At 44.5% G+C, this 113,078-nt stretch overlaps 1 protein-coding gene across 3 annotated transcripts; it reads left to right on the top strand.

The window, feature by feature from the left end:
• Positions 1-1,992: 1,992 nt before the first annotated feature.
• C5H4orf19 (chromosome 5 C4orf19 homolog) lies at positions 1,993-101,001 on the top strand. 3 transcript variants are annotated; one of them, XM_066280242.1, is made up of 4 exons: positions 2,061-2,148; positions 82,024-82,073; positions 98,277-98,330; positions 99,359-101,001. In XM_066280242.1, exons 3-4 carry the CDS (start codon positions 98,299-98,301, stop codon positions 100,281-100,283), a joined length of 957 nt encoding a protein of 318 aa, XP_066136339.1. In that variant the 5' UTR covers positions 2,061-2,148; positions 82,024-82,073; positions 98,277-98,298; the 3' UTR covers positions 100,284-101,001. The 3 variants fall into 3 exon arrangements, with proteins under 3 accessions (XP_066136338.1, XP_066136339.1, XP_066136340.1); XM_066280243.1 differs by lacking the exon at positions 2,061-2,148 and adding an exon at positions 66,075-66,093; XM_066280241.1 differs by lacking the exon at positions 98,277-98,330 and having other exon boundaries at positions 1,993-2,148.
• The last annotated feature ends 12,077 nt before the right edge of the window (positions 101,002-113,078 follow it).

Raw genomic sequence — 113,078 nt, 5'->3', positions numbered from 1 at the left:
CCCCAGGCGCTAGAGTGGCTCTGGTCGCGGCAGAGCGACGCCCCGGAGGGGCAGAGCATCGCACCCTGGTGGGCAGAGCGTGGCCCCTGGTGGGCGTGCCGGGTGGATCCCGGTCGGGTGCATGCGGGAGTCTGTCTGACTGTCTCTCCCCGTTTCCAGCTTCAGAAAAAAAAAAAAAAAAAACAACCTATATTGACAAATTTAGAATTATATTGACAAAGCTACTCAGATTAACTTTCTATTTTCCATAATTCAACAGTTGGAAACATTGTATATCCCCATGAAAACACCATATACACCTTAAAAACTAAGTGAATTACAGTGTTTCATTTCCACATGCATCAAGACACCATAGGTTCTTCCATATTTTGCACAAGGACCCCTCAGATCTCCAATTGGCACTCCATGTGATCTTCAGGAGATATAGATCACACTTTTGAAAAAATTTTTATTTATAGATTTTAGTGAGAGAGGAGACAGAGAAACGTCAATCTGTTCCTGTATGTACTCTGACCAGGAATTGAACCCACAACCTTCGTGTTTCAGGAGGATGCTCTAACCCAACTATCCAGAGAGTTTGGTTTCAGTGTATCAACATGACAAATTATATAACACTGGTAATTTGAGATTACCGAAACACCGTGCCCTCTGCCAATAAAGAATCCCAGCCTTCACTAGATGAACATAATTTAACCAGCTGCTTGAGCAAACTAAGAGCAGTGATTCGGAAACTGAAGTGTGCACCCACCCCCCACCCCCCACTATTTATGAATCAATGTGTCCGGGCTAGGGCCCAACAATTTACATTTTTACTAAACTGCCCCCAGATGGTGCTCATTCTGCTAGTCTGGGAACTATACTTTAAAACCTAAATACTAAAATCTTTATGGTCAGAATAACTTCACTGATACATGTATCAATATACTGTAGGCATTACTAAAACATCAGTTAGAAGTTGAACATGAAGTTCCTTTATTGAGACAAAGGGTTTTATCGGATAATTATGTAAAATAGTATAACTTCCCTCATACATAAATCTATTACTTAAAAGCATGCAACTATATAGTACACGGCTGGGAAGATTGAGAAAATTAGTTTTATTCCATAAAGGCAAATGTCGCATAACGGGCGCTGGAGTCACTTCAGGGGACACAAAACCAAGGGCAATGTGTCCATCTTTAAATACATAGTATCCTGTGCAGTTGCTTCTCAGGCATCTTGCTACGTCCTTGCAGGAGTTGGAGGGCAGAGAGCAGAGGGTAAGCTAGGTGGCGCAGTTGCTTAATACATTTCCTGTCAAGTCCAAATTGCACTTCGGAGCGCAGGTGAAAAGCAATCCGTTCTCCACCCACTTTAGGTCATACATAGATTACAACAAATACAGGCGTGGAGCTCAGCAGGTTGAACGAAGTGTTGCAGCCGAGGTTCCCACCCCAGGACAAGAGGAGGAAGGTGGGGAGCGGGGGAGCGTGATTTCATTGAACTTTCGTTCTAGAGGGTGCGGGCGAGCGCGAGCAGCTTTCCCGGGAATTATCGTGGTAGTGTCTGCGCTGTCGCTCAGAGCATCTGTGTCTCAAGAACAGGCGACAGAGCAAATACCTGGTCTAAGCGGCTGTCAGAACTACGGAAGAACCAGGAAAACACGGGGGTGAGCGGCACAGATCCACTTGCCAGAGTTATATTTGTTTACCTCACACTTACGTCCACACTCAAGGGACGCTCCCCTCTCCCGACAGCCCGACAGAAAGTTTCCCAGCACGGGCAGGAGGCTGGCGCGCAGCCTGGGCGTGGGTGCTCCGGCCCCGAGCTCGGGGGGTTTGCTTCAGTGAGTCGGAGAAGCCAGCCCCAGCCGCGGGGGGGTCTGCAGCCGGGTTCCGTGCGCTCCAGCGCGCGCCCGGGGTGCAGCTGGAACACGTCCCGGGAAGCGCGCGGCGCGACGCGCGCAGGTAAAGGGTTACACGTGCTGGGGAGGCCCGCCGCGGGCCGGCCACGTGACGCGCCGGCCCAATGACAGCACCCGGGCGGCCGCCGCGAGCGCCGCGGGCTGCGGGCGGTGCTGAGCCGCTGGAGTTGCCCCGCGCGGCCGCGCGAGGCCGGCGAAGCCATGGGCGCCGCGACCGCAGCACCGCCGCCGCCGCCCGGCCGCAGGTAGGACGGTCCCCCGCCCGCGCGGCGGGCCCCGCGGCGGGGAGGGCAGGGGCTCGACCGCCGCGTCACTCGGCTGGGTGACTTTTCCCCGACCTCTCACGCGGGTTTTATTTCTTTATTTCCTTTTGCCCTGGGGTGAGCCGGTTCTCAGGTTGATTACTTCGGACAAGTCACGTAATGCCACCAAGGCACCGAAAGAGAGGCTACATCCAGGATAGGGGGACGGAAGGGGGACTTTGACAAATTCCCCCAACAGTTTGTAAAGCTTGGCATCTAATTAGTATGTAACACTTTTGTCTTTTAAATCCCTAATTAATGAACTTTCAGCAGCACCTGAGAACTTAAATTGGAAAAACTGCAAAAGATTTTCCCTTATTTCTAAGCCCCCTCCCCCATTTTAAAGCATCTGAGTTTTATTTATTTATTTATTTATTTATTTATTTTAATGAAACGGAAATGGAACGTGACCTCCGCTGTTCCTTTGAAATGTCCTTGGGTCCCAGGATTTGCCCCCCGGGGTGCTGGCGCCCTGGGTGGTGGGGAGGGGAGAGGGGAAACGGTGCAGTGCTAGGTAGGGGCACCTGTTGACCGAGGGTGCCAGGTGCAAAGGGTTAAATGGTCACAAACTGTTTGCTGAATATTTAATAATTAGACAAGGTCCTCTTGGGCGCTGCTTACTTGGGTCTGGTTGACCTTGGCAGCTCTGATGAGGTGAGATTTTCACAAACCACCACTAAAGAATTTTTCCAGTGATGTAAGACACTAATCAATGTTTTGGGTTTCTTCTCCAGCGCTGTAATTAAATTTAAAAACAAAACAAAAACTCCCTTTAGTAACTTAGTACATTTATTTTGCATTGCGGTATAAATGTTTGCCTAATAGATTCAGAGGAAGCCAGTGTTCCATGAGGTGGTTCAGAATCATTAAAGATAGGCATTTCCTTCTTGTCACTGTGAGAGGGAATTTCTGACCATGCTTCTCACCGTGACATATAGATGTCCTGGGTGGTTGTAGCCAAGCTGTTGCAGGAGTAACCGCTGGAGAAAAGATAAGAAATATTTGAGAGTTGAATGAGAAAGCAGTGTGAATTGGTTGCTGCTTTTGAAGACAACAGAGTGTGTATTTGCCACTTATACCCACATTTAATCCTCCAGCTAATACTCTCTTAAGGAGCAGTAGAAAGATGTTACATTAGCCTTTTAAGGCCAAACACCGTGCCTATGAAACACCTTAGCAGTCATGAGCCAGGTCATTGAAACAATCCCTTGAAGTGCCAAAGGCAGCCTGGGGTGATGTGCATTTATCTCAAGTGTGAAGAGTCAGTAATAGGAAACTGCCTTGATCACAGAGGAGAAACCGAACAGACACTGATTAAGGAAGGCAGGCTCACCTTATATCCTTGCCTCCTCTAAATTCATCCTGATCCTGCTCTTTCCTTCAGCAACTATCTGATAAGTGCCTATCTCATGGTACCTGGCCCCAGGGCCTGCTCCTCAATGGCTCTAGAGATTTAGATAGGTAATGATGTGAAAAGATAAATGTGGGCAAGTTTAGCTCTGTACGAAAACGTTTGCATATCTGGAATTTAAAACAAAAACTTGTATATCAATTAAATATATTAATTAACCTAAAAAAAATGGAAGGATTCCCCTGACTTGTCACCTAGTGCCTCTGGGAGCCTGGAAACACTACCTGGCTGGGTTCTGGCCAGAACCCAGTTCCAGCCCACGGGCAGAGCAGGTACTGTCCTCCTGGCTCTCGGAACTACTCTGCAGTAGGTGCCGAGAGCCCATTGACTGTGCTTCTTGGAATGGACTCTAGTTTGTGAATAATTGAATACCAGCTTCCCAGTTGCTGGGTTTCCTCCACTGGAATGTTTCAAACTCCTCTAGTTCCACAGTTTTTCTAATTTGAGTCTTAGGCGCTTTGGGGGAGTCTTGGTTAAATAGTACCTTGGTCCTGCCTTTTTTTCTTCTTCTTTTTTTTGATCTTTCGAAAAGAGGATCCGATAGGGAGGACAGACATGAACCTTCACCCATCTGCGGGTCAGATGGATCTCCAGGTTGTAGCCTTTTTTTTAGTCTGGTTACCACGTGAATGCTATTTAAGAAAATAAAATGAAATCTTTTATCTATCTGCAACCTGGAATGTCATAGTCCTATGGAGACTGGGAATCTTCAGAAGGACTTAATGTCATCAAAACGATCCTCTCCTAAAACATATTCATAACACAACCATCAGATGAACATGTGTCCTGAAGCAGATACTTAAAAGAACCTGAAATACTGACTCAGTCATCAAGCATCTTAGACAAGAAACTCCTGAGTTGTATAAGACAAAAAGAATATTATGTCTCAAATTTTATCTCTAGTGGTGAATGTTGTTCTGTTCCCAGTACAAGTGTCCCTCTAAAATTCAATGAAAGCATGATCCGGCCTTGGGACAGCGCGTGTAAACCAGAGACACCAGACGCTTGGTGAGGTGCTGAGGACACAGCCCTTTCCTTCAGGCATCTTACAGTCTCCAGAGAAGCCATGGAGGACTTTAAGCAGAGCAGTCTGTATTTTAGAAAGTCTCTGGCTGCAATGAGAAGCATGAAACAGGAAGGATACAAACAAAGTAGCTTCTGTAAAAACCTACATAAAAGGAGAGAGAAAAGTGAATTGATTCAAAAGATAATTAGAGGGGCAAAGGTATTTAGGATATTAACTCAGAGAAAATGTTAGGTGGCTCAAGTCTCTGAGGTTAATTTACATATCATTTCAAAATACTCTTGTTCCCAGTAGATAAACATAAGCCTAACCATAAGCCATTTTCTTCGTACTTACTAAAGTTACGTAGGGCCCCACATACTTTGTTTGCATCACAGGAAGAGTTTTTGATAAAGAATGAGCCAGTTCTGACCAAATAGCTTAGTTAGTTAGAGTACTGTCCTGATACACCAGGGTCATGGATACCTCCCCAGTCAGGGCAAGGCTCATAAATCAAACAAGGAATGCGTAAATAAGTAGAACAACAAATCAATGTTTCTCTTTCCCTCTCTCTCTCCATCCCTCCTCCTCCCTTCCCTCCCCCTCCTCCATCCCCTTTCCCCCTCCCTCCCCCTCCCTCATCTTCCTTTCTCCCCCTCTTCCCCCTTCTCCCTCCCTCATCCTCCTCCCTCCCCCATCCTCCTCCCTCCCCTCCTCCCCCTTCTTCCTCCCTCATCCTCCTCCCTCCCTTTCTCCCCCTTCTCCCTCCCTTATCCTCCTTCCCTTCCCCATCCCTCCCCCTCCTCCCCCTCCTCCCCCTTCCCCCTCCCTCATCCTCCCGCTCCCTCTCCCTCCCTCTCTCCCCTCTCTCCCCCTCTCTCCCCCTCTCCCTCCCCTCTCTCTCTCACCTTCTCCCTCTCCCTCTCCCTCTCCCTCTCCCTCTCCCTCTCCCTCTCCCTCTCCCTCTCTCTCTCCCTCTCCTTCTGCCTCTCCCTCTCCCTCTCCCTCTCCCTCTCCCTCTTGCTTGCTCTAAAATCAATACATGAATAAATAAATAAAAATTTTTTAAAGAATAAGCCAAATGTATCATCTGTAACTGTAAACAAGGAAATAAGTACTGCATTTTGGAAAAATGCGCCTTTAATCATATTTAGAACTAGGACAAAAAGTAAATGAGGCTCAGAAAGCTTCAATGATATGTCCAAGATCATAAGGCTATCCATGAAAAAGCTACTGGGACCAAACTCTAAGAATCCCAATCTCAGTTCAGTAGTATTTCTACTACTGACCAAAAAAGTACAAATTTTAGTGGTATAGAAAGTTGATTTTCTGTTAAGTACCTTAATTCTTAAAGTATTATAGTGACTGCTTATGGAGAAATTACTATATATACAGTATCATTTATCTATTGCTGTACAACAAACCATTCTACACCATAACAGCTCAACACAGCCACCCTTCATTTAATTTGTAACTTTGGCTCAGCATTTTGGGCCTGGAGAATCCGCTGGTCTTTTTAGGCTCCCTCTGCATCTGGGGTCACCCGAGTGGCCCCACCTCTCAGTCACGGCTGACCACCAGCTGAGTCAGCCAGGGAACAGCTGGGTCCTCGTGCTCCTGTCCCGCCATTGGGCAGGCCCAGTATAGCAGTGAGAGGGACCGTGCAGGCAGGGAGCATTGGGGCCTCTCCTGCAATGGACACAAGTTGCTTCTCTTCTAATCTATTTTACAAGCAAGTCAACAGAATTGTGTGAATTCAGGAAGGCTGAAAAATTGTGGCTATTTTTGCAATCTCCCATGTTGGCAGAGCGCTTGATATAACTTGCCTAACTGAAGCCTCACATCAACGCTAGCAGTTAAGGCAGGATTCCTATGTTACAGGTGAAGAGACTGAAACCCAGACATGTTAGTCTGAGTGAGAGGATATATATAGCTGGTGAGTGATGGAACCTATGTGATGGCGGTCACCTGGGGACTGCAGTCTTGGCCCTGGCCAGTTGGCTCAGTGGTAAAGCATCAGACTGGTGTGTCTATGTCCCAGGTCTAGTTACTGGTCAGGGCACACAGGAGAGGCGACCATCTGCTTCTCCACTCCCCTGCCCCCCCGTTTTCTCCTTTCCTCCTTCAGCCATGACTCGATTGGTTCAAGTGCATCAGTCCTGGGAGCTGAGGAAGGGCCTCAAGGTGCTCAGGATAACTTTGTGGAACCTTACCTCAGGCACTAAAAATAGCTCAATTGTGAGCATGGCCCCAGATGGGCAGAGCATCAGCCCCAAACAGGGGTTGCCAGATGGATCCCAGTTGGGGCACATGCGGAAGTCTCTCTATCTGCCCTCCTCTCACGTGGGAAGAAATGCAGAGTTTTGACTCTACCTCAGATTGGTTGAATCAGAAACTACATTTGAACAAGAGCTGGTGACTCATGAGCACAGTGAAGTCGGAGGAACACCACACTGAAGGGGACGTGGGGCACCGAAGGGGTCATAGAGAAAGTGATAAGAGGGGCTGGTGGAAAAACATTCCAGGCGGGGCAGTCGGCAGGCCCGGGAAGGAACTCTTGGACTAGAGCAGTGGTGAGCGAATTCATTAGCCAGCAGAGCCAAATATCAACAGTACAACGATTGAGATTTTTTTTTGAGAGCCAAATTTTTTAAATTTAAACTGTATAGGTAGGTACATTCCTTATCGAGGTAGCGCCCGCACGTGGTATTTTGTGGAAGAGCCACACTCAAGGGGCCAAAGAGCCGCATGTGGCTCATGAGCCGCAGTTTGCCAACCAGAGGACTAGAGGGATGCAGGGTGAGGCCGACAGCATCTCTGGGTCCTGCGGACCCTGCTTTTGGGGAAGGCTAATCAGGCAGCCCTCAGGAGGCTCGGGGCGGAGCGGAAGGGTTGTGAGGTTTTGCTGTCATCTATGCGTGCTGTGAGGACAGCTCAGACTAGGGTAGGGGTGGTGAAGAATCAGAGACCCCAGGTCCAGTCTGGGAGGCATCCCCAAGCACTTCCACAGGACTTGAGGCCAGATTAGATTCTAAGGAAAGTAAGAGTGGAAGTGTAGATGGGTCTGGACTGCCGAGTTCTGATTTGTCTCCCAGCCTTTAGGTTGGGGTATCCTCTTTGTGCATGTTTCTTTACTGCCGAAGAGAACGTGCTTGGTGGGTGATAGTGGTGGTTTTGCCAAGAGGCACTTCATACATTAGAGTTCCAAATCTTTAGGTGCAGATAAATTTCCCATGTAAAAGTGAGAGAAAAATTTGGGGCAGGCAATTAGTGATAATGAAACAGTTCTTTATATAGATTTTCTGTTCGTTAGACCTTCCCAACTGCCCTGTGGACGTCTGTATAGGTAGGGTCATCGTGCCCCTTCCACAGTGAAGGACACTGACATTGAGCGATGTTGCTCAGCAAAGATTTGAACCCAGGTCTGTGGAGGCCACGCCCAGGCTTCTGTCTGCGCCTGGAACATCCTTCAGCATTTATATTTGGTCTTTGGAGGAAATTTTCAAGCTGATCAGTTTTTAGTATTGTTTGGCTTTCTGTATACACAGTGCCAAACTTAGAAAGAGGCTTGAAAGTTTATGTTGATTCTGAAGCGACTTTTCACAAAAATTTAAAAATGCCTCATAAAAACTGATTTATCTCCTTACCTGGTTTTCTTTTTTTTTTAATTTCTGTATCTTGATCCCAATGACAACAAATCTTACTTTATCTTTCAAATGACATGAGCTGTTTTGCAACCTTTTCCTTTGATTCTTTGAGTGATAAAAATATTTTGGTGTTTTTTTTTAAATTCATTTTTAAGCCTGTTCTTAACCAACTAGGCTGAGGCTTAAAAGAAATGTCCATAGATTACAGAATCATGACCCCAAAGGGGCCAAAACACCTGGTTTTATGGATAAGAAGACCGAGGCCTGGAGAAAAGAAGGGGTTCAAGGGTACCCCACAAGTTGGAAAGAAAACTAGAGCTGGACCCCTTGTTCCTAACCTGTTTCCCAGCCTCGGGTCGCCGTGTGCGGAAGTGGAGAGTAAAAGTCAAGATGCCCCGGGATTGAATCCTGGTTTGCTAGCTACCTAGTGTGTAACAAAACGTATTTACTGCTGCAGCCATTGCTGAAGGGAACCATAAAGCAGAATTAATTGGCGACTCCGTGAAGATTTGGTTTACAAAGTACAACTTACTTGCGTTCTCCTTTAAACTTGACGTGGCAGGTTTTATGATTCTCACTGGGATTTGGTTTTGGTGAAGGAAGCCAACTGTTCTAGGAGGGGCCCTAATAAAAGCTTCAGAAACACATTGCAACCAGACATAGGCCCAGCCTCAGCGGCCCTCTGCTGGAGGCCTGACCCCGCCCCCAGCGCCCACCGCGCAGTGAGCTCCATCTGTGTGATTGTGCGCCCGCTGTCTGGTGCTGAAGCACGGGGGCCAAGGTGTGGCTCTGGGAGGTGAGCCGAAGCCCAAGGAAGGAGAGAGTCCACAGCCCGGTGGTATGGAGAGAGCTAGAGGCTTGTGTTTTTCATATTCTGTCTAAATTCAAAGATTTAATGGGGCGAAGGAGTGGGGCTTTTATATAACAACAATAATAAAGCTAAAAGAGCTTTAGAGAAAGTAAAATGACTGCAGTTGCAACCCTAGAGAGACAGCTGTCCTGTAAGAATTAATCAGACAAACAAAAAGCAAAAAACAAGCAAACAAAAACTCAAGAATGTGCTACCCTAGCACTTTGCACATAGCACACCTAATGGCAGGTGTGACTGGGCGAGGCACCACACATCCACGCACGCCCGTAAGTCACAAATCATCAGAATCACCCTCTCAAACAGGATGACAGCATCATATGCATGTTTGGCCCCATCAAGTCTCTACTCACACCCGGGCCAGTTAGCGCAGTCGGATAGAGCGTCATCTCGAAACACCCAGGTCATGGGTTTGAACTCCAGCCTGGTCAGGGCACCTGCAGGAAGCGACCAGTGAATGCACAGCTAAGTGGAACAACAAATGAATACTTCTCTCTTCTTCTCCTCGCTATCTCTCTAAAATCAATCAATAAAAAATTAAATTAAAAGATCTCTTACTCGTGTCTGCAGGAGCTCACCATCTGTGTGGTTCCACTGAGCCCAGGGAGAAGGAACCCAGGTGGGGCCTGTGTCTTCCTTCCTTGCTCAGCCAGCTGGGCCACCCCACTTCTAGAGCGAGTCTCCAGGCGGGCCACCCCACTTCTAGAGCGAGTCTCCAGCTGGGCCACCCCACTTCTAGAGCGAGTCTCCAGCTGGGCCACCCCACTTCTAGAGCGAGTCTCCAGGTGAGCCATCCCACTTCTAGAGCGAGTCTCCAGGCGGGCCACCCCACTTCTAGAGCGAGTCTCCAGGCGGGCCACCCCACTTCTAGAGCGAGTCTCCAGGTGAGCCACCCCACTTCTAGAGCGAGTCTCCAGGCGGGCCACCCCACTTCTAGAGCGAGTCTCCAGCTGGGCCACCCCACTTCTAGAGCAAGTCTCCAGGCGGGCCACCCCACTTCTAGAGCGAGTCTCCAGCTGGGCCACCCCACTCCTAGAGCGAGTCTCCAGGCGGGCCACCCCACTTCTAGAGCGAGTCTCCAGGTGAGCCACCCCACTTCTAGAGCGAGTCTCCAGCTGGGCCACCCCACTCCTAGAGCGAGTCTCCAGGCGGGCCACCCCACTTCTAGAGCGAGTCTCCAGGTGAGCCACCCCACTCCTAGAGCGAGTCTCCAGGCGGGCCACCCCACTTCTAGAGCGAGTCTCCAGGCGGGCCACCCCACTTCTAGAGCGAGTCTCCAGCTGGGCCACCCCACTTCTAGAGCGAGTCTCCAGGCGGGCCACCCCACTTCTAGAGCGAGTCTCCAGCTGGGCCACCCCACTCCTAGAGCGAGTCTCCAGGCGGGCCACCCCACTTCTAGAGCGAGTCTCCAGGCGGGCCACCCCACTCCTAAGCGAGTCTCCAGGTGGGCCACCCCACTCCTAGAGCGAGTCTCCAGGTGGGACACCCCACTCCTAGAGCGAGTCTCCAGGCGGGCCCCCCATCTTCTAGAGTGAGTCTCGGAAAAATGGCATGTGAGCCGCTCTTCCGGAAGAAACTGGAACGAGGGCTGGACTCCCGTCGGGCGTGAATCCTGGCTCTGCCAGTTGTTGTGGGACCTGGGGAGGAACTTCACGTAACGCCCTGGGTCTCCGTGTCCTCTCTACACCTGGGAAGCTGGCCTGCTGCTGCCCCTGACGTGCGTCTGCACTCAGTGAATGTTTAATAAATCGGATCCTCAGCGTCTGTGGCCTTCAGTTTTCTCACATGTAAAACGGCAAATTTGGCCCAAGGGTAGTTGTAAATGCTGCCGGTACCTCTAGCATGTGAAGGATTTGGAGGTGAAATACAGTAACAATTCCATGTTTGCATCAGTGGCAAGTAGGGAGGGTGCCAATGACTTTGTTTTGAGGAAACAAAAATGGAGTTGTCTGAGAAAGCAGAACTTACATGCTGAAGTAATCGTTCTGTAAGGGTCCAGGTCATTCTGTAAGGGTCCAGGTGCTTCTGTAAGGGTCCAGGCCATTCTGTAAGGGTCTAGGTGCTTCTGTAAGGGTCCAGGCCGTTCTGTAAGGGTCCAGGCCATTCTGTAAGGGTCCAGGTCATTCTGTGAGGGTCCAGGTCATTCTGTGAGGGTCCAGGCCGTTCTCTAAGGGTCCAAGTCATTCTGTAAGGGTCTATGTGCTTCTGTAAGGGTCCAGGCAGTTCTGTAAGGGTCCAGGTCATTCTGTAAGGGTCCAGGTCATTCTGTAAGGGTCCAAGCCATTCTGTAAGGGTCTAGGTGCTTCTGTAAGGGTCCAGGCCGTTCTGTAAGGGTCCAGGTCATTCTGTAAGGGTCCAGGCCATTCTGTAAGGGTCCAGGTCATTCTGTAAGAGTCCAGGCCATTCTGTAAGGGTCCAGGCCACTCTGTAAGGGTCCAGGCCACTCTGTAAGGGTCCAGGCCGTTCTGTAAGGGTCCAGGTCATTCTGTAAGGGTCCAGGCCATTCTGTAAGGGTCCAGGTCATTCTGTAAGGGTCCAGGTCATTCTGTAAAGGTCCAGGTCATTCTATAAGGGTCCAGACAGTTCTGTAAGGGTCCAGGCCATTAGGTAAGGGTCTAGGTGCTTCTGTAAGGGTCCAGGCCATTCTGTAAGGGTCCAGGTCATTCTGTAAAGGTCCAGGCCATTCGGTAAGGGTCCAGGCCATTCTGTAAGGGTCCAGGTCATTCTGTAAAGGTCCAGGCCATTCTGTAAGGGTCCAGGCCATTCTGTAAAGGTCCAGGCCATTCTGTAAGGGTCCAGGCCATTCTGTAAGGGTCCAGGTCATTCTGTAAGGGTCCAGGCCATTCTGTAAGGGTCCAGGCCACTCTGTAAGGGTCCAGGCCACTCTGTAAGGGTCCAGGCCGTTCTGTAAGGGTCCAGGTCATTCTGTAAGGGTCCAGGCCATTCTGTAAGGGTCCAGGTCATTCTGTAAGGGTCCAGGTCATTCTGTAAAGGTCCAGGTCATTCTATAAGGGTCCAGACAGTTCTGTAAGGGTCCAGGCCATTAGATAAGGGTCTAGGTGCTTCTGTAAGGGTCCAGGCCGTTCTGTAAGGGTCCAGGTCATTCTGTAAAGGTCCAGGCCATTCGGTAAGGATCCAGGCCATTCTGTAAGGGTCCAGGTCATTCTGTAAAGGTCCAGGCCATTCTGTAAGGGTCCAGGCCATTCTGTAAAGGTCCAGGCCATTCTGTAAGGGTCCAGGCCATTCTGTAAGGGTCCAGGCCATTCTGTAAAGGTCCAGGCCATTCTGTAAGGGTCCAGGCCATTCTGTAAGGGTCTAGGTGCTTCTGTAAGGGTCCAGGCCATTCTGTAAAGGTCCAGGTGCTTCTGTAAGGGTCCAGGCATTTCTGTAAGGGTCCAGGTCATTCTGTAAGGGTCCAGGTCATTCTGTAAAGGTCCAGGCCATTCTGTAAGGGTCTAGGTGCTTCTGTAAGGGTCCAGGCCGTTCTGTAAGGGTCCAGGCCGTTCTGTAAGGGTCCAGGCCATTCTGTGAGGGTCCAGGTCATTCTGTGAGGGTCCAGGCCGTTCTCTAAGGGTCCAGGTCATTCTGTGAGGGTCCAAGTCATTCTGTGAGGGTCCAGGCCATTCTATAAGGGTCCAGGTGCTTCTGTAAGGGTCCAGGCCATTCTGTAAAGGTCCAGGTGCTTCTGTAAGGGTCCAGGCCGTTCTGTAAGGGTCCAGGCCATTCTGTAAGGGTCCAGGTCATTCTGTAAGGGTCCAGGCCATTCTGTAAGGGTCCAGGTCATTCTGTAAGGGTCCAGGCCATTCTGTAAGGGTCTAGGTGCTTCTGTAAGGGTCTAGGTGCTTCTGTAAGGGTCCAGACCGTTCTGTAAGGGTTCAGGCCGTTCTGTAAGGGTCCAGGCCATTCTGTAAGGGTCCAGTCCATTCTGTAAGGGTCCAGGTCATTCTGTAAGGGTCTAGGTGCTTCTGGAAGGGTCCAGGCCGTTCTGTAAGGGTCCAGGTCATTCTGTAAGGGTCCAGGCCATTCTGTAAGGGTCCAGGTCATTCTGTAAGGGTCCAGGCCATTCTATAAGGCTCCAGGTGCTTCTGTAAGGGTCCAGGTCATTCTGTGAGGGTCCAGGCCATTCTGTAAGGTCCAGGTCATTCTGTAAGGGTCCAGGCAGTTCTGTAAGGGTTCAGGTCATTCTGTAAGGGTCCAGGCAGTTCTGTAAGGGTCCAGGTCATTCTGTGAGGGTCCAGGTCATTCTGTGAGGGTCCAAGTCATTCTGTAAGGGTCTAGGTGCTTCTGTAAGGGTCCAGGTCATTCTGTGAGGGTCCAGGTCATTCTGTAAGGGTCCAGGTCATTCTGTAAGGGTCCAGGCCATTCTATAAGGGTCCAGGTGCTTCTGTAAGGGTCCAGGTCATTCTGTGAGGGTCCAGGTCATTCTGTAAGGGTCCAGGTGCTTCTGTAAGGGTCCAGGCCATTGTGTAAGGGTCCAGGACATTCTGTAAGGGTCCATGTGCTTCTGTAAGGGTCCAGGTCCTTCTGTAAGGGTGCAGGTTCTTCTGTAAGGGTCCAGATCATTCTGTAAGGGTCCGGGCCATTCTGTAAGGATCCATTTCCTTCAGTAAGGATCCAGGTCCTTCTGTAAAGGTCCAGGTCCTTCTGTAAGTGTCCAGGCTGTTCTGTAAGGGACCAGGTGCTTCTGTAAGGGTCCAGGCAGTTCTGTAAGGGTCCAGGCAGTTCTGTAAGGGTCCAGGTCATTCTGTGAGGGTCCAGTTCATTCTGTGAGGGTCCAGGCCATTCTGTAAGGGTCTAGGTGCTTCTGTAAGGGTCTAGGTGCTTCTGTAAGGGTCCAGACCGTTCTGTAAGGGTTCAGGCCGTTCTGTAAGGGTCCAGGCCATTCTGTAAGGGTCCAGTCCATTCTGTAAGGGTCCAGGTCATTCTGTAAGGGTCTAGGTGCTTCTGGAAGGGTCCAGGCCGTTCTGTAAGGGTCCAGGTCATTCTGTAAGGGTCCAGGCCATTCTGTAAGGGTCCAGGTCATTCTGTAAGGGTCCAGGCCATTCTATAAGGCTCCAGGTGCTTCTGTAAGGGTCCAGGTCATTCTGTGAGGGTCCAGGCCATTCTGTAAGGTCCAGGTCATTCTGTAAGGGTCCAGGCAGTTCTGTAAGGGTTCAGGTCATTCTGTAAGGGTCCAGGCAGTTCTGTAAGGGTCCAGGTCATTCTGTGAGGGTCCAGGTCATTCTGTGAGGGTCCAAGTCATTCTGTAAGGGTCTAGGTGCTTCTGTAAGGGTCCAGGTCATTCTGTGAGGGTCCAGGTCATTCTGTAAGGGTCCAGGTCATTCTGTAAGGGTCCAGGTCATTCTGTAAGGGTCCAGGCCATTCTATAAGGGTCCAGGTGCTTCTGTAAGGGTCCAGGTCATTCTGCGAGGGTCCAGGTCATTCTGTCAGGGTCCAGGTGCTTCTGTAAGGGTCCAGGCCATTGTGTAAGGGTCCAAGTCATTCTGTAAGGGTCCATGTGCTTCTGTAAGGGTCCAGGTCCTTCTGTAAGGGTGCAGGTTCTTCTGTAAGGGTCCAGATCATTCTGTAAGGGTCCGGGCCATTCTGTAAGGGTCCATTTCCTTCAGTAAGGATCCAGGTCCTTCTGTAAAGGTCCAGGTCCTTCTGTAAGTGTCCAGGCTGTTCTGTAAGGGACCAGGTGCTTCTGTAAGGGTCCAGGCAGTTCTGTAAGGGTCCAGGCAGTTCTGTAAGGGTCCAGGTCATTCTGTGAGGGTCCAGTTCATTCTGTGAGGGTCCAGGTCATTCTGTAAGGGTCCAGGCCATTCTATAAGGGTCCAGGTGCTTCTGTAAGGTTCCAGGTCATTCTGTGAGGGTCTAAGTGCTTCTTAAGGGTCCAGGCCATTCTGTAGGGTCCAGGCCATTCTTTAAGGGTCTAGGTGCTTCTGTAAGGGTCCAGGCCGTTCTGTAAGGGTCCAGGACATTCTTTAAGGGTCTAGGTGCTTCTGTAAGGGTCCAGGCCGTTCTGTAAGGGTCCAGGCCATTCTGTAAGGGTCCAGGTCATTCTGTGAGGGTCCAGGTCATTCTGTGAGGGTCCAGGCCGTTCTCTAAGGGTCCAAGTCATTCTGTAAGGGTCTAGGTGCTTCTGTAAGGGTCCAGGCAGTTTTGTAAGGGTCCAGGTCATTCTGTAAAGGTCCAGGCCATTCTGTAAGGGTCCAGGTCATTCTGTAAGGTTCTAGGTGCTTCTGTAAGGGTCCACGCCATTCTGTAAGGGTCCAGGTCATTATGTAAGGGTCCAGGCCATTCTGTAAGGGTCCAGGTCATTCTGTAAGGGTCCAGGCAGTTCTGTAAGGGTCCAGGCAGTTCTGTAAGGGTCCAGGTCATTCTGTGAGAGTCCAGGTCATTCTGTGAGGGTCCAGGTCATTCTGTAAGGGTCCAGGCCATTCTATAAGGGTCCAGGTGCTTCTGTAAGGTTCCAGGTCATTCTGTGAGGGTCCAGGTCATTCTGTAAGGGTCCAGGCCATTCTATAAGGGTCCAGGCCATTCTGTAAGGGTCCAGGCCATTCTGTAAGGGTCTAGGTGCTTCTTAAGGGTCCAGGCCGTTCTGTAAGCGTCCAGGTCATTCTGTAAGGGTCCAGGCCATTCTGTAAGGGTCCAGGTCATTCTGTAAGGGTCCAGGCAGTTCTGTAAGGGTCCAGGTCATTCTGTAAGGGTCCAGGCCATTCTGTAAGGGTCCAGGTCATTCTGTTAGGGTACAGGTCATTCTGTGAGGGTCCAGGTCATTCTGTGAGGGTCCAAGTCATTCTGTAAGGGTCTAGGTCGTTCTGTAAGGGTCCAGGCCATTCTCTAAGGGTCCAGGTGCTTCTGTAAGCGTCCAGGTCATTCTGTGAGGGTCCAGGCCATTCTATAAGGGTCCAGGTGCTTCTGTAAGGGTCCAGGCCATTCTGTAAGAGTCCAGGTGCTTCTGTAAGGGTCCAGGCCGTTCTCTAAGGGTCCAAGTAATTCTGTAAGGGTCCATGTGCTTCTGTAAGGGTCCCGGTCCTTCTGTAAGGGTCCAGGTTCTTCTGTAAGGGTCCAGATCATTCTGTAAGGGTCCAGGCCATTCTGTAAGGGTCCATGTCCTTCAGTAAGGATCCAGGTCCTTCTGTAAAGGTCCAGGTCCTTCTGTAAGTGTCCAGGCTGTTCTGTAATGGACCAGGTGTTTCTGTAAGGGTCCAGGCCGTTCTGTAAGTGTCCAGGTCATTCTGTAACGGTCCAGGCCGTTCTGTATGGGACCAGGCCGTTTTGTAAGGGACCAGGCTGTTCTGTAAGGTTCAAAGCAGTTCTGTAAGGGTCCAGGTCATTCTGTAAGGGACCAGGCCATTCTGTAAGGGTCCAGACAAAAGCAAACTATTAAATATGGAGAAATGAGAGGAGAGGAAGGTGGCTTTTTCCTGGTCCTCATTTCCATGAAGGATTTTTAAAATAAGTAAGTTGGTGTTTATCATATTTTAAAGAGAGGGCTGTTGCCTAGCCTATGGTCTATTATATATTCCTTATCTTTCACTTTGTACGTTTAGTTGGATTTTAAAATATATGTATTAGAAAGTGTATTCACTTTGGAGGGCCCATACCACTTAGTGAAGTTGGTGGTATAAAAAGCTTCTTTTTTTTTTCCTTGTTATTGCTTGTGGGCTAAACTCTAAAGGATCTAATAGTGAATAATGGAGGTTGTGCCAGGTGATGGGGATACAAAGATGGAGAGAGTGGCCCTGGACACAGTCTCCTAGGTGTCATACTTTACAGACATCCCTCTGCTTTCCTGGACGGGCTGTAGGAGGAGTCCTGGGCACTGTGACAGGGATAGGGGGCGGTGGAGGGACTAGGAGCTGTGACCTGGTCTGATAGGCAGGGGGGATTGATCCCTGAGGAGCGGTGGGAGGGCTGTAACCAGGAGAAGGAGCCACAGGGGCAGGAATGAGGGTGGCAGTGTTCCTGGAACCCTCTTGAGAGGGAAATGGTAGGCAGGAGCAGGATCATGTTGGCCACCTGCTATTATCTGACCTCAAGCAGGTGGCTCTTCTTATTTATTTAGGGTGTTTATTTTGGGGGAGGTGGATATTGAAACCTCAGATATGTAGATGCGGGTGAGGGTAAAGGTCTCCTTCCTCAGGGCCTCAGTACTGGGTTCACAAGCAAATCTCCTGCTCAATTCAGCCCCACATTCCTGCATTGATTAACAAGCAGGAGTCAAAACAAACACATACCCTGTTTGGGGAGCTTGCTGTCCCTCTTCCTGATTTTTAGTTTTCCCAACTAAATATTTCATGGATTCATCAGAGGCAGTGTGACACTTCAGATGCAAGGTTGAGCTAACCTGAGAGTTTAAGCAGCAAGAAGTCTTTGAGCTAGCCACTGGACAAGGCAATTTTTAGCAACAAGCTTTGGAAACTGAAGTAGCCTCAGGTGACTGTATCGCTACCATCTATGCTATGAGAGTGGGTAGTCTACACCATTTCTAGCCAATACACACATCTTATTACAAAAGTGACTTCACCAAGGAACATAGCTTCTAACATCCATTTGCTAATTAATAAAATCCTTTGTACTGATTAGAGGCAAAGAAGCTAAGAGAACTGTGGAAACTACCTCTGACCTGTAGCCTTCTGATAATACTCTTACTAATCATCCTGGAGGTGTAAATTCCTGATCAGGGCAGCTTACTTAATCTACATCCTAGGCTATAGATGAAAATCACACCCACAAATCTCAGACTGTCTCTGCTCATATATCTCAAAGTGAATTACAGATAATACAACCATTATAAGGTGTAAGGCCGGCTGTCGCATCTACAGCCATTGTGGCCCTTCACGTGCAGGTTCTCATTGAATTTGGATGGATGGTAGAGAAACAGCGGAGCTGAAAACTGGTGGGCCATTCCTTTTATTCTAGCCTTGCACCTGGCCGGCGAGTCAACACAGACAGGGCTCTAAAACCCACTCGTTCAGTACTCACAAAGCTACTGACACATCCAGGTTTTCCTAGAATCAAAGGCCCCCACTAGCTCAGTCACCTCTGTTCCCCATCTCTTTCTCTCTGCACAAGCTCTGCACAAACTGGCTTCTCCTTCAGCACCCTGCCATCTTGGCTGCTTTTCTGCAAAAATGTGGCCTCCTTCATCTCCTTTCTTAAAACTTTTTAGTGCAAAACCCCTTCTCCAGCACACATTAGCATAACAAAGCCCCTTCCCAAGCAGGAAGGTAATTAGTTGGTTCACCTGGGCAGTGGTCATTTTTAACAATAAAAGTGAGCAAAATCGAATAACACAAATTTTACAAATTTATTTGCCCCTCGTAAGGCAATGGTCATTATCTAAAGAACAATGAGAAGCTATAGAACAGGGGTCGGGAACCTATGGCTCACGAGCCAGATGTGACTCTTGATGGCTGCATCTGGCTCGCAAACAAATCTTTAATAAAAAATAATAACGTTAAAAATATAAAACATTCTCCTGTATTACAATCCATTTCCTACCGCTCATGTTCATGGTTACAGGTGGCTGGAGCCAATCACAGCTATTCTCCAGACAACACCAAATTTTTATTGGATTATGCATAACGTACACGGGTCGTTGTATGGCTCTCATGGAATTACATTTTAAAATATGTGGCATTCATGGCTATCTCCGCCAAAAAGGTTCTCAACCCCTGCTATAGAAGGTTGTAAACTGTAAAGTACTATGATTTGCATCTTTGGCTGCAGTTTGAGAAACGAACAGGCCAGGTTTTGGGGGGGGGCAGGAAAGGAAACTGTTGGTCAAATAAGTTTGTGATATATAGGTTTGCTCGCTTTTATTTGCACTGGGTGTGGGGGACAGGTTGTAAGCAGGCAGGGTCGTTATACCATAAAGCTTAGTTTTAAGACTAAGCCTTTCCCACCCTAAGTGACTTTGTATCAGAGACTTCCTTGTTTGTATATTGGATTAAAGGTTTTGATTTCTACACTATAAAATGGGGCAGACCGGGAGCTTACTCTCTCTCGGTTCCTGAGATTAGCATTTAAGGAGAGCAGAGAAAGCCCACATGGAGGAGAGGAGAAGCAGCCAAGATGGCAGAGTGCTGAAGAAGAAGCCAGTTTGTGCAGAGTTTGTGCAGAGAGAAGGAGATGGGGAACAGAGGGGAATAAGGCTGGTGAGGTAGAAAACTTTGATCCTAGGAAAATTCAGATGAGTCAGTGACTTTGGGAGCCCTGAATGGAAAGGGGAGTGTTTTCCCACTGTGTGTATTTCTTGCCCACTGGGTACAAGCTAGGATTAAAGCTAATGGCCCACCAGTTCTTGGCTCCGTTATTTCATTACCATCTGTCCGAATCAAATAGAGCCTACATGGGCCAGGCTGCTGTGATGGTGGCTATGGCTGCTGGCTTTACAGAAACGAACCGAGGATCTGTTGCCTGGATGGTGCTGACCCTCCACTTGAACAGTGGAGGAAAGTAGGTGGAAGGAAGCAGGTGGGTTCCTGAGATGTTGGGTGAAAAGGCTGGAACCTGGTGATGGACTGGAAATGGGAGGAAGGAGGTATTCAAAATGAATTTTATGGCAAGGGATACAAGTCATCTTATTGCAGTGTTATGATCAAAAAGAAGAAACAATTCCTGTGTTGCCCATAGACAATTGTTAAATGAAGTACAATTTATAGATACAAGACAATAATCTGCCCTAATGGGGAAAATGAGCTGTGTATGTGCTGACATGGTGGAACGATGTCCAGGATAAAAACTTAAATTTTTAAAAATTTGTTATCAAAGCATGCACTTACTGTTCCATTTTCATGCAAATAGTAACGACTTTATTTAGCACTTAGCAATAATCATGACAATTAGTACTTACAAGTAGAATATCAAGAAGAAAACATTCCTTTCAGCTTATCTGTAAGGCAGAGGTTGCTGGGGACATTTCATTGTACATATGACATTTTTGTACTCGATTTATTTTACAACTGAGAAATCCGGCTTTGCAGAAAATGAGCAAACTACCCCACTTCTGTCATGGAAACCCTTGATCATACTATCCCACCATGCTTTCTCCCTCTTCTGAACACACTACCCACATTCATTCCAGAGTGTTAGAGCCAAAAAGGAGTCAGTCCACAGCTCCATTTTACAGTTGAGGAAACTGAGGCCCAGAGCGGTTAATGGCCTGGCCAAAGTCACATGATGCTAAATTAATAGCAGGGCCAAGATGAGAATCCAGGGACATGCCAACTCTTAATCTAGAATCCTTTCTACCACAACAACCTAAGTAATCTCCAGCACTCACTGTACCTATCAATGAATAACCTCGCTTTTATTGGACTGTAAAGTGAATAAATCTCTTCTTCAATAAATTATGTGCTCTGACTGGGACAGGTAGTGTCCAGTATCATGTTCAACATACTATAAAACACTCGTTAAATCAGTCAACAGACTTAACTTAGACCTCAGGTCCAAGAGGCAGAACTGACATTCAGGAAGGAGAAGGAGTCCTACACTTGGATGGCACTCCTATGGCTTCCTCCCCACCACCCTCACACAGAAACACACTAAGAGTGAGTGAAGGGTGCCCTGGCCCATGGTGCAGTAAATAAAGCATTATCCTGGAGTACCGAGGTCACCAGTTTGACCCCAGGGTCACCAGCTCAATCTGGAGGGCTCTGGCTGGACCCTGAGATCACTGTTCCAGTCCAGTTAGGGCACATATGGGAACAGGTTGATGCTTCTCTCTCTCTCTCACCTCCCTCTCTCCCCCTCCTTTCCTATCTCTCCCTCTCTCTCCCCCTCCCCTTCCCTCTGTCTGCCTCTCCCCCTTCTCTCTCTCTCCCCCTTCCTTCCCTGCTACCTTCCCCTCCCTCCCTTCCTCTCTCTCTTTCTCTCTCCTCCCTCTCTCCCCCCTTTCCTATCTCTCCCTCTCTCTCTCCCTCTCTCTCCCCCTCCCCTTCCCTCTGTCTGCCTCTCCCCCTTCCCTCTCTCTCCCCCTTCCTTCTCTCTCTCTTCCCCTCCCTCCTTTCCTCTTTCTCTTTCTCTCTCTCTCTCCCCTCTCTCTCTCCCCCCTCCTTCCCTATCTCTCCCTCTCTCTCTCCCTCTTTCTCCCTCCCCTTCCCTCTGTCTGCCTCTCCCCCTTCCCTCTCTCTCCCCCTTCCTTCTCTCTCTCTTCCCCTCCCTCCCTTCCTCTTTCTCTCTCTCTCTCTCTCTCTCTCTCTCTCTCAAAAAAAAAAAATGACACTCTGCTGTATTATTGCCTAATTGGTTGTGTTGGAGAAATGAATTTTCAATTTAGGGAGGGTCAGTGAATACCCTTGTCACTGCAGCAATATGCCAATACCCTAAACTTTCTAAAGGGAATATCTCAACTCAAGGATTCTTTTAATTAGCTGATCATTGCAGTGACTTCCCCCAGCTGTCTTCAGAACTCTCGCTTCCTAGGAACTCAAAGGCCCTTTTCACAGAGTGTGTTTCAGGGACTGTTTCTTATCTTACAGAATCACAGCCATGCCTGGCTCACTGTGAGCCCAGAGCAGTGTTTAGGATCGTCTACTCTCACACGGTGGTGGCCCGCTGAACTGGATGCACCTGATCAGGATTCACTGACAGAAACGAGGGTAGAGACTGCCCCTTGTCCTTAGACCAGGAGTTACCTGGGAGTTCCATTCCCCAGTCTGTTATGGGCTGTGTTTGGTTTTCTGGCCTTGGGTGCCTGATTCTTTCCTCCCTCTCCCCTGAAGCTAATCAGAGTACTGTTGTCTGCACTGAGCTGCTTTGACATCTGGTGTCCATCACCTAAATGAGCCTCTGTCTTTCAGAAACTGTTCTCCCATTTTGCAAATTTGGTAAGCTTGTTTCTAGTGTTTTATTAATTTATTTCAACTCAGCATTTTTCATATCTCAAACATTTCCACTTTTTAAATTACCATCGGTATTATCTTTTTAGACTCTACACGCAGGTGCATGTGTTTATGTGAAGCTTAGTTTTAAACTTTCAAACCATTTTCTCTTTTTCTGATTGCTAATCGTGTGTGGGTGTACAATGCTTTAAGTACTATTTATGTAATCCATATAATACATTTATATATTTCATCTAAAATTTGGGAAAAACAAAAGTAAAGTATCACAACTGTGTTATGCCTTTAAATTATGTTAAGAAAACCATTAGTCAGATATAACGAAAAAAGGCATATATTTAAAGTACTAATAGTTATTTTCCTCTCCATCAGCAATATGTCTGCCTTTTAGGAAGCTCACATCATGCTTTTCATAAATGCAGAAGTGGAGCTTCTTGAATACTAGCCTCACGTAGAGGCTGGGAGGGTGAGAAGGGAGAATGCGTGCCCTTCCGTGGGGGACTCACTGGCGGACCCCCGTTACACCTGGAACAGGAAGGAATGTGAGCGAACCGCAGCTCGACAGATCTTAGAGTCAGGAAATTCCCAGACAGACGACATGATTGTTGAGCCCTGGAGGAGTTACGAGGTAGTTGGTATGGCATCCCTCTTAACCGGTCCTGGACCGTGTGTGTGCCTCCCGAGATACTTGGAAAAGGTAATGTTTTCTCATTGTGCTTCTCAGCTGCGGCCAGGCTGAGCAATAATCTGCCACGGCCGACAGTAATCGTGGTATGAAGTCTAGTTACTAAATTTTCTCTTAAAATGCAAAACATGTTAGTTGAATAACAGGATAGATTGCAGTTAGTCTGCACTGAAAACTCAAGGATTGGTATTTCCAGAAACTTGCCCGAATGAATATTAACAAAGCATTTTTACGCTGACACGGTGACACTCTGGGAGGTACAGTTTGTACGCCTAAACAGTGGGACGTTTTGATTGTTAACGGAGATTATGACAGCCTCTACTGGAAATTAAAAATTCCGTAAAAGAATTAGAAGGTAGGAGTCTTCAGGTATAATTAAGAGATAGACAAGGTAGAATCAGTTATGTCTCTTAATATCCATAATTAACAAATATTTGAGTACCTTGTATCCAGCTTTTTTGCTTCAGAAAGTAAATAAATGTAAGAAAAATAATTACCTCACAATCAAAAAAGCAGAAATGTTTTCCTGCTAGAACGTCTCAGTTGGTACTGATTGAGGAATATTTAGTTCTGATGAAAGTATAGAGAGAAACGAAAGCAGAAAAACATGCTGTATCTTTAAATTTGGAGATGTATTATAATTGTCCTTGAAGTTTCCATTTTCATTTGTTTGCTTTGGGTGGGACATGGAAAAATATTTGCCTATGCTATGGTACTAACGTTCATGCATGTGTTCATGCATTTCCTTCCCTGAGAAAGGTGGTAGGCAATTCGTTGATGATGTCTTTTTTCCCCCCTAAATGTTAGTTTAGCACCTGCGTGAATTTCTATACTAAGAATTGGTGATTTCATTTCCTATCTGAGAGTCAGATCTAAGAGATATTCAAAAGTGTGAAACTTTAGGAATTAAATATTGGGTTTTCTAGTTATATATGATCCTCAAAGCTACCCTAATTATATGATCAATTTTTTTCACTATAAACCAGTTTTTCACAAAGCACTGATGAAGTTTCATATTCTAAATAACATTATTTGGAAAAACCTTAATTTGCTTGTTTAAATAGATTTTTTTTTAAAATCTTTCTGTGGCCCTGGCTGGTTGGCTCAACTGTAGAGCCTTGGCCTGGTATGTGGAAGTCCCGGGTTCGATTCCCAGTCAGGGCACACAGGAGAAGCGGCCATCTGCTTCTCTACGGCTCCCTCTCCCCCTTCTCTCTCTCTCTTTTTCTTTCTTGCAGCCATAACTTGATTGGTTTGAGTGCATCAGCCCCAGGCACTGAGGATGGCTCAGTGAAGGTTCTGCCTCAGGCACTAAAATTACCTTGGCTACAATCATGGCCTCAGATGGGCAGAGCATTGGCCCCAGATAGGGGTTGCCAGGTGGATCCTGGCTAAAGGTCATGCAGGAGTCTGTCTCTCTATCTCCCCTCTTCTCACTTGGAAAAGAATAATAATAATAAAATAAAAAATCTTTCTGTAATATCTTTAAATTATATTGAGTGGCTTGAAGGCAAGGTTTTGTTTTTTTTCTTAAGAAAAGTAAAATTCCAATAGTGCAGATATTTTTATTCACTCAAGAAATATATGTTGAGTATTTCCCCTGTGCTTGTCCTATAGAGGGTAAGTCACCTTCCTGGAACCCCAGAGCGGGCATTTTTCACAAATGCAAAACTTTAATTTGCAGGTAAGATTCTTGAAGACAGTCCTCTCACGCCCTACAGTTGAAATATCATGTTTATTGAGATAGACAGGCAAGGAGCTGTGTGCTGACCAGGATCCAGAAGTACACAAAAAAGTCGCTGTCCTCATGTGGATCATAACGCCTGCTGGGAAAAGGAACATTTAATAAGCACATAAAGAAAAATTGAGTTTGACGTTGTGGGGCCACCCAGCAAGGGTAAAGGGTGTGTAAAGGCCTTTCTGGGCTCTGATTCAGAAGGGCGGGGGGGAGAGGTCTGGGAAGACTTCTCAGAGAAAGTGACTGTGCTCTCAGCCAAAGAACGCTGGAAAATTAGATGGGAGAGAGGTGGAGGAGAGAGAGAGAGGGGAGAGAGAGAGTGTGTGTGTGTGTGAAAGGGGGTGGGGAGCATGGTCCTGGGACCAGGAGACCCGGTTGCTAGTTTGAGATGTTAGTGACTGCTCTTGGGCGTGTCTTCACCCCTGTCCATTTTCTTTAACTGAGTCCAGTAGAAACCTCTAGGATGTTGTCTCTGATCTGTGATTTCTATGAACTCTTACCTGGCTGGGGAGCTGTGGTGGCCACTTCTGAAGCTGCCGCTGCCCCAGCCCAGATGCCCCATCTCCCCGGAGACTGCGCGGAATCCCTGCCCGACCGACCCGGCCGGGCAGATTCAGGCGGTTCCTTCAGCTGGGTTCCCTCCACTTCCTGCTCTGCCCACACCACACACTTATCTGCCTGCCTATCAGCCCTTTCCTCATTCTCCCCATTCTCTGAGGATAAGATGTTCCTTTTCCTCCTCAAGGTCAGCCGTTTCACAAGGACTCCTTTTCTTGTAGCCCCTCTGGCACATTGCTTCAGCAACTAACCCAGCTACTCCTGCCTCTGTCCTGACCATTCCAACTCTTAGCACACCCCACACCCCCACGGAGGAGTCAACTCTGCTCAGTAAACACACTCCGATTTTATTTAAATAAAATAACAGAACAAGTATCTCATTTCTTGTGCCTCCTTCCTCTACTTTTTGGCTCTCTCTCTCTTTCTCTTTCTCTCCCCTTCACTGTTTCCCTTATTAAAATATTAAGCTAAAGCCTTGAATTCTTGAGTTGTTGTTGCCTGTTGAATGCGACTGCCAGCTTCTCACTTCCCGTTCACTCCTAACACGTAGCTGTTAGTGCTCTGCTCACATAGCGACATAAAAATTTCACAGCGGAAATTTGAATCTTCAATTTATGACCATGTTATCTAATAACCAGAGTTCATCCTTTTACCTTATAAACCCCTTGCTCTATTTCAAATTATTGTTAACATGGCTGAAGCCTTCCTTTGGGACATCCTCTTTGACTCCTGTTATACTCTCACACTTCTCGCCCCAGTTCCTATCCGTCTGCCGCCTGTTAGCAGGGCTGCCGCAGTGGGGGTTGGTGGAGCGGAATCCAGTCACAGGTCCTATGAGTTATGACTGTGTCATCAAGGAAGAATGATCAGAAGGTTCAGAGCTGGGTCGGCAGGTGGCTGGCTTCATGGAGTCGGGTCTGTTGGCAAGGCCTCCTGGGTGGGAGGCGAGGAACCGAGAGGGACCTGAGAATTGGGGAACTAGTCGTGGGAGTCTTGGAGCTAAGGGGAGAAGACCGCCACCCTTTGTCAGGTTGGGATTCCACGTTCAAGCAAATTCCTTACAAGGTAGTGTTTTCATCCTGGAAGGTTTAAAATTAAGTATAAACCTGAGGCACTAAGTAAAATCCGAAGTATTCATGTTCTGAAGTAACTCTGTGGAAATGTCTGTATCTGATATTTTTAATGTGAACAATATTAACAGTTTTTAAGAAAGTTTGTTAACGTGATTTAGCCTCGTGATTCTATTTCTTTAAAATGTCATTAGGTGATTAATTTTAGACTTTGGATCTTTAAGTTGAAGTTTTTGAGATATTTGCTCTGTTTGTTTTGTTTTGTTAAATTTTTCTGCCGATTTGTTAGAGGGAAAGGGAGGGAGGAAGAGAGAGAGAGAGAGAGAGAGAGAGAGAAGCATCAACTTGTTCCACTGTGTTGTTCCGTTTTTTAGTTGTGCACTTATTGGTTGCTTCTCATATGTGCTCTGACCAGGGATCGAGCCCCTGTCCACTGAACCACCTGGTCAGGGCCAATTTTGCTCTTTTACACAGGAGTAATATGTTTAAGAGAATTGAAGATGAACCTTATTTATGAGTTTAATTTATTAGTTTTATAAAATGACTTAGGTACCGAGGAAGGATTTATTAGTAAGAAAACTGAAATACTTAAAAAGAAACTCAAATAGCTTGACCAGGTGGTGGCACAGTGAATAGAGCACTGGCCTGGGGTGCTGAGGACCCAGGTTTGAAACCCCGAGGTTGCTGGCTTGAGCGTGGGCTCACCAGCTTGGGCATGGGCTCACCAGATTGAGCACAGGGTTGCTGGCTTGAGTGTGGGATCACAGACATCACACTGTGGTTGCTGGCTTGAGCCTAAAGGTCGCCGACTTGAAGCCCAAGGTTGCTGGCTTGAGCCCAAGGTCACTGGCTTAAGCAAGGGGTCTCTAGCTCAACTGGAGCTCTCCCCCCCCCCAACCTCAGTCAAGGCACATATGATAAAGCAATCAGTGAACAGCTACCACAACCACAAGTTGATGCTTCTCATCTCTCGCCCTTCCTGTCTGTCCCTGTCTGCCTGTCTCTCTCTCTCTCTCACTCTCTAACTAAAAAAAATAATTAAAAAAAATCAAATATATTACATGTGTAAGTATTTAAAATGTCTTTAACTTTAATTAATCAAGTTGAGGAAAACACTCTTAAAAGGATTAATGAAGTTTAGAGAATTTTAAATAGAATATAGGATTTATAGATCCCAACTCAAGCAAAAGCTATATTTTTGGATTGTAGTTTAATTTATTTAGACCCTGGCCTGGTAGCTCAGTTGGTTAGAGCATCATCTTAATACACCAAGGTTGTGGGTTCGATCTCCGGTCAGGGCACATGCAAGAATCAGCCAATGACTGCATAAATAAGTAGAACAACAAATCAATGTTTCTCTCTCTCTCTCTCTCTGAAATCCATAAATGAAAAAAGAAATTATTTAGTAAATTAACTATTAATCAAAAACCTAAATAGTCACACAATATCTTTTGGGGCCCTGAGGGGTAACTAAAAACCCCAGTCACCATCTCTTACTCCTAAGCACTGGTGCCTCTCTCCCCTTCTTCACCTCTTGGTTCTTCCCGTCTCCCAGCTCCCTGACCAGCCTCAGGCAGCATTCCAGTGTGTGCACGCTCATCGCTCATGTGCGCAGGACACAAAAGCACACTCCAGCCCTGCTCTCCTGACACAGCAAGGGACCCATCGAAAACAGCTACCTGCAGGGCAGGTCCCCTTGGATCTCCCCTGACCCCTCTGAACTGAACACATCTGCAGCTGAAGTCATCACTGCCCCACCCCTACCCTGAGAGGTTTCCTCCCCCTCCTGTGACTGTCTCAGCTGATGGCATCATCTAGGTACCCTGGTCCTCAAGGGCCAGCACTGGCTTGGGGATTTTTGACCCCTCAGTGCCCACTCCCTGACAACGGTAGGCACTGAAAAACTCAATAAGATACAGGAGGACACAAATACATGTTTTGGCATGAGGAGAGGGGCAAGGCCCGGTATCATGTTGGTGGTTTTTTTTTTTTTCTTTCTTTTTTTTTTCTTTTTTTTTTTTGAGAGACAGAGAGAGAGTCAGAAAGAGGGACAGATAGGGACAGACAGACAGGAAGGGAGAGAGATGAGAAGCATCACTTCTTTATTGTGGCACCTTAGTTATTCATTGATTGCTTTCTCATATGTGCCTTGATAGAGGAGGGGCTCCAGCAGAGCGAGTGATGCCTTGTTTAAGCCAGTGACCTTGGGCTCAAGCCAGCGACCTTGGGCTCAAGCCAGCGACCTATGGGCTCAAACTAGTGACCATGGGGTCATGTCGATGATCTCATGCTCAAGCCAGCGACCCCACGCTCAAGCTAGTGAGCCCGCGCTCAAGCCGGCAACCTTGGGGTTTCGAACCTGGGTTTTCTGTGTCCCAGTCTGATGCTCTATTCACTGTGCCACTGCTTGATCAGGCTCATGTTGGTATTTGTAAAAATCTCTTTGTTAGGAGAGCAGGAATAACTGACATTTATTGAGCCTCTACTATGTGCTTGGCATTCAAAGTAGTCTATATACACTATTTAGCTTAAAGGAGTGGGATCGGAGAGGTTAAGCCAGCTGTCCAAGGTGACCGAGCTCGTAAGGGACAAAGCTGGGACTCACAGTTGTGTGACCCCAGAGCCTGCTCTTAGCGAGCAGATTGCCTCTTCAGTGTCAGCCACCTCAGCTCAGGCAGCTGCTGCCACAAAGCTGGGACTCAAAGTTGCGTGACCCCAGAGACCGCTCTTAGCCAGCAGACTGCCTCTTCCGTGTCAGCCACCTCAGCTCAGGCAGCTGCTGCCACAAAGCTGGGACTCAAAGTTGCGTGACCCCAGAGACCGCCCTTTGCCAGCAGACTGCCTCTTCCGTGTAGCCACCTCAGCTCAGGCAGCTGCTGCCACAAAGCTGGGACTCAAAGTTGTGTGACCCCAGAGCCTGCTCTTAGCCAGCAGACTGCCTCTTCCGTGTTGGCCACCTCAGCTCGGGCAGCTGCTGCCACAAAGCTGGGACTCAAAGTTGTGTGACCCCAGAGCCCGCCCTTAGCCAGCAGACTGCCTCTTCCGTGTTAGCCACCTCAGCTCAGGCAGCTGCTGCCACAAAGCTGGGACTCAAAGTTGTGTGACCCCAGAGCCCTCTCTTAGCCAGCAGACTGCCTCTTCAGTGTAGCCACCTCAGCTCAGGCAGCTGCTGCCACACTAGGCGACTTCCTCTGTCGGATTGTTATGTACTGGCATTACTGATGGGACCCTGAAAATCAGGTAATACCTAGAAACTCAGAAATTACTTTATAAATATTTAGTACCTTTTTTAACTTTCCTTCTAAAAGAACTCACTTCACCTTTTAGACAGACAGTATCAAGGCTTAATGATTTCAGAGGTCAGCACTGTCACTCATTGACGATGCGTCAGCAGTCCGTACCCCCCCACACACACCTCCCGCTGACCTGCTGCTGGCCAGCCTCCCCTGTCTGAGCATGCTGCCACCAGGCCAGGAAGGTGCGTCTCTGTCACCCTGGGCACAGAGCGTGGGCTTAGAGGAAATGCAGTCACAAGAGCACCTTTTATGAAATAAAGTTGAGAAATCCTCCTCCTCTCATTTCCTCCTTCCCGCTCCTTTGTACAGTTCATAGAAACAATGCCCCCTTTTTCTGCTGAGTGTTTCAGCCCTAGCACAGAACGGGCAAGAGCGGGAACACTGGAACTGCTATCTTATCCACGTCCACCACACCCACAGCCCCACCCCTACACACACACACACACACACACACACACACACTAACCCCACCCCACCCCCCTTGCGGGATAAACCCTTTAAGCAGGGCTGCCAAGTACAAGCTAAAGATTGAGATACTAGTATTTTCTCAAAATTAACATTTTAAACATAATGAGTATTCGAGTCTATATCTCTCATTTCCAAATTAACTCTGTCCCTCCCCCAAATAGAATGCTGTGGTTTTTTTTTTTTTATTAAGATTCTTGAAGTTAGAGAAACTTTTGTCTAGTTTCTCTTCAGGAGATTATATATAAAAATGTAACAAATAATAAACACCTTTGGGTGGTGAGCACACAATGCAATATATAGATGGTGTATTACAGAACTGTACACACTGTATGTGTCGTTAGCCAATGGTGTGCCAATACATTTAATTTTTTAAAAAATCAATATATTCTAATAATGGAGAGAACCTAAAAATATCTTTACACTACCTTTAGCAATTTCGAAGATCATTTCCTTGAGTTCTTCTATTTAATGGAGTCACATATACATGTTTGAAAATTAGGAAGAGCCTAGATAAAGATATCATAATTATATATACAGTGCCACTGAATAGATTTCTGTGGAAGTGAATGGGACCTTTTTACTCACAGTATTTAATTTCCAGGATTGCTTGTGGTTGTGGCCAAAATTCAAAACAATTTTTATTGCAAAATAGTGTTTCCTCAACCACAAGGAGTAAAAGGAAGGCGCCACCTTATATAGAGTAGGAAATAATCACAAACCTGAAATGACCTATCTGGCTGCCGTCAGAGAATGTAGTAATTCTGGAGAAACTGGCCTTGTTCTCTCAAGGGCACAGACCAGAAGGTAAAGGTAAACTCGTAAATTTCAATGCTACTATCACTGGATTCCCAGGACAATCACTGTTCTCATTTTCCAGGCAGGGTGGTAGAGACAGTCCTCTACCCTCATCTACCCAGAGGGACGTGGGACTGCTTCATCTCAGGTGTTCTTTTAAATTGCTCTTTTAAATTGTTCTTTTAAATTGGCCACAGAAATCACTTCTCTGCTCCTGAATCTCTGAGCAGGTGTCCGGTGGCCTGCTGCTGTAATCTGAAAGTTGTGTCCCTTCGGCATCTTACTCATTACTAAGTGCTTTAATTGCATAAAGTTCAGTTGCTTCATACCCAGATTGTTCCTGGTGAGTTTATCTTTGCACATAGCAGCTGCTGAAGCAGGACAAGGAGGTGCCTTCACATCCCAGCCCTAGGGGCTCTCAACCTCTGGGAGCCTCCACCGCTCTGTAAAATTGAGATAATAATCGTGCTGACCCATCTATGGGATTGCTGCTGGCCTACAAGCTAGACAGCCACTCAGTGCATGCATATGAAGAAATTTTGTGCGTTAACCTGTAGGACTTCTCAAGCAGGAAATTCTTACCACCTCATGACAGCCACCCATGAGAATGGCTATAATTAAAAAGAAGGACAATGACAAGTGGTGGCAAGGACGTAGACAAGTTGAAAACCCTTGTGCACTGCTGGTCGGAATGCAAAATGTGGTACATCCACTTTGGAAAATAGTCTGGAAATTCCTTAAATGGTTAAACATCGAATCACTGTATTACTCAAAAGTTTCACTCCTAGAAAAGTCCTACTCCAGGAAAAAAATGAAAAAAGTTGCACACAAACTTGCACACACATGTTCATGGCAGAATTATTCATAGTACCCAAAAAATGAAGACAAACTGATACGTCCATTGACTGGTGAATGGACAAATAAAATGTGATGCTTCCATTCAGTAGACTGTGATTGGCCTAAAAAGGAACGATGCATGCCACAGCAAGGGTGACCCTGAAATAGCATGCTAAGTGAAGGAGCCAGGTAGAAAAGGCCACATATCATATCAAAGTCCAAAACAGACGGACGGGGAGAAGGGAAGTAGGTTGGAGGTTGCTTAGGGGTGAAGACAATGGGGGATTGGGAATTTGCGGCTGAAGCGTATTTGCTTTCTTGTGGGGGTGATGAAAATGTCCTGAAATTGACTAAGGCGATAATAGCACAACTCTGGGAATAAATTAAACACCACTGACTTGTACACTTTGGGTGGTTGAATGGTAAGGTACGTGAATTGTATCTCAGTAGAACTGTTAAGAACTAATAAAGTAACAGACTTCTAAGAAATTTTGGTAACCTTTCAAGCTTAAGAGTTTTTAGCAAAGAGGTCAGTAGACAGTAGACATCTGTCAGTTACCCATCACGCATGTGCCCCCAGGTCCCTGGACTCTGACTTGTCAGAAGCTTCGGAGTGTCTCCCTGCTGACAGCCGCAGTTTCCTGCTGTATCAAAACAAGAAGCTTCAACTCCAGTCTTCGTGTAATAGTATCATTGATTTTTCCTGATTGTAAAATTAACATATACACATTGAGGAAAAACTCAGAGAAGTATGAGTTCAAAGCATAAGTTAAAAAAAAACACAAGTAAGCCTGTGCCTCTGCGAGCATTGTCCCTTCCCGACTCCTTTCCAGGTGGGAAAATCTGATCTGGAGCTTAGGTTTTAGGGAACCAAGTTCTCACGACAAGTACACATGTGAATTGCATTTTAACAGAACGGCCTCTACCGTGAGCACCTGGACCTGGAGAGCTCACCTTTGTGAGGGCAGATTTCCAGTCCGGTGCAGGTTAGACAGCGCCCAAAGGCAGTCACAGCTTGTGTTAACTTCAGAGCGCACCCCCTCCTAACTCCACGCTGCCATTAGTCATCCCCCCCATCCCACCAGTTACAGGATAGTTTTCTTCCTGTAAGCCTAACATTTGTATCAGGTGGTGATCTGATTCGTGGTTTACCTGGTTCCCACTTCTCTAAGCCTGGACGTGGAGCCCTGGAAATAATGGGCTGTGAAGGAAATGCCAACCGGATGTACAGGCCTGGGAGCTGGTTCACTGGGAGTCGCATTCTCCCCGGGGCAGGTCTTAGTGTGGGGCTGGCTTGGGACGTCAGTAGAATAGAGTAGCCTATTCTTTGTTAGGGGGAAAAATGGATTAATTATTTGGCTTAAGTGCACCAAGCTAAGGCTGGCCCTTAAAGGAACAAACACAGCCGCTGGCTTTGGCATGCCCTTCCAGTCGAGAACTAATGTGATTATGAACACAGCTTCGATAAGGAATCAGACCTCTTACACTTTTGTTTGTTCACAATAGAAAGGCTTATTTGTGATATTCACCTTATGAAATTATTTTCCCAAATTGGTCTCTTAGTACAAGGAAACGAGTTGGTCACAAGCTGTGCTACTTTCTACAGGGAATCCGTTTCTATGAAGAAACATAACTAGAATCAATCTCATCCTCTGAACTCTCTCTACTTCTGCCCTCCCACCCCCACCCCAGGCAGCCTTTATCTGTTATTTTTTTATTGCTGGTTATTCTTTCATATGAAAGTCTTCTTTTCCCAAATGGTTATAATTTTTAAAGTATGTCCCATAAACATCTTTTTATCTCCCATAATGCCATATTTAAGATCGAGCCCTCAATAGCCTGAATTAATTATTTGCCAGGATGCATGGTTAGCCTTCCTGAAGTATGGGCATTTATGATCTAATTACATAGCCTTGTATCTTTCTGAAGGCACAATCAGAATTACTGTCCTCAGAAAGATAGAAAATAACAGCTTTAAGGGATAAAGTCAAAACATTTAAAAATGCATCTGTTCATTATACTAGTCTTACAAGTTATTGAATGGCTTGAAATTTTTCAAAATCAAAAGTTAAAAGAGGCCCTGGCCAGTTGACTCAGTGATAGAGCATCGGCCAGGCATGTGTATGTCCTGGGTTTAAGTCCTGGTCAGGGCACACAGGAGAAGCAGCCATCTGCTTTTTCACCCCTCCCCTTTCCCCTTCTCTCTCTCTCTCTCTCTCTCTCTCTCTCTCTCTCTCTCTCTTTTTCCTTCCTATACCCATTGCTCAATTTGTTCAAGTGCATCAGCCCAGTCACTGAGAATGGCTCTGTGGAGCCTCCACCTCAGGCACTAAAAATAGCTCAGTTGTGAGCATGGCCCAAGGTGGGCAGAGCATCGGCCCCAGACAGGGTTTGCCAGGTAGATACCGGTTGGGGCGCATGTGGGAATCCTCTGTCTATCTACCCTCCTCTCACTTGGAAAAGGAAAAAAAGGTTAAAAGAAAAAGGTTAAACATTCATATAAATCTGCAGAACTGAGACCTAATATCATCTTTTCCTTGCTCAGTTTCTCACAGGGGATACTTATTTCAAAGGGTGATAATTTATAGCAAAAAGCTGCAAAACTGTTTTCCTTTAACCCTGCTCATTTTCTTTCTTCATGAAAATTCTTCACATTGTGTTTCAGACATGTCCTCCCCAAACCTCAATCAATAAATTAACTGGGGCTGGACCCCAATGGTGCCGGTTCAAGCCCCTGCCAGGGCATGTATGAGAAGCAATCAATGGGTGCACAGCTAAGTGGGAACAATGAGTTGATGCCTCTCTCTCTCTCTCTCTCTCTCTCTGTCTCTCTCTCCCCTCTCTCCCCCCTCTCCCCTTCCACTATCTCAGAATAATTAAAAAAATTTATTAACTGGGTATTTCTATAAACTCAGAGTTTTCAGTGTAGATGAAGGAGATTCAGGTATTAACCTAAAAATCGGGGCACGGGCATTCACCCAGCCTGTGCTGGAGAAGATGAGCCAGCTGAGTGTGGGAAACGGACCAAAGAGCGTGGTGTGGGCAGAGCTGTCAGGAAGGTTCTGCAGTTCATTGGGTCGAGGTTTCGATGGCAGCTCAGAGGGAAGTGAACTAATTCAGGAAATATTTAGAAAATAAAATTGTCAGGCAGTGTTGGAAGAGTCCAGGTTTCAGGGAGGGTTCAAATAGAAGGAAACCAATAGCTTTAAAAAATACACATTGAAGAGAGAAATTCATCAGGCAATGGATTAGAAATGCAAAGTGAAGGGAGGGAAGGTGTTATGGGTGACATCAGATCCTGACTCATGCTGATAATATGGACAGCAGTGCATCCAAGTCTCTGAGAAGTTCTACAGCAAAGAAAACTGTCTAATCCCTCATTTCCCCAAATCACCTGAGCCCAGAATTCCCCTTTGCTTTTTCTGGTAACTAACTTCCTGATCACTAACTCTTTCTGGTAACTAACTCATTTTCTGGTTACTAACTTCCTGGGAACATACTTCAGGCAAATCTGCGTTACTCTAAGTGAGCTTTTACAGGCATTCCCCAGGTTCCGAACGAGATAGGTTCTGCAGGTTTGTTCTTAAGTTGAATGTGTAAGTAAGTTGGAACAGGTGCATTTACCTGGTAAATGTAACTTAGACAGATGTTTGTCTTAACATCATATTTATTTTTACCTTTCTGTGCATGTAAATACTTAAACGTTTTTTAATATAACCTTAAACAATTTTGGATGATGCAGAAGATGATGAACTTGCTCGAGAGGGTAGGGCTGGTGTTAGAGAGTCAGGGTTTGATTCCGCTGCTGGGGTCAGTTGCTCAAAGTTGACATCAAAGAAAGTTTATACAGAGCCTTTCTTTTTCTCATTATCAATGGCTCTGTGGCATCTCAGTCCTTTGGTAACTGTAGGGTAAACTTTGGTGAACCTCTCTGTATCAAGATCTTGCTCCTTTAACTGCCATTCCTGCCTAAATGAGATGAAAAGCATCAGTAACTTTTTTGTAGAAAAATTGTTTCCAGTTCTGGAGTTTCTAGGTTTCTGTTTCTTCCCTAAATGCTATCACCTGCTGCTCTAGTACCATAAGGTCTTCAATGGTGTGTTCTTTGCCGGGAGGGGGGGGGGAGGGGTCAAGTAACTCTGTGGTATCGTTTTCACTGATGTCCTATGGCTCTCCGTTCCTAAGTATGAGTTGTACATAAGTCAGAAATTTGTAACTCAGGGACTTACTGTACTTTAAACAATTTCAGATATTGTTCACCTTTTTAAACTCCTGTGTTAGACTGCTAGGGCTGCCAGAACAAAATGCCACACCAGACAGTTTAAGCATGAGAAATGTGTTTTCTCACAGTTCCAGAGGCTAGAAGTCTGAGGGCAAGGTGTCAGCAGGACTGGTGTCCCAGGGCCGCCCCTGAGCACCCTCGCCCTACTCCGCATCCGAGGTCTGGCGTCCTTGGACGTGGAGAGCCATCCAAGGTCTGGCGGTCCTTGGACGTGGAGAGCCATCCGAGGTCTGGTGGTACTTGGACGTGGAGAGCCATCCGAGGTCTGGCGTTCTTTGGACGTGGAGAGCCGTCCGAGGTCTGGTGTCCTTGGACGTGGAGAGCCGTCCGAGGTCTGGTGTCCTTGGACGTGGAGAGCCATCCGAGGTCTGGTGTTCCTTGGACGTGGAGAGCCATCCTCAAAAGTCTGCCCCCTCAGCACTGTCTGTGGCACAGTTCCAGTACACACTGTGGAGAGATTTGTCCTGGGATTTTTACTAGTAACCTCGTAAAATACCAATAAAGGGTAAGAAAAATACAGCCAACAGCATTCCCCTAATCAGCCCCACACCCGGATATCAAAGATGGAGATATTAGTGGAGGAAAGAGCGTGTGTCTGGGTTTTTCTTCTCACCAGGTGAGAACAGCATTTCACCTTGAAGCAGCAGAGCGCCTAAGCCCAGGTGGACACCGGACTGCTCCACGTTGCCGGGCGAGCGGCCCTGGTCCAGCATCCGTGTAGCCAGGTCTCTTCCGTGTGTGTGTGTGTGTGTGTGTCGGGGGAGGGGGGCAAGCACTTTGTGACATATATGGGAACTAAAGTTTAAGTCCTACCTTTACTGTCTGCTCAGAAAGCAATTCATTCCACGTTTCTGTTTCTTATCCCGGGAAAATGTCTGAGAAGGTTATATTGCTAGATCATTCTGTCGTTTAAAACAACATAACACTGCACATGGGTCTGTCGCTCATCCCGTACCACCGGGCTGGTGACGTAGTCAGATGATTGAAACAATGTGGGTATAGTATAGTAGATCAACAACTCATGAACCCACTCAGGGAGTGAATATTATTTTGCTTTTTTTTTTTTTTTTTTTTGCACTTTTATCTTCTACATTCTCCACCAAAGGCACCTTTAGTCTTCCTAGTGTTTCAAGTTTCAGCCAAGCTTTTAAATGTCATCACATAATCTTTATTGGAATTAAGTCTCAAATGAATCACAAACCAATAAAGACTCCCTGCTTGTTTGCTGATTATATACACTTCATGTTAAGGAGGGAGCCAGGATTTCTCTTTTCCTCGATCCTGTTAAGTCTAAAAGGGTCTGCTGCTTTTTGAGACTGGAACACCATTAATTAATGATTTCCCAACATATATAAAGACCATGTGAATGGTTTTTTCCTCTAGCCAGGTGAGACCAGTTTTTCAGCCCGGAGGAGCAGAGCACTAAGCCCAGCTGAACCCTGGTCCGTCTCAGCCACTTCCCAAGAAGAGGTGGTTTGAGCTGGCTTTACGAAAAAGCACTGTTCTCTCCCTAGTAACAGCACAGGGGGTAGGTGGGGGGTCCATAAAAATAGGAAGAACTGAACAGATCTCTCTGCACTTGTTCTGTCACCAGAAAGGGACCAGGTTCAGAGCCGGTCTGCCTCAGGCCTGCTGGTAGTGTGTGGGTTCTTGACTTCATGCAGGAGGGATTTCACAACCCGAGTCCAGGTGATTTGGAGAGGATGTATATTAAAGTTGGGGACAGGGAAATGAAGGAAGGGCTTAGGGTAGAGGAAGCAGCAGGCGAGCGCCCAGGTGTGGTGCTTTGCTTCCCTGAGGTGTTCTCGGAAAGAAGTGAGCCAGGCGAGGCTGCTGTGAGCTCATGGGAAAGTCGGGGGAAGGGGCCTTGGAGACAGGCTCAGGGAGTCAGCCCAGGCTGAGCTGCCGCTGCCCACCTCTCCCCTGGTCGCATCTCCTGGGGACCCTGAGAGCTTAGGGGAGAAAAGTAAAGAGTCACACCCGAGAGGGAAGAGAGACGTGAGTGTACTCAGCGCCCACGCTGTGGGTTTGTCTTAAGGGTTCCTACCTGTTTCCTTAAGTCATTTTTTTTTAAATTTTTCTTTTAAAGAAGAAGAGCAAGGGGGAGAGAGAGAGAGAGACATCAATTTGTTATTTCATTTACTTACGTATTCATTGGTTGATTCTTTTATGTGCCCTGACCAGGAATTGAACCCGCAATCTTAGCATATCACTCTAACCAGCTGAGCCAGCTGGCCAGGGCTCGGGTGCTAGCGTACCTGTTCTGTAAAGGCGGGAGTTTGCGGGGAGGGTCTCAGCAGCATATTCACCAGCCTTGTGCTGGTGCACCGACATGAGATTTATTCCCCTGACTTCATCCGTCCTTGGGTATGGTTGGCACCAACTGCGCTAATTGGATTTCTGCTATCTCTCTCTCTCAGGAGGGTGATTTAAGCTATTTACCCCCTGGCTGGGGAAGAGAAGTGTAAACCATTTATTCTTTTTTTTTTTTTTTTTTTTTTTTTTTTGCATTTTTCTGAAGCTGGAAACAGGGAGAGACAGTCAGACAGACTCCCGCATGCGCCCGACCGGGATCCACCCGGCACGCCCACCAGGGGGCGACGCTCTGCCCACCAGGGGGCGATGCTCTGCCCATCCTGGGCGTCGCCATGTTGCGACCAGAGCCACTCTAGCGCCTGGGGCAGAGGCCACAGAGCCATCCCCAGCGCCCGGGCCATCCTTGCTCCAATGGAGCCTCGGCTGCGGGAGGGGAAGAGAGAGACAGAGAGGAAGGCGCGGCGGAGGGGTGGAGAAGCAAATGGGCGCTTCTCCTATGTGCCCTGGCCGGGAATCGAACCCAGGTCCTCCGCACGCTAGGCCGACGCTCTACCGCTGAGCCAACCGGCCAGGGCAACCATTTATTCTTAAGTGTCCTTGCTTAGGGAAGATAGGATTTTGCTATTTTCTTGACAGATGCATGGCTTTCAGCTGCTTGGTCATTTAAACTCTCTGTCTCAGTTTCCCTCTTCCACTTGTCCTGGCTCACTAGCCTGTCTCAGCGGGACATGGGGTTACTGTAACCGATTCATTCTGATTCGTTCCCCTGTGTGCAGCCAGTGCCGTCCGGCTCGGTTCCACCAGTTAGGTTTGGATTATGTCTCTGGGCGTCACGCACGAGCCTCTGATTAACTTGATTCCGTGGTGCAGCTAGAAGCCCTGTCTTCCTGTTCCTGGTAAATATTTACGTAACTCAGATAGTCTTTCTGGTGCTGCCACAGCTGCCCCAGTGCTCCTGGCCTCTTCAGTTCAAATCCGGCTTTTGGGACTTCGGCACCTGGTTGTAGGTGAAGATGTTCCACCCTGCTGGCTGGTCACACATGTGGTTCTGCAGGTACCAGGGGTCGCGGGGACTAGGCAGCCTGGGAATTACATTGTTTGCATACTAGTTTCACACAGAACCCAACAAATAAATCCCAGGCACGCCACCAAGCTGCCTTTAGGGAATTATATTCCAACAAGCTTCACTGAAACCTCTGATTTATTGACACCCAGGGACATTTAGTCATTCTTCTGAGGAAGAAACACTCAGATCAAACAAAGAAAAGCCCAGCCTTTCCAACACCTGGCCTTTGTCAAAGCGTTACTGAGAAAGGGAAAGCCACAGAAGAGCTGAAGGTGCCAAATCGGGGCAGCCTCCGCCACGCCCCCTTCCCAGGTGACACTCGCTTGTGGCCCTGGATATGTGCTGAAGACAAAAGAGCAGGAACAAGGTGTCTCCCTCTATAGAAACTGGATTAGAAGTACTTCTCCTTTTTATGCCTTATCGTATCTTCTTTCTAAAATAGATTTTCCTTCTCCCACTTCAGCCGACCGCCCCTAAGCATACACACAGCACGCGCGCTGTCCCGTACCTGCATGACCTATGTGAATAATGCATTCTGCTAAAAATACCCACCATCACAGGCATTACCTTCCTCTCGGGCATCTGTTTGTTCTCGTTCCTGGCTATCTGAAGTGCTGAAGATGTGAATGAACCTAGAGCTTTTTGCTATACAATTTTTTAAAAAGCCATTAATTTCTCCAGGTGAGGATAATACGTGTAAAGTAATTAGTGCAGTGGCTGGCACAGCCATGGTGATCCAGACATCATGGTGGCAACGGTCCGGTGATTGACAGTCGTTGTTACTGGGAGGGAGATGGTGTGTGTGACACTTTAAGATCCATTTATCAAAATAGGGCCAGAACCATGTGAAATGCTTTGCTTGTTTTGAAGAAGCTGTCTTTGCCCAAAGGTCCGTGGAAATCTTTCAAAAAGGCATTTTCCACATACCCTCACATTTTTGTAGTACGAAAATTTTCAAAGTACAGTAACGTTGAAAGAATTGCACACGAACCACACTCACCATCTAGGGTTCATAAATAACATTTTGTGTCTTTATTACATTGCTAACCACCTCACAATCCATCAATCTATCTTTTTTTTAACTACATCTCAGAGTGTTGCAGACTTCAGTTCATTTCAGAGACTTCAGCATGTATTTTCTTAAGTGTGAGTTCAGTTCTTATTGATGGTTCTCTTCTTATTCTCCCTCTCTTTTTCACCCTCCTCCGCCCCTTCCTCTGGTATGATTTACATACAGTGACATGCACAAATCTAAGTGTATGATTTGGTGAGTTTTGGAAACTGCATACAACTGTGTACCCCAACTCTCCATCAATGTACAGGGTGAGGCAAAAGTAGGTTTACAGTTGTTCGTATGACAAATAATACAATAAATAATAAAACAAAGACAAACTCCATGTGTTGCATACTCATGCTGTAAACCTAACTTTTGCCCCACCCTGCGCATATACAATACCATAACCCAGGAAAATTCCCATGCCCCTTCCCAACCAATTCTTGTCTTCACCCCCATGGAGTCAGTCACTATTCTGATATATATTTTTTTAATCACAATAGATTAATTTATCCTTTTCAAAACTTCACGTTAATGAAGCATACAGTTTGTATGTTCTATTTTGTGTAAGGCCTTTTTCACTCAGCATGGTTTTGATTTTGTCCATGCTGTTACATATATCAGTAGTTCATTCTTTTGTGTTACTCGGTAGTATTTCATTGTAAAACTATACCATAGTGTATTATACTGCTGATGAACATTTGGGTTGTCTCCAGTAAGGGGCTTTCATGAGTGAAGTCACTGTAAACACTCTTGGATACATTTGTGTATGGATATATATTTTTGTTGCTCTGGGTCAGCATCTCGGAGTCGCACTGCTGGGTCACAGGGCTGCTGCTTGTCCTTCATGCCCAGGCCATCGTGGCTCAGCTCTACTTGGAGCAGCAACTCCCAAATCCATTCAAGTTCACAATATTTTTCTCCATACAATAGCAGAACACGGGGCAATAACAGTTCTTTTTATTCTAAATGTTCTCATCATGCCTCTGCTAGAAGACAGTGTATTTCTCAACCAGTGTATTAACATGTTGGCATAGGGCTTGGTGGAAGAAACAGCACTTAGGTACATTGTAGGGTAACTCCAGCTCATCTTTGTAAAGCAGCCCCTACTGCACAAACACTGTTGGTTGTAGCTGTCCATCAGCTGAATGTTATTCCTCATGTATGTTGAGCAAAAAAGCAGGTTGAGACCCACTTCTCGAACCCATGGCTACTACCGTATCATTGTCGATTTCAGCTGGTCCCTCAACGTTGCTCAGCTCCATGCTGCTATTGTCACCTCTCTCGGCCGTCACTAGTGTATCCATTGTAAACTTCTTTCCTCTGACAGATCTCAGACCCGGTCTCCTTCCACCCCTTGCTCTTAGCACTGCTTCACCCTCGTAGTTCCTAATGAGGGCCACTCTTGCCCCCCAGGTGACAGTGTCTTTGAATGTCATAGAGTCAGGGAGGGTGCTACTAGCATACAGTAGGTCCCGGCTGCTGACCATCCAACAGTGCAAAACAACGGCCCCCCACAAGAAAGAATGGTCCATTCTAAAATGTCAGTGGTGCCGAAGTTTAGAAACCTTGCCTTCCAGGGAAAATAGAATCAGTCTGTTGAAGCCTATGGACCTTCTCAGAATAATATTTTTAAATGAATAAAATAACATACATAAGATTACAAAGGAAATAGAGGAGTCAGTTTGTTTTTTTAAGTGTGACATAATATGTGCTGCTTTATAAATGCATGACAGAACAATATCTTCTAGGAGTCTAATAACAACTCTAATGGAATATGAAAATATCTGTGATTTCTATAAGACAAAACCACAGCAACTATAAATGATGCTGTAGTTTGATGCATACATTCAGAATTGGCGAAGATACTAAATTTTAGTTAGAGGTAAGTAAAGAAAGAAATATAACTTTTTCTCATGTAAATTCATAGAAGCACAGAATTTCTCCCAGCATCCCATGGGGCTCTGCAGACCCCAGCTTTAAATTTTTTCTGCATTTGAGGAAATTGCCATCACCAGAAAACTTATTTATCTATACCTACTCCTGTCTTTCTTCCTTCCCTCCTAATACAAGAATAGATGTTCCTCTCTGTCAGAGGCCACTTGCAGAACACAGAAATTACATTAGCTGTATCAAACACAATGACATTTAATACATAGATTCGAATGCTTACGAAGTCCCTGGAAAGGCCAAAGTAGCAGGCTTGATAACGCCAAAACACCACAGAACGGGTCCTCCCGGGCGCTGCCTCCTCTTCCACAACCAATCAGGTGGGGACTTGGAAATGATCCTTGGAACTCTTCACTCCAGGATGTTGTCTTAGCTGGGATTAGCTGCTGAGCTGCTGCAAATGATGGCCCTACAGTCATACCATGAGAAATGGAGCTGCATTAGCAAAACAAAACAAAACAAACCACAAATGCTCACTCTCTGCCTCTTGATGTCCACGGAGCACCTGGACTCCGGGACACTGCTCAAGACAATTCGGCATGTCCCCTTGGGGCTTGCCAGCAGAGAAAGCAGAAGTCACCAAAGTCCAGCCTCTGTCTCACTTCCTGCCGCCTTTCTCATCTAAGTCTGTGTGGGAGCCCTACTGCAGTAGCATCTGGGAAACCTTTTTTGCTTTCTAGTCTATGCAGAACAGAAGGACGCATAAAATGAAGACACTGAGCACAGAGCTCCGCCTTATTCATTACACATCTTCTAGCTAAGGCTCATTAATCCTTCGCTGTTCCCTCCCGCCGGCCAACAGACCTTACTCAAGTGGTTGTTCTCTCTGTCTTCTGTCTTCAGGTCCTCCCTTTTTCCCAGCTGTCTCCTATCAACATATCTCAACAGCTTGAACACGCTCCCCAGTTAAGCAGACCTCCCTTTAATCCTACCTCCATTTTTCTCACTGTCTCCCGTCTTTCCTGCTCAGGGCTTTGTAAGTGTAGCATTTCTACCTCCTCACCTTCTCCTGCTGGGTAACCCAGAACGATCTAGCTTCTGGATTCACCATGTCACCAAAACTGCAGAACTCCTTGGTGATGAATCTGAGAGGCATTTCAACTCCTTTCTTAGAGCTTTGAGAGTCATTTAACATGGATTGGCCAAACCTTACTTCCTGAAACACTTTACCTGTGCTTCTATTACCACACTCGCTTCTCTTTATTTTTTTCAAGTAAAAGTCTCACATATTTATCATGGAACCAACCACTAGTACAGAAGCATAGAAATAAAGAGAAAACTCATTTTCCCATTCAGACTTATTTGACTGTTCAGATACTGGTGATGTTTTCAGCTTGATATTGAAAGATGCTCATGACCTTGATAAAGTATAAATATGGCACTGCCTCATATGTGAGTCCTTATAGACCCCGCTTGGTCCTCCTCCATCGTCTCCTTCTGGAGTCGCACCTGATTTTATTACTAGTTTTCATCCAAATTGGCGGCAGAATGGGACAGTTCTGCTCTTGTTCCTTGGATAGAAGTCACTTCATCCTGCAAGTCCTCTGAGGACTTGGCAAGGAATGGAGTCAACTCTCCATATTGATTTATATTTTTCCTAATCCTCTGGCTGCAATTTATGACTCTCCTTTGTAATCTTCACATTAGACAGTGCTCTTCAGAATTCATTCTTTTCTTTCTTTAACACTACATACTTAATATCTCTCTATTTTTTTAAATTCTATCTTATGGCCCTGCTTAGTTGCTATATTGTTGATGACTTGGAAATCTTTATATTGAGCCCAAAGCTCTCTCCTAAGTTTCTAGCCAATGTATACAACTGCCAACTGAACTCTTCCCTTTGGGTGTTCATCATGCACCTTATATATGGATATACTGAAGTGAAATCTTCCATCCACCCCCAAGCCTGCACCTCCTTATTCCTCTCACCCAGAGATAGGGTAGCCAGCAATCACTGTCTACCCATGATGCTTCCCATTGAAACCTGGGGTCCTTGCATAAAAACATGGGTACCCTTCATTTGGGTACCACTTTATGTAAATATGCTTTTTAAAAAGGAGGATAAAAAGAGAATATTTTCTCCTACAAGAAGAATTTTTAAAACACAACATATACCTTGCAACATGCTAGAGAAAACTAATAATAAAGACAAAAATTAAAAGTAAAAGTCTGCAAATAAAGGAAGTAACCAGCAGGCATTAAGATAATGGTAAAATAAGACAACAGAAAAGAGACTTGGCATATAGAATAAATGTAAATGGTTTAAAGTTCCCTAATGGAAGGCAGGGACAGAAATAAAAAAATAAAAGAGGTTGGATTAGAAATAAAATCAATTGCTGTTCACCCACAATAATGTGACACAGAAGATAAACAATGAAAAGAGAGGAAAAAATAAAGCAAACAAATGCAAAAGAGAGAAATCAGGGATATTAATATCAGAAAAACATTCAAAGATAAAACATAAAATAATAGATACGGCCTTTCAATTTTTTATTAAGAATATAATTTCCAAGGAAAAATAAAATTATTATTTTGTATACATCAAATAACTCACAAGTACAAGCAAAAGACAAATGGAAACAGATGAAGAAATTGAAAAAGGACAATGTGGAGGGAGAATTTAACATAGCTCTCCCAGTATTCCAAGGTTTTCCCTGAATCTGTAAGTGGGTAGGTTTTTGGTTGGTTGGTTGGTTCGTTAGTTAGTTGGTTGGTTGATTGGTTGGTTGGTTTGGTTCGGTTTCTAAATTTTTAAAATTTTTATTAACTTTTGGCCCTGGCCGGTTGGCTCAGTGGTAGAGCGTCGGCCTGGCATGCAGGAGTCCCGAGTTTAATTCCTGGCCAGGGCACACAGAAGAAGCACCCATCTGCTTCTCCAGCCCTCCCCTTTTCCTTCCTCTCTGTCTCTCTCTTCCCCTCCCGCAGCCGAGGCTCCATTGGGGCAAAGTTGGCCCGAGCACTGAGGATGGCTCTGTGGCCTCTGCCTCAGGTGCTAGAATGGCTCTGGTCGCAACAGAGCGACGCCCCGGATGGGCAGAGCATCACCCCCTGGTGGGTATGCCGGGTGGATCCCGGTAGGGCGCATGCGGGAGTCTGTCTGACTGCCTCCCCATTTCTGGCTTCGGAAAAATGCAAAAAAACAAAAAAACAATTAAAAAATTTTTTTATTAACTTTTTAGAGAGAGGAATGGAAGAGAGAAAGAGAAACATCAATTTGTTGTTCTACTTTATACATTCATTGATTGACTCTTGTATGTGCCCTGAATAGGGATGCCGCCCCACAACCTTGGCGTATCAGGATGATGCTCTAACCAACTGAACTACCTGGCCAGGGCTAGACATGTGCTTTATTTTTTTTTAAATTCATGCTTATTAGTTCTTTCCAAAATGTGCTTTATTTTTGTTTTTTTTTTAATTTTTTTTATTTATTCATTTTTAGAGAGGAGAGAGAGAGACAGAGAGGGAGAGAGAGGAGAGAGAGACAGAGAAAGAGAAGGGGGGAGGAGCTGGAAGCATCAACTCCCCTATGTGCCTTGACCAGGCAAGCCCAGGGTTTCGAACCGGCGGCCTCAGCATTTCTAGGTCGACGCTTTAGCCACTGTGCCACCACAGGTCAGGCTTATTTTTGTTTTAATTTATTGATTTTTAGAAAGATAAGGGGTGGGAGGAAGAGTGTGAAGCATCAACTCAGAGTACAGTGGTCCCTCGTCTAATCGCAGGGGTCAGGTTCCAGAACCTCCAGCAATAGATGAAAATCCGTGAAGTAGCCATCTTATATTTATTTTATCATTTATATATACTTTAAGGCTTTATAAACCCTCCTCCACACTCTTATAAACCTTTCCCACACTTACTTTTCATATTTTACCGCAAAAATAATTAAAATAATAAATATATAAGAATACCTATATACCGCAAAATCCCTCAATATAGCAAAAACTCCACAATACAAAATTAGATATATACAGTTTTTAAATCCACAATACAATGAGATCGTGAAAAGTGAACCACAATATGGCGACAGATGACTGTAGTTGCTTCTCATATGTGCCTTGACCAGACAAGCCTGAGGTTTTAAAGCAGTAACCTCAGCATTCCAGGTTAGCGCTTTATCCACTGTGCCACCACATGTCAGGCCCAAAATTTGCTTTAAACAGTGATTTTCAACCTCTTTCACTTCTTAGACTAGTTACTAATATTTTGCAGCACAGCAAGAACTATATTTTTTTGCTGACCTGACGAAAAACAATAGGTGTAATATTGATTCACACACCAACAGCCATTATGTGTTGGTTGTTGTCATTTTTTAATTTGACAATCGAGAAAGGAGGTCAGTGCCCCTGACTAAATAGTCAGGTATTGCATATATTAAAAATTCTTGAGGCACACCTGTTGAAAATTGCTGCTTTAGAAGAATATTCCCATCCAGTATCACATGACAGGCTATCTTTATGTAGCAAATTATTGAAGTCTAGAATAAAACCTACTAGGAAAAGACTGACAGTAAATTTGGAGAAAAAAGAAAAAAACATAAGCTCATCCTACTTCCTACCCCAAGATGACCTTTGTTTTCATTTGGGCATATTCCCTTTGATTATATATGTGGTGATTTGTTTATGCTAAAATTGAAATGACGTTTTATATACATCCCCTGCTTTTTTCTCTTGGTCTCATACCCTGTTGTGTTTTTTTTCCACTTGAGTGTTATTTTCCCTTTTTTCCAATTTATGGATATATTACAATTTATTTAACTATATTTCTATTTTTGTACACTACAGTTTACAGTGATCTACAGTATTAAAAATAAAAGCAGCTAAGTTAAACACCCTTTTTTTTAAAGATCTTTGCTTATGCCTTTCTGATTCTCTTATAACATTCTTTGGTTAGACTTTCAGAACTGGAATTTTGGGGGCAAAAGTTATTGATTGTTAAAGGCTTTTAAATATTGGCTGTTATCATAAAAACAAAAAGGTCAATTTATTAGACAAAAGTGTTATCCAATTATTTGCATTTATTTAGTTCTGTAGTTGAATGATTTTTCATGTTCATTCCTTTCTATATTTATTATTTTCTTAATTAGTCGATCATGTCATTTATTTTTTATTGGCATCTTTAATAAATATCCTAATGAATTATTAACCCTTTTAAAGTTAAGTATTAGTAACCCCTTATCTGTGTCACAAGTATTGTCCCTTTGGTCTTTGCATTTTTGTTGCAGGTATTGTCAAGGGGAAATAGTTTACTTCTTATGTATTATGTTAATCTTTTATTTTGTGTTTCTTCCAGACCTTTAGTAACTGACAAGGCCTTCCTTATTCCTAAATTAAATAAATATTCACTTGCATTTCCCTGCAAATATTTTTTTGTTCTTATTTAATCTAATTCAGGGTCTTTTTCCTAATAACCTATTGTCCTACCACTGTGTATGAAATAATTATAAAAATTCACAGAATCTATGTGTAGAAAAGCCTAAAGATTCCATAAAAAATGTTAGAACTAATAAATGAATTCAGTAAAGTTGCAAGATACAAAATCAACATACAAAAATCAGTTGCATTTCTATATGCTAACAACAAGCTATCCAGAAGGGAAAGCTATAAACAATCTTATTTATAGTAGCATCAAAAATGATAAAATACTGAGAGAAATAAACTTAACCGAGCAGGTAAAAGTTGTATACACTGAAAAGTATAAATCACTGATAAAAGAAATAAAGACAGAAAAAAATGGAAAGACATTATATGTTCATGGATTAGAAGACTTAATATTGTTCAAATGTCCACACTGCCCAAGTGTTCTACGGATTCAGTGCAATTCCTCTCAAAATACCAATGGCGTTTATTAAAAAAAAGAAGAAAGAAAGAAAAAACAATCCTAAAATTCGTATGGAACCACAAAAAATAAAATAAAAACCCAGAATAACTAAAGCAATCTTGAGAAATAAAAAAAAGCTAGAGGTATCACACTTTCTGATTTTAAAATATATTACAAATCTATAGTAATTAAAACCAGTGTGGTACTGACATAAACAGAATATAGACCAATAGAACAGAACAGAGAGCCCAGAAGATTTCCACAATGAAGTCATGCATATATGGTGTCTTAGTCCATGCAGGCTGCTATAACAGAACACCATAGACTGGACTAAATAACAGAAATTTACTTTGCACAGTTCTGGAGACCAGGAAGTCTAAGATCAAGGTGTAAAGAGATTTGGTATATAATGAGATTCTACTTTCTGGTTCATATGTAGCTGTTTTATTGCTCTAATCTCGCATGGCATAAGAGGTGAAGGAACTTTCTGGGGTCTCTTTTATAAGGGCACTAATCCCATTCATTAGGGCTCTTCCAAGGGTATCAAGAACATATAATGGGGAACGGATAGTCTCTTAAACATGTGATGGTGGGAAAACTGAATATCCACATGCAAAAAAAAAAAAAATGAAATTGCACCCTTTCCTTACACCATGTTCAAAAACCAACTCATAGGAATTAAACAAAAGACTTGAAACTGTAACACTGCGAGAAGAAAAGAGCAGAAAACATTCAAGACGTTGATCTTGGCAATGATTTCTTAGATATGACAGCAAAAGCCAAAATAAACAAGTGGGACTACACCAAGCTAAAAGGTTCTGCACAGCAAAGGAAACAAACAACAGATCGAAAAGGCATATATGGAATGAAAGAGAATATTTGCAAACCACATATCTGAAAATTGTTAATATTCTCTGGAAGTTTTTAAGCAAAAATAGATCACCACTAAAGAATACCACTTCCCTACGATGATAGTCTTCTGTACTAATTTTTTAATGTAAATTCTGCATACTATAATGTTATATGGTGACGTCCCATTTAATGTTTGAACAATAAAAGTTTTAGTATAAACAGATAAATGAATGAGAAATATGAAAGTACATTCTTAAATGAGAGAATTGTGAGTGACTGACTGTAAGGTATGGTTATGTAACTTGACTATAAGAAGTAGCCAATGTATTTGCCGATTTTTAATTTAAAAAGCATTTATTAAGCACATATTCTTCTCTGTGCCAGATATTGTCGAGGACCTGGGCAAAAAAGAAAGAATGAAGGAGTGTCCCTAAATTAATCGTTGGACTCCTTGACCTGGCACTAGCACAGAGATTGCTAAAGTACATCCGGAGTGCCAAATACCAAAGGAAAGCATTCGTGTCAGATCCAAACTGTTAGTGCAATGCCTGCAACCTGAGATTCTACTGAAGAGGATTACTGTGGTCAATGAGCATTGTTCCGTGACTTTTTGAGATTGACTTGACCGGATTTGTCATGGGAAATTCTCTCCTCTTAGCTCTTCTATTATTCTGAAGACCAGGTTACATATCTGAGAGGGAGAGGGAGAAAGTGTGTGAGAGAGAGGAATCCTAGGTCTCTGTACATCAGTTATATTCTTTGAATCTATTTTTAGAGACAATAGTATATCAAGACACCATCTTCAGTGTTCGACAGGTGTTAACACATATAATTCTCCTAATAACTACATGGAATAGTAATTGTAATTTACCGGCAGTCACAAAGCTAGGAAGTAGTGAGAGGTTTGAACTGGACAGTCTTCATCTTTCTCTTTCATTCAAAGCTCCAGCCCTGCCCTCCCCATTTTCGTGTTGGTATCGTTAAAGGACTAGCCATGTTCTTCCTTGGCTGGTGCTAGAGCGGATGTGGTGGCTTGCTGTGCTACCAGGACTGACACTGACTTTAGGACACAGCTCTACCAGAGTGTGGAGTGCTTTTCTTCCTCTCTCCCCCACCAACTTCTCAGGCCAGCTTAACTCACTGAGGTGGCTAAACATTAACTTTTAAGTCAGCATAACCGTGCGTCACAGTCCAGAGTCTAAACAGCAGGGAACTTTAGTCTCTCCCTGTGTGTGCTCTCACGTGGCCAGAGGAAGACAGCAATGCAGCCTCAGGTTACTGCTCTAGAAGTCAGTAGACAGTAGTACAGTTGTGTAGCCTTCTCTTGGTAGGTAGGATCAGGTTGTGTCTTTGTAGATATGCAGATAATACATATTCTTTTTAGAATTAAAAAAAAAAATTAATTGATTTTAGTGAGAGAGGAAGGGAGAGAGAGTGAGACAGGAATATTGATCTTTTCCTGTAGATGCCCTGACCGGGGATCGAACCAGCAACCTCTGTGCTTCAGGACGATGCTCCAACCAACTGAGCTATCCAGCCAGCGCTACATACTCATCTTCAATGATCAGAGTAATTAGCGGAGTTCCACTGCTGATTATCGGCTCTTCACATGTTTGCATTCACAAGTGCAGACACTTGTACAAAGAAACACAAAAAATAAACACACATAGGGAGAGGTCAAGGGACTTTACAAATAATTTAGTCCAAGCCTCTCAGCTTATAAAAAAGGAAAGTGAAAGACCAAAATATTATTTATCAAAATCACATAGATGTTGTTTTGAACCTCGGTCACATGTTAGCTCTCCATACATTATTACACTTTCAGTTATTCTATAATTTCTCATCAGAGTCATATAGTTGGGTATAGTTTAAAGGACCTGCTGGTTCTACACTGTTTCTTAAGACAAAGAACAGGACTCGGCTCCCCTGCCTCTCGTTTCCTTTTGCCCAAAGAAACCGCTTTCCACTCTGCCAATACTTACCTCCATATACCGTCACGCAGTGCTGGGAGTCAAATAACTTAACAACCGGTTCTCTGCTTTAATGACCATTTTAAGTATAAAAAAAAGATATACCAAAAGGTAGTTTATTATTTCAGTATTTAATACTTAAATAAGAACAATTAAAGAGGTATACAAAATTAGACTATGTTATAAGAAAGAATTTAAAAATATTAATGAAAAATATTAAGTAACACCTGACAAAAACCAATAAAACTGTTAAGATATTTCCATATTGCTCTTGGCGTCCTCGCTTGCAGTTTTCTTCGCTTTTATCTGAGCATCACTGGCTATGTGATTTATCCCTAACCATCTTCTCACTGTAGGAGTAGGATCCCATTCCTTTACCTGTAGACAGAATGAACATTACTATGTGCGCTTAGAATATGCTGTTGCACAGATGAATGTTAAAAAAGAGTAAGGAATGTAAATTTGTGATTTCCCATTGGGCGGCTGCCCAGGTGCCCACCTTAGAGAGCACCCTGATTACAAGTGCCATGTTAATAACAAGTCCGCGGAACTCAACAAAAAATTAGCTATCAGTTCTGCCGAACCGGTACACACCGGCCGAATCCCACCGCTGCCTTAACAGCAGTATGTGTTGCCACCTCCTGGGTTTCCCGTTGGGGGCATCCACTGTGCATTGCCTTTCCCCACAGGAGACCACACTGAGCTCTGCATTCTCCTCATCCGCACCCCACCCCACAGTCAATTCCCACCCACACAATATATTTATATCTCAGTTTTGATTAGAAAAATATTCAAGGTTCACATTATTATGACTATATATGTTGTTCAGCAGTGGAGCATATATTAAACTACTGATTTTGACCAGCACAGCTTATACCTGGAGTTAATGGTTTTCTTTTTACCTGTTTATTTTTGTCTGTTTATGTGAGTGTATGTGTGTTTGTGTGTGTTTTGTATACTTATGATTTTTTTCAATACTGAAATATTGGCCAGTTGTCTAAAAATTCTCTCAAGATGTTCCATGATTCCATTGGTTGCCTTTTCGCCTGGTCACACCGGCATCTCCTGTCATCACCACGTGAAGGGGCCCTTCGCTTCCCTCCTGTGTTTTAGAGTCCCTGTTTCCTAGATCTCATGTCTTTTTCTTGGTTTACTTCCTTATTTTCATGCATTTACTGGTTGATTCTTTGTGTGTGCCCTGACTGGGAATTGAACCCGCCTCCTTCGTGTCTCGGGATAATGCTCTAATCACCTGAGCTACCTGGCCAGGACTCCCATCCTTTATATATGACTTTATTTCCTTCTCTGGAAGTTGCTTAAATATTTTTTATTCTAGTGTTGTGAAATTTTACAGTGATATAACTCAGTATGGGTCTTTAAATCCATTGTGCTGTGTACTCAGTGGGCCCTTTAAATCTAGAAAATCTACTTTTTAGTTTGGGGAATTGTTTTTGAATAATTTTGTTAATGTTTTCTTTTGTGGGTGATTTCTTTTGTTTTACTTTCTAGCTCTATTCAGAATTCCTGAATTATTTATCTGCTTCTCTTCCCTATTATTTATTCCTTTGTATTTTGCTCTTTTTCAATTTAAAGTAGATTGTTTTAATTGAGGTTTTATTTATGCTGTCATGCTTTTTTAAGTTCTAAGACAGGGGTCAGGAACCTTTTTGGCTGAGAGAGCCATGAATGCCACATATTTTAAAATGTAATTCTGTGAGAGCCATATAATATGTTTAACACTAAATACAAGTAATATAAGACCAACACTTAAAGTACAGTAAGTCTCTGAATTCTTTTTAATGACATTGTTATGCTGTTGCTAACCAATGATGAATAAAGTACTTCTTACCATTAATGCGACTTCTGGTGCTGCATGGTTTTGCAGACGGCTTTGTAGTCTGGTTGATACATGGTAAGGTTAAGCTTCATGCAGGTGTTGAGACTTCCATCCGTTAAACGTGATCGTAGGTTGGTCTTAACGTTCTTTAGATGTGAGAAAGACTGCTCACATGCATACACAGAGCCAAACATTGTCAGTAAAGTAATACTCACACACTGCAGTGTGTGGTATGTGACGGGAAGAGCGTTCCAAGTTTTGACAATTAGCTGGTCCGCGGGTTGAAGTTTTTTCATTTCTCCCCACTTGTGTTTGCTCGCCAACTCTGCTTGCTGTCATGCAAGTCTTTCCAAATCTTCATTCAGTGACTTGAACTTATTCACCCACATGTCTGAGGCCTTCAGGTCAGCAGCTTGTAGCTCAAAATCTCTGACGGAGACACCGGGGATGTAACTCAGGTCAGCGCTGTCCATTGCACACTTGTGTGGATGGGTGATGAACTTAAAAGATAAATGTACTCACGAAATTCTCCAAAGCATGCTTTGAATGACTGCAGATTAGATGTGAAGCCCGCTAGCTGCTGGAGATCAAGATGTTGAGCAGGGTCACTTGCTGTGCATGCATCTTTAAACTCTCCCAGTTTTTCAAAGGGTAGTAAACAACCTGTTTCAGTGTTGGTGATGAAGAGTTCCAGCTTGTTTTCAAATGCAAACACTGCTTGTTGAAGGGATAAAACTATATTTCCAACACCTTGCATTTTCACATTGAGCTGGTTCAGATGTTCAGTCATGTCCAAGAGATAGTACAACTTCAGGAGCCACTCAGTTAGCTAACTCAGAATGCTTGACGTTTTTCATTTCAAGAAAAGTCTGGATTTCGCTCAGACAAGCCGCAAAATGGTTGAGCACCTTCCCTCTTGACAACCAACGCACATTGCTGTGCAGAAGCAGACCAGGATAATTATTCCCAGCTTCATCCAGCAGTGTTTTAAACTGGCGATCATTTAAAGCTCGGGCAACAATACAGTTGACCACCCGAATAACCAGCGACATCACCTCACCAAGCTGCTCACCACACATCTGAGCACAAAGTGCCTCCTGATGTAGGATGCAGTGAAAACTTAGGATGGGTCTTTTTTCATGTTCACGAAGAAGCGCTACGAATCCTGTTTTTCCCCACCATGCACAGAGCATCATCAGTACACACCGAAATAAGTTTATCCATTGGTAGATTTTTTTCTTTAGCAAACTCAGTGAAAGACTTGAATAAATCCTCCCCTCTTGTAGTCTCTTTCATAGGCAAAACGGCAAGACTTTCCTCACATACTATGTCACCAACAGCATACCTTGCAATCACGCTGAACTGGAATAAATGGCTTATGTCTGTTGACTCATCCAAAGTGAGAGAAAAGAATGGTGCTGCATTTATGTTCTTCACTTGTGTTGCCTCAATTTGATTTGCCATCATGATGATACGATCCTGAACAGTTTTTGCCGACAGAGACTTGTCTTTTATTTGTTTGATTATCTTGTCTTTATCCAAAAAGTCATCAAAAAGTTCATTGGCAACATCAAGCATGAATGTTTTGGCATACTCCCCATCTGTGAATGGCTTTCCGTTTCTCACAATTGCTAAAGCACCAGCAAAGCTAGCCGAACTCCAGTCACCTTGTTGGGTCCAAACATGGAGTTGCTGCTGACTAGCTTGCACTCTGCACAGTAGCTCTTGACATGCTTTCTTCCTGCTGTCCCCCGCTGGATATTTCGATGCAAATGTAGTATGGTGTGTGTTGAAGTGCCACTTTATATTTGACCGTTTCGTCGATGCAATTTTATCATTGCATATTAGACACACTGCAGAACCTGCTCTCTCCACAAAGGCGAATTCCTCAGTCCATTCCTGCTGAAAAGTATGATACTTCTCATCTTTTTTTCTTTTAGTCATCTTCTTCATCAAAAGGGTTTCTGCAATTAGCTAGCTAGTGGTCCCCAACCCCTGGGCCATGGACCGGTACCAGTCCATAGGCCATTTGGTACTGGTCCACAGAGAAAGAATAAATAACTTACATTATTTCCATTTTATTTATATTTAAGTCTGAACGATGTTTTATTTTTTAAAAATGACCAGATTCCCTCTGTTACATCCGTCTAAGTCTCACTCTTGATGCTTGTCTCAGTCACGTGATACATTTATCCATCCCACCCTAAAGGCCAGTCCGTGAAAATATTTTCTGACATTAAACCGGTCCATGGCCCAAAAAAGGTTGGGGACCACTGAACTAGCTGACTACTTGATTAAAATGAGGGAAGTTTACTTCCTGACCTCACAACGACCTGTGTACAATATGCATTATCCAATAAAAATTTGGTGTTGTCCCGGAGGACAGCTGTGATTGGCTCCAGCCACCTGCAACCATGAACATGACCAGTAGGAAATGAATGGATTGTAATACATGAGAATGTTTTATATTTTTAAGGTTATTATTTTTTTATTAAAAATTTGTCTGCAAGCCAGATGCAGCCATCAAAAGAGCCACATCTGGCTCGCAAGCCATAGGTTCCCGACCCCTGTTCTAAGAGGTCCTCTTTGTCCTCAGAATGCCCTTTTTCCTAGTGGCATCATTTGCTTGCTTCAAGACACCTTGCATTTTTCTTCTCTCTCTGAGCTTTTCATAATAATTTTTCTTTTTCCATCGTAGTTCTTGACCCCTCCAGATGTTTTCTGGTTTTCCTCAGCTGTTTGGTAATGGTGGTGTTCTGCTCGCACATGAGAGTAAGGGACTAGAGAGTGAAATTCTGAACGCAGACTTGGCGGGAGAGTGGGGAGGGCCTGCTCCCGGATGGTGACATTGACTAATGATGATCTGGCTGAGCCATTTGTTAGGGAACTTCAACATCAGGACCTTTCACTTTCCTCCCGGGTTGGTCGGGTCCCCGAGGAAAACTCCCCCAGACTCTTGCCCGGAGGGTTGGGGCCAGCCGCCAGTGTTCAGGAGACGGTGAGAAGTAGACTAGAGGAATCTCGTATGCTGTGTTCTTATTTCCTTAACCCTCCTCCTACCTCTATACAGCATCTCACCCCCAATATCACGTGCTGTGTCTCCTAATTGAGAGACCTCTGGTTTTGCCCTCATGCAGGGTGAACTCTGGCTGCTGCTGAGCTCGAGGCAGGGCTGTCAGCAGGGCTTGCAGGAGGGAAAAGGAGGGGGTGCTAGCTGCTTTAAACACAGGTCAACCCCTCGTACCTTCGGGTGCCGTTCTCCCTCTGCCTGAGGCACCTGCTGCCCGAAGCCTTCTGATGAGGACCCCGCATGCAAAGTGGCCCTGGTCTGCTCCACCTCCTGCTTCTTGTTCGCTTTCTCAGGTCCACTGAGTGAGCGGGCGACCTCCACCCCCTTTCTAGCTTCCAAAGTGCTATTATTGTCACTTCTTCTGCTTCTCTTACTGAAAAGATACAGATGTTTGTATATGTATGCTTATAAAGCTGTTTTAGTTATAAGATTCAGGAGCAGGACCCAAGGACTGATTATCTTCAATCCACTATCTTTACCTGATGTTCTACCAATACACTCTTAAATAAAGGTGGAGTTACCGACAAATTACCACACAGACGTCCAAGAACATGTAATTATTCATTCTAATTGGTGATAAATTATAGCATTTCAAAAGAAGATTTTTAAAAATTGTTAATAGAAAAAAGTGTGACTGTGAACATAAATTTTTTATAACTCTTATCTCTTAATATCTCTCAGATTAATGATCATTCTAAGCTAATCAATAAATATTGATTGCATAGCTGCTTTTTGCCCATGACATTGTAGTAGACACAATAGAGCTTATTCATTATGCAATAGAAAATATTCACAGTATAACTTAAATAAGAAAGGAGTCAAGAGGCAATCACAAATGTTAGTCATTACATTTTTGCTTCATCTGTATGTTCTAAATCTTCTGCACTAACCATGTGTTACTTGTGCAGTAAAACAGTCACTAACAGTGACCTCACTGACACGCCTTTAGCCTTGTGTGTCATGAGTCCGCTCTTTACAGTTATTGGAGCTTGCCTCTCAGTCTTCTTACGAAACTGTGGTCATCCATTTCAGCTACTATAACAAAACACCCAACACTGGGTGGCTTATATTCGACCCATGCGTATCTCTCACAGTTCTGGAGGCTGAGAAGTCTAAATCAAGCTGCAGAGAGATTCAGTGTCTGGTGCGAGCCAGCATCCTGGTTCACAGCCATCTGTCTTTTCTCTGTGTTCTTATTTGTTGGAAGGAGTGAGGGAACTCTCTGGGACCTCTTTTATAAGGACTCTTAATTCCATTCATGAGGGCTCTATCTACTCGTATGACCTAATCACTTCCCAAAGGGGCTACCTCCGAATACTATAATATTGGGGTTCAGGTCTGAACATATAAATTTGGGAGGAACAAATATTCAATGTATATAGCAAAGAGCAAAAGGAGGGTTCTATGCTGTACATGTTTTTCTCCATAAGAAAACAGAAATTAACCCTCTTGTGTGTTATATGCGAAACATTCCCATCTTAGTTCTGGCTGCTGTGACAAATTATCATAGACTAGGTGGCTTAAACAACAAACACTTATTTCTCATGGTCTGGAGTCTGGGCAGTCTGAGATCAAGGTTCCAACCTAGGTTCTGACTGAGGGCCCTGTTCCCGGTGATGAGCTCACGTGGCCTCCTTGGTGCATGCACACTGAGAGAGCTGGAGAGCAATCTTGGGTCTCTTCCTCTTATAAAGGCACTAATCCCATTGTGAGGGCGCCACCCTCATGACTTTATCTAAACCTGTTTACCTCCCAAAGGCCTCACCAGCAGATACTATCACAGTGGGGTTTAGAACTTCAACATCAACTTTGGGAGGCACATCCCATAGCATTTCCCTCACAGCTGTATTAGCATGTACATGTCAGGATGAGGAAGTGACAAAGAGTAACACATGGAGCATAAAGTGAGTTCCTTCTTTAACTCCTTGAGTAGTGAGTTCTTTTAATGTTCGCTGACCCCTGTGAGTGAATTTTTTTCCAGAAAATAAAATTAGTTTCAGTTACAGTTTTATTAACTTCAAATCATGTTTGTTTGATAACCAATTTATGGAAACAAGAAGAACATACATTTGCTTTTATTTAATATTTCCTTACACATTTTTGTTTGTTTGTTTTTTGTATTTTTCTGAAGTTGGAAACGGGGAGGCAGTCAGACAGACTCCCGCATGTGCCCGACTGAGATCCACCCGGCACGCCCACCAGGGGGCATCGCTATGTTCCAACCAGAGCCATTCTAGCGCCTGAGGCAGAGGCCACAGAGCCATCCTCAGTGCCCGGGCCAACTTTGCTCCAATGGAGCCTTGTCTGCAGAAGGGGAAGAGAGAGACAGAGACGAAGGAGAGGAGGAGAGGTGGAGAAGCAGATGGGCGCTTCTCCTGTGTGCCCTGGCTGGGAATCAAACCCGGGACTCCTGCATACCAGGCTGATGCTCTACCACTGAGCCAACTGGCCAAGGCCTCCTTACACATTTTTAAAATAATCATACTCTGGATGGTCAGGAGGCACGAGGACGTACATGAACGTTCGTACTACTCACAGGGTTAAAAGACTTGGCATGCATATCCATTGGTGAGGTCATCTAAGAACAGGAAATGCATTCTTAACGTATTAGTTATCTATTCCTGCATAGCAAGTTGCCCCAAAACTCAGTGATTTAAAACAATAGTAAACATTTATCATCAGGCAGCTTCCTCCGTGGGTCAGGAATTTGAGAGTAGCCTACTTGAGCCTTTCTGGCATGCAATATTTCATAAAGCTGCAGTCAGATGTCAGCTGTGGCTTTAGTCATTGGGCTTGATTGGGGCTGGTGGATATACTTCCAAGGTGGTTCAAATTGGGTCACCTGCAAGATGTCCATTCTTAAGTGTCCTCACAGCATGGCCCCTGACTTCCCTCAGAGTGAGCAGTTGAAGAGACCATTAGAGAAGTTTCAATGCCTCTCCTTACCTAGTCTCGACACTCACACTTTATGACTCCTGCTGCATTCTATTGGTCACACAGACAGACCAGCCCCGATTCAGTACACAAAGAGCACTCACTGCCTGGCCTGTGGTGGCACAGTAGGTAAAGCATCAACCTGGAATGCTGAGGTCACAGGTTCGAAACCCTGGCACATAAGACAGGCAATCAATGAACAACTAAAGTGAAGCAACTATGTATGAGTTGACACTTCTTGTTCCACTCTCCCTCCTCTCTGTAAAATCAATAAATAAAATCTTTTAAAAAAATCACTCCTTATGCAGGGATGTGACACCAGGAGGTGAGGATCACTGTGGCCAGCTGGGAGTTTGGCTACCACACTTGCAAAGCATTCTGCAGTAGTTTCTCATCTTTTTCTGCTTAGTGAAGAAAGGTTTGTTTCTTTGTTTTAATGAAATGAAAGTTAAATTGATATCCTCTTCCTCAGTGTACCTAAGGCAAGGACTGAGTGAGGTGATATTGAGAGAGGCCAAAGCAGTAATCGTCCTTGGAGAGTCCTAGGAGTATGAATGGGCTCAGGGGTTCAGACGAGGGTGAGGAAGGACTCTGGGTACTAGTCAAGGGGGGGAAGGTCAGGGATTCCAGCCCCTGATGCTTCCAAAATGTATTCAGTCCCAAGAAATTAAAATGGAAAGTAGAAAGAGGTTTTACTTTCAACTCTGCACACATTGATATGTTTCCTCTGGGCTAGGGAAGTATAATAGCATCAGAACAGTAGTGCAGGGAGGGAATCTAGTAGTGAATGAGCAGCAACTGGGCTGTGTATGTAATTGTTTTCAATTTTCCTAATAACCCCAGGAGGTAAGTGATGTGATGTTCATTTAAGGGAGTGAAAGTTGAACCTAGACATACTTACCTGGCAGGGTAGAGACACCGTGTCATGACAATTGAACCTAGGGAATTTATGGTCAGCCACATAACCAGTTAGCAAGGGCTGATTACCTTAATTTAAAATAGATCTTCCCAGCATCTAAAAAAATCAAACTAAATTAGGTTAAGGTTAGATATGGCAGCCACAGGAAAGCTGGAGGAGGGTGAGAATCAGCCCCTCTCAGCGTCATCCCTGCCAGGATGTAGTAAAAGCAAGACTCAGACCAAATATTTCACATATATATTTCTAAACCATGTTTATTAGCAAATAGGCACAGGGCAGTACACCAGTATGTTTTGTAAACTTGATGTTTCAATCCTGTTATTCTAGGTTCTCCTACCACCACCCTACAGACAGATATTTAAGTCAGACCTGACAATACCTTATACATAGGTTTCTGTCACTCTTATGACAGCATCAGGCACTAGAAATTATATAATTCAATGGCAGATCATAGAAACAGGAATCCAGATTTGTGTAACATACCTAACAGTGTAGACAATAGAATCTCATTTTCTGTTCATATGGGGCCAGGGAAGTCATCTGCATACCTCAAACCACACAAGTAGTGTCTATTTCTGACATTTATTTTTCTGATTAATAAGCCACTGAGTTCACCAAGGAAAACCCATTTATGCCATTCATTCATTTATAGATTAACCAGTGGAGCTGGAGTTGCATTTAGTAACCCAGTGGTCCCCAAACCCCGGGCCACAGACCGGTACTGGTCCGTGGGCCATTTGGTACCGGTCCACAGAGAAAGAATAAATAACTTACATTATTTCCATTTTATTTATATTTAAGTCTGAATGATGTTTTATTTTTAACACATGAGCAGATTCCCTCTGTTACATCCATCTAAGACTTGCTCTTGATGCTTGTCTTGGTCACGTGATACATTTATCCGTCCCACCCTAAAGGCCGGTCCGTGAAAATATTTTCTGACATTAAACCAGTCCATGGCCCAAAAAAGGTTGGAGACCACTGTAGTAACCATTTCTATTTATGATCTTCCTGACTAGATACTAGTTGATCACTAGTACAAATTTCTGACCACCCCTAGGGTTTTATAAACTAAACATTAATGTCATACTGTTTACGATGAAGTAAATTACAGACATAAAAGCAAGGAGACCTACAGATTCTTAGCCCAGAGAGTGGATGCAGCAGAGCTATTGAAGACTGACAGCTACCATCACGCTGGAATCCAGTACCACAGTGTTTTATGTTTCGTTATCAAATTGATTCATGTGTTGGATTTGACTTCGCAATTAGATTATTAATATTCTTGGAGAAAGTGAGTCTTATACTTTTTTTATTGGTTGATTTTGGGGAGAAAGGGAGAGAGAGAGAGAGAGATAAACATCAATCTGTTCCTATATGTGCCCTGACTAGGGATTGAACCTGCAATCTTTTGCTTATTAGGTCGATGCTCTAGCCAATGGACTATTCGGTCAGGGTGAGTCATGCACTTCTTAATTCTTCCATTATGTCTAGCTAGAGACATATCAATACACATAGGTCACAATAAATACTTTTTAATTATTAAAATTGATAGCAATATCTTACAGACATTTGGTCCTGAGGGTTCTGTATTTGCTTTGATCTAAAGTGCCTCAACAGACGAATGACGTTAAAAACTGTCTAGCTCACTTGAAATGATTCAGTGCAATTTGCAATGAATGATGGAGGTAGTATACATTTTGTATAGTAGTAGGTTTCTTTTTTTTTTTTTTTAATGTCAACCCACAGCCTTGCTCCTAACACATATTTAACTTCATCAGGCAATAAATGTAAAGTATGAACCATAATTCACCAATATAAGTGGGGATATTTGCCTTCATTTCAGACTATTTAAAATTGAGTTTTTCCATCTCCGCTGATTTTAATGTTAAGCATCCACTTTAGAAAGAAAGCAGTGGGTTTGTTTGCACTCCAGGGAGTGCCTGACTGCTAGGGTTGAGAATCACTGCATATTGGACCCTGAGGAGCTTTGACTAAAGGGATTTCACATCTTCATTCACTGTTCCGTGAGGAGAGGTCCACAGCTCCTCCTATTCAATATGTAATCACTGTACCTGGTCAGCGGTTAGTGCTGAGTGTTTGAGTTTCTTAACCAATAACCCTCAGCCACACACCAGCCTGCAGCCACACCCCAGCCAGGAGGGCCCAGGGCTGAATTTTCTGTTTGGTTTTTAACCATTGCACCACTGTGTAAAGTTCTGAGAACCTGCTAAGATTTTCCCCTGGGATGTTAAGTTTTGGGGCACCCCTGTGAGGAAAAGAATGAGGGGAACCAACAGGACAGCTCCAGTGTGGATCTGATGACTTATCACAAGCCAGGTGAAGTAAGAAAATGCTTCAGAAAAAATACAAACAAAACCTTAGTTCCTCCTGCCATTTCCCAGAGAGGGGAAGAAGCCCATACGGACTCACCACAGTCTTTTCTTGGGCAGGAAATCCGCTTACTCTGGCCCGAGAAAGGAAGGGCTTGCAATGGAATTGGAAAGCCAATGACACTGTGAGTTTACTTTGCATTCCTTCCAGATTCACATAGAACTGTATAGTAATGTGTGTTCAAACTTAAAAATACGAGAGTTTAGGGAACTGTTCTCATGAACAGTACTAGCCTTAGCATACATTATGTAAACCCCACCAAGAGAGGAAAACTTACTTGTTCCAGTTTAAGTGTGCACATGGGCACGCGCATGCACGTACATTCACACTCACTTTACTTTTAAAACTTCAATTTGGGAAATCCAGTTAACTGTTCAGGGTATAAGGTTTTAATTCTGACACTAGTCCCATGTGGTTTATCATACTTAGTGCACTTTTTCCAGTTTAGAACGTCTGCTGCCCAGGAATCGAGCTTGAGTTTTCACTCAAGCAGGATGAATTGCAACAAGAACTCCAGTCTCAGAATTTGAACGATGCCAAGTTTAACAATGTTACCTATAAAGTTCTTATATTTGTCACATGTTTCTAGGCTAAATTCTGTGATTTCCCCAGAAACATATCACATTGCCTTCTACCAAAGGCTACATAAATATATTTATGATGACCTAGGTACTTTGGATGACAGCCATTAGCTCTCTCTTTTCTTTTATATTTCTAGCTTTTTCTCCCTGGCCATATGATCATGTGTTATTGATGTTACAAATATCTTTTAGCTTAAGGCTAAGCTGACTCCTGGTGGTTCTATCATACTTTCTTGCTTGAAATGCTTAGTATTTGCTGAAATTGCCCATGGCTGGACAGTTAAAAATATCTGCTGTTCCTGAAGCCCAGAATAAAGAATAGGGTTTACAGGTATATATAAAATTAAAGGACAAGTGAGATCTCTGACTTCCTTGAGATTTGATCTGGTTAATAAGTGCCGTAAGCGGGCTGCTCTTTTTATTTTTGGAAGAAAATACTGTCTTCTCCAGGGGGGAATTGGATCAACTCAGCCTGCTTACCTGACTGTTTAGTAGACAGAAGGAAGCTATCTGTGCACCCCTCCCCCAGTTAACCTTGAGTGGATTGAAAGGAGGGGAGAATGCAGTGTGCCACATACAACAGCTACCAGGAGGTGTGTACCCCAGGCAGTGTGCTGGACACCCTCCACAGACTGCATTCTCTAGTTCAGGGGTCCCCAAACTACAGCCCTGTGGGCCGCATGCGGCCCCCTGAGGCCATTTATCCAGCCCCTGCCACACTTCCGGAAGGGGCACCTCTTTCATTGGTGGTCAGTGAGAGGAGCACATTGACCATCTCATTAGCCAGAAGCAGGCCCATAGTTCCCATTGAAATGCTGGTCAATTTGTTGATTTAAATTTACTTGTTCTTTATTTTAAATATTGTATTTGTTCCTGTTTTGGTTTTTTTACTTTAAAATAAGATATGTGCAGTGTGCATAGGGATTTGTTCATAGTTTTTTTTTTTTTATAGTCTGGCCCTCCAACGGTCTGAGAGACAGTGAACTGGCCCCCTGTGTGAAAAGTTTGGCGACCCCTGCTCTAGTTCATTTAATACAATTAGACTGTGAAATAGGTATCATTACTCCTATCCTACATATTAAAAAAAAATAATGTAAACCTTTTGGTATTTGTATTGTTTTGCATTTTTTCATGTGTCCTAAAAAAATAAAAGGAGCTGGTGTAGAAAGAATCTTAAAGAGGCCTGGAATCCCAAAAGTAATGATAAATATTCTAGGGCAACATATCTTTGAAAGTATCAAACACTCTAAAAGAGTGTCTTTCATCTGAACAGGATGCTCCCAAACCGACTATTGTCTGCGCTGATTGCACAGGTGGCAAATGAAAATTGCACATGGTCCCTAAATTCTAGACCATGATTCCAACAAAATATTTACTGTTGGACGTTACCTTTTTGAGTCTATGCTAAAACACTCCAGTTACAAATTTTCTTTTCCCTCCCATCCCCTCCGCCTTCCCTCCCCTCTCCCTCCCGTCTCCGTTCTCTCCTCTCCTCTCCTTTCCTGAAAAAGATGAAAATAGTGACCCAGGTAAAAATCTTCCATATACTCAAGCAATCTGACTGTCACTGGCTTGATCTCAAACACACAGTTTAGTCAGTCACGTTTTAAAATTGTTTCTCTGGGCCTGACCTGTGGTGGTGCAGTGGATAAAGCGTTGACCTGGAAATGCTGAGGTCGCTGGATCGAAACCCTAGGCTTGCCTGGTCAAGGCACATATGGAAGTTGATGCTTCCAGCTCCTCCCCCTTCTCTCTCTCTCTCTCTCTCTCTCTCTCTCTCTCTCTCTCTCTCTCCTCTCTAAAAATGAATAAATAAAATAAAAAAATTTTAAAAAATAAAAAATAAAAAAAAAATAAAATTGTTTCTCTGTTGGAGAGGAGGCAGCTCACCTGACTGACTCATATGTATCCAAACAAGGAATCTTGTACAGTGATTCTGCCATCATCTTAATGACCAACCCTTAGTTATCCCGCAGCTGTTGTATTTGGGGCATTGTTCCAGGAGCTTTACTGCATGAGCTCTAATCCTTCTAACAGCCCTAGGAAAAGGATTGTTCCCATCCGACGGGTGAGAAAACTGGCTACTGCCTAAAAGTCACTGACCACGCAGTAGTCATTTTTTCTCTCACTAAATATTCCTATTCTAATGGAAACTTGATACCAGACACCCCTGAGACTGACTAATGTGTACAGGGGAAGTTGGGCTGCAGGGTCACTGTTAATTGGAGGTTGGTGTGTGGCTGAGGGAAAGTGTTTGGAGAATGTGTTTGCTTTCAGAACCCTGGAACCTTGTGCTGGAGTCCTCCAGAACTGGCTGGAGCATTCTGGAATTTCAGAAATATTGTGAGGTGATGTTGAAAAGTTAAATTCTATTAAAGTGTAAGCAAACAAATGATATTAAAGCAAATTTATTAAATACTCAAAACTCATCATTTCCTAACTACTTTAGTTTTCTTTTTTTTTTTTTTTTTTACAGAGACAGAGAGAGTCAGAGAGTGGGATGGATAGGGACAGACAGACAGGAACAAAGAGAGATGAGAAGCATCAATCATTAGTTTTTTGGGGTTTTTTGGGTTTTTTTTACAGGGACAGAGAGAGAGTCAGAGAGAGGGATAGATAGGGATAAACAGATAGGAATGGAGAGAGATGAGAAGCATCAATCATCAGTTTTTCGTTGTGACACCTTAGTTATTCATAGATTGCTTTCATATGTGCCTTGACCGGGGGCCTTCAGCAGACCAAGTAACTCCTTGCTGGAACCAGCGACCTTGGGTCCAAGCTGGTGAGCTTTTTGCTCAAGCCAGATGAGCCCGCGCTCAAGCTGGCGACCTCAGGGTTTTGAACCTGGGTCCTTCCACATCCCAGTCCAGTGCTCTATCCACTGCGCCACCACCTGGTCAGGCATTTTCTTTGATTTTTTTTTACATCTGTTGTATCTGTGTGGTAGAAATGCTGCATAATGGTGTGCAACTGTACAGCACTTTTCAACGTTGTGATCAGTGACTCAACATTACTAGTTGGAAATCAGCCATGGCAGCAGCATTTACACCATGGAAATTGGCAAAGCTATACATCAGTTTCAATTTAATGCTTTGTCGATTGACTATACTTAAGAATATGTTGAAGAAAACATTAATGTGGGTTACACATAGAAGTTTGCTTTTTGTGGCCATACATGAGAATAACACACACAAAATAAACAATTCCTGAGGAAATTTTTCTTCCAGTATTCAAAACCTATTCTCTGTTTCAGCAAAGGATGTGTTCATGTAGTTAACAAACAAGTGAAATTCCAGCATTTGTGCTCATTGTTTCACTTCTAACTAGTTAAATGTAAATATCAACTGACGCTCACATTGGAACTATACTTGTTTTGTTGGTTGTAACTCTAAGTTGACTATGGATAGAAGAGTCTAGTCTAGAACAACCCAGTTACAGCATCTTGTGAAAATCAATTTGTCCAAATGGAATTTATAATAAAAAGAAAATATTGTGTATTTTATTTTTATTTGTAAACTATACTACACATCATTTATTTATAATAATAAACATTTTGTTTCTGTAGAACCCGTTGTTCAACATTTGCTAGCGCACCATTGCCTGTGAGGTATGACTGGTCTGCAAACCTTTCACCTGCCAGACTGTAAAGTCAAATTCATGCCTTCCCCAAAACATGGGCACCACTTTTGAATATAGTTAAAATAGGAACATAGCTCTTTATCCCATTGTTAAAAAAGAAACACTAAAAAGCATGCCAGCTTTTTCTGGTGTTGAATTTTCTGCATTAGTCTACCAGTAATAATGAATACTGTTCAGACGTCTTCAAACTACCCAAAAATAGGTTACAGATAAGTTTCTCCTGAAATGTACATTTTGTTGCCATATGTACATGTGCCCTTTTTCCTAATGAAGATTATAGGCTCCATTTCCAGTGATCTCTAGCTTAAGCAGTAGCATTTTTTCTCCCAAAGAACAGTAAGTTAATACACTTTTATGTGTTCGTATGTCAATCAAAGAAAACATTAAGGATTGAAAAATTGGAAATTTAAACCAGTCTCATCTGTACTTAGTTGAGTGAATTAAAAGGGGGTTAAGCCTGACCAGGCGGTGGCACAGTGGATAAAGCGTCGGACTGGGATACGGAGGACCCAGGTTCAAGACACCAAGGTCACCAGCTTGAGCGCAGTCTCATCTGTTTTGAGCAAAGCTCACCAGCTGGGACCCAAGGTCGCTGGCTTGAGCAAGGAGTTACTTGGTCTGCTGAAGGCCCATGGTCAAGGCACATATGAGAAAGTAATCAATGAACAACTAAGGTGTCCCAACGAAAAACTCATGATTGATGTTTCTCAGCTCTCTCCATTCCTGTCTGTCTGTCCTATCTATCCCTCTCTCTGACTTTGTCTCTGTAAAAAAAAAAGGGGGGGGGTAAGAGCTTACCAGTTTCTGATCTGTGGATTGTCATGCATATTTTTATATGCTTAGTTACTTACTTCTATTTGAATTGGTTTGGACTGTTTATACAACACGAAGTTTCCGCATTACATTCCACAGGGCAGAAGGTAGGGCTGTTCTCTTGATTTTAGCTTATAAGTTAGCAAACTTTCTGTGTCCACATTTGTTACTTTCTCTGAGCAAACCTTCATACACAAAATTTTGAAAGCTGTCCTCCTTTCCATCTTACTTTGATGGATGACTTGTTATTGATAGAAAAAAAAATGAATGAATGAGGGTTTGAATGAATGAATGAAAAACAGCTGGAGACCCTTCCAGTATTTTCTGGAAAATTGTTTATGTAAGATTAGGGATGCTTGAGTGGAAGGGATAAAAATATTAACTGGGCAGGTTGTTTTTGACTCAGGTTTGAACAGTCATTTAATGGAGACAGATTATATCTACAGAGTTTTTGGTTCCCTTAGAAAAGTAGATGGATTGCCAGGTAATGGTGGGAATCACTTACAAGGCACATTTTCCTGGTGATGATTAGGCAGAATTTTTTTCTGGTTTTGATGTTAACCATCTGTCAGGTACTCTGTTTCCTTGAGATGTCTGCTTTTAGCTAATTTATCAGGAATGAGGAAACCCCGACGAAGTTTTTGGTCTGGGGATTTTGTTGTTGCTTAAAGATATAGCAGTGTTGTTTCTTCGGTAGCATTTAAAGAATCAAGAGGAGATGCAGGAGTAGCAACCATTTTTGTTTTTAACTCTTTAAAATCACTGCTCCAGGAAACATACAACTTAAATTTAAGGTTATTGGCTGCAGGGTGATCAGAATAGATAGATAGATAGATAGATAGATAGATAGATAGATAGATAGATAGATAGATGATAGCTACATAGACAGATATATAATACTTTTCCTAGAGGATGGACACACAACATCGATGTTACAAAACCCATGTCTGAAGGTCCTTGGAGCTCATTCTGGCTTGGCCACAGCTGTGGCCTTGGCTAGAGGTCAGGTATCTTCTTTATTTTATTTATTTTATTTTATTTTATTTTATTATTTTATTTTATTTATTTTATTTTATTATTTTATTTTATTTTATTTTATTATTTTATTTTATTTAATTTATTTTATTTTATTATTTTATTTTATTTATTTTATTTTATTATTTTATTTTATTATTTTATTTTATTTATTTTATTTTATTTTATTTTATTATTTTATTTTATTTATTTTATTTATTTTATTTTATTTATTTTATTTATTTTATTTTATTTATTTTATTTTATTTTATTTTATTTTAATTTTATTTGAGAGAGAGAGAGACAGAAGCATCAATTCATTGCTCCACTTACTTGTGCACCCACTGATTGCTTCTCCTACGTGCCCTAACCAGGGCTCGAACCAGCAAGCTCAGGATCGTGCCAGTGTCCTCAGCACTCTGGGATGACTCTCTATCCACTGAACCAGTGGCCAGGTCTAGTCGGGTGTCTCCTTCACTTTGAAGCCATCCTTTGACCTCTACTTTCTTTCTTTTTAGAATTTTATTTTTCACTAACAGTTTACAGTCGATGTTATTTTGCATTAGTTGCAGGTGTACAGCGTAGTCGTTAGACAGTCATATAATTTACACAGTGGTCCCCCTATTATTTCTAGCACCCGCCTGGCACCATCCAGAGTTATTGCAACATTATTGACTGTATTCCCTATGCTGTACTTTACATCCTCATGACTATGTTGTAACCTCCAACCTTTTTTTTTTTTTAATTTCATTTAGAAAATTCAGGTAAACATTTCTATAGCATTTGAACTGTTATGTTGTATACCCATCACCCACAGTCAAATCATTTTCCCCCATCATATACTTGTCCCTCTTTGCACCCTTCCCCCCAACCCCCTCCCCTCTGACAAACATCAGTCTGTGCTTTAATCGGACTCTACTGTCCTGAATCTAATAGTATGAGGTCAGATTTTGAGGCTCGGTCAGTTAAAAAGTATTTACTGAACACCTACTAATTGCTTATCATTGGTTGACCACTAAATAGCTTCCTTACGGAATTTATATTTTAGCAAAGAGCAGCCAGAAATGGATGAAAGTTCTTTACTTTATTCAACTATGAGCGATGGAATGAGAGATAGGAGAGTGTCATCATCGTCGCCACCTTGTGGGTGAGGAAACTGGTTCCCTTTGTGTGAGTAACTTGGCCAAGTCCACAGTGAAAAGTGGCCGTGCCTAGAGAGAAGCCACATGTCCTGGAACTTTGGGCCCCAGGCAGCAGAGTGTGGCAGCCTCGGGGTCGGTCAGAGCTAGGAGGTTGGCTCCTCCACTTGTTGGCTACAGAACATACAGCAAGTTCCTTAACTTATGTTCCCTTCCCTATTAAATGGGCTTAAAAGTACTGTCTGCCTCATCAGGTTGTTCTGAGGGTTAAATGATGTAATGCACATAAAATGCTTGACCCATCCAAGCATTCAATCAATATTTACTCTTAGTATCCCATTATGAATATCAGGCACTAAATGAGATCCAGTGGTCACAAAAGTGAGTAAGCATCAGCCAGGGAAACAGACATCTGTGTAACTGACCACATGGCCGTGGGATGGACTCTGAGCAGTTGGCATAGTGCTTTGATGGTTGGGATCATCCAAATGATTGGGGACCAGGGGTCCAAAAGGTTCCACAGAGCAGATCACAACGGGGCTTTGACATGGGAGGTAGAATTTCACTCACTTTGAAAGGGTGAGTCCAGCTAAAGAGACACAATTGTTTTAGTTATCTATTGCCGCGTAACAAATGACACCAAAATGGAGCAGTTTAAAAGGACTAACATCTCTCATTGCTTCTCTGGGTCAGAAACCCAGGCACCGCTTCATGGGGCGCCTCTGGCTTGAGGTCTCCTGAGATCGTGTCGAGCTGCTGGCCAGGGCTGCGGTCAGCTGCAGGCTGGACTGGAGCTGGGCAATCTGCTCCAGGCACACTCAGGTGCCTGTTGGCAGGCCTCTGAAGAGCCACTTCCAAATTCGCTCAATGGTTTCTGGCCCGTCTTCCTATCTCCTCACACACTGTTTACCCAGTAGTGCTGGAGTCAGCACTTTTTCTGGGGAGGACTAGATAGTAAATATTTTTGGCTTTTCAGGTCAGACGGTGTCTGTTGCAACTACTCAGGTCTGCTGTGTAGCACAAATGCAGCCCTAGACAACAGGTAAATGAATGGGCAAAGCTGTGTTCCAATAAAACTTTATTTACAGAAGACTCTAGCTCTCTACAAGGACAGCAGCACAGTTTAGCAAAAACAGTCCCGGCAGTCACTTTGCATCCTAGGACTTCAGTTCCCAGACTCTTAATACGTGTGGGTTAGAATAATATTTGTTTAGGGCCTTCCCACCCCACGGGTGCTGTGTCTTCATTCACAGCATGAATGGAGCAGTGTAATAGCCATTTATTTGTTCTGTCTCTCGCCACTAAAACTGATAGATTAACCAGGCTGTGAAAACACCTTACAAATCTCAAGGTAGAATGGGAAACATTTAGCCAGGGACAATGTAATGGATGTGTTCAAGTCCTTCCTGTTAATACATGAGGTCTCGGTCACTTGTGGCATGGCTGGCCAGCTTTGGGGCAGGGACCTTGCCTGCCTGCATGACAAAGGACAGGCCCTCAAAACCTGGAGCACCAGGGACATTGTCATATATTCATTTCTTACATGCCAATACAAAGTATGTAACCTGTCAGACATCAGCCCTTACAGTTCTTAAGGTATAAATACTTAAGGAATCATATATAATGGAATCTCTACAAAAGATATGTGAGAGTAGACTGCCTAAAGAACTTCCCTTAAGCTGACCGCACAGGAACCTGTCTCCAATATTTCCTTTTGCATGTCACGGGTGGTAATCTTGCAGCTCAGTCTGTCTAGACAGGAACCGCAGTATCAGATCAAGGTCTCTCCGAGGTAGAAAGAGGCTTGGATTACATTTAGTCATCATTTTTGAGGGCCTCGTTTAGTAAAGTACTAAAATAATGACAAGGCAGGATTATAAAAATTGAAGAATATTTTAAATGTTTCCATGTGCAAATTGCAATATTGCACCCATGGAGAAAGGTGACAAAAAATTTTCAAGATAAGGTGCAAGTTCCTAGGGAGCGATAGATGGTTTGTTATGGGAAAATGGAGCTGAAGTTCGAAGCTGTGTGATGAAGCTGTCGTCTTCAATCCTGTCAGTACATCTGTGGGCGTGCATTTGGGGATAGTTGTCAAGAGTCTACAGTTGAGGCCCTTCGTGAATGGGAAACCCAGGTGAATTGACTTCCTGTGTCTCATAGTCCCGTATTCCCTGCCTGCCCCTGCACAGAGTTGCATAAATCCTGTCCGACTGAAGACTCCATAGTGTAAATGAAAAAGCTTGAACTCTGAATCCTTGTTCCACCATTTACTCGTTGTGTAACCTTATATGAGTTAATTAAGTTTGCTATTCATAAAACGGAGCCAGTAATGCTTATTTCAAAGAGTTGCTGGGAAGTAAGTCAAATAGTGAGTGAAAAGTATCCATCACATAATGGATGTTCAAGTGTCAGATACCATCACTGCCAACACACACACACACACCCACACACACACACACTCTCTCTCTCTCTCTCTCTCTCTCTCTCTCTCATGCATTGTATCTAGAGCCCCAGGTTTTGGTTTAGAATCTGTTGAGTGTCACTAACTACACTGCTTGCCTGGGCGCAGTGGGGGGTCAGTCTTGTGGCTGTCACCTCCCTGAGTTCCTTCTGTCCTCTCCTGTTCCCCCTCCTCTGCTTGATAATGGAGATAGTTTGCCCATCTGACACAGATCTCTTATGGTGCATATGTGAGAAAATTGCGATAGAATAAGGACTTCATGAACAGTAAAGGTAATCTCCACAGGGCGTTGGAGCACCTAAAATTCATGGGATGGTTGTCAGCCATGGTTCCGGGGGCCCCTGCTGCTGAAAGAGACACTCCTGGCTGCCTGCACCTGGCAGAGCTTGTGCTGCAGATGAACTCACTGAGAATTCAGCTGTGATTCCCTTTGGCCCCTTGTGCAGGCTCTTAACTGGGAAGGAGTACGTCTGCCTGGGGCAGGTGCTTCTTGCATTTGCACCTGGAGTCCCGACTTTGAATGGCAGGGATGCTTTGTGGATCCAGCGCTTCCTGGTTTGTGGAGAAGAGGCAGCCTCCAGGCTGGTCTCTAACTGCCTGGTCCTACTGTACTTCCGGTCAGAAGAACGGAGAACATGGGAAGGCAAGGAAAACCCAAGTCATCACACCTGTTACAGGGATGGCATGTCTGCAGTCGGCAACGTGGACTTGGAACTTGGAAGGTGCAAGGAGGGTGACTTGACCAAAATTGGAAAGTTCCAAAAATGTTAAGCTATCAAGAGGGGTGGTTAGTTAACTGGCAGAGGTCATTCTTGGAATAAGTTGCAGTCGTTTAGATCTGTCATTACAGACACTTCGTACTGTCATGGAAAAGGCTAGAGACATGCTCAGTGTGGAAAAGCAGGATGTGAAGTTGTTTATATATTGTGTGGGATTGTAAGTAGGTGGACACGAACTAAAATCCTGGGGGGAAAAATGTAACACCTAACACAAGGTTAGGTTGCTATGGTTATGGCTAACCTCTTTTCCCCCCCTTTTCCAAATCTTGTGTGCTTACATGTTTATGTGTATTATATGTATTTTTATGTATATGTATTATATATAAGTATGTATACACACAAAGATAATATACATACTATCTTTATTGAAAAAAAAAGTTTTACTTTAAGCATTGGGAAAAGATTGGATATATTTGTGAGCAGAGCAGAAGCAAAAGAGACAAGGGTTTTTTATTTTTAAAAAAAGGCTTAGAATTTGGCGTGTGCTAAGGATTAGACTTGAAAACCCGTCCTCGGACAAGTGAATTTTACACTCTATACTGCCGATATCTGTGCTGCACTGAAGTAACAGGGATCTTTTTTCTCTGCAGAGCTTCTAGATATAAATCACGGTTTTGTTTTCCTTGGTTTAAATGACATTCCCCTTTGATCATTCCTTCACAAGGAAAAGATATTTCCTTGTGCGAAGTAGTGGTTAACTTCTCATAACCTCAGACAACAAAGGGGCCCCTGTGTGCGAGGCAGGAATTCCTCTCGGAACACAGGGAAGGCCCCCAGCTGAACCGTATCCAAGGAAGATGTTGCGAAGCTTGCAAAGCTTGTTCAGAGAAAGGAGCCCGGCTGGAGAGCAATTCTTTCTATTCAGAGATTGGCCCAGCCTGGGGTGGGGGTGGGGGAAACCCATAAAAGAAACCCGAAAACAAGCCTGAAAGCGTTTACAAATTACAAGGGAAAGTTAATTCCCGCAACCAGCGTGGGTGCCAGCTCAGGCTTATCGCACTGAGAACTTAACTCCGCTTGGAAGGAAACCTTGTTTTTCTTCTCATAGAAGTGGTGGCAGAGATGGACTGTCCAGTGAACGGTAGAAACTCGGAGTAAAAGCCTTTCTGAGGATAAGTCAGAGGCGGGCTTCGTTTCCCCTTGGCTTCTACTCTTAGCCCACGCGTGAGTCCAGCATGTTGCCACCAGTTATTACTGTGAGCTAGGAATCTCATCAAGCATTCACGGCCTCTCCCCGCCTGACCCCAGGCCACCCCTGTGGGGGCGTGTCTCACCTTGTTTTCCTTTTTTACCACCCAGAACCCTCCCTCCCACCACCTGCCTGGCACCTCTCAGCTCCCCTGATACATTGGAAGAGTTCATACACCTGCTAGTGGGTCTGACATCTCCTAGACCCTCTGGCAAGTGACAGAGCCCTTTCCCACTTCTTCCCTTTCCCTCTTTGAACAGAAACCCCCCCTTCCTGTGATAGGTCCTTAAGTCCTTGGTCAGTGATAGCTGCTTTAAGTAAACAGAGAAGTGATGAGAAGAAATGAGAGGTGAGGAGAGTGGGCTCTCACCACTGAGGGCCCCTCTTCGCCAGCCTAGGTCTTGAACGCTGGAGATGAGGAACCATGAGAAGAATGGCAGCTGTCACTTTGTGCTTCTGCCCCCTGCTCATCCTGATTCAAGCACTATCTGTACACTACACATCTGAAAAAACCCCCACAATACCCAGAGAGATGGAGAGATTTGCGCAGGGTCGCACAGCCAGTCCGTAGTGGAGCGAACACCCAAACTCAGGCATTTCTGAGTTCTCCAGGACTCTCCCCGCTTCCCAGGGGGCCGACGTGCTTGCCCAGAGCCTCACGGGCCCCTGGCCAGCAACAGCGTTCGCCCCCAACATCTGCTGGTGACGGAACAGCGTCAGGCGATGTAAGAAGTCCCCCTCCTAGTTCCAGGGGTGGCTCCACTTGGAAACTAAATCTCTAGCAGAGTAAAAATTCCATTCCTTGTACAGATAACTTAGCTGGTTAAATATCAAGCTCTGTGTAAGGCTCTATTTACTAATAGACCCATGGCATGCGGTTCCCTCAGGGCTTTAATGTACTGGAATATGCCAGTAAAAAAAAGCCACCATTTACGAGCTGCTGTTGAGTGGGGGCTGGGTGAAAAAGGTGAAGGGATGAAAGAGCACAATTTGGCAGTCAGAAAATAGTTATATAAAGTACAGCATAGGGAATCTAGTCAATAATATTGTAGTAACTGTGCATGGTGCCACGTGGATTCTTGAAATACCTGGGGGGACCGTTTTGTAAAGTATGTGATTGTCTAACCGCTGTGCTATACACCTGAAACTAATACAAAATACCAGTAATATCAAATGTAAACTATAATTGAAAAATAAAATTAAAAACATTAAAAAAAGAAAAGAACCTCTAGACCAGCACCATCCAATACAACTTTTGTGCAGTCAGGAAAATGTCCTGAATCTATACTATCCCGTACGGTAGCCACTAGCCGCATGTGGCTTTGGGCATTTGCAATCGAGCTGGCTGGTGTAATGAAGGAACTGAACTTTTAACATGTTTAGTTTTAAATAATTTAAATTTATATAACCGCTTGTGACTGTTTGGCTAGTAGTTAACATACGGGACTGTGCAGCCCTAGGCTATTCTGAAAGGTTGATTGCTGGTACCCACATTTTCATAATACTTTGCCTGTAAGCTCAATTATATCACTGGCTCATTGCTATTTGTTTCTGTTTTGCCTACCTCCCTCGGCTGTAGGCTTTATATGTCTTACTCATCCTGTTATGATCACTTATGAGCACATGGCCTGGCCCACAGCACTAGGAATTAAATAATTAATGTAGGTTAAATAAATGGATGTGAGTCAGCATTTTCAAAAGCATTATTGTTTTTGCTTTCTTTTTTTTTTTTCTCATAGCTTCTTTTTTTAACTTTTAATTTTACCTATTTATTTTAGATTTTATTTATTCATTTTAGAGAGAGGGGAGAAAGAGAGAGACAGGGAGAGAGAGAAGGGAGGAGGAGCAGAAAGCATCAACTCCCATATGTGCCTTGACCGAGCCAGCCCAGGGTTTCGAACCGGCGACCTCAGTGTTCCAGGTCTATGCTTTACCCACTGCGCCAGCACGGGTCAGGCCTATTGTTTTTGCTTTCTGTCATCTAGTTTACCTTTCTCAGAACTTTGCTCTTCTGACTAGATTGATCTTCAAATGAATCAATCACTTCACATTGATCACTTGTAAGCACATTTCTCATTTCTTTCTTCAAAGGAAATCACTTTTTAGCTGATTGTTTTGGTTATTTGCCTCTAAATATTATTTCTCTGAATGACGGCTTCTATTACCACCTCTTGATTGGATTTTCAGTCTTAGGCATCATCTTCTTCTACAGAAGCTGATTCAGTTTCTATCCCCTGCCCCACCACACACAAGGAATGTCCCCCTTCCTTACTGAACACCCACTTCCAGTATTTTTTTTTTCAATTATAAGAGCAAGTTTATTTAGAAAGTGACAGAAGTGGTACAAGTAAGCCAGCCAGGCTACATGGGCTCAGGAAACAAGTTATAGAAGCAAAAGAAGGACCCTGGAGCTCAGGAGAGGGAAGGCAAAGGTAATGCACCTGGAGGGGGGGGGTGCCTCCAGTTTCAGGTAGATGAATGTCTGTATTTATTATAACGTGTACATGCTACTCACAGGTAAAACAGGTAGAGAATTATGTTTCTGTTCTTACAGAGCTTTTTCTGTGGCGGTCACGAATAGCTTTTTTTTTCTTCATTTGTTCAGTATTCTGCATACTTACCACTGATTTGACCCCCCAATTCTTTCCCTGTCATATAAATGTTTCTCTTCAAGACACTTCAGTTATTCTACCAGTTTCATCTCTTTAAAAATAAACTTTGAAGGCCCTGGCCAGTTGCTCAGTGGATAGAGCATCAGCCTGGTGTATATGGACATCCTGAGTTCGATCCCCAGTCAGGGTACACATGAGAAGCAACAATCTGCTTCTCTCCCCCCTTCTCCCTCTTCTCTCCCTCTTCCCCTTCTCTCCCTCTTCCCCTCCTGCAGCCAGTAGCTCTATTGGTTTGAGCTTCTGTCCTGGGCACTGAGGATAGTTCAGTTTGTCCAAGCACATCAGCCTCAGGTGCTAAAAATAGCTCAGTTGATTCAAGCATCGGGATCCCAGTCAGGGGCCCATGTGCAGTGTCTTACTCTCTCTCCTCCTCTCACTTAAAATAAGAAAAAGGAAGAAAAAAACCCTTAGAAACTACAAAAATAATAATAATAAACCCCCAAGAAAGAACCGTCCGGAGTCTTCTTACCTTCTCCAGTCTGCACGAGTTTTCCTTTCACTGTGCACACTGCTGGCATTCTGAGATCTCTGGTCACAGTCATCTTGGGACACTGGTATATCTCTTGTGGTTCATGCTCAATTTCCTGTAGTCTCTGCTGTCCTTTTCTGGTTGTTACTTCTTCCAGGAGCCTCCTTCCCATAAGGGGAAGGTATAGGGATGGTAAATGTTTTATATCTGAAAATAGCTTTAACCTACCCTCTCCCTTAATTGGTAGTTTGGCCAGGTTTAGATTTTGTGTGTGAGTGTGTTTCTTTAAGAAGTTCAAGACCATTCTGATTCCCAGCTCTTTGTATGTGATCTGGGTTTTTGTATTTTTTTTAAATTGAGTGAATCTTTTTTTTATTATTAAAAAAATGTAATTAATCTTATTGGGGTGATACTAGTTGACATCAGGTTTTGGTTTTGTTTTGTTTTTTCTGGAAGCTTGTAAGATCTCCACTTTTCTCCAGAGGTAACAAGGGGCCCCTTTTTTCATTTGTTCAGTATTTTGTATACTCACAACTGAAATGTCTCAATGATGTATCTTGGCATTGAGTCCATTTTTATACGTTTTATCACTTGGTGAGGGCTTTTGTCTAAAAACATATCCTCCCATTTTGTGGAATTTTCTCAAATTATTTTATTGAGAAAGTTCTTCCCATCTTTTGTTTGTTCTCTCTTTATAGAATTCCTATTATACGGATATTGGACCTCCTGGGTGGTCCTGCAATGTTTTATCTTTTTTGATTTTCTACATTTTTATTCCCTTTGTTACTTTATGTGAGATTTCCTCACCTTTTTCTTCTAGATTCTCTATTTAAATATTCATTTTTGCTGTCTTGTTTTGTTTTGTTTAATTTTTTTTTATTTATTGACTTCAGCAGGAGAGGGGGGGGAGAGAGAGAGAGAGAGAGGGAGAGAGAGAGGGAGGGAGAGAGGGAGGGAGAGAGAGGGAGGGAGGGAGAGAGAGAGAGAGAGAGAGAGAGGGAGGGAGGGAGGGAGAGAGAGACAGGAACATCAACCTGTTCCTGTACGTGCCCTGACTAGAGATTGAACCAGCAACCTCTATGCTTTGGACAGTGCTCTAAACAATTGAGCTATCCAGCCAGAGCTTTGCTGTCTTGTTTTAATTTCCAAGACATTTATTGTTGTTGTTCTCTAATTTAATAGCCTTTGGTTCTTTTTGGATGCAAGTGACATGGTGAAGATGATTATTGTCAATTGCTTTGCTTTTGTATTTTTTTCCTCCCTACTTTTTGTTTCAAGAGTTCTGTTGTTGTTCTTGTTTATAGGTTGGTTGGTTTCCATCTCTGTCCTGTGAGAGTCTTTACTCAGGTGTCTGGAGGACAGTGAGAGGGAGGTTGCCAGCATTCCCAGATTGAAGGGGGCCAGGGTTGGGAGGGCGAGCTAGGGTCTCGGCATTTCATAGTCACACATGCACTTCATCACCTGGCTTGGGGCTCGGAGCCCTCGCCCTCTGCTCTGTGTTGTCTACTGTGATCCTGGCCCAGAACCCCTGTTTTACTCTTTCTAGACACCGTACTTACATCCTTCTGTTGGGACGAAGAGTGGAAACCGCTCTAAAGCTGGAGTCCCGAAAGGGATTTAGGAATCTAATTGCTTCTTAAACACCTTCCAAATGATCCTGATTTTAGTCCTCCCCTCTTCACCCCTACCTTCGTAATGCCTTTAAGAATTCTGTGGTCTATATTGAGCTAGTTCTTGATTATCTACACAGCTGACTTACCAGGTCAGTTACTTCACATTCATGGACTTTCGGTTTTACCCCCTCTTCTGCTCTCTCTGTAAGTTTATGCCCCTCTATTCTTCTCATGGAAGGTGGCTGGATACGTGTGTTCCGTCTGCCACCTTCCTCTTGTCATCTCCGCATCGACCACGTCAGCTCAGTAGGCTAACTGGAATTCGGGACCTTGCAAACACTGCACGTGGTTCTCCTTCCAGCTTCCCTGTTCACGGGACCTCCGTTCTTCCTGTCGGTCAGCCTCCCAGAATAAGAATAACTCTAATCGTTCCTTCTTTTGTCACACAGATTCCTGCTTTCATGGATTTCTGGCATTTCTCTCCTTAAAATTCAGTGCATATTAGCAGAAATCCTACTTTGTGTTCCTTTCTGAAGAGACAAAAATGATGAGAGGCAATCATGGGAATCAAGGAAGCTTTAGTGTAGTGGCAGGGGGGAAAAAAATAAGAGGTGATGATGACGATGACGATAATGAAGACGATGATAAAGGGAAACATCATGGCTGACCCTGTTGAGATTGCCATTTGTGCCAACCTCTGTGCTTGATACGCTACTGTGTGCTTGCGCTTAATCCTAACTACTCTCTGAAAAAGGTACTATTATAATGTCATTTTATGCATAAGGAAACAGGCAGTGAGGCAACAACATTTTTCCATGACATTATAGATAATAAATCTATAAACCAATGTGCTAAGAGAAACCAGGGATAGTAGAAAGTAACGTTTGACTTGAAAAATCAATGAAAGCTTGAAAAAAATAGATTTCCAAATTTGCTTTTTCCTCTGGATTCGCTTTGAATCCACCACACAGCCAGCCCTTTTCATCTTTCACTTAATTCAAAGTACTTACCCTCGCAAGTCTCTCCATACCTAACCCTTTCCATCTGCCCAGTTCACTACAGTGCTAGCTGCTGAGGCTTGCTGATGTATTGCCACCGTTCTGTTATTCCCTGCTCAAGAACTTCCTCCCTTTGCCAGTCATGTCATGTTTGGTCTGGGCCTATTTTTAAGACCCTCAGTAACCGGCCCACATGTGCCATATCCATCCCCCAAATCCACAAAATGAGTCCCTCCATTCTCTTTTGTCCACCTCATATTCTTTCTTACCCCTTTGCTTTTACTAAAACTGTTCTCTTTGCCTAACTAATTTTTACCCATCTCTTATGGCCCCATTTCTTCACCCTCTTTCCTGGCAGTCCAGCCTCATTAGAACTGCTTTTTCTCCCAAACTCCCATGATGCTTAGCACTGAATAGCTGTACTAGTCATTGGGTCCTCAATGTGTACAACCCCGTGTAATGTTAAACTAGCTTGACCAACAAATCAGTCATGGCCCTAAGGCACCAGCAAAGCAAGTGTACCAAGAATACTTCCTTTGGAAAGCATTTATTATCTCAAAAAGTCAGCCTAAGAAAAAAATGGAATTTCTTTGAAGTGCCTTTTTTTTTCTGGTTTTTGTTTTTGTTTTGATACATGATCTTTCTCATGCTTAGAGCTTATACAATTCTTACTATATCTCTGGATATTATAAGGGTTTTCATCTTAGAAGGTTCTTGGGTAAATAGACCATGTCTTAAAACTTTTTGTATAATTGCACTCAAGGTAGGAATTCATTTAATATAGGATATTTTTAGTAAAACTTATGCATAATATATTTCTTAAATAAAAACTATAGTATAGGATTAAAATACCATGTTTCATTGCATATTAGATATCATCCATTATAACATGTACCATCATCTTATGCACACACACAAAAAAGAAAACAGTGCTGCAGATTTAACCAAGATGTGCCAGTGATTGTAAGACACATTCCAATTTTAATGATGTTACAAGGTAAATGAAGACATGCACATCTTGGATTTGACAAAATATGTACACAGTTATTTTATAGTATTATACATTGGTATTAAGCATTTAAAATGGTCAATGATATTAAGTCAGATTTTTAAAAGACATGAAATGTACCAACTGAAAGTAGTCACTGTGTGAAGAAGTACAACGTGTAGATACACATGATGAAGCCATGACCCTCCCGTGCTAAGAGCTTACAGTCTAGTGGAGGGAATGTGATACAAGTGAAGTACTGTCATCTAAGGCAGAAAGTGAGCAGAACCATCCAAGAGGTCCAAAGATCTGACAGAAATTAAAAGAATGGAATAATTACCTTTAGTTGGGATTTTTTTTTTTTAAATCTTCATAAAGGAACTGGTGTGTAAAATAAGTTTTTTATTTTATTTTTATTTGTAAAATTTACTTATTGATTGATTGAGTTATAGAGAGGGGAAGAGATAGAGAGAGAGAGAGAAACATTGATTTGTTGTTTCACATATTCCTACTGTCATTGGTTAATTCTTGTATTTGCCCTGACTGGGGATCAAACTCACAACCTCAGCATGTCGGGATGATGCTCTAATCAACTGAGCTATCTGCCTAGGGGTGAAATAAGTTTTGAAGGATCAGTAGAATTTTACAAAATCAATGGGCATGGTGGCAAGCCAGTGAGGGGTGGGGGGATAATATGTGCAAAGGCATAGAAACAGAAAAGTGTAGACATGTTTAGAAAATAGTGAAAAATCTACAACGACTGGAAGTAGGAACGGCTCAGGGAGTTTCAGAGATAATCTTGGAAGCCCATTGGTGCCATATTGTGAAAGACATTGAATACTTAGCTGAGTTCACTAAAGACTTGGTAGGCAACACAGAATTACTTAAGGTTTCTTAACAAGGGAGTAGCTTGTAGGATAACAGCATTTTTCAAATAATTTGTGTATATAGATAGTGAATTATATATATACATATACAGTACACATATATATGTATATACACATATGTGTGTGTAATATTATTTTTAGAGAGAGAGAGGAGAGAGAGAGAGACAGAAAAGCAAAGGGGTAAGGGGGGAGTAGGAAAGCATCAACTCATAGTTCTCATAAGTGCCTTGACCCGGCAAGCCTGGGGTTTCAAACTGACAACCTCTGCATTCCAGGTCAATGCTTTATCCACTGCACCACCACAGTTCAGGCATAGATAGTGAATTCTAATAATCTCAGAGAAGTTGGGGAAAACTTAAATGTTTGCTTTATTTTCCAATTCAATACATTATTTTCATCATAAGCAAAGCTATTTTCTAAATTATGTATTTCATTGAAATATCGTACATGAAACTTTGATATGTCTCCAAGAAGCAAATGCCTTGAACGTCTTTCTGCTTATGAAACCTTACACATCAGAGAAGAGATGTATTGCCAAGTAATGTTTGTCAACAGTAATAAAGAGCAATTGCTTTTGGCTATTGAACAATTGCAGCATGCCCAGCATGTCATAAACAGCTTACATGTTGTGCCATTGAAATCTCACTGCAATCTTATTTTATAGAGGAAACACTGGAATTTGGGTAAATTGTTAATTGGATGATGCATGTCAGAAACTGGGCTGCAAACCAAGGTGAATTGCAAAGAGCTGTCTGCCTGGGCTGCCTGTTCCAGGCTGGGACTCCATTCCCCATATTGCTGCCTAGAGCCTCTCAGGAAACGCTCTCCACGGTCACTTTATTGGTGCAACTTGGCTGTGACATAGAGGCAACTTGCAGGTGTGAATTTTCAACTTTTTTGTTGTTACAGGGAGAGAAGTTAAACTTCTGGAGGAACCAAGTGGACAATCTCCGCAACAGGTAAGCGATTTTCTTTTCTTTTTTTAATGCTGTGGGGAAAAGTCTGTACTTTCTACTTTCTGTTAAATTTTCTATTATGTGGTCTTTTACTACAGTTTTTATTACCTAAAACATTAGAGTCCGTAGATAGAGTAATCCCGAAGGCCTGTTTTTCTCTGGGGCATTAAAGTTTGAGTAGAGCTCTATTTCCGTTTTGCTTCTGTTGTTTGGGGATACAATTCTAAAACACATGGGATGAGGCATGACCCAAGTGAATCTTCACCCTGAAAGATTCTCAGTTACTCTGTCTCCCCAGGCAACTTGGGGTTTCTCCAATAACGACCATCCCTCCCAAATAGTCATTCTCAAAGTATGGTCCCAGGACCAACATCATCAGCTTTGCCTAGAAATTCGTTGGAAATGCAGGTTCTTGGACCCCACCCCACACCTGCTCAGTCAGATAGATATCTGGGGGTGATGCCAGCCCTCCAGAATATCCCTGTACACTCTCAAGTCTAGCTACCAGGCCCTAGGATTACAGACTTTCTTATATTTCTCTCTGGGTCTTCTTCCCAACTCCTGACCCTTTCCATCTTTCACCTGACGTGGGATGTGGTCTGTTGTATATCTTACTCCAGTAGAACCAGCCTCTTCTCCCTACGCTGATCCTGAAAGTAGTGTGTGCAGTGTTCTTGCTCCCCTTTGCAAATTCTAGCTGGCCAAGCTTTCTCCTTGGTTCAGAAGCGTATCTGCCTTTGAGGTTTATGTCATCTACCTATTCTGTCTTTTCCCGTCCTTGTTGCTATCATCTGGGAACTTTCCAGCTATTCTAGATCATTCAATACCATCGGCTCAAAGCTTTCTTGACTCAACTGCACTTTTGTTATCATCGCTTACATTCCATTTTCATTCCCTTCCATAACTACATCCTGAGCCACATCATTAACCATGAACTTTAATATACCAGTGTTGAAACACCATCTTTTGGATGTCCAAAATTCTCATACTCAAGAATGCCGGTCACTGGCTTTTTTTATTTAAGCATCATTAGGACCTCTAGCCCCCAAGACACTCCCTTCTCCCTTTGCCAGACTCTTGGCAGACTGCCGTCCTATCTCCTGTAGACCCCGGCCCATTGCTTCAGACACCCTAGCAGCATCCCATGGTCTTCTACCTCAACCTGGGACCACTGTGATAACCCGCACTGATGGTCCTTTACCCAGATTTCTGGGCACCTCTGGGAGTGGAAGACGTTGCAAGAACTACACGTCCTGGCATCAGCCAGCTTCCCGGTCGCTGTGGGGAGCCAGCCCTTGGCACTGCTCAGCGGGCTCTCAGTGGTGGCTCTTCTCCAGCACACATCGCTCCAAACCCTTGACACTTTGAGCCTTGTCTCCTGGCCCCTATGGCGGACAGCCTTGCCTATCTATCAATAAGGAACTCAAGCCTTACCCCCTGCGAGAACCCTATCCACGCTTGCCCCGCCCCTTTCCCTCTAGGCCCCAAGGAAGAAGGGAGTATCCCCACTTCCTTCTGAAGGTTCGTGGCTGATCATTTTTTTCCCCTAGTAACAAGTTATATTCCATGCAACACAAGCAAAACAAGCCATTTGATCAGAACAAGGTTTCAAAAATAGATGGACATGTTTGAAAAAATAAGAATCAAGGCGAGGAATTCATCTTCACAGGTGGTCTTGACTTGGTTTCCTATATTTTCCCTCACCCCCTCTGTTATCTTCAGTTTCTTTCAATTATCTCTTCTCTCCCCAGCATATAAAATATATTTAGCCCTCCCGCTCCGCAAAACCGGCCTGTAGTCCTGTATCCTCCTACATTACAGCTGCTCCCTGCTTCGTCCCCATTCTGCCCAAGCGCCCCGACACCCCCCTTCGTACGTCCTAGTCCCTCCACGGCCCGCTGCGCCCTGCCACCCACGCCCGTGCTGTCGTTGCTTCTTACCATTAACCTCCTAGTTACTAAAACCAACGCGCACTGTTCTGCCCTTTCCTTCCCTCCGAGGCACTGGGCACATTTTAGGGGCAGACTTCCTCATTTCTCACTCCCTCCTCCCTTCTTGATGAAATGCCTGACTTCCTTCCTCCTTCTCCGAACCCACTTCTCAGACCCCACCTAGCAAGAGCAGGCCTTTGGGGAGGGGCGGTCACCGGGGAGGCTCCGCGTTGCTGCAAAGGCAAGACAGGCCAGCAGCAGCACAGGAAATAACCTTCTGGGAGTTGCACTGAGCCCAGCGAGGTGAAAGGTAAGACGGGCGTGGCATAACCTCCCTCTCAGCCGGCAAAGGAAAGCTGTCACAGGCTTGGAAAGAACCATACATTGAAAAGAATTGACAAGAAACCTAAGTTTAAAGATCTAAGAGAAGGTTAGTGTGGCCAGGGGAGGAAAAGGGAGATGGTGCACTGAGGGTTGTGCGTGCTGCAGGAAGACTCCGTCCTTTATTGTATACGGTTCCTGTTTGTTCTAAGCGAGTCCTCCGCGCTGATTCTCAGTAGTCCCTGTAGTATATATTCTATCCAGTCACTGCCAACAATGAGTTAGTGAACAGTGAACCGTCGCTCCCAGGGGAACCGCGTGGTTAGGATCCTGCGAGCCTGTGGTCACCATATTTTCCCCAACCGATCAATTCCTAACTTTGTCTTATGTGTGTTTCTGTATAAAGGCACCTTACTTTATATATAGTTAATCCATCAACTCTGAACTCGGGGCTAACAGCTCTGTGACTCGCTCCTGAATGAGTTTTCTCTGTAAAGCACATTGTAGCCCTTCAGAACACTGGCCAGCACTTTGGTACTATGCTCGGGGGCCATTTTAAATAGCAATATTACCAACAAACAACATAAACATGAAAAAATATGGCACTAGATAGATCCCAGAAAAGCCACTTGCTCACAATAGGAGAGCTGAAACAAGAAGGGAGTGTGTCGTCCTCTTTGTGCTCAGCCAGAGCGTGTGCATCAGACAACTCAGAGTTATTTGCTGCTTTTTGCATGTCCATGGATGACCTCATAGGCATTGTGGTTATTGATTTGGGGTTACAAATAAATTTTAGCAAGTAGGTGAAGTCACAAATGCAGAATCCACATATGAAGAGGATCAATTGTACACGCAAAGTGTGTAGATGAACTCTTGGTATATAGGAAGCTGTATGTGAGTTCGATATTTTTATCATCTTTTTCATTATTATACATTGTTAAGTATTCTGAGGGCACTGGACACCTTTGAAAAATTTTAGGCAGGAGAAGTGATAGGATTCAGATCTGTGTCCTAAAAAGACCATGTGACTTCTGGGTGGAAAGCGTCGTAGAGGACAGGAGTGGATGCAGGTGACAGGAGGGTATTGCAGTAACCCAGGCAGGAAAGAGGCGATAATGCTTTATTTAAAACCGGGCAATGCCAGTGCCCATGGAAAGGGGGAGCCCCAGAGCAGGAGTGTACCGCTGCAGCACCCCTGCCCCCTGGCTGGCACTGCTCGCCCTGGAGTGTGCTCTGGCCCTCCAGCAGGACCAGCACCTGCTCACCTTTGCCCACGAGCCTTTCCTAATCCTCTCAGGGTTCCTCAGGCAACCCTAAGACATTTCGGTGTAACACTCCATTAGTCATCTCTTTGTGTATCTGTCTCCCTGGCTGGACTGGAAACTCTCTCCGTACCTCTGGAATCAAGTTCAGTACTTGGCCTATAAGATAGATGCTCAAGAAATATTTGTTGCACCAAGGGGTAAGGAGTCCTTTAACAGAGAGGCAATATCTCCAGCCTAAAAATTGTCGGCTGCTCTTACGCTCATGGTTCTCAGCTGTAAGAATATTCTTTCACCACTGGGTGCGAGTCACTTTTAGACACTGACTAAAAATGGGTGATGCTCTGATCAAATCCTCCCTGGAACCCCGTGGGAGTCAGGGCATGTCTCTAATTTTGGCAAGTACTCTTATGTAGGAGGTCAGAAAATTCTGGAAGGAACATGAAGCATTTAGGAAAACTTTGTGTCCTGGTAACTAGCAGGATGTCTTGCCTCCCCTCCAGTAGGTGCTTGGAGAACCTTACTTAGTCTTTTTAAGCGCAGAAACTATTTTTGCTATAGTTCAAGGAAACTTTGGGACCCTCATTCTGCACGCAGAGGGTCACCTACAAGTATGGGGCAACCTGGTTTTTCTTCTATATTATGCTTCCAGCCTTGAGTCCCCATTTCTAACATAAGGTGATTGGGTGTGGTGTTCTCTAAGACTCTTTGTTGTTTGTGCACTCTAGAATTCTGGGAATTACCCAGAACTGGTTCATTCCAAGCATCTAACTAAGAGCTATGCTTGGTTTTGAAGTTATCATTATATATAGTCTTATAAGGCTGTATTGTATAAACTTTTCTCCACACTGTCTCCTCCAAAATGTCCTTATCATTTCCAGAACTTAAGTTTTCCTAAATGCTTCATGTTCCTTCCAGAATTTTCTGACCTCCTACATAAGAGTACTTGCCAAAATTAGAGACACGCCGTGAATGGGAGACTTGCCCTGACTCCCATGGGGTTCCAGGGAGGATTTGATCAGAGCATCACCCATTTTTAGTCAGTGTCTAAAAGTGACTCGCACCCAGTGGTTAAAGAATATTCTTACAGCTGAGAACCATGAGCTAAGAGCAGCCACCAGTTTTTAGGAACTGCCACTTATCAAGCACACTTTGCCAGGCCTATGACAATTTAAACCATGTGATCTTCATAGGAACCTTGCACAATTCGATGCTATTCTCTTCTCCACTGAGGAGGGGTTTAGAAGATTGGAAAGGAGTCTAGATTTATCCAGAAGTTCCGCTGCACGTCAGACAAACTCATTTTGTGTAGAAAAGGGCAGAGAATTGGATGGATGTGACGGAGGGGCTGAAGGCCCTTCCCAGACCACCAGTGACATGCCCTGTGCCCTGCCCTGTGTCAGGCATGCAGCAAGCAGCCACGTGTGCGTTAGACAGTACCAGGCTTTGCAGAGTTCAGTAGTGTTGTATGCTATTTGGTAACTTAGCCAGAAAGCCTTGACTAGAATATTACTTGTGTTAGTTAAGGCATGGTCTAACCAGGAAGGGGAGCCCCTCCTTTCAGACAGAGGGAAGTTATATAGTCATTGAGTTATGCAGGTATCAGACGAGCAGGGAGACCAAATGAGATAGTGAGGCAACACAAAGATGGTCAAGGCAAGAGGACATCACCATCCCAGAGCAAGACACACAACCAGATGTTGGGGCAGCGGTTGGAACCAGGGTGAGGCACCATGGTCTCACTGGCACCAGAGCGGGTGGGGCTGTTGGAGGAGACACAGCCATCATTGTGATGAGCAGGATACTTTCCAAAGCAAAGAGAGCAAGAGGAAAAAATGATGCCCTCGTATCTCCCATCTTCTCATCTTCCGCTGGACCAACCCAGATCAAGGGCAACAGTGCCTCAGCAATATGGCCCCCTGAGAAACTGAGCGAGCGGGGATGGCAGGGGCAGACCCAAGCACAGACAAGCAGCGGACAGTGAGAGTCAGGTCGGTTCCAGCTGCTCCCCAACTAGGAAACATTTCAGCTGTTCAAACTAATCCTGTATTATTAGACACTTGGTTTGTTTTAACTCTTCCCTGTTACACTCCCCCCCCCCCCCAGAAAAGAATAAAAGACTGAACATAAATCACAGCGTGTTTGAAAGCAAATTCTGAAAAACAACATTTTTAGAAACTTGAGAGGATTGTAAAACTACCAGTTGGGGATGGAATTAGCAACAGTGACTACAGGTATTAGTCTGTGACCAGAATTATGTTCTGACCAAATGATCGTGTTGGCCAACTTGGTTTGGGTCATATCTTTTGTCACCAAGAGAGGCAGGTGTGATGGTAGCTACCTCACTGTCTGCCAATAACTCCCCAAGCCACAGGGATTCCCCACCACCACCACCACCACCACTTTTAAGTAAAGCTCACTCAGACCAACTGTCAGCACAACAAAGCAGAGAAAGCCTGGTCCACCCTGATTTCTCTACAGCAGTAAAACAGTGGTTCCCCAAGTGTGGTCCCAGATAACCACCCAGGAGCTTATTAGAAATGCCAGTTATTGGGTGCCACTGAGACCCAGCTGCATTCCTTATGTACCCTGTGCCTGCTACTCCGTGTCCACTAGGACCCCTGCCTTGCGACACGCACACCCCAGCCTTTATTCAACAGTGAATTGCATGTTGTCTGCTCCAGGTGGGACCCTACTCCCCAGGAATTCCAGTCCAGAAAAGAGGAACAGAGCTTCTCAAATTTCCCCCTAAAACAGTTCCCACCAAGGGTATAGATGGACTGGAGGGGTCTGGTGAGGTGTCTGGAGGGTTGACCACCAGCTAGCGACAGAACTTGGCAATTTCTGTAGGCCTTCTGTTTAATTCTAACAACTCGTGTAAATTTAGCCTTTTCAAACACAACTGTGAACTTATTTTAAATAAAAATAATGGGTTTCTTCTTCCAAAACATTCATATTGGGCCATTTTTATTTTGTGACTCATCTTTAGTTCCTGGTTCATGGCCACATACCCTCATCTGGAAGCTAGGGTCCCCAAACTAGCTCACACCCAGGGGAGGAGCTGGACCTTTGCACACGCCACAGGCTCCTCTCTCCCCCAGCCTCTCCCACGGAACTGTCCAGATATACAGGTGGGAGAGAGAAACCTATTGGGGGCTTGATGAGCAGGCATTGTGTCAAAGGAGGCCTCTCTAGAACCACAGGAGCCTTTGACTGCACCATGGTCAGGCTAGACCAGTGGTCAGCAAACTCATTAGTTAACAGAGCCAAATAGCAACAGTACAATGATTGACATTTCTTTTGAGAGCCAAATTTTTAAAACTATATAGGTAGGTACATTTCTTATCAAGGTAGCACCCACACGTGGTATTTTGTGGAAGAGCCACACTCAAGGGGCCAAAGAGCCGCATGTGGCTCGCGAGCTGTGGTTTGCCGACCAGGGGGGGGCTAGACCAGTGGTCCCCAACCTCTGGGCCACGGACCGGTACCTGTCCATGGGCCATTTGGTACCAGTCCACAGAGAAAGAATAAATAACTTACATTATTTCCGTTTTATTTATATTTAAGTCTGAACGATGTTTTATTTTTAAAAAATGACCAGATTCCTTCTGTTACATCTGTCTAAGACTCACTCTTGAGGCTTGTCTCGGTCACGTGATACATTTATCCGTCCCACCATAAAGGCCGGTCTGTGAAAATATTTTCTGACATTAAACCTGTCCGTGGCTACCGAGTAGACCTCATGCCCAGCGAGAGCTGGAGGAGCCTGGCTTATGGTGGTGCCACAGCCACCAGGACTTAAAGGTGACACTGTTGTCTGAAATATTTACCACATCACTCATTCCCTAACTCTGCTACATGGCAAAACAGCTACACTCTTTGTGCTGTAATTCTCCTGTTCCTGAGACCTTTCCCAGCCAAGTCCCTCTTGAAATTAGATTAAATAACCACTCTATACTGCCATCTGGTGATAAATAGATAAAACCACACCTATGAAATTCTGCCCAAATCAAGAATCCAGTTCCCTCTTGTGAAAGGTGCTGGATCACAAACTGCTTCTTACTCTGCAATTCAGTGGACTCAGAAAACAGTAGAACCCATAAAGACAGACTACATTAGTGTAATAGGAAAATTATATAATATACATAATTATATAAATGTTATATAATATTTGGTTATAGCATCAAGAAATATTAATAATCAAGACAATAGTAACAGTCTAATAATAACCAAGTTGTACCACTTTATAGCTTTTATACCCATTTATGTATCCATAAAATACTGGTTTCCACCTAAAAGGGTTATTGTAAAGTTGAAATGAACAAATAGCTGAAAGTTCCTAAAACAGCACGTGATGCACAGTAAACACTCAATGTTAACTGCTTATAATTATTAAGTTCTGGCAGTATGCCAACATTATAGTAAGTGTCTTACATATTCTCATCTCATTTAATTTTCAAAGTGATCCTGACAACTGTTATCAGTCCCATTTTTGCAGATTAGACCACTGATGCTCACAGAGGCTAAGAAATTTGCCATAGAATCCACAGAGCTAATAAGTGGTGAAGGTGGCATTGGGAGCCAAAATTCTAAATTGTACATTTAACCACTCTGCTGAAATCCCAGTGTGGTGTAATGAATCTTCCCAAATATTCATGTAAATCCCCCCCATCCCACATATCTACCACACACATGCCCGCTTGTGCGCGCGCGCGCGCACACACACACACACACACACACGCATGCACGCACGTGCGCGCGTGCTTGCTTTAAACTCTCAGGAAGCACCTGGAATGCCCTTCATGGGAACCGCAGGACCTAGCGCTGTCTGTGGTACATTCCAGAAGGTTCACTGGAAGGCTGTGGAGTCATTGAAAACGCCACATAACCACAGGGAGTGTTCATGAAGCATCCGTCTTAAGGACCACAGACTAAGTACTACATCAAAAAGAAAAAAAAATGCTATCAGTTCTAGAAATGAGGAAAGGGCCATATGAAATGTTTTTAAGATCCATCAACATGATTGTGATATACTAGTATAAGAACCACAGGAAGAAAAAAAAGGAGTGACATTATCACTGTTGTAAGAAAAGAAAAGAAAGACAAAGGAGTCTCTCTCCACATTGGCCACAGAAATCAAGGGTCCTGTGACCCTAAAGCAGCAAACCCAGGGCCCAGGACCGTTGGCCCCCCGGGCCCATGCAGCGGGAGCGCTTAGACGCGCAGTGCACGCAGCGCTCGGGCAGCGGCGCCCGCCCTGGGGGAGGCCATCGGGCAGCACTTTAAATGGTACCATTTGAGTGGCGCCCAGGGCAGCCTTTTACTGAGAAACACCGATTCCAGCCCTGACATTTCATCCTCAGAGACCGATTCCTTTTGCTCCCAGAGACATCATTTTGACGTGTTCCTTTTTTAAATGTATCTATATTGAAATATGCCCAGAGGGCCACGGGTCGCCCACTGCAGCCCAGCAGCCTGCAGACCAGACAAGGAGAGTCCGCAGACGCAGCTCCGCCTCTCAGGGCCCCCCTGATCTGAGCTCTGAACCCTCCCGGGGACACTGTGGTGACCCACACTCTCTCCCTCCTGTCTCAAGGCCCCGGGGTATGGGGCTGCAGTTCCTCCCAGCCAGTGGCGAGCACACGGCCACCAGGGAGCGGCAGGCCTGATGGGAGGCGAGGAGAACTGGGTCCCCGGGGCCGGGACACGGGAGGGGTTTTCTGTCAGTCGGGGTCACGGGTGGGGGCGAGTGTGGACTTGCGAACCAAACACCCCTCCACAGCGGTGCGCTGGGGCAGCTGGCAGACAGCTGAGCGGGCTCCCCCACCTGTGACAGCGTCCGGGCGGTGCCTGCCTGGGGCGCAGCTCAGGGTCAAGGAGGTGACTGTGCACCGAGCTGAGGAGCTCCCTCTGCTGGTTCACTGGGGAGTGCTAGATCCGGGGCCACCTCTGTTGTCGGGGACCCATTCTGCAGATGGAGAAGCTGAGGAATTGAACAGCGTCCCCACGCCTCCAGGGCCCGCGAGGAGCTGTTGCCCAGACCGGACTTCTTACACCCGGCACAGCCTGGCCGCCGCGTCCACCCATGCACCACGTGGCCTTGTCAGTTTATGGCACAACACTCCCTCAGATTATTGGGACTGGCATTTCGACAGCTGTTTCTCCCAACATATTCCACAAAATACAAGTTTCATTGGTTGTTAATAGTCGCTAATGGAAAAAAGAAAAAATTTCGTAGTCAAATAATTTTGGAAAGTACTGTGTTAAACAAAGAGAAACGGTTACTTTTCATAACTGTGAGTGTGTTCATCTTGACTCTGCCGTTCCGATCCTGTTTGACCAGGGAGCCCTTTCTGTTTGGGGAGGGGATCCACAACACAACTGTGCAAGCAAATATCCCCTCACACCCGGTTCTGGGCGGGCTAACACCTTGAACTCAGCGCAGCGGCTTGGAGCGGGCATAAAAGGCACTGTTTGATGATGCTGGTAATGAAGGTCTGCATAGAGTCTTCAAGTTTTCCACAATCCAATGAAGCTCGGCCTCTTGAGGAGAAAAGAAAACACGCCAGAAGAATTTGTCCCGGGTCGTTGCCAAAGCCTGCCCAGAAAGGGTGACGTGGCTCTGCTGAGGAATGAGATGGGCAGTCAGGATCCACCTTCTTGTCCTTTTGCAGCGGTGAATTCAGTACCACCTGCTGGGTGGGCAGGCCGTCTGGACACTCCTTTGCAAAGCCACGGTAGTTCTTTCCATTCACCCCTCTAGAGTCTGGGACTTCAGTAGCCAGAAGCAACTCACTAAATATTTGTCGACTTCACCTGCTGACCAGGTTATGCAAAATCCTGACTGTTTGCTATAAACATGGGCAAGGGTGGTTTTTCTAAAACGGAGATGCAATTTAAATGTTTAATTTGATTTTGTTTCTCTTCCAAGCACTTCATCTTCGAAAAACTCAAACCACTTCCCAGCAGCTGCTTTAAAAGCTCATTGAACAGAACCCCTGAAGCAGAACATTCTTGACCTTGGAACTGCACACGAGAGGTTTTGCTGTTTCCCAAGTGGGGAGGGAGGAACCAGAGCCCCTCCCATCTCTCTCAGCCCTTGCACTCGGCCTTTTATTTTGGACCACGGGATGGATGGTGTGAGATTTGATCGTGGACAGCGGTAGACCCTCTATGGGAATAATAACTTCCCCAATCTCACATGTGTCACTCATTCATCGGCACCTATCCCTCAGTCATTCTTTCATTTGAATAACAGTATGAGGTGCTCCCTGTGAGCTGCCCACGGGCTGGGCTAGGCATGGCCTGTGAGGAATGTGTGTTTGGTAGGGCAGGCAGACAGCTGACCAGCACCATAGCACTAGAGGGTAGTCCCTCTTTAAGATGCAGCAGCCCAAGGACAGCAACTATACTTGTGCCTTCAGAGTTCTGGCCTTCGGACCGCCTATTGAGCACAGGTCTTCAGGAAAGACTCAGAATGACAGCTAAATTCAGAAAGGTCAGTGGGATTTTGATAAGTTTCTACAGGCTTTTTTTTTTTTTTAATTTTATTTATTCATTTTTAGAGAGGAGAAAGACAGAGAGGGAGAAGGGGGGAGGAGCTGGAAGCATCAACTCCCATATGTGCCTTGACCAGGCAAGCCCAGGGTTTTGAACCAGCGACCTCAGCATTTCCAGGTCGAGGCTTTATCCACTACGCCACCACAGGTCAGGCTCTACAGGCTTTTTTTTAGAAAGTGAGAGGAGCGGTGGGTGGAGAGGAGCGGGAAACATCAACTCGTAATAGTTGCTTCTTGTATGTGCCGTGACCGAGCAAGCCCGGGGTTTCGATCCGGTGACCTCAGCATGCTGTCCAGTTGGGCTGTTAGATCTCATCCAGATGGATGCTTTATCCCCTGTGCCACCATAGGTCAGGGCCTTTTGATTTTGACATTATTTTAGACTTATAGAAAAGTCGCAAGAAAAACACAAAAAACCTCTAGATGCCTTAAATTTGAGTATGTGTCTTTTAAAAATAACATTAATTAATATTTCATAGCCTAGTCAAGTGTAATGGAAATCACCATTATAAGTCTGGGAAAGAAAGCGTATATATCTAAAAGCTGAATAATTTCAAGCAGGCTGACAGGGTTTTGTTATTACTTTTTCATTTGAAATGTTTTAGCTACTGTCTTAGTTCTGTTTGAGTTTTATTTTTAACTGTAGTGTTTATGGTTTATATAAAATTTTATCATAAAGTGATTTAAATAAAAAATAATCCCCATGTACCCTCTATTCTCTTTCCCTTTCATTACACACACACACACACACACACACACACACTTTTTTTTTTTTTCCTGAATCATTTAGAACAAGGACATTTTCTTACATAGCCCCCAGGACAATGATTAAAATCAGAAAATGAGTCTTGATTTAATAGTATTACCTGACTCCAAAGGCTGCCCTTTCCCACTGGGAGGAGCCTTTCCCTCTGTTCCCCTGACTTCCTGATGAATATTCAGTCAGTTTCTCTGCCTGGTGAGCAAACCCCAGGCTCTCCCTCGTCTTGGCCCTTCTTCCAAGCTCCACCCTTCTCCCCCTTATGAAACAGGATTTTCCAACAAGGAGATTGACTGGTAACCAACAGGACATTACCAGGTCCATCTTCAAACGCAGAACTGTTTTAACTTCAACACCAAACACAGGACAGAGTCAACCCCCAACACAGGACTCGGGAGCGGGCAGGCGCCAGCCGAGAGGGACACACCACCCTAATGGTATTTGCTTTTCCCCTGTGTAAACGAGCTGATGGTGGCGAAGGATTTGCCCTTTGCTTCTCTGTTGCTTTTTTTTATACTCCAAAGAGAAAGCACATTTTGACTATGCTCAGTAACACAGGGCACCTGCACCTGATTTTTCTCACCTTTAAGCTAGCTGTCGTCAAAGTGAGGGGGGCAGAGGAAGCAGATGGGTTTCCCCTTTTAAGCTCAGTCTTACTCCCATTTCCATGGACCACGCAGGACAAAGAGTACTTCTTTTCTGCACCCAGATATGGGAGAACGCCACCTTAAAAGCAAGATGGAGGCCCTGGCCGGCTGGCTCAGCGGTAGAGCGTCAGCCTGGTGTGCGGGAGACCAGGGTTCGATTCCCGGCCAGGGCACACAGGAGAGGCGCCCATTTGCTTCTCTACCCCCCTCCCCTCCTTCCTCTCTGTCTCTCTCTTCCCCTCCCACAGCCAAGGCTCCATTGGAGCAGAGATGGCCCGGGCGCTGGGGATGGCTCCTTGGCCTCTGCCCCAGGCGCTAGAGTGGCTCTGGTCACAGCAGAGCGACGCCCCGGAGGGGCAGAGCATCGCCCCCTGGTGGGCAGAGCTTCGCCCCTGGTGGGCGTGCCGGGTGGATCCCCGTCAGGCGCATGCGGGAGTCTGTCTGACTGTCTCTCCCCGTTTCCAGCTTCAGAAAGAAAAAAAAAAGCAAGATGGAGATGGGGGAGTGAGATGAAAAAGAAATAAACTGAATTTGATATTAGAAATCATCATATAAGGAAGAATAATTATAGCTGTGGCAGGTGGGCATTGGCTGTACATACATCAGTCCCCACCCTTTTCATCAGCCGCCGCACAACCTTGGACACTAGAGCCCAGAGCCGGTCTCATTGAGAGAAGGAATGTCGCTGGGGAAGGAGACCACCGGGTGAGGTGAGCGAGGGTAGAACCTCTGAGCAGGCAGAGGCTGTGTCCACCGAGCTCGCTTGGAACCCCCCTACGGTGTGCCCTACAGGGAAGCAGTGGGTGAAGAAGCCAAAACTGGAAACTTGATCCTGAAAGGGGACAGATGTCAAAACATCCTTCACAGTGACATGGCTTTGAAGAAAAATACAGATCCTGTGGTTTTCCTGGGGGAGCCGCGAGGGGACTCTACAAGCCACAGATAATGTGTAAATTCCATAAGGATACAGGGCGTGGTGGCTGCCCAGTCAGGCTTAGAGCTCAGCAGTCATTGCATCTCGGTGTGTGTTGCTCCTGTGGCCACAGCCATGGCAGCAGAGGGTGGGGACAGGCCCAGCCTGGCCAGGGCTCCCCAACGTTGACCTTAGTCAGCCTCTGTGCCGCTGGGACCACCGGGTGTCACTCAAGACATGCCTCTCTTTCTTCCGTCCTTGTTTTCAGAAGAAAACCTTCCCCATGTACAACTCTTGAACTCACCATCCTAAAGTTGGCCTACCTGATATTTTTCAAGGGTTAATATTTTACGATTGCTTCAATGACATTATTATCACCCACAGTCTGCCCTCTCTCAAACACTTAAAAGCCTTTTTATCTTTTTCTTTGATTTTTTTTGACCCCCTATCCTCCTGGCTAATTATTTTTAATAAGTCCGAGATAAACAAGGTACTGCAAACATGGAAGGGGCAGGATTTTAGAGCAGGGTGTGGAGGGGAAGAGGGGCACATGGTAGTTTTTATTCTGTTTATCCAGATGACGTATGAATTATTGGCAGAAAGTGGACATAAATGGGAAGCAGCGGCTGGAAACAGAATCCTGGGCTTTGGAAATGGGGTAATTTAACTGTGGGTGCTTTGAAGAAGGGAGAGGTTGTACGTACGTTGCTGGCTCAGCCCCCGGTGATTTCTGTCTGTGAGTCTTGTGTTGCACTTGGGAGTGTGTCTTTCAGTTGGTGCCACAGTTGGTAGAAATACAGTGGTACCTTGAGATACGAATTTAATTCGTTCTGTAACCCAGCTCGTAAGTCAGTCAACTCGTATATCAAACTGCCGATACTGGACCTGTGCGCCAATATACCAACTAGTAGCAGCTTCCCGAATCATGACTCGTATCTCGGAATTTCACTCGGATCTCGAACAAAAATATGGACTGAGTCGCAGCTCATATCTTAAAAAATTTGTATGTTGGCCTGACCTGTGGTGGCGCAGTGGATAAAGCATCGACCTGGAAATGCTAAGGTCGCCAGTTCAAAACCCTGGGCTTGCCTGGTCAAGGCACATATGGGAGTTGATGCTTCCAGCTCCTCCCCCCTTCTCTCTCTGTCTCTTTCTCCTCTCTCTCTCCCTCTCTGTCTCTCTCTCTTCCTTTCTCTCTCCTCTCTAAAATGAATAAATAAAATAAAATAAAAAATTTAAAAAAAAATTTGTATGTTGGTCTGTTCATATCTCAAGGTACCACTGTATACCGTTTGGCCCTTAGGCCAGAAACAAGTGTTCCTTGTTTGTGTGTGTGCCCTGGCAACTAGACTACACCTTTCTTTGGGGCAAGGCTGGCTGCCATCTTCTCTTAAGTATGCTGTAGCCCAACAGAGCGGAGTAGTAAGGATATGCTTAATATAAATATTAACTTGTATAATCCCCAGCCACACTGTGTACTAGGTATATCTTTACCCCCATTTACAGATGAAATAGCTAAGGCCCAAAGTCACACAGCCAGTGAGAGGCAGGGCTGGGCTCTGAGGTAGATATTCCAGACAAATCTCCCCATCTTAAATCTGTAATCACATCTGCAAAGATGTTTGTTTGTTTGTTTGTTTTTGGTCATATGAGGTGCCATTCACAACTTCCAGAGATTAGGATGTAGGTATCTTTTGGGGGGGGGTATTTTTCAGCCCTCCATAGGAGGTTATTTGTGGATTTAATGTATCAATATAAACTTAGTCCTCTGTCATCAACCAACCAGCCTATAGTTCTTAGAAAAAACCTGTCACTTTCTCCATGGCTTGGGAAGGCAGCATCCTGGGAAATTCCCCCACGACTAAAAGGAGGACGGAAGAGAACAGGGGAGGCAGCGACCCAGCGGCAGTGCCTGCTCTCTCTGTTCGGAGCGCATGCGTCTTGTGGAGACCAAGGGACGGGGGCTTGTTCTGTTACTGCCTGTATTTTTAAAGGTCATACATATTAGAAATGGAGAATGACTTAAAGGCTCTTCCACACCCATTTTTAGGATTTTCAAAAGAAAAGAACAGAACAATGTGGTCGATTCCACAGGAAAAGAAGGTTTTATTCAGAGGGCAATTTTCAGGGGGGGGGAAATGCAACCTTGAGACAGGGCAGCAGAGAGTGGGCGGCTGAGAGAGGAAGCAGCACAGACCTGAGTCCACCTATCACCAGGGGGCCAGAAAGGCCATGTCCTTGAACTACAGGAGAGTGGAGTCCACGCATTATAGCCAGAATCGGCCCAGGGATGGCGAAGGCAGAGCACGGTGATGACGACTCTAGCTGTCACGTCCTCGGGTCTCTAACGTGGAACACGCAGGTCAGCTGCCTTACCCTGATGTCCGTGAATACTTGAGTAGTCAGTCCACTGGCAAGGACACCTCTCCTCGCTCAGACACCTCCTGCTGCACCCTGATTAGGCTCCTGTGTCCCCCAAAGAAGGCAGTGGAATAGTCAACGCTCAGATCCTTTTCAATTCCACACTTCTCTCCCTAACAGCCTTCAACCTGTATTTCCTCTTTGGCAAAACAGAAACTCCCAGGGCTAGAGAAAGGGTCTCACACAGAGACAAGTATCAATAACTGTTTGTGAACTCTGAATCACTGGTTTTCAATACACACGGGCATTCCAGTGCCTCCCTGACCCGCCTGTTACCTTTCTGCCAAAGACTGTCACCCCGCCAACTTGTGAGTATCTAGGAAAGAAAAAGCAAATGTACTTGATATTAAAATGTCATTCACTATGTTTTCTTTTTTTTTTACACTTTCCAGATGGTAACAAAAAATTATCCAGATGGGGTGCAGGTGCTGTAAAATGATACAAAGGTAAATTTGAAAAAAAAAAAAAAATCACTCAAATAGAGGAATGCATGATGACCATGGAGGCACTTTTAAAGCTCCTGCCTTGATTCAGTGCATCTGCCTGGCTTGGGGCATGACCAGCATTGAGAATGTGGAACTGCCTTGACGTCATTTCAGAGGGCATGTGCCTAGATTTAAAATAAATTTTTTGGTCCCTCCTCAGAGATGTTGGGAACACCATTGTTCCCTGAGACTGAATTTAGTTTGGGCTGAATTGATGTCTCCAGGGAGTTTCAGTGCAGAGAGAAGCTTGGGTTTTAGAGGATGCTCGAAATGGCATCAGGAAAATAAGTCACCCCCGTCACATGTGTGTGTTTCCTTTTCTCCAGATTCTATTCCAGAATGTGGGTAATAGAAACAGAATTCTCCATAAAATAAAGGGGAAAAAACTTAACTGATTTTGCTTCCTTAACAAATAAATGTGTTTATGATTATAGTTCTATTCCATATTTATATCTATATACATATGTATTTTTAATCCATATATACACATATATACATATGTAAGTTTTACTCTACTGTAATCATAATGTGATGTTAGGTTGCACAAAAAACATTTATTCTAAGTATCTTTTATTTATGCTAGCCCATGTTTCGTATTTCTCATTTTGGTGACTGTAGAGTATTCCGTTAAGGGGATGTACTATCAGTACTTAACCTAGTACTTATTTCCCTGATTTGGGACATTTCTTTTTTTCTACTTACCTTTTTGTTTGTTTTTAAATTCCATGAACCACTTTGTTTAGTACCTTCTTCTGCCCTCTTTTGCATCTTTTCTTAAGATCTATTTCCAGTGGTGGAACACTTCTATGGCAACTGTATCCATTTGATTTAGACACACATATAGGCCTAAACAAGTAATTACAGAAATTAAAGGAAGAGAAGCAGAGCCTATGGTAGAAATTATTAATAATGGAGGTTAGCGATTCATAAAGGTGTTAATAAATAAAGTTAATACTTAACCTGACTGGTCTTCATTATTCTCACCGCAGCTATCTCTTCGATCCAGTTCAAGTGCCCTCTCCTGGCTATGTCAACGAGGTGAGCAGCTGCAAGTTAGAGGAAGAGGACACTGTTAAATTAAAAGGCAAACAGAGCAGCGAAGTCCTGGTGCACAGAAATGACCTTCAGAGAGAGGGCTTGAGGAGGACTGTGAGCAGAAGCAGAACGGCTGGTCCGCAGGAGCCCTGCCGGCCTCACCAGGGACCGCACCCTCAAGGGGACACAGGAGGAGGACACTGTCTGGAGAAGACCGGCGGCGCCGTCAATGGCATTGGGCCCGTGACAGCACCGCAGCCCGCCGGGGATCCTGGGGCCCACCAGGATGGCACGGGCTCCTGGGCTGGCACCGCGAACAGTGTGCACCCGACACAGCCCTTCCTCGAAGGAGGGGATGCCGGAGAAACGGACTGTGCCCTGCCGGCCTTGGAAGAGTCCCGAGTCGTCCGAAATGGAGACTCCAGGGTCCCGTCCACGGCAGAAAGCCCTGCCCAGGGGGTACAAGACCATGTCCTCCACATACCCGCCCCAGATTACCCTCAATGTTGGAGCGTGGCTGGAGACAACGGGGGTCGAGGAGAAAAAGACTGGCTTGTCAAAGCCCCCAGGGAGGAGGCGCCCCTGGAGGAAACGCGCCCCCGCGTGGGGGAGCAGGGCTTGGGCACGCCCTTCTCCGGGGAGAGAAGCTGGGACTCACTAAATGAGGCTGTGGCCGCAGAAGTCCTGAGCGTCTCCTTTAAAGAGGAGGGTCCCGCCCAGACCGAGCCTGTGGCCGATTGGAGGAACGGGTGGGAGGACGCCCACGGCTGCCTGGGAGACAGGAGTGGGGAGGACGAAGACGAGGACCCAGCGGTGGCGGAAGCCCTGGCGGCTTTGGAAGCGGCTACTGCCGGAGAAGATGTGGACGAGGTGGATTAGAGGAAGGACTTTGCGCGTGTAAGTGAGCTAGTGTCAGGTCACGAGGGGGCATCCGGGTGGGATGGCCCCGCAGACACCGAGCTGAATCTCTATGCGTGGGGCAGCCTTGCGCATGGTTTACAGCAGCATCTGTTCTGATGGTTGCTAGAGCCTGCGCCGCGTGGCTGGTTAAGTGTTAGAGCATCCCTGTGGAGGTGGCCCATCACTCAGGACACGGAAACAAAAATCAGAGTGCATCACGGTGCCGGTGCCTAGAAATTAAACCGCCTGCTCGCCAACCCTCACAACATCTGGTGCAGATGTTCCGGAGAATGCGCTTCATCCCGAGTGCGTACAGACTCACGGAACATTATGTTTGACTGTCAGTTCTGTCTTTGCTTATGAGAGCCAAATGTTGGACCCAGTCCAGAAGAGGTAATTACCCCATTTAAAGTGCCTATTGTGTCGCCAGAGCGTGGCGCATGTTCAGGGACAGTCACCCAGGGAACTAGTAACTAACCACTTGTTTGACAGCCTGTTCAAGATACCTTGACCTTAACTTTTTTACATTATTACTTTTTAATCTCCTTTGGGATTGGGGAGGCCAGTCAAAATAATTCTTGAAACTGCTTATGTCATTTTTGGGTTTGAAGTTTATGAAATTTGGAACAGTGAAGAGATATAGAAAGTGTTTTATGCCATTTAATGCCTGATTCTGATTAAAATACAACAACATGTATGGCTGCCTGTATTAATTAACTCAGAGGTGCTTCCAATATTCCCAAAGTGTCAATGACCTTTGATTTTTTATTTTATTTTTTTCAATTTAAAGAGCTAGACTTCTCTAAATCACACTTGGTGAGGAGATCAGGTTGCTTTGCCGAGAATGGCTTAGCTCTCTGTCCTTTGGGTCCAAACTCTTGACAACATGACTTCCTTGTGCCTTAAGGATAAACAAGCGTGTCTGGGTTTCAGCCTTCTACTCTGTAAAACAAGGACAGCCATGCCGACGCAGATTGATGGAGAATTTATAGGACTGTCAGGACTATCTAGAAAAATATAAACATGGAGAATGCTTTAATATGGTATTCTATACATAACAGGTTCTGGAATTTGACCTTGGTTTAATTTCCAGCTCTGCCATGTGACCTTTGACACATAATTTATCCCTTCTATTTGCCCTTCTGCTAAGTGAGAAGAATAATAGTATGTACTTGTAAAGTAGGAGATTAAACAAGATTATACAAGTGTTTTGGCACAAAACCTGACACATAATAGGTACTCCGTGAAATAAGGCTTCTTATTTAATAACATCCTTTAAATAAATTTTTACATCCTCACAACTGAAAATGCTAATGCTGTGAAGTGTATATGATAGCATCACACATTTTGGTAATTATTCGATGCAAAACGTGATTTCCAGGCCTTCCAGCATCTATGAGGATGGTACCCTAAGAAGTGCTTAACTGCCATACATTACCCTGGGTTTGCTTGGTGACAAGCTATCTCTAGGTGTTGCTAATTGTATTGTAGATGTGTTTGCTATTATATTTAGTACACCATGCTTTATATTTCAGAGTGGTTCCTTCAATGGTTTCCCAAGTATTATCTGTTGGGATCAGGTCCAGCTGCGTGTGATAAATGGTTTATAAAAATAGAGACTTATTTACCTCTTATGTTGAAAAAAAAAGTCTGGAGGTAGCAATTGGGCTGGCAGAGCATTCCATGGTATCAGTGACACATGCTCCTTCTATCATCGTGGCTTCCTTCTCAAGATCACTATGTAGTCCATCATGGCTGCTGGGGCTCCAGTCATTACGTTTGCTTCCCATATAGGAAAAAGAATAAAGGGTCAGAAGAGCTTACTCCCTCCCTATTAAGGACCTTCCAGAAGTATATTTCATCCCTCCTACTTATACCTCCTCAATGAACATCTGGTCACTTGACCACATCTACCTGCAAGAAAGGCTAAGAAAACTTACCTTTCTAGCTGTGTGCATGGCTTTCCTGAATTAAGTTCGGATTTGATTACTGAAAAAAGGAAAATCAAGTTTTGAGGTGATCAACTTACAGCCTTTGCACATCAGGTCTTCCAAACCCAGGAGCCTGGGTTCGAGCCAGTTTGCAAAAGGTTGAAATTGTATTTATATTGAATATAATATAGAAGGAGTTTAAATATTTGGGCCAGAGGAAGAAGGACCCGACAGCTACATCCATTTCAACTCCCCACTGGCATCTCTAATACAGATGGATAAAAGGAGAAAATTCAGACAAGAGAGGGTAAGATGAGGTCTCAACACAGACAAGTCTCTTTCCCTTGCAGATACTCACTTCTGCATTTACATGTAGACATAATTTTATACTTTAGGACTGCTGCAAATATTTCACCATGACTAACAACTCTCCTCAGTTTGTTTCAGAGATCCTTTTTGTGCAAAATAACTGTTTCAAGAGGTTAACAGATGACCAAGAATTTCAAGGTGTTTTTTTTTTTAAAGCAATCCTGGCCATTTTCTTTACCCCACTGTCCAGACTCCACCAAAGGATGTCAGAGGAGAGTGAAAACCTTTAGATTGAAAAGAAACTCCAGATTTCGCTTTACCCACCAGCTTGTCTAGCAGCTGTCTGAGCATCCTGCTCTGTGCAGCGTCTCAGGTCTGCAGCCTGATACCATCTCTTCGCAGAAGAGTGTGCTGACAATAGTAAGCCTCTCCCAAACATGCTGGACGATCTGACAGTGCAGATGCACTCTGAATGGGGGGCACTGGCTGTGATGAGGAGTGAACCTCACACACAGTTCATGATCTCAGCAAATTACACCAAGTGGATATTCACCATATTCAAGCTTAATTTTGATTTCAGATTTTTTTTTTCTGTATTACAGATAGATTTCTTGAGCTAAGATGTTATATTTTACTTTTTACTAGAGGAAGTTGCACTGTTGCAATAAGGTGAAAGTAAATCTTTTCCCCTAGTGTCCAAGGTAGATAGTAGCAACTTGTTTCAACTGTCAAACCAGACCCCCTAAAAGAATGAAGGGAATTTGAGGTTTCTTAGCGCTCGCCCGCTTGTCCATGGTCGGTAGTTGTTGGCCCTTCACCTTTCTCTCTTCCCGCCCCCCTCTGCCTCCGACCCAAAGGATAAGACTCTCTCTTCACTTCCTAACTTCATCAGGGTCTCCAAGCAGGCGGGGCCCAGGAAGCATGAACGAGGCACCAAATGCAAGTGTGTGAGCAAAGCTCTCCTGACTTCCTGAGGCATCTGTGCCATCTGTGTGCAGACACAGGAACGTGGCCTCCAGTGGACTTGGACTTTGTTCTTCACCAAAGGGACGCCTATTAGACAAGTCCTTATAATAAAAACGTGGGAGTTCTTCCTGTTTATTTCTTTCCCTCTAAATTAAACCTCGTTTATTTTAAAGCCCTCTATTTTGGCACTGGTGATCATGAAACAGACACGCTGACATTTGTTTTCCATGGTAAGTTCTTTTCCTGTGAATTTAAGGAAAACTCGCTCCTTTGCTTACTAACTTCGTACATGTCTCCAGTGCACCGGGTTATGGCAGACACCCAAACAGTCTGCCTTCTGAAGCCCCCTTGGCTACTTTATGAAACAACATTTTAGGCAACCCTATGAAATGTGCTGGTTACAGATGAGTCTTACTGCACACAGCCACTTGGAATGGACTGTTAGCAATTTTTTTTTTAAACTAAAGTGACTATAATAAACAAGGGCCTTGGCCTGGATCAGGGGTGGTGTGAGCACAAGGTGGGAACTCAGTATGTTATTTGCTGAGTGAAAGAACAAAGAAGTTCTTCACAGAACAATTGGGAAGACATCGCGTAACAAAGACTCTGAAGGCTAATTACAAGATCGTGGTATCCTGTCATGAAGGCATAAAGGCAGGCCTGCGGGAGCACAAGTCTGAATAAATTTGAGAGAAAGTACATCTATTATTCACTGTCCTCACTCTGAGACTGCCCTGCTCCATCGGAACAGTGAGGCTTGCAGGGAAAAGAGGGTCTATGGACAGACGGTAGAATCTGAGCAGCCGGTGAGTTTGGTCTCTGACTAGACCATTACCTTGAGGACCTTAATCCCAAACTGAGACGAAAACCGGGGTGTGGGCCAAGCAGGGGGAAGCATGGCTGGCCGCATTTTCCAGTCATCTTGGGCTCAATCTCTACAATCCCGGGAGAGAAAGCAAGCATGTGTATTTGTGGAATGAGACTCAGAATTCGCTCCTCTCTTGGCTCCGAACAGTGGACCAAGTCCAGGAGAGTCGCCTCTATGGTCCCATCTGCCTCCGTGCGTCGCAAATGTCAGGTACTTTATAGAGCAATAGTAAGACAAAAGAATTAAATGTTAGAGTTTTAATACAGTATTTTCTTTCCACACTGTTGGGCTATGTGAAACCTACTTTGAAACCCACTGATTTAGAAGTTCACATGGACTATCTGTAAAAGTGCTTTGTAAATAGACAAAACCAGACTCGTATTTTGACACGGACAGTATCCACGTGCGTGTGCGCAAACATGAAAATGCCCCCTAGTGCTACTCTTGTGAACCCTCACCTCGCCCTCTGAGCCCAATCTTTAGGAGAGCCTGTATTTTCTGCTTTTAAGCATTTCTGGAATAGTTAATATAAAACTTCAATAAAATATGACCAGGAGACTGGAAGGTACACAAAGAATTTTACCTCCCTTATCAAAACCACTCATTCTGAGCTAACATAAGGGTGACAGTTGGTGGACAGGCTGACTGGAATATTTTAGTCTGGATCTTGCTATTTTAAAAGCAAAACCATTCAGTTTTCTTTGGACATCAGTTACTAACCTTAGAAAGAAAAATCCCACAAAAATAATTGCATTTCCAGGATGAAAAACTTTTTTATACCTTTCCATTCTCCAAAATAGTCCTAAAGCTATGGAGAATGGTACGTGTAAACCTTGGAACGTATACAAATCAGGAAGATTTCGCAGGTCAAAGACGGTTGATGGTGTCTTTAACTAATCTGCTCTCTCTGTCTTAAATGTTGATGGCTTAGAAAAAAATTAAGTTTTACATTGCCATTTATGAAGCCATAAGATATTCATGACAGCAGCCATTAGTCAGGAGATAAACCAACGGCTACTAAAGAATTTGAAATAAAAGTTTGCAGGAGAAAATATTATAACAAGAAAAACACCTGTAAAGACATTATCTCAAAACAATTTGCCAAATTACAATTACTGACAGAGAAATCTTAATTTCTGGGAGTCACCTAGTTATACTCTTTGGTTTACCATAGTATAAACATAGCTTAACTTTTTTAAAACCTACCATTTGTTAGGTCTTTAGTACAATGCATCATCTCATCTGGGTCCACCATGACCCTATGAGTTACAGTGTGATTACTCAAATGAAATGGAGGCTCAAAAGCTATATTCTTCATCTACAGTCACAAAACCAGCCAGTGGCAGAATCTCAACCGAACCCAGGTTGAACAACAAATTGGTCCTTTTAAGGAATACATAATACAGCCTTCCTGTGGAGACAGCCAGGTTGCCATCAGACAAAAGGAGGGGCTGAATCCAAATGTGAAATGTCTGAGACAAGAAGGACTCTGGTCTCCATTATTTCAGGGAATGCAATAATCACAACAGTCAAGGAAATACTGAGATCCAAACGGAGAGAGAACTTCAAAACAGAACAGTGGAGGTGAGGATAATTCCATCGTGGAAAAGTAAAGTTACATGTATTGTCAGTTGGGAAAGAAAAGTGTTTTGTTGCTGTTGTTTTTCTCTGGTTCCAAGGAAGATTTTAATAAAGAGAAGTTATAGTCAAGGACTTATCTGTAAAATCTCCGAGGCGACTACTATCAATTATAGTTGAGTTTTTACAGTGATCACAGGATCAAGAATTTCTATTCTTACAAAGTGTGAGGTGGGTCCATAGGTTGTACATGTTTGCCACATATACAGCCAGTGTGACATAGCTGGAGATTTTTTTTTCTCAGTTTTGTTACCTGCAAAGAAGTAGTAATGGCCACGCCTCCCCCTGGGCTATAATGAGACCTCCATGAGATACGGGCACAGAGAGGGCAGCCCATACCCAGCACGAGGTCAATACTTAATGGTAGGTGTCATTTCATTACCCAATGAAAATCATCTCACACTGAACCACGTTTTCTGAGACGCACTAGACACTGTTTTAAAAATTAATTTTTAGAGACAGAGAAATAGTTCCACTTATTTATGCATTCATCATCAACACTTTTTTTTTTCGTTTTTATTTTATTTTTTTATTTTTTAAAATTTTATTTTTTTAATGGGGTGACATCAATAAATCAGGATACATATATTCAAAGATAACAAGTCCAGGTTATCTTGTCGTTCAATTATGTTGCATACCCACCACCCAAAGTCAGATTGTCCTCTGTCACCTTCTATCTTGTTTTCTTTGTGCCCCTCCCCACCCCCTATCCCTCTCCCATTCCCCCCTCCCCCCGGTAACCACCACACTCTTATCAATGTCTCTTAGTTTCACTATTATGTCCCACCTACGTATGGAATAATACAGTTCCTGTTTTTTTCTGATTTACTTATTTCGCTTCGTATCATGTTATCAAGATCCCACCATTTTGCTGTAAATGTTCCGATGTCATCATTTCTTATGGCTGAGTAGTATTCCATAGTGTATATGTGCCACATCTTCTTTATCCAGTCATCTATTGATGGGCTTTTTGGTTGTTTCCATGTCCTGGCCACTGTGAACAATGCTGCAATAAACATGGGGCTGCATGTGTCTTTACGTATCAATGTAACACTTTTTTTTAATGACTGAAATTTGATTGCTGTGACCACCATCATAGCTCTCTGAACCACTTCTAATAATAGTAAACAATTTCTAAACTAGATACATCCTCTTCTACCTACATCATTAACAATCATCTCAAGGCAAAAATCTTGGGGGCACTTCAAATGTAATTCATTTTAAAATTCTCATTGTTATTTATTTTCATTATTTTTAGCATGTAACCATTGTAGGACACACGGTCATTTCTTTAATTACAACTTTAAGTCATTCTACATTTGAAATGAAAATTTACATGGTCTACCTATTTTATCCCTACCTGCCCCAAGTAAACTTTTACAGAATAAACTGCATTTCTCATGCAAGACAGGGACCGCAGCTTTGGCAGGATTGGTCTAGGTCTGAGGGGAGGGGTTGATTACTGTCTGTTTGTGTTGGTCAGCATGAAGATATTCATCCATAATAAGCAAAGCCATAAATCTTGCCATTGGATATAAGGTTACAATTCCAAGAGCATTTTCTCCAGGTTTCTAAGCTAGATTAACTTGCACATAAAAAGTAATCGAGTTCTTTTTAGACTCACTCAAATGAGGATACTAAGTTCACGTCTTATTATAAGCATGATAAGATAAAATGACGGCCTGAGCAAGCGAAGAACGTGGCCCTCGCCTTGTCGGTCTGGGTCCATTCAGCATCAGGACAATGAGATCATTCTCTCACGTAAAAGGCAAATGACCTGGCGCCAGCAGAATCTCAGACTCTAGATATTACAGTTCCCTTTTCTACCTGTTTCCTCCTACACTTCCTTTTCCCTCACCCCCACCCCAGATCCATCTTCGAACATTAAGCAACATGAATGTGGCAGAAACATCAAGCACCGACTCTCACGTGGCCAAATTCCCATCATTCCACGGTTTCTTTTGCTAAAGAGGGTCTGAACTTGGCAGCTAAATGAGTGCTGGTTGTACCCAGCCCTGTGCTAAGTTTCGTTATGTGCCAAGCTCATATAATCATCACGACTACCCTAAATGGCATATATCATCTTTATGCTGTTGTTAGAAATTTGAGATCCAAAAATTTTAGGGTCACAGGTGGCCAAAAGCATCTGAACGCCAAAGCTGTGCTCTTTGGGAGCTCTTATCACAAGCCCTATGACAAATCAGGGAAAGATGGAGGGCAATGCAGGGAAGAGGGTTCGCATGAGGGTTTCACAGCAGAAACCACACCTCGGCCAGGCCCCCGGCTACAGGCCCACGGCAGCTCCCGGCCATCTCAGCTGTAGGGCTGGACCCAGGGCTTCCCTGCCCGCGGGGCCCTGTAATGCCTCTTGAATCTGCTTTCCTCTGAATCATTGCAATACTCATGGGGTTTTGTTATTGTTGCAAGGGATAGAGGAAACTCAACACAACCTAGGGTACACAAAACAACCTAGGTAACACAACCAGGGGACTGGATAACACAAGGTGAAGGGATTGGGCAAAAAGCATATAAAGGTATCAGATACAGACAGGGTAGCAATAGCCAGAGGGAAAGGGGGTGCAAAAGGGGGGAAATAGGGGTGAACAGACAGAGACTTTGCATGGAGTATAGGGGGCACAATGTGGTGTGTAGATGGCGTTACATTGAGTGGGACACTTGAAATCATGTCAACACCATAAATTAAAAAGAATAAAAAGAAAACATCAGTGTATCATTAATTAAGCCACAACTTTATTCTGAGCTCACCAATTGTCCCACTCAAGTCCTTGATCTGTGTCAGGATCCCCCACTGCAGTTAGCAAATAATCTAATCGTGGGGGTTTCTGAGGAAACATGTATTACACTCAGAAGGGTGGCTGGGCCTCAGAGACCACTGAGCCCAGGGCTTGACGGCAGCCAGGCCTGCCTCTCCCTCAGCATATCCCCTTCCTTTCTGCGACCAGCCTCCGACCACGTGGCAGGAAACCTGGCCTCTGCTGGCCACTGCGCCTATAGCTTTAGCCACCCCAGAAATACACCACTTTCTTCAGGTCCAGAAGGCATACATCCCTAGGAGGGACTTATGAAGCTGGTGGTTGAAGCCAGGCAGGTTCGCACTGGATTCAGGCAGATTGTAGAGAAATTGCGAAGCTGGAAAGCCTCCGGCCATGGAGGCTCGCAAGACGGGCGAGTGAATAAGCGGAGGAAAACGTGCTTTCTACAGTGGAGGGCAAGGGGTCAGGAAAACCGCCCCCCACGGTGGCAGCTGCAGGAGTCAGGGAACCGCACCTCGCTGTGGGGGTAGAGCGATCTGGGAGAACGGTCCCTGGGGGAAAGCACCCGTGGGTTTTCATAGAGACACACACGTGGCTCTCGCATTCATCTTACAAAGTGGTTGCAGCCGGGAAACCTGCATGCACGCCTAACACAATTGTTTTCCCCACAGGGCTCCACGGGGCCAGGTCCCGGAAGGGTCATGTGCCCACCTCGGTCATGTCCAGCTGCAGTCAGGGGAGAAAGGCACCTGGCTGGGTTCTCAGAGGAGGGAGAGTTCTCCAAAGGGCGTAGGTGTCACTTCCGGAGACGGGCGGGGCTGGGCCACGGACCTTCAGCTGCCCCCTGTAGGCGCTGCCGCTCCGCCCTCGGATCATTGCTTTTCACTTTTTTTTTCATTACTTTTAATTACAGTTTACATTCAGTATTATCTTGTATCCATTTCAGGTGTACACCGTAGTGATTAGACAATCACCTGCTTTGCAAAGTGTTTCTGCGATATTTCCAGTACCCACCTGCACCACACAGTTATTACAATGTTATTGACTGTATCTCCATGCTGTACTTTACAAGATTTCTTTTTCTTTTTCTTTTTTTCTTTCTTTCTTTTTTTGTCCCTGTACCCCTGACTCCTCAAATTTAGACCCTCCTCTGCTCTGTGGCTTTCCCGTGGAGTTTTGAACCCTAATTAAGGTTCAGCTTCAGAACAAAACGTTTACTGGCTCAGCTGCTCGTGATGTAAGGAAAACAGCTGTGTTAGGCTTGCTCACTTGTTTTCTGGCTGCAAGCACTTTGCATGATTCATACATGAGCACGTGGCAGAAAAACCACGTGTGCGTAGCCTGAGGCTTCGGGTACGTGCCCTCCGGGAGGTTTTCCTGATCGCTGGCCAGCGCTGCTGGAAGTGGTTTTCCCTCACCTGTTCGCTCCCTCACCTCTGCGAGAATCCAATAAACAGGGGCGGCCCAGCACCTTTCGGCTCCATGGTTCTTCTGTGGTCTGCCCGAATCCACTGTGAACCTGCCTGGCCTCTCCCACCGGCATTACACTTGGCTAAAGCTATGTGCGCTGGGCCACTTCCCAGGCTGCGGTGATCAGCTGCGGTGGGACAGACGCTCACAGACCCTTGACAAACTGCCGGGGTCAGAAAATGGTTTAGGAAAAACCCAAACTTTAATTTTTACTTTTATAAGATAGCTAATGATCATCTTTCATTTTTAAAGGTGGACTCTATTTATTTATTCCGCAAATAATCTAATAATCATGGGTATTTCTGAGTGCCAGGTCCTGATAAAGCCACCACAACAAATGGCCAAGGAGTCATGCAGTTTTCACATTCGGCCAGCAGAGGGAGGAAGTGCCAGCTCCGCAAGGCAGACGACCTGCAGTTTGGACGCGGCTGAATCGTGTGCACAGCGACACCACCTGGGCCGCCACAGAGTGCAGGACACAGAGAAGTCTCAGGTGTCCTTACAGGTGTATGGAGCTACAATGAGGGACCCCGCAAGGGAGACCTAAGAACTGTCCTGAGAAATAGTCCCTGGGAGATGAGGAATGAACAAAGGAAGCCCTGGGTAGAACCAACTTGCCCGACAGACAAAAAGTCAAGAGGATCCAAGAACTGGCAATAAACCTCAGGTGCAAAACACAGTACCCTTTGACCACAGCCAAGCCCTTAGCAACCAGAACCGAATCATGGGACCCCACTTCCTAGCCCCAACATTCCACTATCCTCAGTGGGAGGGAAGGAAGGGCTCCTCCACTTCACATCTGTGTCAGGGTGGAGGAAGCCTGTGGATTTGAGAAGGAAGTTCAGGAGTACTGGTGGCCATGGACAGTCCCCCTGAAATTCACGCAGGGCCTGCCCGTGTAGGAGAGAGCTGAACTGGTCATTCCAACGGGCACCGCAGGCGGCAGTCTCCACGTGGAACAGAATGGCCGCAGGTGCTACGTAACCAACTGCTCGCTGCTCTCCTAACAAGTGGAAAGACATGCAGAACAGGGACCCAACCCCACCTGCTCTGGATTACACTTGTGCTAGAAGCTGTCAAAAGGCTGATTACCTAAGAATAAAAGCTATCACCCCAAGTGACCCCTTTCAACTGTAAAAAGGGAACTTGGGATATTTCTAATATCCTCCCTGGTACATACATTCTAGGTTTCTTTGTTTTCATAAGCTGGAAATTATAAAAATCAGCTTTTCTACTTCCTTGGCTAAGCTGTTATTGATCATCTTGTTTTTAAGGCAAAGAAAAAACTGAAAATGAAAAAAAAAGTAATGTGTGAAAACTCCAACTCCAACAAGGCATCGCAATGAGTGGGTTTGTTTTATTTAAACTTAAAAATTTGTAACCAGGATGTGAAAGATGGAATGCAGACAGTGACAAATGACTGCGGTCAAAAGGAATCCTGTGCCCAGGCTGAAGGGGTGGGAACAGAGGACCTGCCCTCGGCAACTTTGGCAGACAGCGTTTTGACTGGACACTCTAAGGCCAAAACTTAGAAGAACAAAAGACAAACATTGTGCTCTAGTTGGTAAATTTGTTTCTTCCAGGGGTATCTATTTAAACTGCTTTTCATGTATGCAAGATAGAAAAAATTCTAGATAAGATCCAGGTTTAAAAAAAAAAAAAAAGATCCAGGTTTCTTCACTGTAGGAGAAAAAAGTCACAAAGAAGGAAAATGGGAAGGTTAGAATGAGCCCTCTGGAGCCAGACTGGAACCCGAGGTATAGCCTAGACCCACGCACCTGTTCTAAAAATACAGAAACCAATGAAAATGTGTGTATGCACTCAGGTTAGGGTGTGTCTGGATTTACACATACTGGGGGGTTACAAGCAGGGATTCCCCGACACCAATGAGCTAACCCGATGCCCTGGTCTTTGTTTCTAAACACCATTCTCCAATGAAAGGAACCAGGGTTCCTTGATTAGGGGTCGATTCCAGGTCCGAGGCAAGGGAAGCCCAAGAGAGGATGAACCTGGAGCACTTCGCAGCCCTAGAAAACAGGAGGACACAGGCACCCACCTGATGGAGCCGTTTCACGGAAAGGAGCTTGGGCTCAACCCACCAGTGGACGGTGTAGTCAGTTTATCTCCTAAAATGAAACATTGAAGTCCTAACTCTGGGTTCCTGTGAATGTGACCTTGTTGGGGAGTAGTGTCATTGGAAAAGTAATCAAGTTAAAATGGAAGTCATGCTAGGTTGCAGTCGGCCTCAATCCACCAGCTGGGATCCTTAGGAGAAGAGGAGCGGCAGGTGCAGGCAGGGAAGGGGTCCTAGTGAAGACAGAGGCGGAGATGGAAGTAGCTGCAAAGCCAGCAGCACCGGTGCTGCGGCAACACCGGAAGCCCGAAGCCAGAAGCCAGGAGAGAGGCATGGAGCGATCCCCCCACCCCCGGGGGGACTTCAGCAGGAACCCACCCTGCGGGCACCTCCACTCCGGGACTCCAACTTCTAAGCTGTGAAAGAGTAAGTATTGACCGTTTTGTGCTCATTTACTGCAGAAGCCCTAAGAAACTAATACAGATGATAAAAAGTAACAGGTGGGAAGTGTAAGCAGAAATAGAATCTTAACGTATCTCACCTGAAATACTCGCTGATTACGAAAGGAAAAGGACTTTACCCAAATGGACCTGGTGGCCACCACCTTGAGCTGATGAGCAAGGATCACATCACTAGTAATACATATGAACATCACGCCCCCACATATGATGCACCGAGGAAGGCACATCACCTCTCTGGATACTTTCTGAAACGCAAGGATTTAATCTAATCAGGGCCCCCGGC

Source organism: Saccopteryx bilineata, chromosome 5 (genome assembly GCF_036850765.1).
Source record: "Saccopteryx bilineata isolate mSacBil1 chromosome 5, mSacBil1_pri_phased_curated, whole genome shotgun sequence".
Taxonomy (NCBI): domain Eukaryota; kingdom Metazoa; phylum Chordata; class Mammalia; order Chiroptera; family Emballonuridae; genus Saccopteryx; species Saccopteryx bilineata.
This window is presented reverse-complemented; position numbering and strand designations above follow the sequence as displayed.

Excerpts from the sequence above, each read along its gene's own strand:
- C5H4orf19 (XM_066280241.1), top strand. The coding sequence starts at position 2,008 with ATGACAGCACCCGGGCGGCCGCCGCGAGCGCCGCGGGCTGCGGGCGGT. Across the intron at positions 2,149-82,023 it reads CCGCCGCCGCCCGGCCGCAG|GGAGAGAAGTTAAACTTCTG; the intron begins GTAGGACGGTCC and ends TTGTTGTTACAG. Across the intron at positions 82,074-99,358 it reads GTGGACAATCTCCGCAACAG|CTATCTCTTCGATCCAGTTC; the intron begins GTAAGCGATTTT and ends TTCTCACCGCAG.